Source organism: Musca vetustissima, unplaced genomic scaffold, assembly GCF_032173495.1.
Source record: "Musca vetustissima isolate MV318-11 ecotype Yass unplaced genomic scaffold, APGP_CSIRO_Mvet_v1 utg9877, whole genome shotgun sequence".
NCBI classification, from domain to species: domain Eukaryota; kingdom Metazoa; phylum Arthropoda; class Insecta; order Diptera; family Muscidae; genus Musca; species Musca vetustissima.
Genome location: NW_026874285.1, coordinates 15344 through 158998, shown reverse-complemented (window position 1 = coordinate 158998; position 143655 = coordinate 15344). Strand labels below are relative to the sequence as shown.

At 32.9% G+C, this 143655-nt stretch overlaps 4 protein-coding genes across 6 annotated transcripts in view; 1 reads left to right on the top strand and 3 right to left on the bottom strand.

Annotated features, from left to right (window-relative positions):
- The first annotated feature begins 31010 nt into the window (after window positions 1-31010).
- LOC133332237 (GTPase-activating protein skywalker) lies at window positions 31011-76104 on the top strand. Of its 3 annotated transcripts, XM_061540638.1 has the most exons (11): window positions 31011-31220; window positions 42517-42719; window positions 42787-42991; window positions 64945-65069; window positions 65147-65475; window positions 65547-65718; window positions 68044-68073; window positions 68809-68895; window positions 72498-72656; window positions 75649-75869; window positions 75936-76104. In XM_061540638.1, the coding sequence occupies exons 1-11, from the start codon at window positions 31025-31027 to the stop codon at window positions 76075-76077; spliced, it is 1869 nt and encodes a 622-aa protein (XP_061396622.1). In that variant the 5' UTR covers window positions 31011-31024; the 3' UTR covers window positions 76078-76104. The 3 variants fall into 3 exon arrangements, with proteins under 3 accessions (XP_061396622.1, XP_061396607.1, XP_061396614.1); XM_061540623.1 differs by lacking the exon at window positions 68809-68895 and having other exon boundaries at window positions 68041-68073; XM_061540630.1 differs by lacking the exons at window positions 68044-68073; window positions 68809-68895.
- Window positions 76105-88585: 12481 nt separating this feature from the next.
- LOC133332271 (uncharacterized) lies at window positions 88586-105020 on the bottom strand. Its single transcript, XM_061540662.1, has 3 exons — window positions 104972-105020; window positions 104713-104889; window positions 88586-88812 (listed from the first exon to the last, which is right to left on the bottom strand). The coding sequence occupies exons 1-3, from the start codon at window positions 105018-105020 to the stop codon at window positions 88586-88588; spliced, it is 453 nt and encodes a 150-aa protein (XP_061396646.1).
- Window positions 105021-107618: 2598 nt separating this feature from the next.
- LOC133332261 (uncharacterized) lies at window positions 107619-108245 on the bottom strand. Its single transcript, XM_061540649.1, has 3 exons — window positions 108188-108245; window positions 107957-108130; window positions 107619-107866 (listed from the first exon to the last, which is right to left on the bottom strand). The coding sequence occupies exons 1-3, from the start codon at window positions 108243-108245 to the stop codon at window positions 107619-107621; spliced, it is 480 nt and encodes a 159-aa protein (XP_061396633.1).
- Window positions 108246-142940: 34695 nt separating this feature from the next.
- The window catches only part of LOC133332227 (uncharacterized), a 2456-nt gene continuing 1741 nt past the window's right edge, over window positions 142941-143655 (bottom strand). The window contains exon 3 of the mRNA XM_061540611.1: window positions 142941-143149. Within this exon, the coding sequence (XP_061396595.1) occupies window positions 142941-143149 (209 nt within the window). The remainder of the gene's footprint in view (window positions 143150-143655) is intronic.

Here is a 143655-nt window from a genome sequence, read left to right as displayed (position 1 = left end):
AAGGCCTATAACAGGCGTGGATTTTTTAAAGAATATTTTTTCAAGGCCTATAACAGGCGTGGATTTTTTAAAGAATATTTTTTCAAGGCCTATAACAGGCGTGGATTTTTTAAAGAATATTTTTTCAAGGCCTATAACAGGCGTGGATTTTTTAAAGAATATTTTTTCAAGGCCTATAACAGGCGTGGATTTTTTAAAGAATATTTTTTCAAGGCCTATAACAGGCGTGGATTTTTTAAAGAATATTTTTTCAAGGCCTATAACAGGCGTGGATTTTTTAAAGAATATTTTTTCAAGGCCTATAACAGGCGTGGATTTTTTAAAGAATATTTTTTCAAGGCCTATAACAGGCGTGGATTTTTTAAAGAATATTTTTTCAAGGCCTATAACAGGCGTGGATTTTTTAAAGAATATTTTTTCAAGGCCTATAACAGGCGTGGATTTTTTAAAGAATATTTTTTCAAGGCCTATAACAGGCGTGGATTTTTTAAAGAATATTTTTTCAAGGCCTATAACAGGCGTGGATTTTTTAAAGAATATTTTTTCAAGGCCTATAACAGGCGTGGATTTTTTAAAGAATATTTTTTCAAGGCCTATAACAGGCGTGGATTTTTTAAAGAATATTTTTTCAAGGCCTATAACAGGCGTGGATTTTTTAAAGAATATTTTTTCAAGGCCTATAACAGGCGTGGATTTTTTAAAGAATATTTTTTCAAGGCCTATAACAGGCGTGGATTTTTTAAAGAATATTTTTTCAAGGCCTATAACAGGCGTGGATTTTTTAAAGAATATTTTTTCAAGGCCTATAACAGGCGTGGATTTTTTAAAGAATATTTTTTCAAGGCCTATAACAGGCGTGGATTTTTTAAAGAATATTTTTTTTTGGATTTTTTAAAGAATATTTTTTTCAAGGCCTATAACAGGCGTGGATTTTTTAAAGAATATTTTTTCAAGGCCTATAACAGGCGTGGATTTTTTAAAGAATATTTTTTCAAGGTGTAGAAACAGGCGTGGATTTTTTACAGAATTTTTTTTCAAGGTGCAGAAACAGGCGTGGATTTTTTAAAGAATTTTTTTTTCAAGGCCTATAAAAGGCGTGCATTTTTTAATGAATTTTTTTAAAGACCATAGACAGGTGTGGATTTTTTAAAGAATATTTCTTTCAATGCCTATAACAGGCGTGTATTTTTAAGGAATATTTTTAAAGACCATAGACAGGTGTGGATTTTTTAAAGACTAATAGATGTTTCTAATATATGTTTATAAATCCAAGGACCTGGATTTTCTCAAGAATATTTCCACAAGCGTTACAATTTTTTTTAATTTGATTTTTTAGGATTATTACACATTTTCTATGCCACGGCTTTCTGATCTTCTCTAAGAAGACACTGGTAATCTCTAAAACCCATTGGTTTTCCATGTGTATATTTTTAGTCTTCTATTTCTGAGATCATCTTTTTGAATGTAAATGTAAAGCCCCATTTAATTGCAATCCAATAAAATGCAGCTTGTAAATTAAATGACTTTTGTCAGTTGCGTTTTATTATTCATATCATTTACAATTACAATCCAATAAAGCCAAAGCAACCAAACCACCCAACGAATATTCTCGAATAATTGATATTTAAAATTGAAAAAAAAAACAACAACAACAGAGAGAAAAAATACAAATCGATCATTGCCTTTCAATGCTGCGTACGCAGACCAGCTCAGCTGCTATCCATAGCATTTATCCCAATACCCCACACGTTCGTTCGCTCACTCAACGAAATGTTGTCGATCTTCATTTGCAAAATGCACGTTACGTTAATTATCGCACGATCACCATTTTCCTTTTTAAAAATTCTATAAATACAATTTCGAAAAACAAAAAAACAAAAAGAAGAAATGCAAGCAAATGTGTGGCATTTATTTGTTGTTGTAGTTTTTTTCGATTCTGTACAAATCCTACAATTGCTTCAAAGTCCAATATGTAGATTCTGCTACAGCTTCATAATGTATGTCGTCTTGGTATGTCATTTCAGCAACGCATTCTTCGAGAGGCAATGCCTATTCATCAAGAGACCTACCCGACCCAGTACCGGGTAGGTAGGGTACGTGTATGGTTTATTCCTCAGCAAAACCTATTACACCGTACAAACGGCCTCACTGTCTTTACACATCATTACAAAGTACAGATTTTTTTTTTGTATTTCAATTTGCATATTTTTTTTGTTGTATTTATCATTATCGACAACAATGTTTGCTTTCGAGAATGGGAGAAAGAGAGAATTTCATTTTCTCTCGGGCATAAAGAAAATTGTTTGTAATTTTCGCTCAAAACTGATACCAGACGGAGAAGGAAATCAAAAGGTCACTACAGAAAACTTTCGAATTTTCGACATCATTTTATAAAATGTTCGAAATTTCAATTTTTTTTATTTTAATTTCGATTGAATTTTATGTATAGAAATTTTTCAAAATTTCGACAAAATTTCCTATTTAAAAATGTTCAACGTTTCGACGAAATTTTCTATAAAAAATTTCGAAGAATTTTTTATTCAAGTTTTTTTATTTAAAATCAACGAAATTTTCAATAAAGATTTTTTTTTAAATTTTCGACGAAATTATCTATATAGGAAATTTTAAAACATCAACTTCAAATTTTCCGTATATAGAACATTTTTAAATTTCTACGACAATTTCTTTTTAAAAATTTTGACAATAAAATTTAGAAAATTTTAAAATTTTGACGCAATTTTCTATATAACAAATGTTGAAAATTCATATATAGATAATTTCAAATGTCTACTAAATTTCTAGAATATGGCAAATTTTTAAAATTTCGGTGATTTTTTTTTATTTTAAAAATTTGAAATTAAAAAAAAAAACAAATTATATAGAAAATTTGATCAAAATTTTGAACATGTTTTGTAAAGAAAATTTCGTCAAAATTTTGAGAATTTGTAACACCGCGAAATATTGGTCCTAGACCCACCTTTAAGTATGCCGAAATTTTGCTGAGTCGATCTATTGTGTGTCCGTCCGTCCGTCTGTCCATTATAATTTGTAAACACGATACAGGCCACAGTTAATTTCACGAAATTTTGCATGTGGATTTTGAAAAAAATTTTTTTGGTAAATTTAAAATTTTAAAACAAATACTTAATTTTTGTCGGTTTTCCTGGAAATTTTCGCGAATTTTTGCATATAAGGGGATCGGGCCAATGAATAAGCATGCCTTTTTGAAAAGGTTCAATTTTTAGGGGGTCAAAATTTTTGTGTGAAAAATGAAAATTTTGTATTCTATAATATATTTAAAAAATTTTAAAATTTCAAGCAATTTTCTAAATTGATACCAAAATGTTCGTAAATGTGGGATTCCTATATATATTCAGGACCTTATTTCATATATTATTTAGTAACATATTACCACAATAGAATATAGCGCTAATCGCTTTGAAATTTTCCTAAAATTTCAAGGACAACGCCTTTAATTTTTTTGATCAGATTAAAATTTTAAAAACACACGGTGAAATTAAAAAAAAAAATATATATAAAATATAGTGTAAAATTTGTTGATCAAAATTTTGAAAATTTTTTGAAATAAACATACGCAAAAGTTTCCGTGGTAATTTTGTAGGGTATTTTTCTATATACTGGTTCTATATAGGAAATTTTGTCGATATTTTGAAAATTTTTAGTAAAGAAATTTTTTTCGAAATTTTTAAAATTGTTTGTTTAGAAATTAAAACTTTTTAAATTTTTACAGAATATTCTCTACAGAGAGATAATTATCTACACGAAGAAATTTTAAAAATTTTGACGATATTTTCTACGTATACGACGAAATTTTCTATATAGAAAAAATGTCTATATTGAAATTTTCTGTATAGTAAATTTAGACATTTCGACGAAATTTTTAATAAAAGAAATTTTAAAAATTTCGACTAAATTATGAATAAATTTTCAATATAAGAAATTATAACAATTTCGACGAAATTTTTACTATAAGAAATTTTAAAAATTTCGACGAAATTTTTTGTACAGAAAAATTTTAAATTTCGACGAAATTTTTTACATAAAATAATATCGAGATTCTGACGAAATCGTCTAAATAGTAAATTTTAAAATTTCGACAAGATTTCCTTTATATAGAAAATTCAAAAATTGTCTGTATAGAAAAATTTCAGAATTTTTTTATAATTTTCTATATATATAAAAAAAGTTGTCGAAATTTTAAGATTTTCTATATACATTGAAAATTTTGTCGAATTTTTCCAAATATTCCTTATAGAAAATGTGGTCGAATTTTAAAATTGTCTATATAAAATCTTTTCTATAAAGAAAATTTCCTCGAAATTTTCCAAAATATTCTATATATAGAAAATTACGTCGAAAATTTGCTAATTTTCTATATTGAAAATTTCGTCGAAATTTAAATTTTAAAAGAAAATTTTTTATAATTTTTTAAAATGCTTCTGTACATAATTTTCCCATCCCTGACTTAAAGTATTTCTTTGTATAATGCATCATCATCCCGTGCATCCACGATGCACACTCGTCAATTTAAACAGCAACAACAAAAGTCTCGTGCTTTTCAAATACAAAAAAAGCTTTTGTGCAGCTGTTCGTTATTCTCTCTCTCCCTCTCTTTGATGCCTCAGGCCAGACCGGTATAATAACAAATATTTGTTCTGGGGCTCTCTTTGTTTTTTGTATTTTTTCATCAATATTGTCTTTACTTTTGTGTCATAAAAACAATTCTAAAATCAACATCGATCCGATGTTGCTGTTTCTTTTTTTATTTGGTTTGGCAAATTACCGATCTTTACTTTCAATTGCGTTCAACGATCGTTTATTACATTTGGATGGATATTTTATTTATGATTGGTTTTCAGTTTCATTCTTGTGACAAAATTTATGGTGACATCTAAGGTACCCTATAAGCGGGACACACATTTGGAACGGGACAAACATTTGGATTTTGACATTAGTTGTTATGGGATTTCTCTTAGTACCAAATATAGAATTTTTCCATCATGATCCCCTTTAAATCTACAATATTTATCTGGGTGAAAATATTTTAAAAACTAAATATTTCAGACAGAAATCGGTCTTCCAAAATGTCTGGATTCATGAAATCACCTTTTTCGATTTGCGATTATGCAATTTAATATGTTTTGAATTGTTTATTTTTTATTTATTCTCCTCTGAGTAGTCCATCAAATTGTCGCTCCAACTTACCAGATTTTTTTTGAACTTCTCCTCCTCTTTTTAGTTTTTTTCTGAAATACAGAATATTTATGACCGACCGGTTTATATTTGTGTGTGATACCAATTTAACAAAAAGAAAAAAAATCTTATGAACATTTTTGTTGTTGATTTTTTTGTTTGTTTTTATTTTTATTTCTCGTTAAATATTGTGCACGTTTAAATTTGCATACACGAATACATTATTCATTGAATTTTGTTTGGCATTTTTTTTGGATTTCAAATTTAGAATTTATTGCAAATAAAAGAAAAATATATATTTATTTAAGCGATTTTTTCAACAAATTACAGTCATGCCGTAATTACCTTGCCAAAAATTTTGATTATTAATAATATAGAATTTTTTCACATCTGGAATAAATTTTAATTTTTCCTTCTACATATAAGGACTTGTATATATTTTTATATTATAAGAAAAATTGCAATTTAATGTTTGGACTATATAAAAAGTGTTTTCCAATGAATAATAATGAATCGTCGCCTAGATGTGTGTGTGTGTGTGTGTGAAAAAAACCCACACTATTTTTTATTTTCATTTATGACCGTTACAAATGCTGTTTATAAATAATTTCCGATTTATTTAGTCACGTTTTGAAATTTTGTTTTTTCTTTCAAGTGATTCATAGAAAATTGTTGCCGAAGTGACACATTTGTTTATATGATGAGGACAATTAGGAAATATTCAGAGTATTATAGTTTAAAAAAAAACTTGTTTATAAATATTAACATTTCGACGACATTTTGTCCAAATTTTAAATTTGTTTCTATATAGAAAATATTGTTGAAATTTTTTATATATAGAAAATTTTTTTATATAGATATATAGAAAATTTCAAATTTTTCGAAATAAAAACCAGTAAGGAAAGTTCAAAAATCGGACGGGGCCGACTATAAGATACCCTTCACCACTATGGGTACATGCAAGACATGTTAATATCTACAATATCCTGTAGATATAGAAATTTCACATACATCTGTGCAAAATTGTGTCTCAATCGGATAAATATTGGCAGTATGCAGCTTCATTTACATAAAATGGGGCGACACTATATATAGCAGCTATATCTAAATCTGAAACGATTCCAACAAAATTTCACATACATCAGTCGGGACCTAATTCAGTACTCTGTGCAAAATTTTGCATTAGTCGGACCACTATTGGGAGTTTGGTGCACTATTTACATTAAATCGGACGAAACTAAAAATCGGAGCTATATCTAAATCTGAACCGATTTTAACAAAACTTGGCATATAACTATCTAGACCTAATTCAATACTCTGTGCAAAATTTTGTCTCAATCGGATCACTATTGGGAGTTTGGTGCATCAATCTTCTCCAATTCTTAATCTTCTCCAATTTGCCAAATTTCATCCAAATCGGATCATAAATGGGACCTGTACTTTGTTAACAAAATACATGGACGGACATGCATAAATCGACTCAGAAAGTGATTCTATGTATATTCTCAAAAGGAACCATCGGTCTATTTCGATTTTTTTCCTTTTACAAACATATGCACAAAGACACAATACCATGTACAACAGTTAGGTGAAGGGTATAAAAAGTGTTTATATGTGGACTACCCCTAAAAGAGGGCGAATATTAATAATTTTTGGGAGGGAGGTTTGTTACCATATACGACTACAAAAAACCAAGTTACAAAAAATTTGGTTGAAAAACGCCCTCAAGAACCCCAAAATACCGAAAAATAGGGGGGGGGGTACCCTTATATGGTGGCTACCCGAAAAAATGGACCTATATTTATAATTTTTAGTGGAGTAATTTGGTACCCAATAAGAACCCAATGTTCAAAATTTCAGAGAATTCAGTTATAATGCAGAAAAATGCGATCGTCCTTGGGCCAATTAAGTGACCTCTGCCAAATTTCATCCAAATCGGATCATAAGTGCGACCTGTACTTTCTTAACAAAAATACATGGACGGACGGACAGACGCACATGCATAAATCGGCTCAGAAAGTGATTCTATGCATATTCTCAAACGGAACCATGGGTCTATCTCGATTATTTTTGCCTGTTACAAACATATGCACAAAGACATAATACCCTGTACCACAGTGTGGTGAAGGGTATAATAATGCGTCCAAATTGTAAAATCATTTTAAATTTCGGTTTTTCAGTCTTTTGACCATTTTCAAAACATTACCATCACCAACACTAAATTTAGTAATTTTTGGTAGGTTTACCAACATTCTAAATTTTAGGTTTCCAGCTCTCTCCGTTAACCAAATCCAAATTTTATGCATTTTCTATTCTATTTACTATTCGTACACATAAATTTGAGTTGTAACTTTCAGGATTATAGAGTTCTACCCGTTCACCAAAGTCCAAATTGTACTTAATTTTATGCTGTTCGTACCCACAAGTACGAATTTCCAAAACTACCTCAGTCATGCACTGCAATAATAACCTTAAGTCCGCATTTAAAGATTCCAGATCTATCCGTTCACCAATATCCAAATCCAATTCCACACTGCAACAGTAATTTCAATCATAAATTTCAGAATACCAGCCCTATTCGTTCACATAGATCCAAATTGTACTATATTTAGTACTTTTCGTACTTTTGAGTTCGTATCTCCTACACTGTCTCAATCCTGAGCTATAACAGTAATTTTATTTACAAATATAAGTTTTCCATCTCTATCCTTTCACTCAAATCTAAATTGTACCAAAACTTAATACCACTTGGTACACATATTTAAGCATTTTCAAATCTATCTCCATGTCTCATCCTACACTCCAACCTTAATTTTAATTCTAAAATTTTAGGATTCCGTAAATTCTGTAATTTTCATCACACAAAAATCTAAATTGTACCATATTTTGTACCATTTAGTACATTAATGCTGAATTTTCATAACTACAATATCTCAATCCTGCACTCCAACTGTAATATTAACTGAACATTTTTATTTGGTACCAAATTTAAGTTTTCCATCTCCATAAAATAATCTTCATTTTACATGTTTTGCATTTTTACTAAATTGTACCAAAAACTGTAACATATTGAATCAAATTTAAGAGAGCACATAACAAAATGTTCTCTTTGAATTTTCAAAACTACCGACATATCTCCAACTGAAATATTAACTGAAAATTTCAGAAAAGTATTTGGTACAATTTAGTACTTTTTGTTTCTATAATTAATAATTTCCTAAACTATATGAATCCTACACTCCAATTTTAATTCAAAAAATCTGGAGACCAGCTCTATCCGTTCATATAATCAAGTTGTATTAAATATAGTACCATTTAGTACACACAAGTACTATGCTTCTATATCTCAATTTTATATTCCAACAGCAAGCATTATTCCAAATTTTAGGGTTCCAGCTCTCTCCGTTCACCCAAATCCAAATTGTAGCAAATCTAGTACAGTTCAGTACTTTTCGTACACATAAATACGAATTTCCAAAGCTGTATCTATACCACAATCTTCAATAGCAATCTTAATTCCAAATTTCGAATTTGCAGCTCTATCCGTTCTCCCAAAATCCAAATTGTACTAAATTTGGTACGATTTAGTACTTTTCGTATCAATACGTACGAATTTCCTAAACTACCTCAATCCTACACTCCAACAATCATTTAATTGCCAAATTCAAGTCTCCTGTTCTATCTTGCACCAAATTTAGTACTTTTTGTACACACAAGATCGATTTTCAAGAATGTCCCTACAAAATTTTAAGTGAAGATCTGAAGAACTCTTGAAGATATAGTAGATTTATTGTGTAAGCATCAAGTGACGGCTAGAGGGCTTCTCAAACTTTAAACGCGTTTTTCTCTTTTGCGAATGGCGTGCATGATAACTCAAAAACTAATAACCCAATCGATTCCAAATTTTTACACGTTTCTCTGTGAGTGTATAGCTATCGTATGAACTAGGATAAAGCCAATCGCTGAAGATCTCCCTTATTTTTTAACTTGGTTTTTGGTCAAAAATCGGCGATTTTCCAAAAATATTTTTTCCAAGGTCCGTCATTTTGTTAACTTTTGAGCGAAGTCAATAATCCTAGTTCATACGAGACCCAGACATGTACTCTTTCTAACACCGTGGGAATTTTCGGATTCCGATGTTCCAGTGAGGAGTTATAATGCCCGCCATCAAAAATAAGAACTTTTCTTTAATTACCAAAAACAACAACAAAACAATAACAAAAATTTTTTGTAAATTATTTTTCTTCTCTTTTAAATCTTCAAATATATATGTGCAAAGTTACAAACCTTAACCAGCATTGGTATTGATTTACCAGCCCATTGAAAATCTTGAAAAATTAAAATCGAGAAGGGGGGCGGTTCCCTTAAACCATTTCCATACATCAACACCACTTCCCCAACTGTATTCCATATATAATTTCAAAATTCTAGCTATATATATGTTCAATATATATACAATTAGGACAAAATTTAGTAAAGTTTAGTACTATTCGTACACTTTTAGGTCGAATTTTCAAAAATGCTTTAGTACCTCTTTCAAAAATTTCATCACTGACCCTCATTCCAAATTTTGGAATTCTAGCTCTTCCCGTTCGCCTAATACAAAAGTTGCGATATCCAGTACCTTTTAGTACTTTTCGTACCCTTTTAGTTCGAATTTCCAAAAACCCAGCCTTATCTTACGCCCACACACCAACAACAACCCACTCTCAAAATTTCAAGCTTCTAACTTTAGCCGTTTCGTCTGGGCGATGATCTGTCAGTCACTCACTTACTTAACACTAAACTCTTTTATATATCGACGCCTCCGAACCATAGTATGCTAAGTCGACTTAGCATATTTTAAAGTTCTTTACGTTTTTAGATACTACGGTCCTTAATTTAAATTCTCTGAAATTTTGGTAATCATCGGCCAATCCAAACCAAAGTCATAAGCAAAAATGTACTTAGCATGGCACGTAAGATTTAAGAAACTTCCATACTTTGAGAGCTGCTGAAAAACTCACTTTTCAGACTTAACATACTATTCTTCGGAGGCGTCGATATTAAAATGATAGTCTATCAAAACAATATTTTTAAAAACTCTACTTTCCTTTGGAAGACATTTTATTGCTAATAAAACGATTTTATTGTGAAAATTCCAAATGCGTATAAGTAACGACAACATGTATACGCACCCAGACAAGACAAGTATTTATTTAATAAAATATACCATTACAACATGGATATATATTTATACATTATAAATACTCATCGAAATTAGAAAAATACATATTCTTCAAAAAATCGAAATATTTTTTATTTCCCAAAATTTTCATACACCCCCCTAATTAGATTAAATTCTATATTATCAAGACAACAAACAATCCCATCATTTGTATTTGACATAGATTCTTAAATAAAATTAATTACTTGTGGTCCGAAAAAAACAAACCAAAAACAACAACAATCACTGCAAATGACGAACGTAGGAAAAGCTTAAAATGTTTTTGATGATGATGATGAAAATGATTCAATTTTTTATTTTTGTTTTGGCGATCTTCTAATTTTACAAAATGAACCCGAAAAGACGTATGTTCAAAAGAAATCACAAACAATTTCATCAAAACAACAATCAGCGTTAGTGTTATAAAAGTGACGATGTTTTATCAGCGAATAGAGGGGAAAAATGTTTTATCAGAAAAAAAAAAACCATTTCAATTGGCGATTTATCAAAAAAAAAAAAAAAAATACTAATCAGAAAAATAACAACAAACAAGTGGTGGCCAAATTTTTGTGCACGTAAATTTTTCTATTTTAGCCTGATCGGTTCATTGAATATTTCAAATGACGATATTATCAGCGCCGTCGATACCTTAAAAGAGCAAGTGTAGTTTTGTGAGGTGGGAAAATCGTGTTTTTTCTTCGAATGTCTCTTAGGAATGTTGTTAATTGTCTATCTTTTGGGGAATTTTCAATGATTTGTGTTATAGCTATGCCAAGAAAAACCAAAATATTATATCACAAGAACAATGCATGATATTATTAAATATGTTCGTGTGTGTTTGGTGGAATATCCAGCCATAAACATTTGTTTTTCACATGAAATACATTATAAAAAAATTATATATACATTTTAAAAGAAAACAATAAATTTTCCATTTGGGAAATTCTTAGGAATATGACAGAAATATTTAATATACCAATAGCATGTTAAAATAATTTCGAATTTTCACGATTATTAAAACGATTTTCTATTGAAATTAAAAATGCGTATTAGTAATGACAACACTTATACGCAACCAGGTCACAAACATTCTTTAGGATTATTAAAATGGTAGATTTTTGAAAATGTTTTCTTGGATGCGTAAGTTTTTAATATTTTCAGATTTGATGGACTATCAGAAGCGTAAAAATTTTTATTATTATTAAATATTTCTGTGTATGTGTCAGAATATCCAGCGATAAACATTTTTTTCACACTAAATACATTATACAATTTCTATATAATTTTTAAAAGGAAATATAAATCTTCTATTTGGGAAATTTTTATGAATATGACAAAAATATTGCAATAGGATGTTAAAATTAAATTAAGATTTTAACGATTATTTAAACTATTTATACGCAACCAGGTCACAAATATTCTTTAGCCATTTAGGATTATTAAGAGCATAGAATTTTTAAATATTTTCGTAGAAGCGTAAGTTTTTTAATAGTTTTAGATTTGATGGACTATCAGAAGCGTATACATTTTTATTATTATTGAATATTTACGTGTATGTGTCGGAATAACCAGCCTTAAACATTTTTTCCCATGAAATATAGAATAAAAATTCTATATAATTTTTTTTAAGAAAAATGAAATTTTCCATTTGGGAAATTCTTATGAAGATGACAAAATATTTAATATTGAAATAAATTTTAATTTTCACAGTTATTAAACCGTTTTTCCATATAAATTTAAAATGCGTATTAGTAACGACAGCACATATACGCAACCAGGTCACAAATATTCTTTAGTCATTTAAGATTATTAAAAGCATAGATTTTTATACCCTACACAACTATGTTGTCAGGGTATTATAGCTTTGTGCAGCCCCAAAAGTTTGTAACGCCGCGAAATATTGGTCCTAGACCCACCTTTAAGTATACCTATCGTCATATCTCGACTAGCTGTGTCGATCTAAACATGTGTGTCCGTCCGTCTGTCCATTATAATTTGTAAACACGGTACAGGCCATAGTTATGGACCAATCTTCAAGAAATTTTGCATGTAGGATGGGTTCTGGCCAATGAAGACCCCTATTGTTTTTGGGAATGATCGGTTAATATTTAGGGGATGAAATGGACCAAATACTAAATTTTTGCCGGTTTTTCTGCTCGCTCTAGGAGCTGCAATAATGGCCCAAACATCGTGAAATTGCACGGAGAAGAAGATCGGCCAAAGAATAAATATGCCTGAATGACATAGACCCAAGAAGTTGACAATGTATCCAAGAGGAGTGGTTGACCTTTAAATTAATACCAATTATATCGTCGTATGTGCTCGATGTGGGAGTTACACCTAAATATTTACAGGTATCTCCGTATTCGTATATTATTTAGTAACCCATTATCACTCTATAGCGCGGAACTATAGCGGAACTATAGCGCTGATCGCTTTGAAATGTTCCATGAGGTTCCAGTTATGGTCAAGGACAACGCCTATAATTTTCACTGATGATCAGATAATAATGAAGTGGACCGAAAACTTAATTTTTTGTGTTATATTCGAGTCGATCTATAGACCACAAATGAAAGCCGAACATCACAATACACCAACGGTGAAGGGAATCTGGACAATAGCTGTACTGAATACTCGTAGTATTCGGAAATTATGTCAGTGTGAGGAAGTGGTGCTGTTTACCTCTAATCGGGCAAGAGGGTGCAAATATCACGAAATATTGCCCAGACTCGGAATAAACATCCGCAGAAAATTTGAGTTCCGTGGTAGTTGTATGGTCGGCCCCGTCCGACTATAGTGCTCCACTAACTGGTTTTAAAATATTTTTATGAGTAACTACTTAGAAGTACTACCAGAAGTGAAGATTTTTTACAAATAATTTTTTAGGCACTACCAGAAGCAAAGACTTCGATCATGTAGCTCATCTCGAAGGAGAAGGGATCATGTAGCTAATCTCGAAAGAGAAGAAATCATGTAGCTCATCTTGCAACTTCCATCATGTAGCTCATCTCGAAAGAGAAATTAATAAAAATATTTACATGAATGATTCTTCGCCCTAAAAAGGCATAAAACTCAAAAAATTCAGCTTGAGCCCGTCTGGGATTTGAACCCTCGTTCCCATAGCATAAATTGATTGTTTTCCGGCGCCTTAGCGTTCAAAGCCACCTCCGTATCTTCCTAAGGTTGCACAATATACAGTTGTATATCAGTGAAGAAAAATGTTGTAGTCTGTATGGAAAAAAAGTCCATCACTACAAGAAAAATCTGCTTCGAAAAATAATGTTCTGGTGTGATACCAAATGTCCGAACCTTGACACGGTTTAACTTACTTATCAAGTAACGACATTTGTAACCCTCATTGCCCAATATGCCTGATGAGCCGCTTAACCAACGGCGAAACGCGCCACATAATGGTGGGAATGTAATATCTCTCTGGCTTTTCTTTTCATTGCAACTTCGATCATGTAGCTCATCTCGAAAGATAAATTAATAAAAAGCAAAGACTTCATCTTTTAATAATATTTTTTGAGTGACTATCTGAAGTGACGATTAGGTACTATCTGAAGCAAAAAAAAAAAAAATTAAATTTTTGGAGAAAAAAATTTCTAAAAATATGTATTTAGGAACTATCGAGTCGCGTATTTTTTTATTGAGTCCAGGTATTTTCAAAAATATTTCTGAAGGCTTGTAAGGATCGTAAAGATTTTTTATAAATTTCTAAAGGGTCATTAGAAGCGTACATTTTTTAAACGTATTATTTTGGGACCTTATTGGGAAGCGTAGGATTTTTAAAATTATTTTTCAAAGGTACTTTGAAATAATATTTGAAATGTAAAGGTTAACAAATGTGTTTGCTTTGAAAATGTAATATACGTATTAGTAACGACAACACGTATACGCAACGATGACACAAACAAATAATCGTTAAAATTACACGGTTATCACTTCAATAGTCTCTTAAAAAGTATTTTCAATACATTTGATAGGCCTGCGATAAACACTATCACCTGATGCTTCGTAAATCTCTTGAAATATATTCCTTTAACACATGTATTCCCTATTAAAATTTGAAAATTACCTGACCATTTAATCTTTTATAACTGCATTAAACCATTTGTATAGTTTTTTTATTTTGGACTGACACTTCTAATTCGATTTGCGTGTCAAAAATTGTCATTTTGACTTTTTTGCATCCAATCGTTTATGACTACAATTTGGTTTTGCAAAATTGCCAAGTCAGGTAATTCTATTTTTATACAATTAAACATTGTTATTAATTAACAAAACACAGCAAACAACCCGTGTTGAGTTTATAATAGTAATTAATGGAACATCAAAAATAGATGATGGTGGCGATATAAAAATCTTGATACCTTCCAAACCACGAACTTTCCATCATGCGAATTTTTTTGAAACAAGTTCACAAAAAAGCAAAATAATCATAATAATCATCATTTAGTGTTTGCGTAAAATTGTCTGAAAACGTGGTTGTGGTCATGAAATTGCTTTGCGGATGATGATGATGATTAACGTGGTTTAGTAAATGGAGACGTTATTAATTAGTTGCTATTTCCAGGTATTTTCTTTGCACAATACACCGAGGAAAATTAAATTGAATAACACATAATATTGGCGAATTTTTAATATTTATGGAGTGCCCTGGGGCGTATACATGTCGAAGTTTAACATACGCTATCGAGTGCAACTTACATTTGAAGCCCAGGAAAGTATGATTAACGTCGATGCTTATACGCATAGAGTAATGCTATTGTTTTTTAATTTTTTTCGGAAAAACACTGGATATTGTGCGGATTTTCAATTATTATTTTTCAGGTATCTATGCCAAGAAAAATACCATATCACCAGAACAAAACTTATTACTATTAAATATTTTCCTTTGTGTGTAGGCAAATATATAACCATTAAAATAGTTTTCGAAAGAAATTTTTTATTAAAAATATTTTTAATTTTTCAAAAGGGAATATGGGAAATTCTTATGAAAATAGCTAGAAAATTTAATATTCCATACAAATTTAAAATTAAATTGAAGTTTTCACGGCTAATAACACGATTTTCTAGTAAAATTTAAAATGCGTATAAGTAACGACAACACTTATACGCAGGAATATTATTTTGCAATTTTATCTGAAGCATACATATTATTGAGAGATTCGAGATAGATATTTTAATATTTTCATTCGTTAAAAAAAATTGAGGTTATATTAACAGACTACATATTTTAAAACATTTTTGGTTCGATTTTAGGGTATATAATAATATTAGACTTTTTTAATATTGTTCGCTTTAAAAAAAATACTTTTGAGAAGAATAAGAATTGTAGAATTTTTAAAAACATTTTTTAGATGTTTCAACATTTTAATCCTGTTCAATAAGATGCGTAGATTTTTTTTTAATTATTTTTAAAAGACCACAAAGTAGTGATGGTTTTTTTAAAATGTTTTAAGGGACCATAAGGCAGTGAAGATTTAAAAATTTTGTTTTATCGTCTATAGAGGTGAGGAATTTTTGAGGCCATATGAGGTACTATAATTTTCTAGTTAACTTCCAAATGCGTATAAGTAACGACAACATTTATACGCACCCAGGGCACAAAATAATTGTCTAGACTAATTCTATCTTAAACATGCCTACTTTAGTAGTGTCTATAAGAAGCATAGATATTTTGAAACCAGTGAGCGTAGCAGTATGGAACTCTAACTTTCTGCGGATGTTTATTCCGGGTCTGGGTCATATTTCGTGATATTTGCCCCCTCTTGTCCGATTAGAGGTCAACAGGACCTTTTCCTTATATTTTCGAATATTCAGTACAGCCCTTCTAATTACTTGTCCGGAATCCCTTGACGGTGGGTTGTGTTGTGATGTTCGGAGTCGAAAACACACAAAAAATTAAGTTTTCGATCCATTTCATCTCAAAATTTTAATCTGATCATCACCGAAAAGTATAAGCGTTGTCCTTGACCACAAATGGAACTTCATGGAAAATTTTAAAGCGATCAGCGCTATGTTACCGCTCTCTAATTTGGTAATGGGTTACTAAATAATGTGTGAATAAGTACATACGACAATATAATTGGTATCAATTAAAAAGTCAGCCACTCCTCTTCGATATACTATCAACATTTCGGGGGTCTATGTCCTTCAGGGCTTAATCTATACGCTATAGAATACAAATTTTGTCATTTTTCAAACAAATGTCAGGGTCCATTTGACCCGCTAACAGGCATGCTTATTCTTTGGCCCGATCCCCTTCTCCGTGTAAAAAATCGCGATGTTGGGACCCAAATTGCGGTCTTTGGAGCGACCAGAAAAACTGACAAAAATTAAGTATTTGGTCCATTTCATCACCTAAATATTAGCCGACCTTTACCAAAAACAATAGGGGTCTTCTTTGGCTAGAACCCATCATACATGCAAAATTTCGTGAAGATTCGTTCATAGCTGTGGCCTGTATCGTGTTTATAAATTATAATCCACAAACGCACGGACACACATGTCTAGATCGACTCCGAGAGTCACATGTCTAGATCGACTCCGAGAGTCGAGATATGACGATCGGTATACTTAAAGGTGGGTCTAGGACCAATATTTTGCGGCGTTTCCAATTCTTGGGGCTACACAAAGCTATAATACCCTGACAATATAGTTGTGTAGGGTATAAAAAATATTTCTTAGTGACCTAGAGGAGAGGAAGTTTAGAGGCCATATGAGATACTACACTTTTCCAGTTAAATTCCAAATGCGTATAAGTAACGACAACATTTATACGCAGCCAGGGCACAAAATAATTTTCTATACTAATTCTATCTTAAGCATGCATATTTTAGAGATTTTATAAGAAGCATAGATTTTTTTTTTTTTAATAATTTTTAATGGACTGCCAAGAAGCGTAGATTTGTGAAATATGTTATGATTTTTAAAATATGTTATTTGGAAAAAAATTAAGGGACTACCAACAAGAGTAGATTTTTTAAAATACCTTTTAAGGAACTACAAAAGATGAGTAGATTTTTTTAATAATTTTTAAGGGGACTACCAAGAAGCGTAGATTTTTTTAAATTGTTTTTTTTTAATTACTACCAAGAAGCGTCGATTTTTTAAATAAATTTTTAAATTGGAAATTTAATATGCGTATAAGTAACGACAACAATTATACGCACCCAAGCTAAACTAAATCAATACAAGCCTGCCTTTTTGTTCAGAATATTTTATCAGGAATAAATTTAAGAGTCTATGAAAATCACATAATTAATGGGGTATAGCATTAACATTTTTTTATTGGGGGACCATTAATATTTCCAAGGTACTTATGTTATTGACCGACTATTTCGACCGTAAATTTTTAATTATAATTTTTGAGGTACTACCAGTAGTGCATATGGCCGGGTGCGTATACTTGTCGACGTCAATTATACGCTCTGAAGTCAACATTAACATTCGATAATAGATATTTTAAGGGGCTAGTAAATCTGGGCTTCGATTAAAAAAATATATTTTGTTGTAGAGACTGTAGATTTTTTTTTTCAAAAATAATTATTAAGAAACTATAGTTTTCTTTCAAAATATTTTTCTCTCTATGTATCTAAATGTCTATCTAGTTCATACGCATAATGTGTTTACCCTCTTTTTGTAGTTCAAATTTACACCTTTTTTGCTTCACCTAGACAAAGTTTGCCAGCCGTAGTAGTCACACATCTATGATTTTGTATGTGAGTACCTATTCGCTTTTTTAGTGCGATCGATCGATCGATCTTGTCATCTAAATTAAGCTTTATCCAATTCTCAATTGGGCTATAATTGATTTAACAAATTTATGATCAATAATGATTTTTTATTAATAAATTGTGACAAACGGGTTTTTTTCACACACAGATAGAAGCGATCGGAAGGTGGAGCGAAAGATCCGCAACCGTGATCAATAGAACAAATAACATGGAAAGATATTGCCAAGTCATGTGCCGCAGTGAAGCGAGGAAAGATTTGATTTTTTTGGTTCAGAGGGGAGGAAGTTGGCGACAATAGCTAATAACTAATTTTGTGGGGCCAAACGAAACTATCATCAATTTTCAGAGATTTCAGCGCTAGATGTCTTCACATCGTATTTTTTTTTTTTTTTGGTCACGCTCAGTTTGTTTGATTTATCAGTTTTGGCAATGGATTTTGTTTTTGGTTATTTCTATTTTTCTTCAAAATTTTCACCTCAGTATTTTTGTGTGGTTGTTGTTTTTGTTATTGTTTTCAAAAAAGATAGATTGCGTCAAATGTATTAACGAAAAATAAATAAATACGGCACACCATTATCCTCGTCATAGGTCTGCTGCACCACCGAGTATTTTTTTGTTTGGTTGCAGCACTTTGGGAAAAACAGCCAAGGAAGCAAACTCGGTTAATATGACGTCCAACATTTTTTTGGCAGTTTGATAGTGGCTGCTGCCGTAGCTGTTTGATGTCGAGTGCACGATAATCGTTTATTTTATTTGCTAACCTCGTATTTTTATTATTTTGTTGTACACTTATCAAATCAATGACCAATGTTCACTTTTCATTAGAATTTTCACCCAAAAAACGATTACAATAATGAGAATAATATGGTGGCAGACAAATGTGTGCCAAGAAATTGTAGATGGGAACAAACTGAGGGGTGTATGCCAATAAATGTCGTAAAAATTTTGAATAGAACCCAGTAAATATATAAAAATATGCAATTGAAAATAATCTGAATTTACTATAATTTTAACTCCGCATTATGATGGCGTATACATGTTGTCGTTATGTATACGCCACCATAACAGAACTCTAAAATTACAAACGTATCACCATGTCATTGAAAATATTAAAAACCAGTAAGGAAAGTAGTAAAGTCGGACGTGGCCGAGTATATGATACCCTTCACCACTATGGGTATATTAAACAGGACTATTAACATGAAATTGGATGAAATAAAATATGTGATATTTATCTAAATGTGAATCTACCTAGATCTATCCATAAAGTATGTAAATCGACTTCAAACTAATATAAATAGGTCATCCGTTGGGCTATGTCTGTATTTCTAGAAAACGCAACTACGTAATTCTATGCTCAATTTTGTAAGTTGTGCAAATTTGATGTCAATCTGACTACATGAGGAGTTTGATGCCCAATTTGCTTGAAATCGGGCAAAAATATATATATGGAAGCTCTATCCAAATATTAAGCGATTTCAAACAAACATGTCACAGGTTAGGTTATAGTAATTTCAGACCGTTTTGTTCCTATCAGCCTATTGGTTCCTTGGTGTGTCAATTACTTAAAATCAATCTATAATAAAAGGGAGCTATATCTAAATCTGGACCGATTTTCTCGAAACTTGACAGAAATCTCTCTAGGCTCATTTCAGTACGTTATGTCAAATTTCGTGCAAATCGAAGGATTTTGCTGCACCATTTACATGAAATCGGACGAAACTATATATGGGAGATATATCTAAATCTTGACCGATTTTCACGAAACTTGGCAGACATCGTTCTAGACTCAATTCAGTACGTTATGCCAAATATCGTGCAAATCGCAAGATATATATGGGCTTTTATGCACCATTTACATGAAATCGAACGAAAATATATATGGGAGCTACATCTAAATCTGGATCGATTTTCACGAAACAAGGCAGACATCACTCTACGCTCAACTCAGTACGTTATGCCAAATTTTGTGCAAATCGAAAGATATATAGCGACTTTGGTGCACCATTTACACGAAATCGGACGAAACTATATATGGGAGCTATATCTAAATCTGGACCGATTTTCTCGAAACTTGGCAGACATCATTCTAGGCTCAATTCAGTACGTTATGCCAAATTTCGTGGAAATCGAAAGATATATAGGGACTTTGGGCACCATTTACATGAAATCGGACGAAACTATATATGGGAGCTATATCTAAATCTGGACCGATTTTCTAGAAACTTAGCAGATATCACTCTAGGCTTAATTCAGTACGTTAAGCCAAATTTCGTGCAAATCGAAAGATATATTGGGACTTTGGGGCACCATTTACATGAAATCGGACGAAACTATATATGGGAGGTACATGTAAATCTGAACCGATTATCTCAAAACTTGGCTAACATCACTCTAGGCTCAATTCAGTACGTTATGCCAAATTTCGTGCAAATCGAAGGATATATAGCGACTTTGGTGCACCATTTACACGAAATCGGACGAAACTATATATGGGAGCTATATCTAAATCTGGACCGATTTTCACGAAACTTGGCAGACATAATTCTAGACCTAAATGATTAGGCTACACCAAATTTCGTGCAAATCGAAAGATATATAGGGACCGTTTACATTAAATCGGCTAAATATATATATGGGAGCTATATCTAAATCTGAAACAATTTTTCCCAATTTCAATAGGGTTCGTCCTTGGGCCGAATAAGTGACCTATGCCAAATTTCATCCAATTCGGATCATAAATGTGACCTGTACTTTGTTTACAATTTAACATGCACAGACACCAAATTTCGTGACAGATATATAGGGACCGTTTACATTAAATCGGTTACTATATCTAAATCTGCAAAATCGACTTAAAAGTGACCTATGCAAATTTCATCTAATTCGGATCATAAAGGAACCATGTGTCAATTTAACATGCACTCGTTTCCTTTTGCCTGTTACAAACATATGCACAAAAACATAATACCATGTACCACAGTGTGGCGAAGGGTATAAAAAATACAAAAAAAAAAAAATAACTAAATTTTTCATTAAATATTCCTAATATTCTATATAAAAATAATTTATAAGAATCCATGCCTATTTACATAAAAATATGAATTAAACCATATTTAAAATGTTTATAAATTGATCTGTGGTGGCGTATACATGTTGTCGTTAAGTATACGTCACTGGCAAATCCCTCAAATAAAAAGCTACGAGTGCGTATACATGTTGCCAATATGTATACGCCATTGGTACCTGCAATAAAAATTGATTTCATTAATAAGTTAATCACATTTCTCATCGCCTTTTCTTTCTATATGACCCTCGTTTTTGGTTTTGTTTACTTTTATCTTGCCAAAAAATAATATCAAATGAGAAATACACTACACACTGAACAATATCAACAGACAATAACAAATTGTAATAGTTGCTGCCGATGCCGCCATCACTGTCGTAGACATTGTCGTTGTCGTGTTTGTTACAATTCACAACAACAATTCGTCTTTTTTCGTTATTGCAATTTCGAAAAAAAAAAACCAAACAGCCATATATGCCAATAACTAGAAACATTAGAATTACGAATAAATTTAATTTTATTACGAAATTTTCAAATGAAAAACAAAGTTTGTTGTTGTTGTTGTCGTATCTAAAAATGTCTTAATTAAATCATTTAAATGGAATGCATGAATTTTGAATTGGATGCAGGCTAACTACTACCTATCGCTGAGGTGAATGACAGATAGAATAAATGCACTTAAATTTTGATGTCAGAAATATGTATGCAATTTGATGAAATTCTCACGGAAATTAAGAAAAACATTCCTTTTTTTTTGGGATATTTGAGAAAAATATTTTAAAGAATTAAATTAAGAAGAAATTTGCCCACAACTAGTTTGAGGCAATTGCTGCCACTTATGATAATTTATTTTGATAGTCTAGACAAGAATGACGTTTGTTTGCGTATTAGTATTGTTATAACGTATACGACCCTATACGATTAGTTACGTATACATAATGACAACAATAATACGCACTCACTGCACTTAATTCTATTTTAATTCTAATTTAATGGATGAAAAATGAATATTTTCCACGTGGAAAGGCAAGTTTAGAACTGTTTTTAGATGAAAGGAATTTTTATCGGAAATTATTAATTTTATTTGCTTAATATTGAATAGTACAGAAATAAAGAAATCCACACAAATATTTTACCGAAATTGATCACACTTAAGATGATGCGCTTTAGTATTGGCATTATGTATACGACCAACCAAATCTCTCACAGAAAATTGAAAAATGGAGGGAAATTTGAAATTATTTTATACATGTACAGAAAAATATTTGTTTGGAAATTTTTTTACGTGAGAGAAATTTTTATCGGAAATTATTAATTTTATTTACCTAATATTAATTAGGAATTAACTAAAGAATTTCTCACAAATATTTTACAGATATATATTGCGTTTTAGAAAGCACTTCTCTTGAAAAATTGTTTTAGAACTTTATAGACATAACTGCATCCATTTTAGTTTCTTTTTAATTTGTCTAATGCTAATGTAATTTACAATTTATCTTCATGCACATCTCAAAAAACTATTCAGGCCTTCACACGGAATTTTTAGAGAATATTTGCCTGAGAACTGGGTGCATATAAGTGTTGTCATTACTAATACGCATTTTTAATTTTATGTTTTTCCAAATTGTTTCTGAGGTTTTAAACAATGATTTTTTTAAAAAATAATTTTTTACCTGCAATACAGAGATGGTCCGTGTGACGAATTTTTAGGTTTTCGACTGTCAATAAGGTGTAAATGTCGAAAAAGTCATATACCTGTATAAAATGTAATAAATGTAGTAAACGTCATTTATTTCAATAATATCACCATATACAGTTATTTTCAAGAATATATAATAATTTTACATATATCTGACTATTCCTTAATAAAACTGAAAAAATTCTGGACTTTTTGGAGAAGACAATTTAGAAATTTGATATGGATTTGTGTTAAAAAAATATTTCTTTTGAAAAAAAAAATACAAATGGTATCCCAAATAAACCGTGGATTTTTTAATATGTTATAGAAATTTTTGTGATGACCTGTAATTAAACAAATATTACTAAGGTAGATTTTTTCAAATATTTCTTAAGCGACTTTTTAACAACACTGGATTTGTTTATGTTTTTAACAATTTCATTTCAAAAGCAATTTTTTTATAAACAAATTTTTTTAGGGACTATCAATAAAAAAACTACTCTACTGATAGATCTTCAAAAAATATACCAGCTATAAGATGGAATTTTTAATGAATATGGGTGTGTGACCTGGCTGCGTATAAGTATTGTCGTTTCTTATACGTAGTGGAATTTCAAGGGAAAATCGATTTTGTTACTTTAAACATTTACTTTCAAATTTAAATGGAATAGACAAGTCATTTTCATGGTAATTTTTCAAAAGGTACATAAATTATTTTTTTTTTTTTTTAATTAAGAACATTTTATTTTTTTAACGGTTAAAAAAAATTTATATTATATTTATAAAACCTTTTTTTGAGAAACTATTAAAGACTTAGAATACCAAAATTATGGACAGGATATGACAGGGTATGTTTTTAAAAAATATATATCTTGAAGAGCACTTTTAAATGTGATATTTTTAAATATTTTGATGTCCTTTGAAAGGGACAATCATGAAGCATAGCTTTTTTAACCACCAAGAAGCGTTGAAAAATATTTTTTTAATAACTTTTAGAAGCAAATATTTTTAAATATATTTTTCCGGATATTTTAAATAATAGCTTTTGATAGCTTCTTTTAAAAAATATTCCTGCTATAAGTTCGTGTTTGTTTGTAACCTGGCTGCGTATGAGTGTTGTCGTTACTTATACGCAGTTGCAATTTCGAGAGAAAATCGGTTTATTAGCCGTAACATTTTAAAATTAATTTCAAATTAAAGTGGAATGGAAAATGCGTAAATTATATTCATGGTAGTTTCACAAAATGAATAGCAGTTTTACCCTTTTGAAAACAAAATTTTTCATATTTTATTTATAAACATTTTTCTGAATGAATATGAAAAAAAGAAGTAAATATATATTTTAATGTTGTATTTATAAATATTTTTTGAGGTACTTTTAGAAATCTAGATTACAAAAAAAATATGGAAATTTTCCAGGCTCTTTTATTAGCGGAAAATTTTTTCAAAATATTTTTTAAAGGTTTTGAGAAGGACCAGCCAAATTTTTTTTAAAACATATCTTGATGGACTATTGATGGATTTTTAAAAATATTTCTTGAGGAAGCATCAAGTGTGTTGATATATTAAAAATATTTTTTATGAGAATAGTTGATTTAAAAAATGTTATCTTTTGGTAGCTACTCAATATACGTACTATAAGATGTCCTCAATATTATTTTATTTATTTTTTGCGACCTGTCTGCGTATACGTGTTGTCGTTACTTATACGCATTTTTAATTTCGAAAGAAAATCAGTTTATTAACCGTAAAATTTAAAAATTAATTTCAATTAAAAAATGGAATAGAAAATGCTTAACTCATGTTCATTTAGTTTCTCAAAAAGATTTTTAATTTTGCTAAAAAAAAAAATTGAAAAAATTTATTTTGGCAACATTAAAAAATTAATTTCAAAATAAAAATTTTAAAAGAAAATTTCTTAACCTCTGTGCTTGTTCATGATATACGCATTTGAAATTTCAAGTCTAGAATTTTGTTTTTTTTGCTTTCAAAATTTAAAAAAAAATGTGTAACCTTTAATCTAAAAAATATTTTTTTCATTTCAATTTCAAAGAAAATTTTTTAACCATAAGGTTAACAAATTACTTTCAAATTTAAATATAATAGAATTTTCTTACAAAAATGATATTTTTTAACGATAAATATTATTAAAAAAACTATATTTTTGGAATTAAATTAAGACAAAACATGGGACTTTTCTAAAATTTTATCATCTTCCAAATATTTTGAATATTTCAATAAAAATATTTTTTCACCAAACAAATTGTTGCCTTTTTGTTTTTATTTTTATAATATTTTCCCTAATTTCTTTGGCAAACATCTGCTAAATATTTCATTACTCGTCAGTGGTGCTTTTGTTTTTGTTGTCGTTTTTTTTGCATTTGTTGTTCTTATAATTAAATCTTTCTCTAATTATTCTATTGCACTAATATTTATTTATCGTGTATTTATGTTATTGCGCCGCTAATACTATTAAAAATAATTTATATGTGAATAATAATTATTGTAAAAATAGAAGACGATTTATTAAATAATTTAATATTTTAATTATTTAATAATTTAATCTGAAGCACACCACAAATATTAAATTTATTTTGAACACTAATACGATATGATTTTGTTTTGCAACAGTTCAGTTTTGCCTTTCGTTAATTTAATTAACCCAATAAACTTAAAAAACCAGCAACGACAACAAGAGCGACAACAACAACACACTGACAAAGTCTAATAATGTGTCCACTCACCCGAGAGAAAAAAAATATTTATTTTTTATGGAAAAATGTATAGAAAAAAATCCAACAACAACAACAATACATTTCGAGTATAAACAAAATAAAAAAAAAATCAACAACATTGCTAATATTCTTGTTATCTTTGTTGTTGTGTTTTTTTTCTTGTTTTTGGCACAACAATGTGTTTGTTGTACATTTTTTTCTTGATCAGCTGTTGGTTGACCTGCCTGCCAGCCAGCCAGCCAGTCAGCCACCGAGCAGTTGTTTCTTTGAATATTTGTATTTGTAATTGGGATTTTTCACAAAAAAACCAAAAGTCCGACGACAGGTTGTTCAGTATCTCTTTACCAGATATTGAGAGGGTTGAGTGTTTCCAAATCTCTTGAAAATATTTTCTCTCAATAATATGTTGCTCTCTTTTTTTGAATACTAATATTGAAAATTTCTTTGTATATATGAAATCACGTGCACTATTCTGCTATCCATCCATCACATAGCTCACCGGGCAGTGATGGCAATGCAGCGGATTTTGGGACCAATTTTTTTATTGACAGCAATATATAAGACTAGCAGATATATGAAACTGAGATTTAGTATAAATATTCATTCAAGCTCTAATACTACTTGATAATCTGCCTTAGTTTATTTCGTTTATAAATATGCATAAATTTGATTTTCGATAAGATTCTCTTTTTGGGGAGGAGATTTATATGAATGGACTTTAGTAAGGTGTTTTGAGGAATGACAAGTTTATTGGCATCACTTTGAGTCTTCTTCTTTTTCGTGCTAATCGTATATTTTGATGTATTTTTATATGGAATAAATATACAATGTTATTGAGTGTTATCTCTCAATTAGGGAACAGGGTTGCCAATGGGTAGATTATTTTAAAAATATTTTTTTGATTTTTTTAAGACTTTTTATAAAAAAAAAACTATTTTTTGGGAGAGGTGTAGATTTTTCAAAATATTGTTAAGGGACTATTAAAAGTGTAGATTTTTATAACAATATCTTTTTGAGAGACTTAAGGTATAGATGTTTATTTTTTTTTTTTGTGACTATAAGAGGCATAGATATTTAAGAAAACATTTTATGGGAGACTATAAAAGTTGCAGATTTTTATACCCTACACAACTATGTTGTCAGGGTATTATAGCTTTGTGCAGCCCCAAGAGTTTGTAACGCCGCGAACTATTGGTCCTAGACCCACCTTTAAGTATACCGATCGTCATATCTCGACTACCTGAGTCGATCTAAACATGTGTGTCCGTCCGTCTGTCCATTACAATTTGTAAACACGATACAGGCCACAGTTATGGACCAATTTTCACGAAATTTTGCATGTAGGATAGGTACTGGTCAATGAAGACCCCCTATTGTTTTTGGCAAAGATTGGTTAATATTAAGTGGATGAAATGGGCCAAATACTTAATTTTTGTCAGTTTTTCTGGTCGCTCCAGAGTCTGTAATTATGGCCCAAATATCTCGAAGGGGATCGGACCAAAGAATAAGCTTACCTGTTTTGATAAAGATCGGTCAATATTTAGCGGGTCAGATGGACCCTGACTTTTGTGTGAAAAATTACAAAATTTGTATTCTATAGCATATAGATTTAATCCTGAAAGACATAGACCAGAGATGTTGATAGTATATCCAAGAGGAGTGGTTGATCTTTAAATTGATGCCAATTATATTGTCATATGTACTCGGATGTGCGAGTAACACTTAAATAATTATAGGTGCTTACGTATTCAGATATTATTTCCATGAAGTTCCAATTATTGTCAAGGACCACACCTATAATTTTCCGTGATGATCAGATACAAATTTTTGGATAAAGTGGATCGAAAACTCTTTTTTTTTGTGTTTTTTCGAGTCGATCTATAGCCCACAATTAAAAGCCCAACATCACAACACAACCCACGGTGAAGGGAATCTGGACAAGTATTTAGATGGGCTGTACTGAAGGTTCAAATATCGCGAAATATTGTCCAAGCTCAGAATATAGAACCACCAAAAGTTAGATTTTCGCGGAAGTTGTGTAGGGTATTATATAGCCAGTCCCGTCCGATTATACTGCTCCGCTCACTGGTATTAAAATATTTTTATACCCTTCACCACACTGTGGTGAACAGGACAAAGGAAACGAGATAGACACATGGTTCCTTTTGAGAATATGCATAGAATTACTTTTTAAGTCGATTTATGCATGTCCGTTCGCCTGTCCATGTTAAATTTTAAACAACGTACAAGTCGCATTTTTGATTCGAATTGGATGAACTTTGGCACAGCTCATTTATTTGGCCCAATGAGGAACCCGATTGAAATTGGGAAAAATCGTTTTAGATTTAGATATAACTCCCATAAATATTTTCGTCCGATTTAAGGTAAATAGTGCACACAAGTGCCTATATATCCTTCGATTTGCACGAAATTTTTAATAGCGTACTGAATTAAGTCTAGAATGTTGAGTGGTGAATTTCGGGAAAATCGGTTCAGATCTAGATATAGCTCCCATATATATTTTCGTCCGATTTTATTAAATGGTACACCAAGGTCCCTATATATCCTTCGATTTGCACGAAATTTGGCATAGCGTACTGAATGAAGTCTAGAACAATGTGTGTTAAATTCCGTAGAAATCGTTTAAGATTTAGATATAGCTCCCATATATATTTTCGTCCGATTTTATGTAAATGGTGCACCAAAGTCCCTGTATATACTTGGATTTGCACCAAATTTGGCATAGAGTACTAAATTGAGTCTAGAATGGTGTGTGGTAAGTTTAAGGAAAATCGGTTCAGATTTCGATATAGCTCCCATATATATTTTCGTCCGTTTTTAAGTAAATAGTGCACAAAAGTCTCTATATATCCTTCGATTTGCACGAAATTTGGCATATCGTACTGAATGAAGGCTAGAGTTATGTGTGTTAAGTTTCGCGAAAATCGGTTCAGATTTAAATATAGCTCCCATATATATTTTCGTCCGATTTAAGGTAAATAGTGCACCAAAGTTCCTATATATCCTTCGATTTGCACGAAATTTGGCTCAGCGTACAGCATTGAGTCTAGAATGATGTGTGGTAAGTTTCAGGAAAATCGGTTTAGATTTCGATATATATCCCATATATATTTTCGTCCGATTTTATGTAAATGGCGCACCGAAGTCCCTGTATATACTTGGATTTGAACGAAATTTGGGATATCGTACTGAATGAAGTCTAGAGTTATGTGTGTTATGTTTAGCGAAAATCGGTTCGGATTTAGATATAGCTCCCGGATATATTTTCTTCCGATTTTAGGTAAATAGTGCACCAAAGTCTTAATATATCCTTCGATTTGCACGAAATTCAGCATAGCGTACTGAATTGAATTTAGAATGGTGTGTGGTAAGTTTTAGGAAAATCGGTTCAGATTTCGATGGAGCTGCCACATATGCATAGTGTTGGTCCGATTTTACATAAATGATCCTAATGTTTGTCCGATTAACACGAAGTTTTGCACAACGTATCAAATTGAGACTTGAATGACGTCATTGATTCCATATGTATTTCGAAGGGGTGCCTGATTGAAATTTGTCCCATGGTACGCAGACGACTCTAAATCTGCCCGAATGAAATTAAATTTATCATAGGTTGCAGAAAGACATGAGTATGTTCCTTCGAGGTAACATTGACATGCAATTGTAAGGATACATATGTACAACATACCCAAAGTGGTGAAGGGTATCATACAGTCGGCCCAGTCCGACTTTACTACTTTCCTTATTGGTTTAAGTCTAGGAAGGAGCGTAGATTGTTTTAAAAATATTTCTTGAAGTCTAGGAAGGAGCGTAGATTTTTTTTAAATATTTTTTTATAAGTCTAGAATGGAGCGTAGATTTCTAAGGTCTAGATTTTTAATATATATTTTTTGAGTTCTAACAAGGATCGTAGATTTTTTTAAGAATATTTTTAGAGGTCTTGATTTTTTAGGAAATGTCTAGTTTTTAAGGAAATGTAGCAAGAAGCGTATATTGTTTTTATTTTAAAATTTTGGACCTAAAATCATGGACCAACACCGCCGAAAATTCAAATATTTTCCGACCATTTTCTATTAATAATTTTTTTTGGCATACCAAAAAAATCCTAGCATTGGCAACACTTCTATTTTTTCAAATGCTCTACTATAGATCCTCTCCACTCTCTGTGTATCTTTCACGCTCTCTCTCTGGGTCTCTCTATCTCGCTCATATGAAATTTTCTCATGGAAAGCTTTCTTCGCTACGTTTTTTGTAGAGCGACCTGCCTCTTCTACGGTGTTGTTGCAGCTGCCCGACAGACAGTCATTTTCAGTTGCGAACAAATGCCGGTCAAATTGTTTTAATCGTTCGGTTCGTTCGTTCATTCGTTCTCGTTAGGCGATCGAGTGAAAAACAAGATTTGACAAAACGTTTAAAGACCAACAATCCATCCATCCATCGGACCGACCGCATACTTGACGTGAAAAGCGATAATTATTGTTGTGTACCATTTTTTTCGATGTTTCGCTTCGATTAAAATAAAAACAAAAAAACTAATAAAAAAATAAACGGCTAAAAGAAAATTTGCCTCAAAGAAAAGAAAAAAGAAAGAAAATCCAAATAAAAAATTAAAGAGTGTGAAGATGATGTGCGGCGCTGTAATATAAGAAAAAAATAAAAATATTATTTTTGGTGTAACTGGCTGTGATATTCAATTCAAGCGAAGAAAAAGAAAAACAAGTGTATTAAAGAAAATCTATTTTTCTTCTAGGTGAAATATATGAAAATAATTCATTTGTGAAATTTGTAATAGAAAATCTTTTTAATTGTTAAACGAAACAGTAATAAAATAACAACAAAATGTGTAAAAAGAAATAAAAAACGAAATACCAAAAAATTTCAAAATTGTTGTTTTACACAATTTATTGAAAAAAGTCAATTTGAAACAACAACAACATCATCCGAATAAATTATGTAAATTGTAAGAAAAGCTTTTTTGTGTGCCATTGCTGATATATTCCTTCCTGCAATTGTATATCGTTGTCGCTGCCGTTGTCGTCGGTGTCGGCTTTTCTTCTTCGTCGTCGTCGTGTTCTCCGCCGCTGCTGCACTTTGAAACTTTGATACGAATACGAAAATTTATTTTGTTTTCCTTTCACATCATTGTCTTGCTTGATCAGAAAAGATAATTACAAAAAATAAATAAATATTTACATAAAAAAAACCAAAAAGTTGATATTTTAAAAAAAATTGTGTGTGGCTGTGTAACAAAAAATAACCCTCGAAAAATCTCAAAATAAAGTATTGCAACAAATATCTGTGTTAAAAAAATCTTCTTCTAATTTTTTTGGTCTCATAAATAAAAAAAAGTTCTGCAGCAAAATGAAGGAACGCAACGAACTCGACAAAATGATGGGCAAAATGCTGGCCATCAAAGAAATGGAACATCATCTGAGCAGTCGTCGCAGCAGCGTTTATGTTGATCCCGAATGTGATAAATTTTTTGAGCTGCCCCAATTTATGGGGGTCAGCACAAATGACATAACGACAAAATGTCAATGTTTTCAATTTAGTCCAGGTAAACAAACAAATAAATCAATCAACAAAATTATTTACAATGGGATCTAGCATTCCAACAAAAAAAGGCACTAGGAAAAGTCTCCGATTTTTTCTATAGAAAAATTAGCCACCGATTTTTTATATAAACAATCGAGTCAAAAAGGTAAAACATTGCCTCCGAAGGGTATCCGCAACTCTGTCTTTAGAAAAAAGTACCTTCCAAAGGGTCTCAGAATTTGTTCTCTGATTTTTTGTCTATTTAAAAAAAATAACCCACAAAATTCTACGAATTTTGTTTATAGTAGAATAAGGATATCCAAAGTTTTTCTATTTTTTTCTAGCCGTCGAGAGTCTTTAAATTTGTTTCATATGAATAAATGAATAAATCAAGTCTGTAGAAAAAATGACACAGGATCTACGAATTTATAGAAAAAAATACCCACAAGGGTTTCTGAAGTTTTTCGAAATAAATAATGACTACCCGAAGGTTCTTTGCATTTTGTGAAAAAATTACTCTCAAATAGGGTTTCAATTTTTACTACAGAAAATTGAAACTTAAAGTTTAGAAAAAATGAGTCTCCGAATTCTTTTCTATAGAAAAACAATTTCCATGCTGGGTCTCCGAATTCTTTTCTATGAAAAAATTACCCAACTGGATTTTTTTTCTATAGAAAAAATGACCCAGCTGGATTTTCGAATTTTTTTTTTACAGAAAAAATAATATTTTTCCTACAGAAAATTAAAATTAAAAAAAATTAACCTCTTGGGTTTCCGATTTTTTTTTTCTATAGAAAACATTACCCCCACAAGGGTCTCCGAACATTTTCTATAGATTACATTACTCCCCCACAAGGGTCTCCGATTTTTTTTTTCTATAGAAAAACAATTACCCACCTATGGGTCACCTAATTTTTTTCTATAGAAAAAAATGACCCACCTATGGGTCATCGAATTTTTTTCTATAGAAAAAAATGAACCTCTTGGGTTTCCGAATTTTTTATTCTATAGAAAACATTACCCCCACAAGGGTCTCCGAACATTTTCTATAGAATACATTACTCCCCCACAAGTGTCTCCGATTTTTTTTTCTATAGAAAAACAATTACCCACCTATGGGTCTCCTAATTTTTTTTTTCTATAGAAAAAAAATGACGCACCTATGGGTCATCGAATTTTTTTCTATAGAAAAAAATGACCCAACTATGGGTCATCGAATTTTTTTCTATAGAAAAAAATGACCCACCTATGGGTCATCGAATTTTTTTCTATAGAAAAAAATGACCCACTTATGGGTCACCGATTTTTTTTCTATAGAAAAAAATGACCCACCAAAGGGTCATCGAATTTTTTTCTATAGAAAAAAATGACCCACTTATGGGTCACCGATTTTTTTCTATAGAAAAAAATGACCCACTTAATGAGTCTGGGTCTCCGAAAAAATGACCCAAATACAAAGACAGGCGTGGATTTTTTAAAAAATGTTTTATCAAAAACCAATACACGCCAAGATTTTTATACCCTACACAACTATGAGGGTATTATAGCTTTGTGCAGTCCCAAGAGTTTGTAATACCGCGAAATATTGGTCGAAGTCCCACCTTTAAGTGTACCGGTCGTCATATGTTGATTAGCTGAGTCGATCTAGACATGTCCGTGTCCGCCCGTCTGTCCATTATAATTTGTAAACACGATACAGGCCATAGTTATGGACCAATTTTGGATTTATGATGGATTCTGGCCAATGAAGTCTCCTATTGTTTTTGGTAAAGATCGGTTAATATTTAGGGGATGAATGAACCAAATACTTAATTTTTGTCGGCTTTTCTGGTCGCACCATAAAACGCAATTATGACCGAATCATCGCAAATTTTTACATGGATAAGGGGGTCGGGCCAAAGAATAAGCATACCTGTTTTATAAATATCAATCAATATTTGGCGTTTCAAATGTGTGAAAAATTACAAAAATTATATTCTATGGCCAGCAACGTATACAGGATTTCATTTCGGGGGGCCCGATAGTACAAAATGAAAAAAATCGCTCTTTCAAACATAAATTTACTGTGAAAAAAATTCATTTTTTTTTCGGTCCTCCCTCTGCTTATATATTTATATATTATATATATTTACTCCTGAAGGACATATACCTCATATGTTGATAGTATATTTGTGAACCATTACCACACCAGGGGGCGAAAATATAGCGCTGATCGTTTTGAAATCTTTCACGAGGATCCAGGTATGGTCAAGGAGAACGTCTATAATTTTCGGTGAAGATCAGATAATAATATTGGGAAGAAGTGGACCTAAAATTTATTTTTGTGTTTTTTTTTTTCGGGTCTATCACAACCAACCCACAGTGAAGGGAATCTGGACAAGTAATTAGAAGGGCTGTACAGAATATTAGTAATATTTGTTGACCTCTAGTATAGAATATAGAACCAGCAAAGAATGGGGTTTGTAAATAATCTCACACACGTAAATAATCTCATCAAAAAAATATTTTTTTTAAGTTCGCAAAACATAGTTTTTTATAAAACATATTTTTTTATTAATGACACAAGAGTGGAATCTACAGAAATATTTCTGTTGGTTTCAGTACAATAAACATAAATATGAAAAAAATGCACACACACATTGGGGACAGCACAAATCAAAATCACCCCGTATTTATCTATAAGAGTTTTACTTCATATATATATATATATATATATATGCAGCCATATCTATTTGTTCGTTCAGAAAATATATCAATATTTGATAAACAAATAAAACACTTGTCGATGTTTATTTATTTTACCTACCTTCGATTCGATAATATTTAATTTGGTTTCGAATACAAACAAAGCCCATGATTACCTATCATACACACGAATACATAAAAATGTTTTTGCTACTACTAGCTAACATCAATTTGCTTGGCAAATTATTATCATAATATCAGCGAATCAAAAGAAAAAAATGGACTGACTGTCGGCGAGATAGATAAATTAGTTGAATATTTCTTACACAAATTCTTGTACACACACACACAATTTATAACCCCCACCCCCACAGTTGGACTACATTTTACTACTCCTCACACATTCCCTTTGATAAGGTTCCGTTTCATTGACATATTTTTCTTTTGTTGTTGTTGTTGTTGATTTTTCTTTGCCTTTTTCTATTTTTTTCGACTCCATGTTTGATTACTTATCCACGATTATGTCTAATTTGATAATTGACGTCTGATCGATTTGCATTGTTGTTGTTTGTGGGGGAATGGGGTATTTTTATCTATTGAAAGTCATCCATAACTCGTGCGGTTTGTCACAAGGAAATCGAGTACAAATTTATGTCATCAAGTAGAACAACAAAAAAGATTATAAATAAACGATTTGTAAGGAGGTATTATTTCTATTCCAAGAATAAATAATTACGAAAAATTAAAAAAAAATGGTTTCTATATTATGAAAAATTTGAAGAATAAATCCTCGACATGTGTGACTTCTTGAAAAAATTAAGTCTCTAAAATTCGACGCCTAGTGTGATTCTTTGAAAAAAAAATTAAAAGTCCTCCTCTTGTCTGAAATTAAAAAAAAATAACATTTCACCCCTTGTGCTGGTCCTAGAAAATATATTCTTTAGAAAATCCACGCCTTTTTGTTCTTTGAAGAATGAATCAGTTTTCTCTTACCATTCTTTAAATATTCTTTAAAAAATCCAGCCTTGTGTGACTTCTTGAAAAAATATTTTTTAAAGTCCTCGCCTTGCGTGAAACCTTGAAAAAGTTTTTTTTTACATTCCACGACTTGTGAGGGCCCTTAAAAAAATATCCTTAAACAAACGCCTGTTTCCTTGTCCCTTGTAGAATGAATTAGTTTTCTCTTACCATTTTCCCTAACACTCCCTTTCCCTAACTTCGCAAATCACTGATCTTTGTTCGAAAAAAAATTACTTTCTTATCTCAAATACAAAAAACAAAAAAAAAATCTAAGAAAAACAAACGTCTGAATTTAATTGCTTATAACAAGTTCACACCTCTTATATTTTAGTGTATTATTCTATGTTTATTGGCCATAATAAATTCCTTAATACTTTAATGATGACAATTATTTTTCAATTAACAAACGACGATTTTTTTTGTCGACGTCGGTGGAGATCTTATCAACACTGAAAAATCACAAGTAATATAATAAATAAAATTCTATCAATTGAGGGGGTTAGAGAACGCCGCCAGAGGATATGACTTGATTTAGGTGGGAAAATAAAAATTAACAAAGAAAAAATAAATAAAAACAATGAGATTTTATTTACAGGCTGAAGTTGATGCTTTGAGAAGAGCAAATAATTCAAAAATTCTATTTCGTCCAATCTGTCGTATGATTGATTTTAATTAATTTTACCTGGTGACGTATAAGTAATAATTGTAATATAGCACTTTATAATTTCTATCCGAGATTAGGTGTAGCTATTCCCTAGTAGTTTTCTTTTTAAGAACGTATGCAGGAATGATTTTTAAAGTAAACATTTTTTAAGAAGAAATACAAACGTGGATTTTTTGAAAAAATATCATTTTTACGCTGGTCGTATGATTGGTATTAATTAACTTATCCAGGTGGCGTATAAGTTATATTTTTAATATAGCACTTATTCGTAAGACAACACAGAACAAAATTTAAATTTTGCACGGCTTATCTAAGATTAAATGTGGCTATAAGAAAAAAAATATTTCAAGTATAAATCAGCACTTTGGAAATAGTTAAAAAAAAATCTTCTTTTTCGGTCCACTGGTTGTATGATTGTTTTTAATTAATTTTAGTTGGTGTCGTATAGATAGTATTTCGAATACAGTACTTATACGTAAGAATATGCCGAGTAGAGTTTCAATTTTTTACTTTTCAGGGACATTTTTTTTTAAAGACGTGACTTCATTAAAACAACTATTTCTATGAAACATTACAAACGTGGATTTTGAAAAAAATCTTTATTTAATAAACAATGGAGTGGATTTTTTTTACACATATAATTTTTAAAAAGCACTCTAAGAGTGGACTTTTAAAAATTGAATGTTAAGATAGAATACAATCGTAGATTATAACAATTTATCATTTTATTCCGCTGATCTTAACTTATCTAGGTAGCGCATAAGTAATATTTTGAATACAACACTTATACGTAAGTAGACGCAGAGCAATGTTTAAATGTTGTAGGGTTTATTTCAGATTAAATGTGGCTATAAGGAAAGATTTATTTCCAGAACTATAAATCTGCATTTGGAAGACATTATTAATTGAAGAAATAACGTAGCCATAACTTAATTTTATTCTGCAATTGATGATTTCTTCTGCTAATTTTTCAAGGACTATGAAACCTTAATGATTATTACTTCCCTGGTCCTGTCATACATTAAAATGTTTAATAATAAAAAAATCATTTTGACTTGTTTTTAATATATCCTAGAGGGCGTATTCTTATTAACATAATTCATACGCCCTACAGATCCCTCAATTATTATTACTTATACCACATTAGGGTCAAAGCATAGTTTTAGAGGGAAGCTTTCATTTTTAATATTATTCCGAAAACCATCAGATCCATAAATGTACATGTGTGATTAATATTATCTATCAGAAATATAATTATTTAAAACAGGGTTTCATATTCCGCAAGTGAGTGCATCTTTAACGATTTTTCTCAAAGACTATCAAAGCTTTATCCCCAGTCATAAGTGAATATATTGATTGTAGAGTCATTTGCTTCATACGCCCTCTTGATTATTATTACTTATACGACCTCAGGAACCATACATAAGAACAAACACATTATATTTATAAATATTTATAGAAGTTTTGAAAGGTGTTGTATTAATATTAAAATAGGTCATACGCCCCGCGGACCCTGAATTATTATTACTTGTACAACACAAGGGCTACTTTGTAATTTATTTACTAAAAAAATAGAAATTGATGTGGAGTACAGTCATGCCGCTTCTGGTGTCCTAGAAAAACTATTCTTAAAAAAATTCACGCTTTTGGAGTCCTAGAAAAATTATTGTTAAAAAAATCCACGCTTCTGGTGTCCTAGAAAAACTATTCTACAAAAAAATTCACGCTTTTGGAGTCCTAGAAAAACTATTGTTAAAAAAATCCACGCTTCTGGTGTCCTAGAAAAACTATTATTTAAAAAATCCACTCTTCTGGTGTCCTGGTGTCGTAGAAAAATTATAATTTAAAAAATCATCCTAGAAAAAACTAATATTTAAAAAATCCACGCTTCTGGCGTCCTAGAAAAACTATTCTTTAAGAAATCCACACTTCTGGAGGTCCTAGAAAACATATTCTTTAAAAAAATCAACGCTTCTTGTGGTCATAGAAAAAATATTCTTTAAAAAATCCAGTCTTCCAGGTGGCCCTTGAGAAAATATTCTTTAAAAAATCCCCGCTTCTGGTGGTTCTAGAAAAAAATTCTTTAAAAAAAATCCCCGCTTCTGGTGTTTCTGGAAAAAATATTCTTTAAAAAATCCACCCTTTCTGATAGTCATTGAAAAAATATTATTTAAAAAATCCACCCTTTCTGATAGTCATTGAAAAAATATTCTTAAAAAACACGCATAGTTGGTACTTAAAAAAACGTTCTTTAAAAAATTCACGCCTTGTTGGTACTTAATAAAATCTTCTTAAAAAACACGCCTTGTTGAAACTTAAAAAATGTTCTTTAAAAAATCCACGACTTATTGGTACTTGAAAAAAATGTTTCTTTAAAAAATCCACGCCTTGTATTGGCTCTTGGAAAAAAATATTTATATTATTAAGGCTTCTTCTCTTTTTGTATCCTTGTGGTCGTATTAATATTAACATAAATCATACGCCCACCGGTCTTCTATTATTATTACTTACACCACCCAATGCTCATTTTTTAATTTTATTTGCTGAATTCCATATTGATTATTAAAAAATCCATGTTTCATTTAACTTTCTCCAGGTATTTTACATTAAAAATACTAGGTTTGTTTTTGCCCCTTAAAAAATATTCTTTAAATATCCACTCCTACATTAGCCCTTATATTTTTTTTAAATCCTTCAGATTGCTCTAGAAAAATCCACGGCATCAGATAATTCTTGAAAAACAATATTCTTTAAAAATCCACGCCTATTATTAGTCCTTTAAAAAAATATTCATATTATTGCTACATCTTCTTTTACCATATCCTTGGTGTTGTATGAATATCAATATAATTCATACGCCCAAAATTACCTTCAATTAATATTACTAATACAACCCAAGGGTGGGTTTTTAATTTATTTACTAAAATCCATATTTATTTAAAAAAATTATATTTTTATTTCCTTCCTCGATATTTTTTTTCTTTTTACTCTCCTTCACCCCCAAAATTGAACTTTACACCTGTAAACAAAAAATCAAAACGTCATTCCGATGATGATTTCAATAATGATTGCATGATTTTTTTCCAGTTTTGTAATAACTGCTATAATACAACCAGGTGATGATGAATTGTTGTAATACAATATTACTAACAATTTATCAATAGAAAAAATAAACAAACAACCGATAGTTCTATTCAAATGCAATTGCAGTCAAGTGCAATTAATTATGATGATGATGGCGATGATGATTATAGAGAAAAACTTTCCATTTGAAATTATAGTAATGCTGCTGCTGGTATTGTTGTTATTACTCGAGCAGTGATCGACAAGCAACCACCCACCCACCTAAGCATCATTTTCGCTTAGGTATTAGATTACAAAACGGGAAAATTGTAATTACATAAAGTCTCTCATCATCATCTGTCTATCTTTCCTATCGCTCATTCAGATTTATACGCCCGTTTTTTTTTTCGTTTACGTTTTGCGGTAATAAATTTCGTATCTTGTTAGTGGAGGGAACAACACAAATTTTTATAACTTTTTTTACACCGAGTTAGGGCATTGTAATCCGCCACCTCCATCCGACCCGCTTTGAGAGATTTTTATTTACAGTTGTTGTATACAATTACAAACAGCTCACCAGCTTGTTTCAATCACCTCTGTTGCCATTGTTCGAGAATATTACCACATAAAAAAACCGTACAAATTAAAATAGTTTGTAATCCTCGTGCCGTAATAGAGGTAGACGTGAGATAATCGGGTTAAAAGTATCTAGGGATGATAAATTAAAATAAAGTAATTATTTTAATTGATTCTCTATGTGATACAGATAGGTTGTGCAGGTTCTCTATTACAACACTATAAATTATTTAATGAATATATAGTAATAAACATAATTTTTCAAATATGTTCTGTGTGACGTATGACTATTGACACCACTCATACGCATCCTGTACACAGTACAGGGCATTGTAAGAAGTATTATTATTTTAGGGCACTCAGAGGCGTATGATTGACTTACATTTTTAAATATTTGCATACCTATTACATATAATTTAACATAGTTTTTTTATAGTACATTTGTACTTCAAAGTCCCCTTTGGACCCTTGAACACCCCTCCAATCTAGAATTGTTTTATGATTCCACTTAAAATTACTACTTTTTTCCCATCGAAAATTAGAAAGAGATTATCTCTCGGCAAGTGATTACTGAACGTAAACATTTAATCTTAACAGCTGTTAGACACGAAACCATCGAACCGCACCGCACACCAACAACTGTTGATTGTTCGCATTTTTTGGACTGCGTCACACACGATGATGTAGCGGCCGATAGACATACATAGATAACGAACGATGATGAAGAATATGAAAAACAAAACAAAATCTCAACAATTTAGAAATACTAAAATGTAGAGCAAATCAAATCTTCTGTGAAAAAAAAAACAAAACACACAATAGAACTGATAAGGCCATAATACGACGACAACAACGACGACCACCTATGAAAGACCCATATGAACTACTGCTGCTAACTTCGGGACAGACATTAATCGCTTTCGAAGAGAGTGTAGTGCAATGAAAATATAAATGTTGTTATCTTTAAGTGATTTAAAAACAAAAATTGTATAGCCGGCCACAAATCACGTACATACCATAAATGACTTAAGTCATAAAAAAAACACTTAAGGAATTTGCAAAATCCAAGTATCGAGGGGGGTTAACATGATTTTGTATTAGGATAGGTTCGAAATTGAGGAGAGCAGGGGTAAGCATGCAGCCTAAGTTTTTCGAGAACAATTTCCTAAGGCGTAGATTTTTCAAATCTTTTAAAAAATATTTTTTCAAGGGCCATACAAGGCGTGGATTTTTTTTAAGGAATATTTTTTCAAGGACCACAGACAGATGTGGATTTTTTAAAGAATATTTTTTCAAGGACCATATAAGGCGTCGATTTTTTTAAAGAATATTTTTTTTTCAAGGGCCACAGACAGGCGTGGATTTTTTAAAGAATATTTTTTCAAAGGGCCATACAAGTCGTGGATTTTTTAAAGAATATTTGTTCAAGGGCCACAGACAGGCGTGGATTTTTTAAAGAATATTTTTTCAAGGGCCACACAAGGCGTGGATTTTTTAAAGAATATTTTTTCAAGGGCCACACAAGGCGTGGATTTTTTAAAGAATATTTTTTCAAGGGCCACACAAGGCGTGGATTTTTTAAAGAATATTTTTTCAAAGGGCCATACAAGGCGTGGATTTTTTAAAGAATATTTTTTCAAAGGGCCATACAAGGCGTGGATTTTTTAAAGAATATTTTTTCAAAGGGCCATACAAGGCGTGGATTTTTTAAAGAATATTTTTTCAAAGGGCCATACAAGGCGTGGATTTTTTAAAGAATATTTTTTCAAAGGGCCATACAAGGCGTGGATTTTTTAAAGAATATTTTTTTCAAAGGGTCATACAAGGCGTGGATTTTTTAAAGAATATTTTTGCAAAGGGTCATACAAGGCGTGGATTTTTTAAAGAATATTTTTTCAAGGGTCATACAAGGCGTGGATTTTTTAAAGAATATTTTTTTGAGGATCAGAGACAGGCGTGGATTTTTTAAAGAATATTTTTTCAAGGGCCACAGACAGGTGTGGATTTTTTAAAGAATATTTTTTCAAAGAGCCATTCAGGGCGTGGATTTTTTAAAGAATATTTTTTCAAAGAGCCATTCAGGGCGTGGATTTTTTAAAGAATATTTTTTCAAAGAGCCATTCAGGGCGTGGATTTTTTAAAGAATATGTTTTCAAAAGGGTCATTCAAGGCGTGGATTGTTTAAAGAATATTTTTTCAAAGGGTCATACAAGGCGTGGATTTTTTAAAGAATATTTTTTCAAGGGCCACAGACAGGCGTGGATTTTTTAAAGAATATTTTTTCAAGGGCCACAGACAGGCGTGGATTTTTTAAAGAATATTTTTTCAAAGGGCCATACAAGGCGTGGATTTTTTAAAGAATATTTTTTCAAAGGGCCATACAAGGCGTGGATTTTTAAAGAATATTTTTTCAAGGGCCACAGACAGGCGTGGATTTTTAAAGAATATTTTTTCAAGGGCCACAGACAGGCGTGGATTTTTTAAAGAATATTTTTTCAAGGGCCACAGACAGGCGTGGATTTTTTAAAGAATATTTTTTCAAGGGCCACAGACAGGCGTGGATTTTTTAAAGAATATTTTTTCAAGGGCCACAGACAGGCGTGGATTTTTTAAAGAATATTTTTTCAAGGGCCACAGACAGGCGTGGATTTTTTAAAGAATATTTTTTCAAGGGCCACAGACAGGCGTGGATTTTTTAAAGAATATTTTTTCAAGGGCCACAGACAGGCGTGGATTTTTTAAAGAATATTTTTTCAAGGGCCACAGACAGGCGTGGATTTTTTAAAGAATATTTTTTCAAGGGCCACAGACAGGCGTGGATTTTTTAAAGAATATTTTTTCAAGGGCCACAGACAGGCGTGGATTTTTTAAAGAATATTTTTTCAAGGGCCACAGACAGGCGTGGATTTTTTAAAGAATATTTTTTCAAGGGCCACAGACAGGCGTGGATTTTTTAAAGAATATTTTTTCAAGGGCCACAGACAGGCGTGGATTTTTTAAAGAAAATTTTTTCAAGGGCCACAGACAGGCGTAGATTTTTTAAAGAAAATTTTTTCAAGAAACGGGCGAATAAATCTGAATGAGCGATAGGGTAGAAGACAGACAGATGATGGCGATCCATTTTTCAAGCAAAATAATTATTGAAAATTAAAAAAAAAAACAAAAATTATTACTGTCGTATTTTTATATTTTTTTTTTATAAAAAATTCGTTTTTTTATATTTGAATTTTATATTCGTTTTCAATAAAATTATTTTTTTTTTAATCCTTCAAATTTTTACTAATTTGTTTTTTCTTGCTCTTTCTTCTAGGCAAAGAACCAGCCTTGCGTTCATTTACCGAAATCAAACAGCTGCTCGACCAAGGCAAAAAACGTGAAGTGAAAAGTATTTTACGTGAAAATTCATGGCCCATTAATTCACCGATACGATCACAATTATGGCCAGCACTGTGTGCCCAACACAATACGAAACCACAAATGGTTGAGGGTTTCTATTGGGAGATGGTTCATCAGGTACGTATACGAGCACCTCCGATTTAGAAAATTGTAAATAATTTTTCTTCTTCTCTCCCCACGCTAGGTTTTCGGTACCACAGAACTATCGGAAAAGCCCATTATGTTACCAGCATTTGTTGATGCAACCCATTGCCTGCCGTATCATTTAACGCGTACCGGTCGAGCGGTAGCCGATCGTATTGTTAATGTATTGGGTTATGATTGTCCAGATATTACTTACAGTCCAGTATTGTATCCAATTGTATCGATCTTATTGCATTTTATGTCGGGTAAGTGAGCATTTATTTTTTTTAATTTTGTTAATAATTAGAATGAGAGGAAATTTAGTAAAAACTTTAGTGTGGGTCTTGGGGTCGTATAATTAATATTAATATGGTCATAGAGGGCGTGTGAGTAGTAGAAGTAATTTTAAATAATCATACGCCTATTCGTACTCAGAGTATTAATAATTGAAAGAAGTGGTGGTGTCGTATGGTAATGGGGGCGTATGAATATTGGGCATAATTTTAAATATTCATACGTCCGAATGTTTTGAAATTATTTTGGGATTTATTTATTCATAAAACTACGCCGATTTTTTTAATAATAAAAATTGTATATCATTGACCCGATCTTCAACCAAATATGATCCCTGAAACCAATAAGATTTCAAGCCATTATATTTATTGTATTTTGCTACCTATTCAGTCCACTTTCTATACCCAGCAGCGTGCATTTTCAATATTACCATTGTTTACATTGAATTTCCATAACAAAAAAGGTGTAAACTAATTGTTCTAACAAAAGGATACAATTTCGTAGATATTTCTCTTTCCACACAATTGATGACATATTTCATTATTTGCCTCAGACTCGTGGTTGGATGTACATTTTTCTATTTGCAATATTTATACACACCCTCACACATTTCCCCCATATAGTGGGAGTGACAGTTGTTGTATTTTTTTTTTGTCACCAGAGGCATATGGTTGGTTGTTGGTGCTGTCTCCAATTGCTCTAATTGTTTAATCACATGGTCACACTGAGGATGTTGACAATTGTCAAATGAAACAGATAGACAGGCCGATATACCTTACCTTGATATCAAAAGAAAAAAAATAATAATAAAAAAATAATAATTCTATAGTTTTAAAAATAAACTTTGCTAAATATAGACGAAGTTATTTAAACATTGAGTGTAATTAATTCATTTCAGTTTTATAGCTGTTATTAAAGTAGCAAATAAAGAAACAGCAGATAAAACCTATATTAATAGACATTGTTTAAAAATAACTTGTTTTTATATAAATTTTCCACATGTCTATAAACAAATTATCTACAGAGACGATATAAATGCATTCTATGTTTACACAGAAAGAGGAAACAAACATTTGCCCTTTATGGCAAAAGTATTTGTTCAGATATAGATATCATGTTGATTTTTTCTCAAATATATATTTTTTTAAAAAAATGGTTTTCAAGTACTATACAAGGCGTGGATTTTTTAAAAAATATTTTTTCAAGTACTATATAAGTCGGCCTACCTAGGATGTGGATGTTTTAAAGAATATTTTTTTTAGGGGTCACCAGAAGGCGTAGATTTTTATTGAGTATTTTTTCAGGGGTCACCAGACGGGGTAGATTTTTAATGAATATTTATTCAGGGGTCACCAGAAGGCGTAGATTTTTAAAAAAAATATTTTTTTCAAGCTTCACCTAAGGCGTATATTTTTTAAAAAAAATATTTTTTCAAGCTTCACCTAAGACGTATATTTTTAAAAAAAAATATTTTTTCAAGCTTCACCTAAGGTTTAGATTTTTAAAAAAAAATAATTTTTCAAGCTTCACCTAAGGTTTAGATTTTTAAAAAATATATTTTTTCAAGCTTCACCTAAGCCGTAAAATACTACTTACTTACTTAGCTGGCTACTTACTTACTTAGCAGAACGATTGTTCTATAAGCCGAGCTTAAAAAAGATTTTCAAGCGCGTCGGTCTTGTGCACATCTCCTCCAATTTGAAAGGCCACCTTCCAAGATGTTGTTTTCTACTTGGTCTTTCCATCTAATTCGTGGCCTTCCTATTCTGCGTGAACCATCAGCTGGTTCGCTTTTATATGCCTTCTGGGCTGGGACATCTTCATCCATTCTCAGAACATGACCTAGCCAAGGTAGTCCTTGCATCCATTCATCCATTCTCACAACATGACCTAGCCAACGTAGTCGCTGCATCTCAATATGTCTAACAATGCCGCTGTCCGAGAAAAGCTTGTACAGCTCATGGTTCATTCGACGGCGATATTCAGCGTCAACGCAGATCGGTCCATATACCTTCGGAGAATTTTTTCTCTCAAACACTCCAAGAGCTGCCTCATCTGCTTGCGCATGTACCCATGCTTCAGATCCATATAACAGCACGGGTAGTATCAGCGTCTTGTAATGTGTGCGTTTGGTCTGGCGAAAGGTGGCCTTGTTTGTAAACTGCTTACGTAGACCATAGTAACATCTGCTGGCCATCACAATCATTCTCCGAATTTCAAAACTGATGTCATTCATTTTGTATATGGCGGTACCAAGGTATATAATAATAGCACAGGTAGTATTAGCGTCTTGTAAAGTGTGAGTTTGGTCAGACGGGAGGTGGCCTTGTTCCTAAACTGCTTACTTAGACCATAGTAGCATCTGTTGGCCATCACAATCCTTCTCCGAATTTCAAAACTGATGTCAGTCGTTTTGTTTATGGCGGTACCAGGGTATATAAAATATTAAACTACCACGAAGCTGTAGTTCTCCCATTCCACAGTTAGTCCGAGTCTACTGGACGTCTTGTGCGTTGATATCATCAGCTTAGTCTTCTCGCCGTTTACTGCCAGACCCACTTTTGCAGACTCCTTCTCAATTTGTACAAAGGTGGCTGTTACCGCTCGCAATGTTCGACCCGTTATATCGATGTCATCGGCGTAGGCGAGTAACTGGCGTTGTTTGGTGTACAGAGTGTCATTTCTGTTCACCTTTGCCTCTCGTATAACCTTTTCCAGCAGGATATTAAAAGAGCACACGAAAAACTGTCACCATGTCTGAATCCTCGTCCGGTATTTAAGGGCTTCGATAGGTCCTTTCCGACTTTAACTTCTGACCTTGTGCCACTTAGAGTTATCCTGCATAGCCGTATTCTTTATGCAGCAATGTCAAACGCAGATATGGCTTTCAACACCTCTGGACGAATAGGGCTGTCGAATGCGGCTTTATAGTCAACGAATAGGTGGAATGTGTCGATGTGTTTTTCGTGGGTATTTTCCAGGATTTTGGCTGCTAACTCATGCCGTTGTCATGCATCATATCATGCCTTTGTCAGATGTTTCTTCATGAAAGCTGAATTTTCCGACGGTGAGATATTTTCCCTTCCGATTTGGGTATCGTAGGGTATCGTATGGTCGGCCCCGTCCGATTATACTGCTCCGCTCACTGGTTTTATGTTAAGTTCTGCAAATTTTTAATTACTTTTTTTAATTGTCAAGTCTTTATTATAATTTTTTGTTCGATGCTATTTCAATTTTTGAATCCTGTGTCGTATAAGTAATATTAATTCGGTAATAGATAGAGCGTATGCGTAATATTGTATTTGTAACACTCATACGCCATTTGTTTTAAATTTTCATATTAAATTTGTTTTATTTTCTACTATGCCATATCTATATTTTTGAACGGCACGTGAGCCAAAAACATATTTATACATATAAATAATTTAGAAAAAATTGTTTGCATTAACTTTTGCCAATTTTTGTTTTCTTTTAAATTTATTTTTATTTTCTATTTGTTGTTAACAATTTTTTTTCTCGTGCCAAATATATTGTTTTCTTCTTCTCAAATATTAATGAACCTTATTTTATTGTTAGCTGACAATGTGTACTATATGTATATATTTTTCCCCCAGATTGGGCAATACACATTTATCATTTTTTGTTTATGTTAATCCCACTTTTTTATTAGCCTCCCAGTTTGTTTCACATTTTTTTTTCATATCTTGATGCACATTATATAATGTGTGCAAGAAACAAAATAAAAAATAAGTAAAAAAAATTAGGGAGTGAGCGAAACAACTGTATAACCTAATATTCTTGTTGTTGTTGTTATTATATTTTGTTTATTTTCATAAATAAAATTTAGATTTGATTTTGTTTATACATTTTATTTGGTCTACACACAGACTTCCTCCCACCCTCCACTTCACTCCTGCTCGTCGTCACAATACCGCCTAAATAAGCTTTGGGGGATATAGTTGTTGTATTTACCATTTGACTGCTCGACTTGGCTTTTCTTTTATGTTTTTCTTCTTCGTTTTTTGTTTTGTTTATATTTATTTAGCATTTTTGTTTCGTACTTTGTTTACGAACACAATTTTTTGTTGTTGTTGACGATTAGAAGGAGATTTGTATTTGTATTTGGCTTTGGTTGTTGTTGTTCACGCATTTGCAGTTGAAATTAGATGACTGTCAGTCGTCAGTGGATAATTAGTATAAAGGTGAAAATAAAATTCCAAAGTAAATATAATATGTACATATATACATTTTCTATTATATACATATATGTATGTAGACAAAAAACAAATAATATATTTTAATGTATACAATTTGTATATACGAGGCAGGGTTTAACAATTTTTGGAATAGTGTGGATATTTGAAGAAATATTCGTTTGAGCCTGGAAATATTCTTTAACCAGTAAGGAAAGTAGAAAAGTCGGACTGGGCCGACTTTATGAAACCCTTCACCACTTGGGTATATTGTACATATGTATCCTTACAATTGTATATCAATGTTCCCTCGTAGGAACACACTATTGTCTTTTTGCAATCTATTATAAATTTAATTTCATTCGGTCAGATTTAGAGTCGTCTGCGTACCATGGGACAAATTTAAGGAAAAAGATTTATAGCAAAACTGATACACGCTTTTCGGTACACCGCACGGTTAAAAATGTAATCTCAATCAGACAACCGCTCGAAATACATATGGAAGCTATGGCTGGATCTGCACCAATTTCAACAAAACGCAATAACGTCATTCAAGTCTCAATTGGATACGTTGTGCAATATTTCGTATTAATCGCACAAACAATAGGAGTTTGGTGCACCATTTATGTAAAATCGGACGAAAATATATATTGGAGCTACATCTAAATCTGAACGGAACTTCATGGAACTTAGCACACATCGTTCTAGACTCACTTCAGTACGCCATGCCAAATTTCGTGGAAATCGAAGAATATATAGCGTCTTTGATGCAATATATATATATATATATGGAAGCTATTTCTAAATCTGAACTGATTTTCACGAAACTTAGCACACACCATTCTAAACTCAATTCAGTATTCTGTGCCAAATTTCGTGCTAATCGAGTGAATCATAAGGACTTTGGTGCACCATTTAACTTAAATCGGACGAAAATATATATGAGAGCTATATTTAAATCTGAACTGATTTTCACGAAACTTAACACAAATTATTCTATACTCAATTCAGTACCCTGTGCTAAATTTCGTAGAAATCGAAAGCTATTTAGGGACTTTGGTTTACCTATTTATCTTAAATCGGACGAATATATATATGAGAGCTATATCTAAATCTGAACCGATTTTCACGAAACTCAGCACACATCAATCTAGTCTCAATTCAGTACGATGTGCAAATCGAAAGCTTTTTAGGAACTTTGGTGCGCAACTTATCTTAAAATATATGTGGGAGCTATATCTAAATCTGAACCAATTTTTCCCAATTTCAATAGGGTTCGTCCTTGGACCAAATGAATGAGCTGTACCAAATTTCATCCAATTCGAATGATAAATGCCACCTGTACTTTGTTTACAATTTAACATAGACGGACGGACGGACATGCATAAATCGACTTAGGAAGTGATTCTATGCATATTCTCAAAAGGAACCATGTGTTTCCTTTTCTCGTTTCCTTTTGCCTGTTACAAACATATGCACAAAGACATAACACCCTGTACCACAGTGTGTGGTGAAGGGTATAAAAATCTACGCCTTGTTTGGACGTGGAGAAAATATTCTTTAAAAATTTACGCCTTGTTTGGAACTAGAAAAAATTTTCTTTAGATCTGAAAAAATATTCTTAAAAAATTTACGCATTGTTTGAACCTAGAAAAAATATTCTTTGGACCAGGAAAAAATATTCTTTAAAAATCAACGCCTGAGGAAGGTCTTCAAAAATATCCTGGAAAATATTCTTTATTCTTTTATTCACGCCTTAGAAAGGCCTTTAAAAAATATTCTTTACAAATCCACGCCAAAAATTATGTTTTAAAGATCTACGACTTAAAAAGGTCTTCAAAAATTATTTTTTAAAGATCTACGTCTTAAAAAGGTCTTCAAAAATTATTTTTTAAAGATCTACGTCTTAAAAAGGTCTTCATAAAATATTTTGTAAAAAAAATCCACGTCTTAAGAAAGTCTTCAACAATTTTTTAAATCTACGTCTTTGGAAGGTCTTCTTTGGATCTAGAAAAAATATTCTTTAAAAATCTACGCCTTCAAAAAATAATTATTAAAAACGATTTTTTAAAGATCCACGCCTTAGGAAGGTCTTCAAAAAAGATTCTTTAAAGATCCACGCCTTAGGAAGGTCTTCAAAAAGATCCTTTAAAGATCCACGCCTTAGGAAGGTCTTCAAAAAATATTCTTTAAAGATCCACGTCTTAGGAAGGTCTTCAAAAAAGATTCTTTAAAGATCCATGCCTTAGGAAGGTCTTCAAAAAAGATTCTTTAAAGATCCACGCCTTAGGAAGGTCTTCAAAAAATATTCTTTACAAATCCACGCCTTAGGAAAGTCTTCAAAACATATTCTTTACAAATCCACGCCTTAGGAAAGTCTTCAAAAGAGATTCTTTAAAGATCCACGCCTTAGGAAGGTATTCAAAAAATATTCTTTACAAATATACGCCTTAGGAAAGTCTTCAAAACATATTCTTATACAAATTCAAGCCTTAGGAAAGTCTTCATGAAATACTCTTTAAAAAATCCATGCCTTAGAAAGACTTTCAAAAATATTCTTTACAAATTCACGCCTTAGAAAGGTCTTCTAAAAATATTTTTTATATTGGTACTTTGGAGCGTATTAGTGTTGTCGTTACTTATACGGCATATCATACCCTTTACAATCAAATGGATTATAATTTCAATATTTTATTAGCTTTTGGGCAATTGCCGTGGTACAATATCATCCAACAATGTGGGTCACAACCTTGAAGATTTATTTCCGAAACAAAAAAAATATTCTATTGTAAATTATTATTCGCTTTGACATTTAAATTTGTTGGCCTCCCACAACATAACACATGTTGCTCTTTAACGCCCTACTGGGAAAAATAAATCAATTTGTTTTTTTTTTTTTTTTGTTATTTGTTGTCAAACTAAATATTTGCAATTATATTCAAATGCCTTAATGTCTACCCGTCCACGCATTCAATGCAAAGAAGATAAAATGGAGAAATCCCCAATTGCAAAGAATTTCCTAACACTTTCATGACATGTTGCCACTGTCGAATGCCGATGGCAGCCTTTCTATTGTCACGATAACAAGATAGGGTGAAATCATAAGTCATTATTGACCAATTCTCTGACAATAATCATAAATCTTTTAGTCTGCGTTGGCTTTATTTGTTTGTTCTGCTCTGCTCTGTTTGTTTGCGTTGAGATGCGGTACACCACGCAATACACCCGACGTCGACGACAACGACACATGACACAAGAGTCTCTGAAAGTTACTCACGAGCATTATGACATTGTCACGATAAGATCACACAACTGACAGACGGCCAAAAAATAGGCACATACATTCAAAAAATAAAAAACATATGACAAATATTTGAAAAATATAAGTCAACTATTCATCCTCCGCCCGCTGCTCCTCCCCCGATTTTTGGAGTGTGAAAGAGGGAAATTTTGAATGTAGAAATATAAAAAATAATATTTTTTTGCAGGCCATTAAGGTCTTGTATAATAACATTGTGTTCGAGAGATAAGAAGATAATATTAATCGTGGTGTGGGGGAAACTCAAAATAAAATAAAACATTATTGATATCAGCTCAGGAAAAAATATATAATAAAATAACAACACCAGCATGACTTAAGGTCAATTGAGTGTTTTGGTTCAGATGTGAAATTTGTTGTGTATTTTGTTTGACTTTCTAAGATGCAAGGTGGCCAACCTGAGCAGATATATCAAATAGAAAGTAAGGTAAAAAATATCTGGGTCTTTAAAAATTATTTTAAAAAAATTTGGTGGGTCTTTAGAATATTCCTTAAACAAATTCCAGGCCATTGGAAGGCCTTAGAAAATATTAATTAAAATTGTTTGGTACACTAGTGTTGTCATGACTTATACGCTATGCAGAACCATAGAACTACAAAGGGGTAATAATCTAAATATTTTATTAGGTATCAGACAAGGAAGGTCTTAAAAATGTCTACTGTAACAATTTCATGCCTTAGGAAAGCCATTGAAAAATAATTATTAAAAAATCCTGGCCTTAGAAAGGCCATCGAAAATTATTCTTTAAAAAGTCCAGGCCTTAGGATGGGCTTTGAAAAATATTCTTTAAAAATCCAGGCCTTAAGATGGGCTTCGAAAAATATTCTTTAAAAAATCCACGCCTTTGGTAGGTCTTCGAAAAATATTCTTTAAAAAACCCACGCCTTTGGTAGGTCTTCGAAAAATATTCTTTAAAAAATTCACGAATTAGGAAGGCCTTCGAAAAATATTCTTTAAAAAATCCACGCCTTAGAAAAGCATTCGAAAAATATTCTTTAAAAGATCCACGCCTTAGAAAGGCCATCGAAAATATTCTTTAAAAAATCTACGCCGTAGGAAGGCCTTCGAAAGGTATTCTTTAAGAAATCCACGCCTTAGGAAGGCCTTGAAAAAATATTCTTTAAAAAATGAACGCCTTAGGAAGGCCTACGAAAAGTATTCTGTCGCACACTGGGACGTATTAGTAGTGTCATGACTTATACGCTATGCAGTACCATTAGAGATAAAATGAGACAAAAAAGGTCTTCGAAAAATAATCTTAAAAAATGCTTGGCCTTCGAAAAATATTATTTAAAAATGCCAGGCCTTCGAGAATGAATCTTAAGAAATGCTTGGGCTTCGAAAAATATTATTTAAAAATGCCAGGCCTTCGAGAAATAATCTTAAAAAATACCAGGCCTTCGAAAAATATTCTTTAAAAATGCCAGGCCTTCGAAAAATATTCTTTAAACATGTCAGGCCTTCGAATAATATTCTTTAAAAAATCCCTGCATTTTGCACGTCTTCGAAAAATATTCTTTAAAAAATCCACGCTTTTGGCAGGGCTTCGAAAAATATTCTTTAAAAAACCCACGCCTTTGGTAGGTCTTCGAAAAATAATCTTTGAAAAATCCACAAATTAGGAAGGCCTTCAAAAAATATATTTTAAAACATCCAAGCCTTAGGAAGGCATTCGAAAAATATTCTTTAAAAGATCCACGCCTTAGAAAGGCCATCGAAAACATTTTTTAAAAAAAATCTACGCCTTAGGAAGGCCTTCGAAAGGTATTCTTTAAGAAATCCACGCCTTAGGAAGGCCTTGGAAAAATATTCTTTAAAAAATGCACGCCTTAAGAAAGCCATCGAAAAATATTCTTCAAAAAATCGACGCCTTAGGAAATATTCTCTAAAAAATCTACGCTCTAGGAAGGCCTTCGAAAGATATTCTTAAAAAATCCTTTGGCAGGTCTTCGAAAAATATTCTTTAGAAAATTCACGCCTTAGGAAGGTCTTCAAAAAATATACTTAAAAAATCCACACCTTAGGAAGGTCTTCGAAAAATATTCCTAAAAAAAGCCACGTCTTAGGAAGAGTCTTGAAAAATATTTTCTTCAAAAAAAATCCATTCTCTGAGAATTCTTCAAAAATGTTCTTCAATAATCTGATGTCCCTTTAAGAAATATTTTTATTTTTTGTTTTTAATTTTAATCAATTTCATTTTATACGGAAATGCCCCCATTAAATACTGACGGAAATGGCCTCACATGTCAATCCGTGGTGCAAAATTCTCTTTGTTTTCTCTTTTAAATTCAATTATACCGACTGGAGAGATAACAATCTACCTTGACTTCTGAAAGTCATTAAAACAACAACTACATATACCAACTGTCTGGAGGATCTTTAACTTTTTTATTATTTTCTTTTTTTTAATTATTAATAATATATTTATTTATTTATTTACATTAGTCTTTATACTATTTTTTATTTTCATTTGTTTAATTACTAATAATATTATTTTTTATTTATTTACTTCGGACTTAATTGCATTAAAATTTAATCAGAAAGAAAAAGAAAATAAAAACAAATGCACAAATTAACCATAAGCCAGATGTAAATATTTTTCCTTCTTTTCTTTTATTTTGTTTTCTCTCTTTGTGAACGCAATTCAACCATTAAAATCATCAATTATAAGCGTATTTTGTATATTTTCCTTATCACATTTAACTATTCGAAAAGTGCATGATTTTAATTATATACATACGTACATATATGTATATATTGTACATTATATATACATATATACAATTGTACTTATAAACAAATTAGCACAAAATCTACTTGAAGTCACTCTGCTTCTACTGATGCACTTTTTTCGAAAAGTTCGACGTGCTGTCGTTGATTATTGACGTTTTTCTTGATAAGTAGTGTCGGTTGGGAAAAACGGGATAGAGGGGCAAGCAATATCAGTTTTTTGTATTGATTATATACCGCATGACCGCATTTCTGCACTATGGACTATATGTTTGTCGATATTATGCTAAATATATTTAAATAGTCAATGGCATTTGCAGGGGCAGAGATAGAACTTTAGTACATATCTTTGAATCTTTTGGAAAATTTTCATCAGAAATTGAAATGATAAAACAATATTCTATTTGTCACACTTCATTTTAAAGCTTTAAAAAAGATCTCTCCAATAGGGCTTTAAAAATTAGAAAACACACACAAAGTAGTTGAAAATACTCGTTTAGTATCTTATTACACTGGGGCGTATTAGTGTGGTCGTTAATTATACGCCACGGAGTAATAATTAAAAATGGAAAACAAAGGAAAAAGGAAAAGGAAAACAAATCGTCCTTAAATATTAAACATATTATAAATCATTCAAATGAGCATTGCCTTTACAGGCAAAATAATTCGATAAAAAATATTCTTTGAATAATCCACGATTTGTTCATACTGGAAAAAATATTCTTTTAAAAAATCAACGCCTTGCAATTTAATAAAAATAATCCTCTAAATAATCCGCACTGTGAAAGTCCGTGAAAAATATTCTTTACCAATCCAAAAAATACTCAAAACTATGTCCGAACAACAAATGAATATTCTTTAAAAAACATTATTGAAAAATAACCTCTAAAATATTCATTGCAAATTCACATCCTCATTCTTTCAATATCCCGGGTTATTCTAGGAAAATTTGTCTTTAAAAATTGAAAATTTATTCTTATCAAAATGTATTCTTCAATAAATCCATGTCTTCATATGTTTTAAAAATGTATTCTTTATAATAACCCTTAAAAATATTCACGCTCTAGAGGTTCCTTAAAAAGCGTCTTTAACTAATCCAGGCACCTGATGGACCTTCAAAAATATTCTTTAAAAAATTCACGTCTACGATGACCCTTGAAGAAATGTTCTCTCTGAAGAAAGTGCTCATCAAAAAATTCAGTCACAAATAGTCCTCAAAAAACTAATGGTCTCTGAAAAATATGTTTAACAAAATCTACGCTCTGATGTATATAAACTATGTTTAAACGTTCTTTTGGAGTTTGGGAAAAATAAAATAATTAACCATGAGTCCAAGAGCGTATACGTATTGTCGTTAGTTATACGACATGATGTACCCTTTTGAATAAAATCGTTATGATCCTTAAAACTACCATATAACATACACGCTGCTTATGAAATTAAAAATATTCTTTAAAAATCTACGCCCTTGACGTCCCACATTCCGAAAGTGGAAAGTTCATATGTCATTGAAAAAAATTCCTGTTCACTCTATGATAGTCATAGAAAAACTATATTAAATAAGATCCTGAAAATGTCTTCATTTTAAAAATCCAGGCTCAAATAGTCATCGAAAAAGATATAAAAAGTTGACGTATTTTTGGTCTTTCAAATACTATTTTTTTCAATTCATTGTTGAAGATCTCTGAAAAAAAAAATTTAACAAAATCTATGTTCTGATGTAGATAAATCAACACCATGTTTGTTCAAGAATATATTTTTAAAGTCCAGGCTATGCTGATCTCTGAAGAATTAAAAAAACTAAAGGTATTTTTACTTTGAAAAATAAAATAATTTACCACGAGTTCACAGAGCGTATACGTGTTGTTATTAGTTATACGACTTGATGTACCCTTTTAAATAAGCTAGTTACGAACCTTTAAATAAATCTATAAAAATACACACTTCTTATGAACTTTAAAACTATTGTTTAAAATCTACGCTCCTAATTCAGAAATGCGTTGAGATATTGCCAATTCAAAAATCCACGCTCATGCAAGTCTATGAAAAAAGCCCTTCTCAAATTGTCCTTGAATTCACGGTATAATGGCATTTAAAAACTATTTTTAAAACATCCAAGCTCTGATGGCTTTCAAAAAAAAAATATTTAAAAAAAAATCCATGCTTTAATAGGGTTAAAAAAATATTCTTTAAAAGACCACAATACAATACTTTTTTTTTTAAAAAAAAAACTAACCGCTTGCGACCCTTTTCGTCGTTGCACAAACAATTTACTAACAACCTAGAGAGCGTATACGTGTTGCCATTAATTATACGACTTGGTGTACCTTTTGAAATTAAATTGTTATTTAAGGAAATATTTTAGAAAATCATAACTTGAAAATCGTATAAAATATAAATATAAGGATTTTGCTATATAGTTAGAAACATCTGTCTACGGTTTATAGTATATTTCATGACTTAGTGAAAATATTTTAAAGCTGAGAATTGTGTCAAAAACACATTTGTTCCACTTGGGTAATCTTGAAAAGTCGTTAAGATTGATTGGTTTTTACGACCAAGTAAATAAATATCCAAATATCCGACACCTGTGAAATGTTATTCTCTGTGTCTAAGTTGCCGCTTCGAAGATCCGTCACCTGCGGAAATGTTATTCCCAGTTTTTAGGTTACCGTTTTATTTATCTCCTAAGTGCCGTTCGATTACCTTTTTGATAAGTTCTCATATGTATATATCTAAAATCCATCACCTATGACAATATTATTTACAACATTCAGGTTACCTCATTTTGTATTATGCGATCCACAATGTATGACGGCATATTCTGTTTGTAATGTGATTGAATTTCATTTAGAATTCTGTTTTTTTTACAATTCAATGAGATTATTTACATATTACGTTTTCAATTTTCAATTATACAATATTAGTTGATGAACCGATGACATTATTTTGTAAATTTTATAATCAATATATGGGAATTGATTATTGGACATATTTTATATATAAGTAAATTGCAGTTGTTTCTGTAGGGTAAAGAAATTATTTTTTGCTTAGCAATGATTGTAAAGAGCATGGGAATTTTTGAGATCAATGATAAGTTATAATTAAAAAAAATATTAAACATTTTCGTTCGGAATTTTTTTTTTCTTTGATGGGATATATTTTGAAACCAAATTCTGTGAAATATGTGGAAAAATTGAGTTCTACGACAAGGTTTTAATTTTTGAACTATAGGTAACATGGACGTATACGTTATAACTCCAAATATCCGTCCCATTGTATAGTCTTTACTAAGACGTATAGGTTATGACATCAATTATACGCACTTGACTATTTTTCGCCTTAGCTAAGCCAGTGCTAAAATTTCATCCAGATCGTATTGTTTTTTTTTAGATCAATGGCAAATTCTAGTTTTTTATTTAAAAAGAAATATTTCAGAAATGTGGAAACATTTTGAAATATGAAAATAATCCGTTCAAAAATTTAGTCTTTAATGGATCTAATTTCTGTGAAATATGAAGAAGTAATTTTAATTTTTTTACTATAGGTTTTAGTTTTTGAACTATAGGTAACAGGGACGTGTACGTTATGGCATCAATTATACGCCCTATTGTATAGTCTTCGTAAAAGCGTATACGTTGTGACACCAATTATACACCGTATTTAATATTCTTGACTATTTTTCGCCTTAAGTAAACCAGTGCTCAAAATTTCATCCAGATCCTATTGATTTTTTCTTCCCACATATGAAAAATTCCGGTCAGAATATTATTCTTTGATAGGATATATATAGAACCCAAATTCGATAAAATATGAAGTAGTAATTTTGTATATGCATAATTAGTCTGAATAAGTGAAATAATTAAGTTCTACGGCAAGGTTTTAATTTTTGAACTATTGGTAGCATTGACGTATACGTTAATTTACGCTCTATTGTATAGACTTAGCAAAGACGTATACGTTTTGACACCAATTATACGCCCTACTGTATATTCTTGACTATTTTACGCCTAAACTAAACCACTTCCCAAATTTAATTCTGAAATTGTCGAAATAAAAGAGGAAAAAAAATCAAATGCTCTAAACTATCCAACATAAATCTTTGATATTCTAAAAATGTTGTTAAAATGCCGCATACGTTACGACCTCAATTATACGCCCTATCTTAATATAGGGTTACGTCTCAAGTAAAACATATCCTATGGAATATGAAGGAATAATTTTGTGTATGTATATGTAAATAAAAAAATTATTTTCCTGAAATATTCAGCAACAAATTTTCAAATTATTAAATGTTGGTATAATGGACGTATACGTTACGACACAAATTATACGCCCTATTGTATTGTGTTTAATATTTTACGTCTTTATTGATACCAAATGCTCTACTATAACCCTGAAAGAAGATTAACAATCAATACAGTTCAGTTCCACTTAAATTACAATTAAAATTAAGACATTTCCTTATATGTACGGCATACAACAACACATACATCACTGTCCCCTGTCAGTCTTCTTCCTTATCAGTAAATCATCATATAAACGAAAGAAAGGGCTTCAATAACTATATATATTTTAACTCAATTCAACCGGTTCTAAGTGGTAATAATTGGAGTGCGAATGTTCAGAGCAATAGTGATAGAATGCGAAATATATTGTATTAAAAATACAATAACAACAACGGCTGCACTATATATGTCCGAACATATATATATATATATATATATATCACCTCCCCATTACTAAACACCAGGCACAGTCAGGCCGGCAGGCAATCACTCAACCTGAAATGAGCTGATAACAAATAAATCAAATAATAAAAAGTAGAAGAAAAAAATTGAAAATGATTTCATATGTATGGACTCAGAGAAAAAAAAAATGCAAATCAAATAAAAACACTTCACAATACACAACTCATTATTATTTTTATAAAAAAATCACTGCAAATTATATTTGTAATCCCAAAGCGGCAGGGAATTTCGAAATGAAATGCAAAATCAAACAACAACAATAAAAACAATAGCAAATATATATGCGATGGGGAGTACACTTAATCTCAATTGGCCTTTTTCAACTTTGCAGATAGTAAATGGCATTTTTTTTGTTTTGTTCTGCTCAGCAGTTGTAAATCAGCGTAAAAGAAGAAACAGTGCCAGAGTAAATCATCCAGAAAAAATGTTGTAGCCTATCAGCCTGGCATGGCCCGTCCGGCCGGGCCTTATCAATTATTAATTTCTAATTAAGTTTATAACTTCACGATAAAAAAACAGGGCAAAAAGGGTCATAAAGTTGTTTGTGTATACAAAAGTAAATATTCTTTAAAAACTTCACAACCTATACATTGAAAAAAAAAATATTTTTAAGAAAGTCGAAGTCGATCTTTGAAGAAATTTAAAATATCCATGGTTTGTTGGTCTTTGAAAAATATTCTTTAAACATCCACACTGCCTTAAAATTCCTTAAAGACTTCTCGCTTATATCGTATTTTCATCGCCCAACAAATTTTTAACTACGAACCTAGAGACCGTATACGTGTTGTCGTTAATTATACGGCCTGATGTACCTTTTTGGAATAAAATCGTTATTAAAACTAATATTTTAGTAGATTTGGAAATCTTTCAATATATAAATTTAATAATCTCGCTATATTTTTAAGAAAACATCAGTAGCTACTGAAGGTTTATTGTTCTTTATCGTGGCTATATTAAAATAATTGAAGAATATTATTTTAAAATCTATAATAAACGATTTTCTTTTTTTAAGAAATCATACATTTTTTAAAAATATTTTTCTAGGAATATCAGAGCATAGATTTTCTAACGAATAACTCCGAATATTTTTTTAATGTCAAAGCTCATGGATTTATTTAAATAAAATGAGTACAATGTGGCGGATAAGTAACGACAACACTAATACGCCACAATATACATGAAACATTTAGTCTTTTTCATTGTTAACCATTACAGGCTTAGATTTTTAAGGCTAAGATTTTTAAGTGATATTTTTTTCAAAATTTCATAAACGCTTTGACTTTTTAAGTAGTATTTATAACCTACACAGCTATGTTGTCAGGGTATTATAGCTTTGTGCAGCCCCGAAAGTTTGTAACGCCGCGATATATTGGTCCTAGACCCACCTTCAAGTATACCGATCGTCATATCTCGACTAGCTAACTCGATCTAGACATGTGTCTCCGTCCGTCTATCCATTATATTTTGAAAACACGATACAGGCCACAGTTATGGACCAATCTTCACGAAATTTTGCATGCAGGATGAGTTCTGGCTAATGATGACCCCTATTGTTTCTGATATAGATCAGTTAATATTTAGGGGATGAAATGGACCAAATACTTAATTTTTGTTGGTTTTTCTGGTCGCTCTAGAGGCCGCAATTATGGTCCGAACATCGCAATATTTTGCATGGAGAACGGGATCGGGCCAATGAATAAGCATCCCTGTTTTGATAAAGATTGATCAATATTTAGCGGGTCAAATGGACCCCGACTTTTGTGTGAAAAATGACAAAATTTGTATTCGTATATATCGTATATATTTGCCCCTGAAGGACATAGACCCGAGAAGTTGATACTATATCCAAGAGGAGTGGTTGACCTTTAAATCGATATCAATTTTATTGTCATATGTCCTCGGATGTGAGAGTTACACTTAAATATTAACAGGTGCTTACGTATTCAGATATTATTTAGTAGCACATTAACACACTAGAGGGCGGAAATATAATGCTGATCGATGTAAAATGTTCCATAAGGTTCCAGTTATGGTCAAGAAAAACACCTAGAATTTTCGTTGACGATCAGATTATAATTTTGGGATGAAGTCGATCTATAGCCCACAATTATAAGCCGAACATGAAAACACAACCCACGGTGAATGGAATCTGGACAAGTAATTAGAAGAACTGTAGTGAATATTAGAAATTTCAGAAAATATGTCGGTGTAAGGAAGAGCTGCTGTTGACCTCTAATCGGGCAAGAGTATGCAACTATCACGAAATAAAAATAAAATAAAAATCCGCAGAATGTTAGATTTCCGTGGTAGTTGTGTAGGTTATCGTATGTTCGTCCAACTATATTGCTCCGCTCACTGGTTTATAAGTCGTTAATACAAGGCTTGGAATTTTTATGGAATATTTTTAAGGCGTGGATTATTCAAGAAAAATTTCTCTGTGTGAATTTTTTAAGAATACTTTTAGGCGTGGATTTTTCAAAGAATATTTTTTCAAGGATTATTAAGGCGTGAATTTTTCAAAGAATATTTTTTCAAGGACTATTAAGGCGTGGATTTTTCAAAGAATATTTTTTCAAGGCTTCCTAAGGCGTGGATTTTTCAAAAAATATTTTTTTAAGGCTTTCAGGCTTCCTAAGGCGTGGATTTTTCAAAGAATATTTTTTCAAGGCTTCCTAAGGCGTGGATTTTTCAAAGAATATTTTTTCATGGATTATTAAGGTGTGGATTTTTCAAAGAATATTTTTTCAAGGATTATTAAGGTGTGGATTTTTCAAAAAATATTTTTTCAAGGATTATTAAGGCGTGGATTTGTCAAAGAATATTTTTTCAAGGATTATTAAGGCGTGGATTTTTCAAAGAATATTTTTTCAAGGATTATTAAGGCGTGGATTTGTCAAAGAATATTTTTTCATGGATTATTAAGGTGTGGATTTTTCAAACAATATTTTTTCAAGAAGAAGATAATAGGTGTGGATTTTTCAAAGAATATTTTTTCAATGTCTGTTTAAGGCGTGGATTTTTCAAAGAATATTTTTTCAAGGTCTGTCTAAGGCGTGGATTTTTCAAAGAATATTTTTTCAAGGACTATTAAGGCGTGGATTTTTCAAAGAATATTTTTTCAAGGACTATTAAGGCGTGGATTTTTCAAAGAATATTTTTTCAAGGACTATTAAGGCGTGGATTTTTCAAAGAATATTTTTTCAAGGACTATTAAGGCGTGGATTTTTCAAAGAATATTTTTTCAAGGACTATTAAGGCGTGGATTTTTCAAAGAATATTTTTTCAAGGAAAATATTTTTATATTCCAACATAGGAGTAGATTTTTGCAAAAATATTTTTATATTCCAACATAAGCGTAAATTTTTCAAAACATGTTATTTATATTCAAACATAGGCGTAGTATTTTTTATGTTCCAACATAAAATTTAATTTTTTTATTGACAACATCATTCAATATATGTTTTTAATATCTTACAATATCCCATGAAGTAATTCGTTCATTTAAGAGAACGTCTTAGCGTATGCTTAATGACACAACGTATACGCAACCACTTTAATAGGACCAATATAAGGCGTAGATTTTTTATTAATATTTTTTAAGGATCAATACAAGGCGTTAATTTATTAAACACCTTTATTAGTTTACAGTATACAATACCTACAATTGGTCCGCAGTTTTTAATCCATTTAGTCCATAATCTTCCAGCCATAGGTTTAATTTAACGGTAAACTTATTTATGGACATATCACGTGCTTTAGGCATGGGAAAAACATATTTTCATTCCTTCGTTTTTAAGTTTCCCGCATCATTTTGTTCTGGCACAAGGCCTAAGATTATCATGTGATATAAATTCTATGTTGATTGGACATGATATTTGGGAAACTTTTTATTTTCCAAATTTTTTTTTTATGAATCACCTCAGTGTGAATTCATTCTATATGTACATACATTCTTCCTCTATAGCTAATTTTTTTATTTGGAAAAATTCCATTCAGATTTTATTGTTTATATGTTTGAGGTTGAAAAAAATATATATTTTTTAATAAGTTTAACCATTAAAATTTTTTGTATATTTCTTGCCACTTGTTTTGCTCTTTAAGCAGAAATATAACAATCATTTTAGCCTTTATTATTCAAATTAATTTTATTCATATAAAACATAATTTATAGCGGATGTTGTTTGTTTTCGCAAACATATTTCATTCATTATACTACTTTAGCACGTTTGTTTCGATTAGATGGGATCATATATATACAATGTTATTAATTTGGGTCAGTCATATGAAATGTTGGCAAATAATAATTGTTGAACTCCCTGTCTTCTATTGCGATCCATTTAATAAATTGTCAAAATAAATAAACCATTGAGCGGAGCAGTATAGTCGGACGGGGCCGACCATGCGATACCCTACACAACTACCACGAACTCTAACTTTCTGAGGATGTTTATTCCGAGTCTGAGTAATATTTCGTGATATTTGCCCCCTCTTGTCCGATTAGAGGTTAGCAACACCTCTTCCTTACTTTTTTCGAATATTCAGTACAGTCCTTCTAATTACTTGTCCAGATTACCTTCACGGTGGGTTGTGTTGTGATTTTCGGATTATACTCTACTCGAAAACACACAAAAAATTATGTTTTCCGTCCATTTCATCCCAAAATTTTAATCTGATAATCACCGAAAATTGTAGGCGTTGTTCTTGACCATAACTGGAACTTCATGAAAAATTTCAAAGCCATCAGCGCGATATTTCTCCCTCTAATGTGGTAATGGGTTACTAAATAATATCTGAATACGTAAGCACCTGTAAATATTTGACTGTAACTCCCACATCTGAGTAGATACATCACTATATTTGGTATCAATTTAAAGGCCAACCACTCCTCTTGGATATGCTATCAAATCCTGGGGACTACATCCTCCAGGAGTAAATATATATGCCATAGAATACAAATTTTGTCATTTTTCACACAAAAGTCAGGGTCCATTTGACCCGCTAAATATTGACCGATCTTTATCAAAACATGCATGCTTATTCTCTGGCCCGATCCCCTTCTCCATGCAAAAATTCACGGTGTTTGGGCCATAATTGCGGCCTCTGGAGCGACCAGAAAAACCGACAAAAATTTAGTATTTGGTCCATTTCATCCCCTAAATATTAACCGAACCCATCTTACATATTAACAGAACCCATCTTACATGCAAAATTTCGTGAAGATTGGTCCATAACTGTGGCCTGTATCGTGTTTACAAATTATAATGGACAGACGGACGGACGGACGGACACACATGTCTAGATCGACTCAGCTAGTCGAGATATGACGATCGGTATACTTAAAGGTGGGTCTAGGACCAATATTTCGCGGCGTTACAAACATTTGGGGCTGCACAAAGCTATAATACCCTGACAACATAGTTGTGTAGGGTATAAAAATCGAAAATATTGGACAACTTTTCATAGAGTCATAGCTTCAAATTGTAGTATCAATTAAAAAAAAAATAAGGAAGAGTTTATAAAACTAACATTCTTATTTCATTTTATTTTTTATTATATTCTAATGAGTGTTATTTAAAAAAAAAAACTGAGTCTGCAATTTGTCCTTCATTTTAATTGAATTGCCCACAAGGTACCCTAGAGCGTATGATGATCGCCACAACGTATACGCCAATATAATTGAATTCATTCCAAAATCTATTTTTTCAAATTTATCTCCTTAATCTAATTTAATAAAAATAATCTACCACATTTTCATTTCAACTTTTTGATGTAGAGTACAAACGAATTAAATTTTGAATTTATAAGAATCTCGTTGATGGATGTAATTTTCATTTTTTATGCGTTTGCTGTGTATATTCAAACATCGACAACAAAAACAACATCAAAAATAGAATCAGAGTTTTTGGTTTGTTGCGTTTTTTCTATCGAATATATTGGCCTGAAGCCAAACGCCACGATTAATGTATACAAAATTTTTGATTTCTTGGCTTCTCTCGCAAACGATTTGTATACTTTGTGTGTGTTTCTTATTCAATAATGGGAAGCATGTGATGATAATTATGACCATAAAGTATTTTGCTTTTTAATAATAAAAAAAATATGTTTGGAGTACTCCCCCCCCCCCCCCTAGCGTATAATTACTGTCGTAATGTATACGCCAACAAGATCTGAAGGATTATTCGAGCTAAAAGCAACGAATTATATAGTCGTGGATTTTTTGAAAATTATTTTATTAAAAGCTACATTAGGAGTTGGTTTTTTAAGAATGGATAGAGAAAGGCATGGATTTTGAAAAAAACATTTTTTCATGGACCATTAAATGCATTAAAAACTTTTTCGAGGTGCAAAATTTTTTAAAAATATTTTTTATTCCCAACATAGGCATAGATTTGTAAAAGAAATATTTTAAAGTTCAATCATAGGCGTAGAATTTTAAAGGAATATTTTTAGGTTCTATCATAGGCGTAGATTTTTAAAATAAATATTTGTAAGTCCCATCATAGGCGTACATTAAAAAAAATATATTTGTATGCTCCATCATAGGCGTAGATTTTTAAAAGAAACATTTTTTGAGTTCCATCATAGGCGCAGATTTTTAAAAGAAACATTTTTAAGTTCCATCATAAACGTAGATTTAAAAAAAAAAATGTTTTTATGCTCCATCATAGGCGAGGATTTGTAAAAGAAATATTTTTAAGTTCCATCATAGGCGTAGATTTTTAAAATTAATATTTTTTAAAGACCGTCATAGACAGTAATTTGTTTATTGAATACTTTTTAGGAGGATGTGTGGGCGTATGATTAACGACACAACGTATACGCCACCATAATCATTATTATTAAATTTATAATTTAAATTTCTTTAGAAACTGTTTGAACTTATAAGCAATTATGACTAATATTTTTTCCTCGATTTTTTCTCTTTTTGCAGAAGAAGAAGCATACCATTGTTTGGCCGCCCTGGTGGGTAGCAAGGACAAAGTTTTCATAAATCAAACCAAATTATTGCATGAAGTTACATGGAAAACAGTTATGCAAATTGCCAAAAAACATACGGTAAGAAAAATTTATTCTATTCGAATTATTTTTCTAATAACATTTATTATTGTTTTTTTTTTTCTTTTCTTTTACAGAAAAATGCCGTTTCATATTTTCAACGTATCTGTCCTGGCGTTAAGCTGGAACGTGTTTTTATGGATTGGTGCTGGTGGATATTAGCTGGTCTACCCTTCCAGCATTTAGTACGCATTATGGATTGTTTCTTTCATGAAGGCATTAAAGTTCTTTATCGCATTGCCTTGGTCATTATCAATTTATTCCATAAGGAATGTCAATCGAACAACGAATGGAGTCCAGATAATATTAAAAATGACATTGGCAATGCTTTAATAAAATTCTGCAAAAAAATCCCAGTATCACCGGCCAAATTATTACATGCCGCTTTTAGTATTAGGGGACTAAGGTGAGTTTGAACTTTTCTCTTTTAAATTTTATTTTCGAAAATTAATTTGTTTTCTTCTTTTTTCCTTGTAGTTCCACATATATTTCTAGAATATTTTTAAAGACTGAAATGCTATTGAAAAGCCGTTCCGTTTTAAATACGGGTAATAAAACATTAGTTAAATCGCGTTCCAGCGATAATTTACCAACAAGTCAATCCCAAGTCAATATACAAATGATGTCACACACATTAACCATAAGAGAGGTGAGTTTGAATTTCATTTCTTTTTAATGAAAGTAAAGGGTTTTATATTAAATCAATTTTGGGGATAATATTTTAGGTTATAGTCTAGGTATATTTTTTATGAAATTTAAATTAAGAAATACACCAATTCTGAAAATTAAAAAACCCAATCCGTCAGATAGTCCTTTAAAATCATTTTTTTATAAACCAAGCCCTCAGATAGCCCTTTAAAATATTTTTTTTTATAACCCAAGCCCTCAGATAGTCCTTAAATTAATTTTTTTACAACCCAAGCCCTCAGACAGTCCCTTTAAAGCCCTTTAAAATAATTGTTTATAACCCAAGCCCTCAGATAGTCCTTTAAAAGAATTTTTTATAACCCAAGCCCTCAGATAGTCTTTCAAAATATTTTTTTATAACCCAAGCCCTCAGATATTCCCTTAAATTAATTTTTTATAACCCAAACCCTCAGATATTCCCTTAAATTAATTTTTTATAACCCAAGCCCTCAGATAGTCCTTTAAATTAATTTTTTTATAACCCAAGCCCTCAGATAGTCCTTTAAATTAATTTTTTTTTATAATCCAAGCCCTCAGATTGTCCTTAAATTAATTTTTTTATAACCCAAGCCCTCAGATAGTCCTTTAAATTATTTTTTTTATAATCCAAGCCCTCAGATAGTCCTTTAAATTAATTTTTTTATAACCCAAGCCCTCAGATAGTCCTTTAAATTATTTTTTTTTATAATCCAAGCCCTCAGATAGTCCTTAAATTAATTTTTTTATAACCCAAGCCCTCAGATAGTCCTTTAAATTATTTTTTTTTATAATCCAAGCCCTCAGATAGTCCTATAAATTAATTTTTTTATAACCCAAGCCCTCAGATAGTCCTTTAAATTAATTTTTTTTTATAATCCAAGCCCTCAGATAGTCCTTTAAATTAATTTTTTTTTATAATCCAAGCCCTCAGATAGTCCTTAAATTAATTTTTTTATAACCCAAGCCCTCAGATAGTCCTTTAAATTATTTTTTTTTTATAATCCAAGCCCTCAGATAGTCCTTTAAATTAATTTTTTTTTATAATCCAAGCCCTCAGATAGTCCTTTAAATTAATTTTTTTTTATAATCCAAGCCCTCAGATAGTCCTTTAAATTAATTTTTTTATAACCCAAGCCCTCAGATAGTCCTTTAAAATAATGTTTAAAAAATCCACGCCTTCAGATAGTCCTTTAAAATAATGTTTAAAAAATCCACGCCTTCAGATAGTCCTTTAAAATAATGTTTAAAAAATCCACGCCTTCAGATAGTCCTTTAAAATAATGTTTAAAAAATCCACGCCTTCAGATAGTCCTTTAAAATAATGTTTAAAAAATCCACGCCTTCAGATAGTCCTTTAAAATAATGTTTAAAAAATCCACGCCTTCAGATAGTCCTTTAAAATAATGTTTAAAAAATCCACGCCTTCAGATAGTCCTTTAAAATAATGTTTAAAAGATCCACGCCTTCAGATAGTCCTTGAAAATTTGACTTTAAAAATCCACGACTTCAGATAGTCCTTGAAAATTTGATTTTAAAAATTCAGGGCTTAAGATAGACCTTAACAAATATTCTTGAAAAGTCAATGGACCTTTTATTGACCTTTGTAAAATATTCTTTAAAATGATATTTCGAAAAAATATTGTATTCAGAATTGGTGTAGTTTATCGATAATATTTATAAATCTCTAGTTAATATTAAGTCATTTTTCTCCGTTACAAAAATTTTCAAATATAATCAAAAAAAGAAAAAAAAACAATCTCGATTTATTTTTTTATGTTGAGAAACTGCAATTCCCCCCGCCAACATCCTTACGCTATGGTCACACATTTCCCCTCACCAACACTAAAATCCCCCACAGCACCCTTTGCCTTACTCCACCCCACCCTCCACTTTGTAATCTAATTAAGCTTATCTTAAGTAGCTTTAGCTTGAGTAATTAAAAATAAAATATTTTATTATTTTTTATTATTATTGTAAAAACACTTTTTAATTTAAGTAACTAACAACCAATTAAAAGAAAGTAGGAAAACAAAAAATATTATAAGTTAATTAGTTTAGTTTTATAATTTTTTTGTTTTAGTAGTGTGAGTGTGTTGAAAAAATATCACCAGAATTTTTTCTTCTTTTTTCTCTTTTTCTCATATTTTTTATTATTATTGTTTTCATATAATCTCTCTGTGTGTATGTGTGCGTGTGTCCAAACACATACTATAATGTTATAACTGTAATGGCTACTTTCCCTGTATTCCGTAAATCGAATCGACAAACAAAATGTTTCATTATTTTTCCGCTCCACATTGCATAGAAGTCACATCACACCGAAACTTGTCGGAACTTGGTATGAAAATAGCTTATATTTTTCTTTTCTCTGTTCTGTTCAATTCAATAATTTTATTTGTTTGTTGATTTCTTTTGATTTCCCTTTTGTTGTTAATTTTTTCTGTTGTTTCTAATTTTGTGTTTTTTCTAACCACGTATGTGTGTGTGTTTTCCATTATTTTTATTTTATATCCTAAACAAGTTGAATAATTTTCCTTGCTTAGGAAATGTTTCTAACTAACCCAAACTCCATAGAAATTGCTTTTCACATTTTTATTGGCCTTCATTTATATCTTCACAATCGATAATTTTCCTTTCATTTGAAAAATTTGCTTTCAAGCCATTTTTTGTAAATAATTTTATTTTATGTTGATCAAAATTCGAGATTGTTCAAATATATAAATTATGTTATCTATTGACAAAATTCCACATAATTTATCAACCATCCAATTTTGTTAATAATCCATGTTATTTCCAATTTTTTTTCTCTACCTTTTTTTTTACTCTAAAAAATATCCGTTTAAAAATGCTGCTGCCTCCTATATCTAATTGTGAAAAATGAATATAAAAACCCATGCGCTATTTTGCTGCTTCAAATTTCGGCGCCATTTGTCTTCTTTTATTATTTCAAAAAAAACTTCTTTTTTCCTTATTTTCTTTATCTTTTGACTTCTCTATAAAAATATATATACTTTTCTCTTTTACCTTTTTTATATATTTAAATTGAAAAACAATAATTGCTTAACGATATTAGGGTGAAAAATCACCCGGCCATCGTGCCATTGCCATGGGTGTCTATCCCATACATCAGTTGAAATCTTTAGTCTGTGCAAACGAGGATGTAAGTGTGATTATTTTGGTGTTCAAATCGACTTCCAAAATCAAATAAAATAATATCGATGTATTTTTTTTCACTCTCTCTATAGATGTCTTGATATTTATGTTGTAGATTTTGAAATGAAAAGATATTTTAAGTTTTTTCTTTCTCCTGAAGGAATAGTATTAATTTTTTATTTTTTTTTTTCACAATAAAACACAATGTCTACACACTTTTTTACACACGAGTTAGATAGATTAACCTTAAAAATATTCTTAAAAAATCCACGATTTGTTATGACTTGAAAACATATTTTTTAAAAAAAATTACGCCTTATATTGGACCCTAAAAAAATTCTTAACAGAAAAAAATCCGTCTGTTCAGCGTAAAAAATCAGAAAGTTTGCTAATCAGCTACTTCTCCTCTGCTGCTATGGATAGGGTATGGTCTTATTCCGACCTGCCCGATACATTTGTATTCCTTTACGCTTATATCTCTAAATCATGAAGATCTCTCCTGACATGTCTGGGTGGAAGAAGCCGTCCATAAGCCTAGAAAATGTTCGTGAATGTCCCCCTATTGTAGCCAGGCAAATTTGCAAGCATTTTACATTTATCGAAGACCTTTGAATCATTATTCAAACGAAGAATTGCTGATTTTACAAGCCCGAAGACTCTTGAAACAGATAAATGAATACTCTCCAGTAGCTGATCATCAACAAGGGATACGGTTTTACTGGACCCGTTAATGAAGTTAGGCATGTATGTGGAAGATCTTTGAGTTATTATCCCTTCTGCTGTTCAATAGCAGATCATCAACATGGCGTTTTACTAGACCCGCTAATGAAGTCATGCAACGCTGTCCGCAAACAGTACGGTTTTGCCTCTAAGTCTGGCAAATTTGTATAAGGCAGGCAAATTTGCAAGCATTAGAACCGATTTCATATTTATCGAAGACCCTTGGGACCTCTCAGATGAAAAATTAATGTCCAGTAGCAGATCATCAACATGGGTTACGTTTTTAATAACCCCTAATGTGCTTAGGTTATGCTGCCAGCAAACATGTCAAAAATTTCAAATTTGTCCTGTGATTTCACTTCAGTATCTAGTAGTGAATTACTCCTCACTTACATGACGAATCTGTTTATAGCCTAAAAATTATCTGTTTACAGCATAACAATTTTTTCTTAGATGACGAATTTATATCCAGTAGCAAATCATGAACCGGGGTATACCTCACTAGTTAAGATCCTTAGACACCAGTCGTACATTGAGTTCCGGAATAAAACATTGCAAACAGGAAGTACATTCAGATGAAATAATATCCCCGTAGTTGTTCAAGATGTAACCTTTACACATTCCACGTTCTCTAGGCTGAAACGATATGATCTGAAAGATTAATCTCCTATATCATCGTTATGACCTTATGATCTCAATTTGTGGAAAGTTAAAATAAAATCCTTCATGAACTTTATGACAACACTATTTACCACATAGATTTTCGGAGTCACATTTAAGTCGCAGTCGAGTCGTTCGAAGGCAGCACTTATTAACCTCTTATAAAAAAGATCGGTCTACTGTCAGTGTGTTCCTCGGGCATTAACGATACGCAATGGAGAAGTATTCAGGCTTGTCAGAACAATTCCAGTAAATCAACATATCAAAGTTTTCGTTGAAGTACCTGCTTGAATATTTCAGAGATAGCCAATCTAAGTATAGTTTAATGAAAAAATCCGACGTGTCAGGTCTACATGTCACCAGCCCATCGCCGCTACATAGTACTTTTTTTCCTTATTATCTCCTATTCTTTCTATGTTTTGGGAGCGTATTAGACTACACTTAATAAGGGGAGCGAATTTAATTAAAGTTTGATTTAAAGGTTAAAAGACACTGTCTATATCCTTGAGGGGCAATAATAATGTATTGCTTGGATTGTAGAAATCTCCCAATAATCATTTCAATTTCTTTGTGGAAGGTCGGATTCTCTTTAGCGATATGTAAATCGAGTGTTCAGTATGTGGTTTAAGGCTCACAATCGTTCTTTGAAGATGCAATTCAAATAAACATAAAATTATTGATAATAATCATCTGAACTTTTACTTACACAACAAAATCCTGCAAATAGAAAACTTCAGCTTCAAATACGTTTTTGTTTCACTTTAACGTGGCTATTTTTGGCAAAGATATATACATTTCAAAAGAAATAACCATGGCGGTAAATGCATAAGGTTAATTATATTTACTACGCCTAAAAGTATGCTCCAAATTGTATGTTTACTGTAAGAATATCTGAAGGTAAAATTTACCACGACCAATTACATTATCAATTAATTGGGATAAATATAAATTCGACCTAAATGTTGGGTATATTTTTGTGAATTAAAAATCAATCAGTTTCCTCCTTTCGTTAATTCTAATAATTGTTGAATATTTGTAAGCATAATTAATAATTTGTAAAGCATTAATGCCAACTTATAAACCAAAGCAAAAAAGTAACTACATTTCTGCGTTATCCCTTGTGAAATCTTCCCTTCTGTTATTAATAACTTTTTGTCTTCATTATCTCCACATAAATTCTTCGTCAGTAGTACTATTATCTCTTGTTCTCAGAATAAGTTTACCAAGTTGTTAACCCAAACAAATAGTTCTAAACTAAAAACAAATAAATTCGTTTCCCTAAATTTATTGAGTCAAATTTTCTTTTAATTTCTTCCTAATATATAGAATTTTGATACAGTGGATGTTAAAAGTTTAATAAAATTTATTCAGGAAAGATTTAATGTAAGCAAATTGGAATATATGTATAATATTCGTTACTTCGTTCATTCTCCCCATGTCATCGGAGTTTGTTTTCTTTCGTCCAATGTGTACGTGCCGATCCCAAAACCAACAATAATAACAAATGAATATTAAATCTAAGCATAGAATCCTACGAAATAACAAAATGCAGACATTTGCATATGATCTTTACACTTTTTGTTTATAAAACTTGACCCCAATAACAAAAAGAACAACAAACAAAAGTACACAAAATATCACACTATACAATAAAACAACAACCACAACAATTAACGACAAGGGAAGGAGTCAAGAAAATTTGTACATTTAACAAAAATGAAAAATATATAATAATTTTAGATAATATAAATATCTATAATTATAAAAATAATTTCAACATTTTATTACTTAAAATGTATTATTTCGAAATTAAAAAATATTAAAATTGAATCCTCGCCATATTATTTCGAAATTTTAAAATATAAAATAATAATAAATTTGAATCCTTCTCTTGTCTTTTCCTTAAACAAACAAAAACACTTTTAATTAATCCATTTTTAATTGCTTTAATGAAATTACTTTCTTTTTAAATAATATAAACTATTAATTAAGCTAGCATATATTATTTAATATTGTTTTGTTTATGAATATTGTTTTGTTTTTTATTAAAGAATGCTTAGTTTTTTTTATCGCATGTAATGTGCATATATTGTTTAAGTTTTTTCTTCTTTTATGATTTATTTTTATTGTTACGTTGTGTGTGTTTGTTCCCCTGTTTTCTTTATTCGAAGTTTTTAATTGCAATTTTTTGTTGCAAAATTATTAATTACGTATTTTTTTCATATACAGTTGTTTACCTTATGGTCATGGCTTCCTGTGCGAATAACAATGTATCAACCCGTCTTATTGTATACCACCGAGGAACATGGCTGCTCCTTGACAACTTTCTATGTTCGCGTTGAACAGCATGAACCGACACTGATGATGATAAAAACGTGCAATAATGAGGTAAGTTTTGACATACAATATTAAAATGTATATTTTAATTATTTTTCTTTGGTAATAGGTGAGGATGATAATGTGCATTTTTAGAATGGAACTTTTGAATGCCTTTGAATCTATTTCATACATGTTGTACAGGCAGATGGGAAAATTTTCAAGGGTCTTCTTGTGATGAAATATCCTTACAAGGTCTTCAATGGATGTAAAATCTTTATGAAGTTTTCTAGAGACAGAATACATTCGGGAGATCTTTGCTTGAAAAACCTCTAATAAGTAATTCCACAAGCTGAATACACTACAGAAGTATTTCAAAGGCAAACTACTTTCTGAAGTTCTTCTAGAGGTCTTCAATAAATTGAATTTTTTTTACTAAAGACTTTTTATAGACAGTCAGATCTTCCTGTGTGAGATCTACTTCCTATAGAGGTCTTTATATGGTGACTTTGCACATAGTTCTTTCTAGAGTTTTTCTAATTCCTTCTTGAGGGCCTCGTTAAATGGAAAAGTTTCTAGAGAGGTATTTATAGACTGAACAATTATTTCTGCTTTTCCATAGATTTTATACAAAAAGTTGAGGGGTTCAACCGGCAGAATACCTTCTAAGGGACTTTAGTAGGCTTAAAAACCTTATAATGGGCTTAAATAGTCAGAATATCTAGAAGGTTTTTTAGAAGCATCCTATAAACAAAATACATATTAAAACTCTTCTACTCACGGAAGACTTTCAATATACAGTAGAACTATGCAAAGACATTTATCGTCTAAAATGGTCTTTATAGCCTAAAAAAATAAGTATTTTAAGAGCTCTATTATAATCAGAACCCCATATAGAGGATTTCTAGAGTAGAAGACTTGTAAAAGATAAAGGAATAACGTGTATAGATCTTTCATGGACAAAGGGCATTCCAGTTATGAAACCTTTTAAAAAAGTCCTCCCAAAGATCTTTCATAGCGAAAACCTTTGGGTTAGGAAATATTCGTGAGATCTTTACGAGTGTGGAGATTAAATATTCAGCAAAAAATAGAACACCTCGTAGATAGAATTTCTTGAGAACGAATTCTTTCCAGATGACTTTTATACGGAATACCTTTGGTGTCGAAAATAATTATAAGGTCTTCTCAAGACTTTTAACAACAGGTTCGTATAGAGATTTGTTCGACATTGAAAAATAAAAATCCAGATAATTTCGCCGATCCCCTGACAGTAATTAAAAACGAAAGTTTAGCCTACAGTGAAACTTTTTATTCTCACCACCAATGCGCCTAAAATCGATCGGAAATTTCTGTCAGGAAATTTTTCCTCAGAATAAATGAAATGCCGAATTGAAGGCAATCCACTTCGGTTGGACAATGTAGCTAATAATCTAATCATTATCTATATAGATTTATGACATCTTCTTCGAACCAAAAATGCCTGTTTACAGTCACTTTGGTCGGAAACCTTCAAAATATCAAAGTTATACCATAACCTAGTTCGATTTTCAATACCAAACATACGCAAATTTTAAAGCTTTATCTTTAATATTGCGAGCCCAATCGACAGACCTTGAAAACTGTTATTTTAAAAAAATTAAGGTCTCTAGGACCTTTAAAGAATATACTTTAAAAAACATCGATGTCTGTAGGTCTTAAAAATTTATAATTCTAAAAAGTTCAGTTCGAAAGGTCCTTGGAATGATATTTTTAAAAAAATCCACGCCTGTAAATGGTCCTTGAAAAATATTCTTTAAAAAATCCACGCCTGTAAATGGTCCTTGAAAAAATAATCTTTAAAAAATCCACGCCTGTAAATGGTTCTTGAAAAAATGTTCTTTAAAAAATCCACGCCTGTAAATGGTCCTTGAAAAAATATTCTTTAAAAAATCCACGCCTGTAAATGGTCCTTGAAAAAATATTCTTTAAAAAATCCACGCCTGTAAATGGTTCTTGAAAAAATATTCTTTAAAAAAAATCCACGCCTGTAAATGGTTCTTGAAAAAATATTCTTTAAAAAATCCACGCCTGTAAATGGTCCTTGAAAAAAGATTCTTTAAAAAATCCACGCCTGTAAATGGTCCTTGAAAAAATATTCTTTAAAAAGTCCACGCCTGTAAATGGTCCTTGAAAAAATATTCTTTAAAAAATCCACGCCTGTAAATCCAATCTTGAAAAAATGTTCTTTAAAAAATCCACGCCTGTAAATGGTCCTTGAAAAAATATTCTTTAAAAAATCCACGCCTGTAAATGGTCCTTGAAAAAATATTCTTTAAAAAATCCACGCCTGTAAATGGTCCTTGAAAAAATATTCTTTAAAAAATCCACGCCTGTAAATGGTTCTTGAAAAAATATTCTTTAAAAAAATCCACGCCTGTAAATGGTTCTTGAAAAAATATTCTTTAAAAAAATCCACGCCTGTAAATGGTCCTTGAAAAAATATTCTTTAAAAAATCCACGCCTGTAAATGGTCCTTGAAAAAATATTCTTTAAAAAATCCACGCCTGTAAATGGTCCTTGAAAAAATATTCTTTAAAAAATCCACGCCTGTAAATGGTCCTTGAAAAAATATTCTTTAAAAAATCTACGCCTGTAAATGGTCCTTGAAAAAATATTCTTTAAAAAATCCACGCCTGTAAATGGCCTTTAAAAAATCGACGCCTGTAAATAGGCTTTGAAAAAAATTGAAAACATATTTTTAAAAAATCCACGCCTGTAAATGGTCCTTGAAAAAATATTCTTTAAAAAATCCACGCCTGTAAATGGTCCTTGAAAAAATATTCTTTAAAAAATCCACGCCTGTAAATGGTCCTTGAAAAAATATTCTTTAAAAAATCCACGCCTGTAAATGGTCCTTGAAAAAATATTCTTTAAAAAATCCACGCCTGTAAATGGTCCTTGAAAAAATATTTTTTTAAAAATCCACGCCTGTAAATGGTCCTTGAAAAAATATTCTTTAAAAAATCCACGTTTTATTATTATTATTAATCATAAATTAATGTTTTTTCTCTTTGTCCATTTCCAGGTCTTTGGAGCCTATTGTTCATCCCGTTGGTTCGAACGTAATGTTAAAGATGACAAAGGCCAACGACAGGCCTACTTTGGTACGGGTGAAACATTCTTATTCTCTCTATATCCCGAAAGAGCCAAATATCCATGGGTGGGTATTGAAAATGACAAAGATTTGGGACATGCTTCAGAATTGTTTATGGCGGCCGATTCGAAAATGATTACCATTGGAGGAGGGTATGTTCACAATAAAATATTTTCAATGTATAAACAAATATTTAAACAATTTCCTTTTTCTTACAGTGAGGGCCAAGCTATTTGGATGGATGAAAATATACGCTTTGGCAAAACCGATAGCTGTAAAACATTCAACAATCCACCGCTGTGTCCGTCGGGTGATTTTGAAATACGTGTCCTTGAAGTCTATGGTTTTGTGGGTGTTTAAGACCTCAACTACTCCATGGAGTATTGAAACAAAATTGTTCAAATGTGAGAATATCGCCCGTCTACGGAGGAGGAGGGGTGATTACCACAAACATTAATTTTGTGAGATATAAAAAAACAAAATTTCTTCTTCTTCTACAACAATTAAACAAAAACCTTTTAGAACCAAAAAATTAAAAAAGGGTTTGCTTAATACAATATGCTAAACTAAGCCAGAGCCTACAACAACAAAAAGTACAGGCAACAACAACAAAAGAGACATTTTGTTATTGTTGTTGTTCTTGTAAAGAAGAAATGCTTTGTTTTTTTATGATTTTCCAATAGATTGAATGATGATGAATGGCTTTTGTGTAGACATTTTTCTTTTGGGTTTAAAAACTACTACTCCTTGTTGTTTTGTGGTTTTTAACAAAACACAAAAAGTAAACTCCAATACATTTATTTTTTCTAAATTTGTTTATATGAACAAAAAAAAAATAAACAAAACTTTAAGCCAGCCCGCCGAGTATTGGTAACAAAAGTCTTCTTATTTTTCTCTTCTATTCGTTTTGTTGTTTTCGTAATGAAAATAAAAACTCCATTTTGTTATTTTGTACAAGAAATACTTTTATACACAACATAATGAAATTATTTTAGGAAAATAAGCTCAAGTTGTGTTCGTACCGTATCTCTCTTTCCAAAAATAAAATATGCTTAAAACCTTATATATTTTTTTGGTTTTGTTTTCAAAAACAAAAACACCTTTACCTAATTACCAACATACCTAGCTACCCAATCCAAACCAAATTTTAGTAATTTAAAATTTTTTTGTTTTTATGTTTATTATTTTTTTAATAAAGCTTAAAGCTTTCCAATAAGAAAATGGAACCAGAAAAATCCTTGTTGAAAATTAAAAATAATAATACTACACAATATTATTACAACCATATTTAAGAAAAAAAAATAAAAATAATAAAAAAGCAAAACATCAGTAAAAAATATAATTGTTCTTTACAAATCCATAACAAAAAAGAAACGTTTATGCCCATATATAGATAGCCTTTTTCTCTTGTATAAGGCATAACGAAATACATAACGAATGTGAATGGATCTTTGAATCATGGGGAAAAAGAATTCATGCAATTGAGAACTTTCCCCCTTTATGTTAACAGAAAAGCATTATTAAACAATAATAATTAAACAAGAATGAATGTGTTAGAAATTACATAAATAATTACCATATACATATACTATATTTAATTAAAACGAATGCAATTTACAAAGAATGAATGAAAAATCAATAGTAACAACAACTACTGCAAACAAGCAAAAAGAAAAAGTATTTCAAAAACAAACATATTAAAAAAGGAAAGCTAAATACACCCAAGAAATTCTTAAATGTTGAAATATTATATTAAAACCAAAATTTTGAAAATTAGATGAGAGTTAGAGATATAGAGTTATTATGGAGAGATATTGTAAAGAGAAATAGAGTTTGAGTTGAAGTAAAAATATTTATATAAAGAAACGAGGAAGTGATCCTCGATGAATTCTGAATGGAAAATTTTATGTATAAAAATTTGTTCTATAAATTAAAATTCTGATTATTTATGTACAGTATAACACACACATATATATATAATATATATATATATATATATTTATGTAAAATAAAGTGTACAACTTTATGTTTGCTGTGCAAAGAGCTTTGTCATCGACAAACAGATTGCTGAAGACCTCTTGATCCCTGTCAATATCAATAATCAATGTTTTGTAATTTGATGCCGATTTTTGTAGTATCAAAAGTGTCTACATAACTCCAAACTGGTTATTATAATTCAAACTCATTATTGTGGAAATTCCAAAAAAATATGAAAAATCTATTATGATTATTAATTTGATTATACAGATAAATAACACAGTGAACTCTTAATAATGTGAACATTCAAAACAGTGTGAGCTCTCAATAATGTGAACTAATTAATGTCGGTGTAGTTCATATTTTCGAATTTGTTTACATTTTCGATTGGACCGCTAATTCCCTGATTTTTTCCACATTTTCCCCCTAAAGGAACCTTTCAATAATAACTCCAAACTGGTTATTCTAATCCAAATCAATTATTGTAAAAATTCATAAAATATGAAAAAATCTATTAAAGATAATAATTCGGCATTTTTAAGGTACCTATACCCATACAAGATTTTCAAAGATTGTTTACCAATAGAGGACATCTAAACGATATTCTATGTATAAGGAATTCTTAAGCAATATAATAATTCAAATGTGGGAATTCTGATAGTAAAAACAATTAATGATAATACTTCGCTAATTTTGAAGGTCCCTATAGCCATTTAATTCATCTGATAATTCATAATCCTTATGAAAATATAACAATTCTGATGTGATTTTTTGTTAATGAAGATATAAGGGTCGATTCGGGACCAAAGAAGGCACATTCTATTTGACCATGAAGTCATTAACAATGTCCTCAAATGTTGAACAAAATATAGAAATAGGGATATCAACATTGAGAATTGATAGAGATCCGCTTGGTAGAAAATTGTCGATATTCGTGTTTGTATTATTTATGTGAACATCTCCAAACCCCCTGAAAATAATTGAATTGATCTTAGAAACCTACATGAAAGTGATTTCCCATATGCGGGTCTTAACGAATTCGATGTCTATTGGTTTTTGTCCCCTAAAAAACATCATATTTGCCCATGTTTACACCCTCCACCATAAGGTTAAGTGACCATTTTATTTGCAACACCCGAAACTTTCGTTGGAAACCTAATAGTCCTTCGATCTGAAATCACAATACAGATCACAATTATCAAGATAGAGATTTAAAGTGGCATACATTTGCTACTAATCGTACAATATTTGGTATAAAAAATGGGTTATATTCAAGTTTCAAGTTTTGTAATAGCTCCCATATAACGCTACTGTCCCATTTTCGGCATTGTGACAATTTTTTTCATGGTCATAAGCAAATGAAGTAGATATAATTAGGCAATCCAGATTCTACATATTTATACCCTATGGCTAATATACACTTTGATACGGTAAAAATGTGCCTCATCGAAATATTGGTTTTAAACCCCATGCTTATTTGGACCAAATCCATTTCAGAAAATTTAGATTCGATTTACAAATGTCCGTCCGTCTGTCTGACCGGCTTCGTATTATTTCTAACAAACATAGTTGAAGTTCAAAGATGGCGAATATCGGTCCACTTTTTCTAGTACCTCTACCATGGTGAAAATTGTGCGAATTATTAATTTTATAATATCATGTGAACTGACTATCCGATTTGAGCTAAACTTTGCACAACATATTATCTTTACCAAGCCTAGATCAAGTCCGAAGATGGGACCCATTGGTCCACTCCTTCTGATACATCCCCCACAATGGTAAAAATTTTAAATATTTTTAAATCCAATATCATGCAAATGGAATGTCAGATTTGAACCAAACTTTACACAACCTATTATGGTTACCAAGTCCAGAGTAAGTCCAGAGGTAGAACCCGCTGGTGCTCTCCTTATGGTATCCTCCCCAAAAGGGTCAATATTTTATAGACTTATAAATTTAATTTGAAGCTAATTGAATAACCGATATGATCAACCTTTAATCCGAAACCTCTTTTATAAAAATATATACCTTATATAAAACGAATTATAAAACCTGTGTGTAACTCCGAAGACGAAATTACTTATTTGTCATTTCAATTGCTTTGCAAGGCTACTCTGCCGGTACAGATGTAGTCAGAATTGATCAAGCTTTGATTTTCGTATTTTTGCAATTTTATTAAAATCTGCCTTTAAGTCTTCAAATACCATTTTTTGAAATAAATAAATAAAAATATATTTCGCCTTCAGTGGTCAACATTCTTAATTCAGATAGATTCTGGACTTGCAACATAACATCTCGACCTATTTGAATATTCTCCGGGAACATATATGAATGTGTTCGTATTAGTATTTTTTTCAAGGTGGCCTAAATGTGGAAATTTGCGAGAATTTAAACTGATTATTTAATTACATGTCCATAGAGCAGTATTAGTCTCAAAATCAAGTTTTTTTTTATTATAAGTGCCCAGGAGTGGATAATGAACCAATTGACTTTTTTATCACTTCAAATGGTTTTTAGTCTCAAAATCAATTTTTTAATTATGAGGGCCCAGAAGAACTTTAGTTTTTATTTATTCGTTTTTCCGGCTTGAGGTCATTGAAAATTAAAAAGATTTTTGGTTTCTTTTTTAATTTATTTTTATTTTTCCAGAAGAATTTCAAATGATTGTTCGAATTAAGCAATAATTGGCATGAAATGTGGTTTTCCATATTGGCCGGGGAATGTCCAGTATTCTGGATGGGGTCACAGGGTGAATAAATATAGTTTATGGCAAATTTTCCGATTCAATGGCCAAATTAGGATTTTTGAAATTTTTATACACTTGAAAAAATGTGCCTATTCGATAACTATCCCATATATAATATCAACTCAACCGTGAACATTAATGAAGAAAGTTAAAATATTCCCTTAGTAGTCCTTGATCCGAATAAAAATTTATGAGTTAAAAAAATTGAGTGAGTTAATTTCAAAACTCTCCTTCAATCAAAAATATTTCTTAGATACACATTTAAATGGTACATAAATTAGATCGAATGAAATGGTATTAAATTTTTAATCAAGAAAATGCCATCAAAAAATCTTAAAATAATGCTACGAATTATTGGTATACAACCGATGTAAGGAATTTTCGGTAGTCATTCTATATTTTCAATGGTATCGACAATCCTATGAGGTTTTTACAGCAAAAAAAAAAAATTAATTGATTTAGCATTCAAAGGACCTATAATACGAAATTTAGAAAAAAGTGGCTTGAACATAGCGTTCACAAGTCCTTCTTCTTTTTGGGCTAATATATATATGAGGAAGTTCCAGTACACCTGAAATAAAATTTCTAAAAATTAATTATTGGATTATTTTGAATATATTTTGATATTCGTAATTTTCCATTCATAATTCAGTACGTATATCACTCTCTCTATCTCTATACAAATTTCTATGTCTCCATATTACAATGTTAGATGCCTAACTCTCAATCTCGCTACTTGTTGTTTTGTTTAATTTAAAAATTTGTTAATGTACAAAATTTGTTTTAAAATTAAAGAAAGGCTAAATAAAGAAAGGAGAAATAATTACATTACTTTAATAAGTTTTGCAATCAAAATTTTTGTTATTTATAAAAAAAAACACACACATTTTGTCTATTGTTTTTTTGTTGCCTACATACATACATACATATAAATATATATACATAACTAGCTATACTACTATATATACATATACTTTGTGTATTTAAAGGATATTTTTTTTTGTTAATGTTATCAATATTATTATTAAATATTAATTATGAAAAAAAATTTAATTATACAAAAAATAATTTTTGTTTGCTCTTTTTTTACACAGAAAATGATTAAATGATTTTTTTAATTTAAAACATATATATTTTTATTTGTTTAATTATGTTTTTGTAAAATCAAAAAAGAAAGTTAAAAAAACATAAACCCTATGGACTGATTTCATTAAATTATTATTTCTTTTTAAATGTGTGAAATATATATATGCATAAAACAAATAATTAACGTAACACATGATACTACATAAACACACACACCCAAAAATTATAATATATATTATTCATTTATAAATTATATAAAAAAAATAAATGATAAACTTTATAAATGCTTATTTGTTTTAAATTTAAATTAAAAAATAAAAAGAAATATTACTCTAAATAATTTAAATTATATTAAAACAAACCATTGTATATATTTACATTTAATTTAAAAAACAAAACACACATACATACACATTTTTGTTATTATTATATTATTATTACTATGATTATGTTATTAATAAATTTTTGTTTATGTTCTTATTATTATAAAATATAATTTTATAATTATGTTAATTGAAAGAAAAAATCAACAAATTGAATTAAAAATAATAATTATTAGTAATGAAAAAAATATACAAAAAAGAAAAATTTTACGTTTGGTTGTGTTTTATTTCATTTTTTTTGTTATGTAGTTTTTATTTATTTTTTTATACGGGGACATGTTGGACTTAGAAGCCTTGAAGAGGATATTCTATATTTAGAACATCTATAAATTTTTTTCTATATAATTTTTTTTTAATTCACAATTGAATTCGAAAAAAAAAATATTTTTTAAAAACCACGCCTGTGTTGGTCTTTGAAAGAATTTTTGTTTTTAATCTACGCATGTGTTGGTCTATGGAAAAAATATTTTTTAAACAGTCCATAACTATGGTGGTCCGTGATTTTTTTAAATCCACGCCTATGTCGGTGTATGGATTTTTTTTTAATTCACGCCTATGGTGTATAAAAAATATTTTTTTAAATGTTTTATTGTTTGAGATTTTTTTTTTTTTTTTTGGTTGAGAAAATAAATATTTCTTGTATTCATAATATATTTTTTTAAAAATTTGTTTATAATCGTGATTTTTTATTCCTAATTGTTTTCAAGTTTATTTTTTTTTTAATTAATTCATTTCCAATACAAAATAATTAAAACGAACAAAAGGATTTTTTTTAAATCTACGCATGTGTTGGTCTATGAAAAATATTTTTTAAACAATCCATAACTATGGTGGTCCGCGTTTTTTTTAAATCCACGACTATGTTGGTGTATGGAAAAAATATTTTTTTTATTTCACGCCTATGGTGTATAAAAAAAATATGTTTTTAAATGTTTTATTGTTTGAGATATTTTTTTTTTTTTTGGTTGAGAAAATAAATTTTTTTTTGTATTCAAAATAAATTTTTTAAAAATTTGTTTACAATCGTAATTTTTTATTCCTAATTGTTTTCAATTTTATTTTTTTTTAATAAATTCATTTCCAATACAAAACAATTAAAACGAACAAATGGAATTCTAATGAAAACTAAAAATAATCTCGAACAAAAAGCATTACAATCACGATATTATATACATACATAAATATATATACTAATATATAAATGTTTAGATATATGTATTTTTTATTAAATATATTTAAACGTATAGTTGTTCTTTAAAAACAATTCCATAACTGTTTCAATAGACAAATAAATATATAAAAGAAAAAATATAACTAAATAAAAAATTATACACCAATTATGATGACATATACAAATAGATACATACATAAATATATATTATAATTCAATATAGCTGCTTACAAGCTAGTGGAAAATAATTTAATTCAAAATTACATCAAGATATATATGAAGTTATTTCAATTTTAATATTCATATGTATCTGAATATATATTGGGAAAATTATAATAAAATAATTATTTATTTAATAAAATAAAACAATAATATTTATAATAAATGTTTAGATTTTATTGTAAATGTTCGATTATGACAAACAAATAAATGCCAGAGAAACAAATATTAAAAAAACACATAAATTGTTTTAATTTGCAGCACACAGGCGAAAATAAGCGCCTGAAAGCATGCTTTGGATTTTAGTATCAAATGTTTGGTTGGTTGGCAAACAAATTTTATTTCCCTATTTTGTAATGACAACTAGAGTTCTTTTTCATAGCTGAAGCCATTGCTTTTGCATTCTGGTCGCCTGGTAGCAAAAAATCATCTCCAGTTGTAAATTTTGAAATTGCAAAGTTGGCAAAAACGAATCGACCGCTGACGTCATCAGCTAAACAAGCCCGTGCAAGATTTCTTAATTAGCTTTATAATACTAATTTTGACCGAAGGGAGTAACCGATTTCAACCAAATTTTGCACATTATCATATTCCTTCCAAACTCAAATCTAGTTCTGAGATGGGATGAGATTTTAAAAAAGATCTTTTCAAGATCCACCTAAGGCATGGATTTTTTAAAGAATATCTTTCCAAGGCGTGGATTTTTTGAAGATTATCTTTTCAAGGTCCACCCAAGGCGTGGATTTTTTTAAACAATATCTTTTCAAGGTCCATCCAAGGCGTGGATTTTTTAAAGAAGATCTTTTCAAGGTCCACCTAAGGCGTGGATTTTTTAAAGAAGATCTTTTCAAGGTCCACCTAAGGCGTGGATTTTTTAAAGAAGATCTTTTCAAGGTCCACCTAAGGCGTGGATTTTTTAAACAATATCTTTTCAAGGTCCACCTAAGGCGTGGATTTTTTAAAGAAGATCTTTTCAAGGTCCACCCAAGGCGTGGATTTTTTAAAGAAGATCTTTTCAAGGTCCACCCAAGGCGTGGATTTGTAAACAATATCTTTACAAGGTCCACCCAAGGCGTGGATTTTTTAAAGAAGATCTTTTCAAGGTCCACCCAAGGCGTGGATTTGTAAACAATATCTTTACAAGGTCCATTCAAGGCGTGGATTTTTTAAACAATATCTTTTCAAGGTCCATCCAAGGCGTGGATTTTTTAAACAATATCTTTTCAAGGTCCATCCAAGGCGTGGATTTTTTAAACAATATCTTTTCAAGGTCCATCCAAGGCGTGGATTTTTTAAAGAAGATCTTTTCTAGGTCCATCCAAGGTGTGGATTTTTTAAACAATATCTTTTCAAGGTCCACCCAAGGTGTGGATTTTTTAAACAATATCTTTTCAAGGTCCATCCAAGGCGTGGATTTTTTAAAGAAGATCTTTTCAAGGTCCACCTAAGGCGTGGATTTTTTAAAGAAGATCTTTTCAAGGTCCACCTAAGGCGTGGATTTTTTAAAGAAGATCTTTTCAAGGTCCACCTAAAGCGTGGATTTTTTAAAGAAGATCTTTTCAAGGTCCACCCAAGGCGTGGATTTTTTAAAGAAGATCTTTTCAAGGTCCACCCAAGGCGTGGATTTTTTAAAAAAAATCTTTTCAAGTCCACCTAAGGCGTGGATTTTTTAAAGAAGATCTTTTCAAGGTCCACCCAAGGCGTGGATTTTTTAAAGAAGATCTTTTCAAGGTCCACCTAAGGCGTGGATTTTTTAAAAAAAATCTTTTCAAGTCCACCTAAGGCGTGGATTTTTTAAAGAAGATCTTTTCAAGGTCCACCTAAGGCGTGGATTTTTTAAAAAAAATCTTTTCAAGGTCCACCTAAGGCGTGGATTTTTTAAAGAATATTTTTTCAAGGACCACAGACAGGCGTGGATTTTTTAAAGAATATTTTTTCAAGGTCCACAAACAAGGCGTGGATTTTTTAAAGAATATTTTTTCAAGGTCCACCCAAGGCGTGGATTTTTTAAACAATATATTTTCAAGGTCCACCCAAGGCGTGGATTTTTTAAAGAATATCTTTTCAAGGTCCACCTAAGGCGTGGATTTTTTAAAGAATATCTTTTCAAGGTCCACCTAAGGCGTGGATTTTTTAAAGAATATCTTTTCAAGGTCCACAGACAGGCGTGGATTTTTAAAGAATATCTTTTCAAGGTCCACCCAAGGCGGCGATTTTATAAACAATATCTTTTCAAGGTCCACCTAAGGCGTGGATTTTTTAAAAAAAATCTTTTCAAGTCCACCTAAGGCGTGGATTTTTTAAAGAAGATCTTTTCAAGGTCCACCTAAGGCGTGGATTTTTTAAAAAAAATCTTTTCAAGGTCCACCTAAGGCGTGGATTTTTTAAAGAATATTTTTTCAAGGACCACAGACAGGCGTGGATTTTTTAAAGAATATTTTTTCAAGGTCCACAAACAAGGCGTGGATTTTTTAAAGAATATTTTTTCAAGGTCCACCCAAGGCGTGGATTTTTTAAACAATATATTTTCAAGGTCCACCCAAGGCGTGGATTTTTTAAAGAATATCTTTTCAAGGTCCACCTAAGGCGTGGATTTTTTAAAGAATATCTTTTCAAGGTCCACCTAAGGCGTGGATTTTTTAAAGAATATCTTTTCAAGGTCCACAGACAGGCGTGGATTTTTAAAGAATATTTTTTCAAGGTCCACCCAAGGCGTGGATTTTTTAAAGAATGTTTTTTCAAGGTCCACCCAAGGCGTGGATTTTTTAAAGAATGTTTTTTCAAGGTCCACCCAAGGCGTGGATTTTTTAAACAATATCTTTTCAAGGTCCATCCAAGGCGTGGATTTTTTAAAGAAGATCTTTTCAAGGTCCACCTAAGGCGTGGATTTTTTAAAGAAGATATTTTCAAGGTCCACCTATGGCGTGGATTTTTTAAAGAAGATCTTTTCAAGGTCCACCTAAGGCGTGGATTTTTTAAAGAAGATCTTTTCAAGGTCCACCTAAGGCGTGGATTTTTTAAAGAAGATCTTTTCAAGGTCCACCCAAGGCGTGGATTTTTTAAAGAAGATCTTTTCAAGGTCCACCCAAGGCGTGGATTTGTAAACAATATCTTTACAAGGTCCACCCAAGGCGTGGATTTTTTAAAGAAGATCTTTTCAAGGTCCACCCAAGGCGTGGATTTGTAAACAATATCTTTACAAGGTCCATTCAAGGCGTGGATTTTTTAAACAATATCTTTTCAAGGTCCATCCAAGGCGTGGATTTTTTAAACAATATCTTTTCAAGGTCCATCCAAGGCGTGGATTTTTTAAACAATATCTTTTCAAGGTCCATCCAAGGCGTGGATTTTTTAAAGAAGATCTTTTCTAGGTCCATCCAAGGTGTGGATTTTTTAAACAATATCTTTTCAAGGTCCACCCAAGGTGTGGATTTTTTAAACAATATCTTTTCAAGGTCCATCCAAGGCGTGGATTTTTTAAAGAAGATCTTTTCAAGGTCCACCTAAGGCGTGGATTTTTTAAAGAAGATCTTTTCAAGGTCCACCTAAGGCGTGGATTTTTTAAAGAAGATCTTTTCAAGGTCCACCTAAAGCGTGGATTTTTTAAAGAAGATCTTTTCAAGGTCCACCCAAGGCGTGGATTTTTTAAAGAAGATCTTTTCAAGGTCCACCCAAGGCGTGGATTTTTTAAAAAAAATCTTTTCAAGTCCACCTAAGGCGTGGATTTTTTAAAGAAGATCTTTTCAAGGTCCACCCAAGGCGTGGATTTTTTAAAGAAGATCTTTTCAAGGTCCACCTAAGGCGTGGATTTTTTAAAAAAAATCTTTTCAAGTCCACCTAAGGCGTGGATTTTTTAAAGAAGATCTTTTCAAGGTCCACCTAAGGCGTGGATTTTTTAAAAAAAATCTTTTCAAGGTCCACCTAAGGCGTGGATTTTTTAAAGAATATTTTTTCAAGGACCACAGACAGGCGTGGATTTTTTAAAGAATATTTTTTCAAGGTCCACAAACAAGGCGTGGATTTTTTAAAGAATATTTTTTCAAGGTCCACCCAAGGCGTGGATTTTTTAAACAATATATTTTCAAGGTCCACCCAAGGCGTGGATTTTTTAAAGAATATCTTTTCAAGGTCCACCTAAGGCGTGGATTTTTTAAAGAATATCTTTTCAAGGTCCACCTAAGGCGTGGATTTTTTAAAGAATATCTTTTCAAGGTCCACAGACAGGCGTGGATTTTTAAAGAATATCTTTTCAAGGTCCACCCAAGGCGGCGATTTTATAAACAATATCTTTTCAAAGTCCACCCAAGGCGTGGATTTTAAAAAAAAAAAAAAAATTTCAAGGTCCATTCAAGGCGTGGATGTTTTAAAGAATATCTTTTCAAGGTCCATTCAAGGCGTGGATTTTTTAAATAATATCTTTTCAAAGTCCATTCAAGGCGAGGATTTTTTAAAGAATATATTTTCAAGGTCCACCCTAGGCGTAGATTTTTTAAAGAATATTTTTTCGTGGATTTTTTAAAGAATATCTTTTTAAAGTCCACCCAAGGCGTGGTTTGTTTAAAGAATATCTTTTTAAAGTCCACCCTAGGCGTGGATTTTTTAAACAATATCTTTTCAAGGTCCACCCAAGGCGTGGATTTTTTAAAGAATATCTTTTCAAGGTCCATTCAAGGCGTGGATTTTTAAACAATATCTTTTCAAGGTCCACCCAAGGCGTGGATTTTTTAAAGAATATTTTTTCAAGGGCCACAGACAGGCGTGGATTTTTTAACCAATATCTTTTCAAGGTCCAGCCAAGGCGTGGATTTTTTAAACAATATCTTTTCAAGGTCCACCCAAGGCTTGGATTTTTTAAAGAATATATTTTCAAGGTCCACCTAAGGAGTGGATTTTTTAAATAATATCTTTTCAAGGTCCACCTAAGGCGTGGATTTTTTAAAGAATATCTTTTCAAGGTCCACCTAAGGCGTGGATTTTTTAAAGGAGATCTTTTCAAGGTCCACCTAAGGCGTGGATTTTTTAAAGAAGATCTTTTCAAGGTCCACCTAAGGCGTGGATTTTTTAAAGAAGATCTTCTCAAGGTCCACCTAAGGCGTGAATTTTTTAAAGAATAACTTTTCAAGGTCCACCTAATGCGTGGATTTTTTAAACAATATCTTTTCAAGGTCCACCCAAGGCGTGGATTTTTTAAAGAATATTTTTTTTAATTAAAAACAATTGTATAATTTTTTATTAATAATATAGAAATCTACAAAAATATATATTTTTTTAATTTTTAAATTCTTATTACCACATACGGGCAAAAATCAATGCAATTACGAATGCTGCAATTGTATACCACGTTGGCTTACTCTGCTGGCCAACATCGGTGTTGCACAGATCTTCACTGCATACCTGGCAATCGAGCAAATCGGCATAAGGTAAATAGGGATCATCGGTTTCACACGCTTCTCGGGTATTTTCCAAGTCACCAAAATAGCAGGCACGGCGTATAAAATAGCGATGGCCTTCAACTAGAAAAGAGATTAATAAAATCACAAATAAATACAAAATTAGAAATAGTAAACAATATATTAGAATATTCTTTAAAAAATTCACGCCTGTCTGTGGTCCTTAAAAAAATATTCTTTAAAATATCCACGTCTGTCTGTAGTATTTCAAAAAAAAAATATTATTTAAAATATCCTCTCATATATTCTTTTAAAAATATGCCATTAAAATCGACTTTCTGACGTAAAGAATAACTTAATCACTTATTCTCACTTAGTTCACATTTCCGAAGAATGAAAAACAGCTATTTTCTGCTGATGAATGAGCTGATGGATGTGGTTTTTTGTCGAACTGTGGCTATGCCACAAAAATTTATATATAAATAAAATAAGAATTTATACGATCAGTTCGAAGCAAGAGTTCGCCGTTCTACAACGTGATTTAGAAAAAAGTTACAACGAATTATAATAGAAAATAAAAAATATATATTTATAACCTAAAAAATGAGGAGGTCAACAAGTGTAAATTTACGAAAATTGGAAAATGTCCTATCCGAATTAGTGGCGAGTGAAAAAATCTATGTGGAAAAATTATCGGTCATTGTTGAGGGGTAAACATTAAAAATAATAATAATTAAATACAACAACAAAAACCTAAAAATAAAATGGATACACAATATTTGGATTAATCATCGATCGTATTATGTAGACCTTTAAAAAAATCCACGCCTTATGTGGACATTTAAAAAAATCCACGCCTTATGTGGACTTTTAAAAAAATCCACGCCTTATGTGGACCTTTAAAAAAATCCACACCTTATGTGGACCTTAAAAAAAATCCACGCCTTATGTGGACCTTTAAAAAAATCCACGCCTTATGTGGACTTTTAAAAAAATCCGCGCCTTATGTGGACCTTTAAAAAAATCCACGCCTTACGTGGACCTTAAAAAAAATCCACGCCTTATGTAGACCTTTAAAAAATCCACGCCTTATGTGGACCTTTAAAAAAATCCACGCCTTATGTGGAGCTTTAAAAAAATCCACGCCTTATGTGGACCTTTAAAAAAATCCACGCCGTATGTGGACCTTTAAAAAATCCACGCCTTATGTGGACCTTTAAAAAATCCACGCCTTATGTGGACCTTTAAAAAAAACCTCGCCTTATGTGGACCTTTAAAAAATCCACGCCTTATGTGGACCTTTAAAAAATCCACGCCTTATGTGGACCTTTAAAAAATCCACGCCTTATGTGGACCTTTAAAAAATCCACGCCTTATGTGGACCTTTAAAAAAATCCACGCCTTATGTGGACCTTTAAAAAAATCCACGCCTTATGTGGACCTTTAAAAAAATCCACGCCTTATGTGGACCTTTAAAAAAATCCACGCCTTATGTGGACCTTTAAAAAAATCCACGCCTTATGTGGACCTTTAAAAAATCCACGCCCTATGTGGACCTTTAAAAAATCCACGCTCTATGTGGACCTTTAAAAAATCCACGCCTTATGTGGACCTTTAAAAAATCCACGCCTTATGGGGACCTTTAAAAAATCTACGCCTTATGTGGACCTTTAAAAAATCCACGCCTTATGTGGACCTTTAAAAAATTCTACGCCTTATGTGGACCTTTAAAAAAATCCACGCCTTATGTGGGCCTTTAAAAAAATCCACGCCTTATGTGGACCTTTAAAAAAATCCACGCCTTATGTGGACCTTTAAAAAAATCCACGCCTTATGTGGACCTTTAAAAAAATCCACGCCTTATGTGGACCTTTAAAAAAATCCACGCCTTATGTGGACCTTTAAAAAAATCCACGCCTTATGTGGACCTTTAAAAAAATCCACGCCTTATGTGGGCCTTTAAAAAAATCCACGCCTTATGTGGACCTTTAAAAAATCCACGCCTTATGTGGACCTTTAAAAAAATACACGCCTTATGTGGACCTATAAAAAAATGTTTAACATTTTTTTCTTATCTCATTTTTCCAAACGCCTACAATGGCCCTTGAAAAAAATATTCTTTAAAAATTTATTTTGGAGTCTTCAAAATTTTTTAATCAATTTAATAATCGGTTTTTTATTTTTTTATTTTCTTCCAAAAATTAGTTACTTGTCTGAATTTCGAAAAGCAACACCATTAATAAAAATTCCCGACGATTTAAGGGGCTGTAAAAGATTAATAGTGTTTAGCAATATTGAAGATATTTTCTATTTTCACAAAGAGTAAGTTGTGGGTTTTCGATTTTTTTTCCGATATTCTATGTAATAAATATTTCGATTTCAGCATCCTATTGGACATTTTTACAAAATTTCGTCACTGTACAGTGGATTTGGGAAAATCTCTCATGGAATTTGATGCTGAATTTCAAATGTATGCCAAATATTGTAATAATTTATCAAATGCCGAATATATTGTCAAGGAGTATGGGGAGTATTTTAAGTCGGTAAAGGAAAAATTAAATTTCAAATGGCAGGTAAGGTCAATAAATTAGAATGATAATTTAGAAGTAGAGGATCATTTCAGATTATTTTTCAATATCTATTTTTTTATTTTTTTTCCAGCTAAGTGAATTGTTGGAAATTCCGGTCCTACGATTTGCCAAATACGAATCCTTATTTTTGGATATTATTAACAAATTGCAGGATGTGGATGGGGATTGGGAACCTATGCAAGGGGCATATGAAATGATTGTGGTAAATGAAAAAATATAAAAAGAAAATCCCAAAATCTTAGGTTAATCACTTCCAAAAATTCCACAGAAAGTCCGAAAACATATCTATGAACTTAGCATTCTGGAGGATATGGAGAATTTCGATGGTGATATTTACGATCATGGCAAATTAATATATCATGAATATCTAAACTGTCAGTATGAGGGCAAGAAATGGGTACACTATGTGTTCCTATTCAATCGCCTGTTGGTGTTCACCGATAAACAGAAGATCAAAACAATAAAGGCGGCGGGAACGCCATGCTATACATGTTGTTTTCAAATTCCAGTAAGATTTTGGATTATTTGGGTTTCAAAAAATGTTAAAAAATCTATTTTTTGCAGATGAACAAAGTCAAGGTAGAGCCATTGGACAAAACGCATTTCATATTGACCTGTACCGATCCCAGAATGAAATTACCGTCCATCATTTGTCAAGGGAAATCTATAGAAGTCCACAATATCTGGCTGATGCAATTACAGACACAATTACAAACACAGAATGATCTAATTGCCTATTTGGCAAATCCCACAGCTGCACCTGTCAAAGAGAATGCGATATAAAAAATGTAAAAAAAAATAAAATATTAAAGGACATTTTTTTCAAGGACTAACTGACGTGGATTTTTTAAAGAATTATTTTTCTCCAAAAGATGTGGATTTTCTAAAGAATTATTCATAGGCGGGTTGACATAGGGGATGATAGATACCAAGCTTTAACATGGCGAAATCCAAGTCCCTCTTCCATCTCAATTGTGGACACTGACCTCCCCGCGGTGTCACATGGGGTAGCTATTTTCATCACCCGTTGAAACAGTGAACTGATATGTGCCGCGAGTTCACCCATAAGAACTATAAAAAATTGAGTTGAGGCGTCGGGTTAGTTGCCCACACTCGGAAAACTCCTCCTAATATGAAAAAGCAAAGAAAAAGAAAACCAACCCCCCCAATGTTGACAACCCCGCAAACGTACAAAGGACCACGATCTGCGAATCTGCACTTGGAATGTGGCGGATGTACTCGAAAAGTACAAAGCCGATATTATTGCCTTACAGGAAATGCGATGTAAAGGGACTGGCATAAGTAAATCAGATGATTACGTCCTGCATTATAGCTGCCATGAAACGAGACATGAATTTGGCTGCGGATTTATGGTTAACAGGAGAATAAAAGACCTCGTCTCCAGATTCACTCCAGTAGATGAGCGAATTGCTATAATCCGTATAAAAGCGAAGTTCTTCTCCATCAGTCTTATATGCGCCCATTCTCTGACCGAAGACAAAGTTGAGCAGACCAAAGACATATTTTACGAGCGCCTAGAAACAGCACATTATGGCCATGACATTAAAATTCTGCTAGGCTATTTTAATGCAAAATCGTTGAAGAATTCAGCCTCTATGAAAAAACATCCGACATCGGCATGATGTTGATAGACCTCGCGGCAGCAAAAGACATGGTAGTTAGCTGTACCAGATTCAAGCATCTTGATATAAACAAGGCCACCTGGATTTCTCCTGATCAAGCAACGAGAAATCAAATTGAACATCTTGCGATAGACGGAAGGCATTCTTCCAGTGCATTAGACGTTCGATCGATACGAGGAGCGAATATCGACTCGGACCATTACCCTGTGGCAGCCAAGGTTCGCACCCGTCTTAATGTAGCAGCAAAGGTGCGATCTAATGTAGGTGCGTCGAAAAGCTGCAAACACAACAGATAGCAGAAGCCCACCCCGCTCAACTTACCCACCTGCTTGACGAAAGCACTTTGTGTCCCGATAATAGTATAGAAGCACAATGGCAAAGAATTTCCCACTCCCTACAAACTACAGCAAAAGCAACACTTGGGTACCAAAAACCACCATCAAGAAATCCATGGTACTGATGTGAAAAATTCAGCGTATAGGGCAACTCTGCCGACAGTAGCAACACTTAACGCGATGGAGAGCTATGGGGAGCAAAAGAGGGAGGAGAAACGTATTTTCAGAAAAAAGAAGAAAGAACAAGAAAAACGTGAGCGTGAGCAAATCGAGTTGTACAGGAATCAAAATTAAGTCCGAAAATTTTACCAATAATAGATGACGGAATAGAGTGAATACCACCTAGCCAATATGAGGTTATAAAAGCAATTAATGGGCTCAAGAACAATAAAGCATCAGGAGCCGACGGGTTACCAGCCGAACTGTTTAAGACTGGTAGTCAGATGCTGGTCAGAATCATGCACCAGGTGATTAGTACAATTTGGCTAGAGGAATGCATGCTCAATGATTCGAATCTCAGCATCATGTGTCCCGTACACAAAAAAAGAGAAAAGACGATATTTGCCAACTATAGAGGAATAAGTCTCCTTCCCAGCGTGTTGTGTGAACGACTTAAGCCAATGATCAATGACATTATTAGACCAATGCGGGTTCAGACATGGCAAATCCACCATTGACCATATTTTCACTCTGCGCCAAATCCTGGAACAAACCCACAAAAACCACATCGACACATTCTACCTAGTCGTCGACTATAAAGCCGCTTTCGACAGCCCTATCCGTTCAGAGGTGTATAAATCCATGTCTGCGTTTAGCATTCCTGCAAAATTAAGTCGGCTATGCAGGATGGGTCTGGCAGTAAACGCCGAGAAGAGCAAGCTGGTGGTATCAACACGCAAGACGTCCAGTAGACTCGGACCAACTGTGGAACTAGAAAACTACAATTTATACGCAGTCGATCGTATTGAGCAGAATGAGAATGCCCCAGCTCAATAGGCATATAAAAGCGAGCGAACTGATTGTTCCCATAGAAGGGGAAGGCCACGAATTAGATGGAAAGAACAAGTAGAAAATAAAATCTTGAAACGTGGTCCTTCAAATTGGAGGATATGCGCACAAGACCGACGCGCTTGTAAATCTTTTTTATGCTCGGCTTATGAAACAACCGTTCCGTAACAAGCTAGCTAAGTAAATATCATAGGCGTGGATTTTTTAAAGATTTATTTTCAAAGGGCCAGGCTACCATAGGCGTGGATTTTTTAAAGATTATTTTCATAGGGGCCAGGCTGCCATAGGCGTGGATTTTTTAAAGATTTATTTTCAAAGGGCCAGGCTGCCATAGGCGTGGATTTTTTAAAGATTTATTTTCAAAGGGCCAGGCTGCCATAGGCGTGGATTTTTTAAAGATTTATTTTCAAAGGGCCAGGCTGCCATAGGCGTGGATTTTTTAAAGATTTATTTTCAAAGGGCCAGGCTGCCATAGGCGTGGATTTTTTAAAGATTTATTTTCAAAGGGCCAGGCTGCCATAGGCGTGGATTTTTTAAAGATTTATTTTCAAAGGGCCAGGCTACCATAGGCGTGGATTTTTTAAAGATTTATTTTCAAAGGGCCAGGCTACCATAGGCGTGGATTTTTTAAAGATTTATTTTCAAAGAGCTACCATAGGCGTGGATTTTTTAAAGATTTATTTTCAAAGGACTAACATAGGCGTGGATTTTTTAACGATTTATTTTCAAAGGACTAACATAGGCGTGGATTTTTTAAAGATTCATTTTTAAAGGGCTAACATAGGCGTGGATTTTTTAAAGATTCATTTTTAAAGGGCTAACATAGGCGTGGATTTTTTAAAGATTCATTTTTAAAGGGCTAACATAGGCGTGGATTTTTTAAAGATTCATTTTTAAAGGGCTAACATAGGCGTGGATTTTTTAAAGATTCATTTTCAGTTCTTTATAAAAAAAGTTAAATGCACAGCAGTTAATCACGATCTTATTCCTTGTTTTTATTTTTCTTTTTTAATATTAGAATATGGTTTCTGTGGTTAGCTCTGGCTATTTATTTTTGATCTCACATGACTTTCACGTCTTCGTGCACTGGAATCTTTACAGACTACCTTTAGTCTCAGGCCAGTTGTATTATCATCAGATACATTGCATTCGCAAAAAACAAAAACCAAAATGTCGATAGAAGCCAAAAAAGCTGCAAAATCGGAAAAAGCTAGGCAAGAATTGGAGATGTCAATTAATGAAGTTCTGACAACTGAGGAAAACTATATTCGCAAATTGGCCATAATTGTTGAGATGTAAGTTCCTATACTGAAAGTTTTTCACAATGAAAACATTTAAGAAGGAAGTTTCAAGGATTTGCTAGACTCCGTCTTCAATTGAGATCTTTCATATAACAATTTTAATAATATATTTGTTTTCTTTTATAGATATATGAAAGAGTTTCGAGAGGCCCAGCCTACGGTACCCATACCCAAAGGCTTGAAAACATCGTCTAGATTTATTTTCAATAACATTGAAGATATATATAACTTTCACAAATAGTAAGTGAAAAATGGATTTTTATAATTTTTTTTCAGAGGCTATCATAGGGGTGGATTTTTTAAATATACATTTTTTCAGGGGCTATGGGAGGCGTGGATTTTATAAATATTATTTTTTTCGGAGACTACCTTTTAATTTTTTTTTTAAATTAAATTTTCAAAAGAACAAATATTTTTATTGTACTTTTTTTGTAATTTTGTCAGTTACTTCTTCGATGTCCTTAAAACGAATCGACATTGTCCAAATGAATTAGCTAAGCAATTTCTGCTCTGTAAAACACAGTTTCACATGTATTCCAAGTACTGCAGTAAAACAGGCTGTTCCCAACAATTGGTTGGCCCTTTCAAGTCATATTTTAATGAAATCGCCAAAAAATCAGATTCAAATATCAGGGTAAGTACGGCAAATATATACAATATCGATATTTCACAGATTCAGGATTTATTAATAGAGCCATCAATGCGAATTTTTCAATTTAAATTAATGTTTCAACGAATTGTGACAAATCTGGAAACACAAGGTGTCGATTGTAAAGTTGTTAAGGACGCTTATGAAATGATTCAGGTAAGGCTCCATTAGAATCCCCTGTAATTGTGTTTGAGATTTTGCTATCCAAAAATATTTTTCTAGCGTATAATGACTGAAATGGATTCTTTAAAAGCTGTCGACGACATTTCTAATTACCCTGGTGATATAGCGGAACAGGGCAAAGTTATTCACTGCGATTTTCTAAGCTGTAACGATGGCGACAAGAAATCGAAGCGCCGTTATGTGTTTCTATTCGAACACTCATTGGTATTTACGAAGATAAAATCGACAAACGAGTATTCGTACAAAATGCAAATTCCGGTATGCTAACATCGGTCCAACACAGTGTCTACCTATGATTGTATTTTTTTAAATATAATTTTTGTTGTTTTTTTTTTATTATTTCAGATGAACCATCTTCGAATGGTTGTAGGCAATCCCTTTACGATTACATCGACAGAACCGAATTCGAAGGTTGCCATTATTTGTAGTGGCGACACACCTGATCGCCATCGTATTTGGTTGGAAAAACTTCAACACGAGCTGAATTGTAAACTCATCTAATTGCTGAAGTAAAATAATAGAAAATCCCACAATGGATTGTTAAAAAAAAACAAAAGTAAATAAATATGTTTATCAGCATGATAACTTACTTAGTTGGCTTTTAACAGAACTTTCGTTCCATAAGCCGAGCTTAAAAAAGATTTCCAGGCGCGTCGGTCTTTTGCGCAGTTTTTTTTTTTTTCAATTTGAAAGACCATATTCGGCATGGTTCGCTTTTATATGCCTTCTGGGCTGGGGCATCATCATTCATTCTCACAAAATGACCTAGCACGAGTCGCTGCAGCTCAATACGTCTAACAATGTCGATGTCCGAGAATAGCTGGTACAACTCATGGTTCATTCGACGGCGATATTCACCGTCAACGCAGATGGGCCCATAGATCTTTCGGAGAACTTTTCTCTCAAACAATCCAAGAGCTGCCTCATCTGCTTGCGGATTTGGCGCAGAGTGAAAATTTGGTCAATGGTGGACTTGCCAGGTCTGAAGCCGCATTGGTATGGTCCAATAATATCATTGACCATTGGCTTCAGTCGTTCACACAACACGCTAGATAACATTTTATAAGCGATGGGAAGGAGACTTATTCCTCTATAGTTGGCACATGTCGTCTTGTCTTCTTTTTTGTGCACGGGACACAGGATGCTGAGGTTCCAATCATTGGGCATGCATTCTTCTAGCCAAATTGTACTAATCAGCTGGTGCATGCTCCTTACCAGCATCTGACCACCAGTCTTGAATAGTTCGGCTTGTAGCCCATCGGCACCTGCTGCTTTATTATTCTTCAGCCGATTGATTGCTATTCTGACTTCATCTTGGTTAGGTGGTATACACTCTATACCGTCATCTATTATTGGTTCTGGTGGGTATCCTCTTCGCCGCTATACCAGAAGTTTTTCAAAATGTTCATCTCTTCAGGAGAATGTGCCTGCACCAAAGCCTACGGTTTGGTGTTTTACTCATTGGTAACATTTCCGGACTTGATTCTGACTCCTGTACATCTTGATTTGCTCACCCTCACGTTGTTCTTGTTCTTTCTTCTTTTTTTTTCTGAAAACACGTTTCTCCTCTCTCTTTTTCCCCCGATAGTTCACCATCGCATTACGTGTTGCTACTGCCCGCAGGATTGATCTATACGCTGTGTTTTTCATATCAGTAGCAGTAAAACACTCCTGTTCGTACCACAAATTTCTTGATGGTGGTCTTTGCTACCCAAGTGTTGCTTTTGCTGCAGTTTGTAGGGAGTGGACAATTCTCTGTCATTGAGCTTATATATTATTATCGGGACAAGGGGTGCTTTCGTCATGCAGTTGGGTAAGTTGAGCGGAGTAGGCTTCTGCTATATGTTGTGTTTGCAGCTTTTCGACGTCAAATTTCCGTGTTACATTAGATCGCACCTTTGCTACTACATTAAGACGGGTGCGTACCTTGGCTGCCACAAGGTAATGGTCCGAATCGATATTCGCCCCTTAGATCGATCGGACGTCTAAAACACTGGAAGAATGCCTTCCGTATATCACAACATGATCGATTTGATTTCTCGTTGTCCGATCGGAAGAAATCTAAGTGGCCTTGTGTATATCGAGATGCTTGAATCTGGTGCTGCTAAGTACCATGTTTTTTGCTGCCTTTTTTAAAGATTTATTTTCAAAGGGCTACCATAGGCGTGGATTTTTTAAAGATTTATTTTCAAAGGGCTACCATAGGCGTGGATTTTTTAAAGATTTATTTTCAAAGGGCCAGGCTGCCATAGGCGTGGATTTTTTAAAGATTTATTTTCAAAGGGCCAGGCTGCCATAGGCGTGGATTTTTTAAAGATTTATTTTCAAAGGGCTACCATAGGCGTGGATTTTTTAAAGATTTATTTTCAAAGGGCTACCATAGGCGTGGATTTTTTAAAGATTTATTTTCAAAGGGCTACCATAGGCGTGGATTTTTTAAAGATTTATTTTCAAAGGGCTACCATAGGCGTGGATTTTTTAAAGATTTATTTTCAAAGGGCTACCATAGGCGTGGATTTTTTAAAGATTTATTTTCAAAGGGCTACCATAGGCGTGGATTTTTTAAAGATTTATTTTCAAAGGGCTACCATAGGCGTGGATTTTTTAAAGATTTATTTTCAAAGGGCTACCATAGGCGTGGATTTTTTAAAGATTTATTTTCAAAGGGCTACCATAGGCGTGGATTTTTTAAAGATTTATTTTCAAAGGGCTACCATAGGCGTGGATTTTTTAAAGATTTTTTTCAAAGGGCTACCATAGGCGTGGATTTTTTAAAGATTTATTTTCAAAGGGCTACCATAGGCGTGGATTTTTTAAAGATTTATTTTCAAAGGGCTACCATAGGCGTGGATTTTTTAAAGATTTATTTTCAAAGGGTCAGGCTGCCATAGGCGTGGATTTTTTAAAGATTTATTTTCAAAGGGCTGCCATAGGCGTGGATTTTTTAAAGATTTATTTTCAAAGGGCTACCATAGGCGTGGATTTTTTAAAGATTTATTTTCAAAGGGCTACCATAGGCGTGGATTTTTTAAAGATTTATTTTCAAAGGGCTACCATAGGCGTGGATTTTTTAAAGATTTATTTTCAAAGGGGATTTTTTAAAGATTTATTTTCAAAGGGCTACCATAGGCGTGGATTTTTTAAAGATTTATTTTCAAAGGGCTACCATAGGCGTGGATTTTTTAAAGATTTATTTTCAAAGGGCTACCATAGGCGTGGATTTTTTAAAGATTTATTTTCAAAGGGCTACCATAGGCGTGGATTTTTTAAAGATTTATTTTCAAAGGGCTACCATAGGCGTGGATTTTTTAAAGATTTATTTTCAAAGGGCTACCATAGGCGTGGATTTTTTAAAGATTTATTTTCAAAGGGCTACCATAGGCGTGGATTTTTTAAAGATTTATTTTCAAAGGGCTACCATAGGCGTGGATTTTTTAAAGATTTATTTTCAAAGGGCTACCATAGGCGTGGATTTTTTAAAGATTTATTTTCAAAGGGCTACCATAGGCGTGGATTTTTTAAAGATTTATTTTCAAAGGGCTACCATAGGCGTGGATTTTTTAAAGATTTATTTTCAAAGGGCTACCATAGGCGTGGATTTTTTAAAGATTTATTTTCAAAGGGCTACCATAGGCGTGGATTTTTTAAAGATTTATTTTCAAAGGGCTACCATAGGCGTGGATTTTTTAAAGATTTATTTTCAAAGGGCTAGGCATAGCCATAGTGGATTTTTTAAAGATTTATTTTCAAAGGGCTACCATAGGCGTGGATTTTTTAAAGATTTATTTTCAAAAAGGGCTACCATAGGCGTGGATTTTTTAAAGATTTATTTTCAAAGGGCTACCATAGGCGTGGATTTTTTAAAGATTTATTTTCAAAGGGCTACCATAGGCGTGGATTTTTTAAAGATTTATTTTCAAAGGGCTACCATAGGCGTGGATTTTTTAAAGATTTATTTTCAAAGGGCTACCATAGGCGTGGATTTTTTAAAGATTTATTTTCAAAGGGCTACCATAGGCGTGGATTTTTTAAAGATTTATTTTCAAAGGGCTACCATAGGCGTGGATTTTTTAAAGATTTATTTTCAAAGGGCTACCATAGGCGTGGATTTTTTAAAGATTTATTTTCAAAGGGCTACCATAGGGGTGGATTTTTTAAAGATTTATTTTCAAAGGGCTACCATAGGCGTGTGGATTTTTTAAAGATTTATTTTCAAAGGGCTACCATAGGCGTGGATTTTTTAAAGATTTATTTTCAAAGGGCTACCATAGGCGTGGATTTTTTAAAGATTTATTTTCAAAGGGCTACCATAGGCGTGGATTTTTTAAAGATTTTTTTTCAAAGGGCTACCATAGGCGTGGATTTTTTAAAGATTTATTTTCAAAGGGGCAGGCTGCCATAGGCGTGGATTTTTTAAAGATTTATTTTCAAAGGGCCAGGCTGCCATAGGCGTGGATTTTTTAAAGATTTATTTTCAAAGGGCTACAAAGGGCTACCATAGGCGTGGATTTTTTAAAGATTTATTTTCAAAGGGCCAGGCTGCCATAGGCGTGGATTTTTTAAAGATTTATTTTCAAAGGGCTACCATAGGCGTGGATTTTTTAAAGATTTATTTTCAAAGGGCCAGGCTGCCATAGGCGTGGATTTTTTAAAGATTTATTTTCAAAGGGCTACCATAGGCGTGGATTTTTTAAAGATTTATTTTCAAAGGGCCAGGCTGCCATAGGCGTGGATTTTTTAAAGATTTATTTTCAAAGGGCTACCATAGGCGTGGATTTTTTAAAGATTTATTTTCAAAGGGCTACCATAGGCGTGGATTTTTTAAAGATTTATTTTCAAAGGGCTAAAGATTTATTTTCAAGGCGTGGATTTTTTAAAGATTTATTTTCAAAGGGCTACCATAGGCGTGGATTTTTTAAAGATTTATTTTCAAAGGGCTACCATAGGCGTGGATTTTTTAAAGATTTATTTTCAAAGGGCTACCATAGGCGTGGATTTTTTAAAGATTTATTTTCAAAGGGCTACCATAGGCGTGGATTTTTTAAAGATTTATTTTCAAAGGGCTACCATAGGCGTGGATTTTTTAAAGATTTATTTTCAAAGGGCTACCATAGGCGTGGATTTTTTAAAGATTTATTTTCAAAGGGCTACCATAGGCGTGGATTATTTAAAGATTTATTTTCAAAGGGCTACCATAGGCGTGGATTTTTTAAAGATTTATTTTCAAAGGGCTACCATAGGCGTGGATTTTTTAAAGATTTATTTTCAAAGGGCTACCATAGGCGTGGATTTTTTAAAGATTTATTTTCAAAGGGCTACCATAGGCGTGGATTTTTTAAAGATTTATTTTCAAAGGGCTACCATAGGCGTGGATTTTTTAAAGATTTATTTTCAAAGGGCTACCATAGGCGTGGATTTTTTAAAGATTTATTTTCAAGCCAGGGCTGCCAAAACGTGGATTTTTTAAAGATTTATTATATAAAGTGTTTTCTATTTTTTTTAGATATATGAAGGAGTTTCGTGAGACCCAGCCTACGGTACCCATACCCAAAGATTTGAAAATGACGTCTAGATATATCTTCAATAACATTGAAGACATATATAAATTTCACAAAGAGTAAGTCAACAAATATTCGAGATAGAGATAATCTTTTGTCAGGGTCTGTCAAAGTCGTGAAAGAAAATTTTTCATTGGGCTTTGGAAAATATTTTTTCAGGGCATCACAAATATTATTTTTTGAAGGATTTTTTAAAGAATATGTTTTGAGGAGCTATCATGGGTGTCGATTTTTTAAAGAATTTTTTGGATTTTTTAAATATAATTTTTTTTTTGTCAGGGGCTATAAGAGGAGTGGATTATTTAAATATTATTTTTTTCAGGGGCTACCTTTTCATTTTTTTGGAATTTAAATTTGCAAAAAACAATTATTTTTTATTGTATATTTTTTGTCAGTTACTTCTTCGATGTCCTTAAAACCCATCGTCATTGTCCAAATAAATTTGCTAAACAATTTTTACGCTGTGAAGCACAGTTTCACATGTATTCCAAGTACTGCAGCAAAAAAGACTGTTCCCAACAATTGGTTAATATTTACAAGTCCTATTTCAATGACATCGCCAAAAAATCGAATTCAAAATTCACGGTAAGTTCAATCATGTGACTGTAAAAAAAGAGTACAATATCATCCTGACCTCATTCGATATTTCACAGATTCAGGATTTATTAATAGAGCCGTCACAACGACTTTTTCAGTACAAATTAATGTTTCAACGAATTGTGGCAAATCTGGAAACACAAGGTGTCGATCATAAAGTTGTTGAGGATGGTTGTGAAATGATTCTGGTAAGGATCCCTAAGAATGCCCTAAAGTTGGATTTGTGATTTCGGTGTTATTGTTCTTCTTCTTCTTCTAGCGCATATTAATTGAAACGGATAAATTTAAAGCTGTCGACGGTATCACCAATTATCCGGGTGATATAGCGGAACAGGGCAAACTTATTCACTGTGATTATCTAAGTTGCCGATATGACAAGAAATCGAAACGTCATTATGTTTTTCTATTCAAACACACGCTGGTATTTACGAACAAAAAATCGTGCAATGATGAGTATTCGTATAAAATGAAAATTCCGGTAGGCCAAAATATTCCAACATAGTCCACATAGGGTAATGTGAAATATTGTTTTCTTTTCATTTCAGATGAACAAACTCCGAATGGAAGGAGGCAATCCCCTTACGATTACATCGACAGAACCGAATTCGAACATTACCATTCTTTGTAGGGGTGGGGCCAACTGAGGCGTGGATTTTCTTAAAGAATATTTTTCATAGCCTATCATAGGCGTCGATTTTCATAAAGAATATTTTTCAGAGCCTATCATAGGCGTGGATTTTCTTAAAGAAAAAATTTCAGAGCCTATCATAGGCGTGGATTTTCTTAAAGAATATTTTTCAAGGGCCAACTGAGGCGTGGATTTCTTAAAGAATATTTTTCAAGGGCCAACTGAGGCGTGGATTTCTTAAAGAATATTTTTCAGAGTCTATCATAGGCGTGGATTTTTTAAAGAATATTTTTCAGAGTCTATCATAGGCGTGGATTTTTTTAAAGAATATTTTTCAGAGCCTATCATAGGAGTGGATTTACTTAAAGAATATTTTTCAGAGCCTGTCATAGGCGTAAATTTTTTAAAGAATATTTTTCAGAGCCTATCATAGGCTTGGATTTTCTTAAATAATATTTTTCTGAGCCTATCATAGGTGTGGATTTTATTAAAAAATACTTTTCAGGGGCCAACTGAGGCGTGGATTTATTAAAGAATATTTTTCAAGAGCCTATCATGAGGCGTGGACTTCTTAAAGAATATTTTTCAAGGGCCTATCATAGGCGTGGATTTTCTTAAAGAATATTTTTCACAGCCTATCATAGGCGTGGATTTTCTTAAAGAATATTTTTCAGAGCCTATCATAGGCGTGGATTTTCTTAAAGAATATTTTTCAGAGCCTATCATAGGCGTGGATTTTCTTAAAGAATATTTTTCAAGGGCCAACATAGGCGTGGATTTACTAAAGAATATTTTTCAAGGGCCAACTGAGGCGTGGATTTCTTAAAGAATATTTTTCAAGGGCCAACTGAGGCGTGGATTTCTTAAAGAATATTTTTCAGCCTATCATAGGGCCAGAGCCTATCATAGGCGTGGATTTTTTAAAGAATATTTTTCAGAGCCTATCATAGGCGTGGATTTTCTTAAAGAATATTTTTCAGAGCCTATCATAGGCGTGGATTTTCTTAAAGAATATTTTTCAGAGCCTATCATAGGCGTGGATTTTCTTAAAGAATATTTTTCAGAGCCTATCATAGGCGTGGATTTTCTTAAAGAATATTTTTCAAGGGCCAACTGAGGCGTGGATTTTCTAAAGAATATTTTTCAAGGGCCAACTGAGGCGTGGATTTATTAAAGAATATTTTTCATGGGCCAACTGAGGCGTGGATTTCTTAAAGAATATTTTTCAGAGCCTATCATAGGCGTGGATTTTCTTAAAGAATATTTTTCAGAGCCTATCATAGGCGTGGATTTTCTTAAAGAATATTTTTCAGAGCCTATCATAGGCGTGGATTTTCTTAAAGAATATTTGTCAGAGCCTAAATTTTTTGCGTGGATTTTTTGAAGAATATTTTCAGGGGTTATTTTCTTAAAGAATATTTTTTAGGGGCTATAATCGGTCAAAATTCCCTTAGATGTTTTTTTCTTTTACTTTACACTGTTTCACTTCAATATATGTATAGTTTTCTACTTGCACACACACATACTTACTTCCTTCATGTATTTTTGTCAAACAACCTGTCGCCTCAAAACGTTGACCATATTTTGTCAAATAGGCTGGCATATCGTCGGCATCACATTCACTCTGTTCAATACCCTTGGGTGAGAAATATTCATTGCACTGGGGCTGGGTCATCGAGTCGCATTGATAGCATTTTATGGACCAGGCTATATTGAAAACAAAAACTCAAATTTATAAAAAACACACTTTTTATATAAGAAAAAAAAAAAAAAAAGAAAAAAAATTAACCAGTGGCCAAAAACGTTGTCAGCACCGCAATCAATAGAAAGAAACGCATTTTCGCTACGACAATTTTCTTTTTCTTCTTTTCAGACTTCTTCGATTAACTGCCAGACGACAACTAGTCGCGTTTCGCCAGCTATTTTTTCCGAAACACATTTTAAGAGATTTTTTTCAGTTTCTTTTTTCGAAAATAAAATTGTGTTTTGCTTCTCATTTGATTTTTTTTTTTTAAATTTTGGCATCTACAAGCATTTACTTCTGCTGTAAATTCCACTATGTTTTATGGGCATTTCATTCTTGTTTTTTCCCACATTCAAAATAAATATAGAAATAAAAAAAATAAAAAATTCTAAAATATTTGACCAAAGCAATGCTTCTTTCTGCCTCTCATCGAAAATTAACAAACCAAAATAAATGACGTGTGGGATGTTGTCTGTCCACTCTACGATTGGTGATGGGTGTGTGTGTGCTGTGCTGTGCTAAACGTCATCGTTTTGTTGATTTTTGATGACAATTTTTTTTATATTTTTATTTTCTTTGCCATCGGATTAGACAAGAAATAAAAACAAATCATTAACAAAATACATTTGAAACGCTTGCGGACAGCGGTATCGTTCTGATAGCCCCTCGCAAAAATTTTCTTTAAAAATTTTTCTTTTCTTTAAAAAAATCAACGCCTATGATAAGCTCTGAAAAATATTCTTTAAAAAAATCCACGCCCATGTGAGGCCCTCAAAAAATATTCATTAAAAATCCATGTGAGACCCTCAAAAAATATTCTTTAAAAAAATCCACGCCCATGTGAGGCCCTCAAAAAATATTCATTAAAAATCCATGTGAGACCCTCAAAAAATATTCTTTAAAAAAATCCACGCCCATGTGAGGCCCTCAAAAAATATTCATTAAAAATCCATGTGAGACCCTCAAAAAATATTCTTTAAAAAATCCACGCCTATGTGAGGCCCTCAAAAGCAAATATTCTTTAAAAAATCCACGTCTATGTGACAAATATACTTTAAAAAATCCACGCCTATGTGAGGCTCTCAAAAACAAATATTCTTTAAAAAATCCACGCCTATGTGAGGCCCTCAAAAGCAAATATTCTTTAAAAAATCCACACCTATGTGAGGCCCTCAAAAACAAATATTCTTTAAAAAATCCACGCCTATGTAAGGCCCTCAAAAACAAATATTCTTTAAAAAATCCACGTCTATGTGACAAATATTATTTAAAAAATCCACGCCTATGTGAGGCCCTCAAAAACAAATATTCTTTAAAAAATCCACGCCTATGTGAGGCCCTCAAAAGCAAATATTCTTTAAAAAATCCACACCTATGTGAGGCCCTCAAAAACAAATATTCTTTAAAAAATCCACGCCTATGTGAGGCCCTCAAAAACAAATATTCTTTAAAAAATCCACGCCTATGTGAGGCTCTCAAAAACAAATATTCTTTAAAAAATCCACGCCTATGTGAGGCCCTCAAAAAATATTCTTTAAAAAATCCACGCCTATGTGAGGCCCTCAAACAAATATTCTTTAAAAAATCCACGCCTATGTGAGGCCCTCAAAAATATATTCTTTAAAAAATCCACGCCTATGTGAGGCCCTCAAAAACAAATATTCTTTAAAAAATCCACGTCTATGTGACAAATATACTTTGAAAAATCCACGTCTATGTGAGGCCCTCAAAAAATATTCTTTAAAAAACCCACGCCTATGTGAGGCCCTCAAACAAATATACTTTGAAAAATCCACGCCTATGTGAGGCCCTCAAAAAATATTCTTTAAAAAACCCACGCCTATGATAGGCCCTCAAACAAATATACTTTGAAAAATCCCCGCCTATGTGAGGCCCTCAAAAAATATTCTTTAAAAAATCCACGCCTATGTGAGGCCCTCAAAAAATATTCTTTAAGAAAATTCACGCCTATGATAGGCTGTGAAAAATATTCTTTAAGAAAATCCACGCCTATGATAGGCTGTGAAAAATATTCTTTAAGAAAATCCACGCCTATGATAGGCTCTGAAAAATATTCTTTAAGAAAATCCACGCATATGATAGGCTCTGAAAAATATTCTTTAAGAAGAATGATAGGCTCTGAAAAATATTCTTTAAGAAAATCCACGCCTATGATAGACTCTGAAAAAAATACTTTAAAAAATCCACGCCTATGATAGACTCTGAAAAAAATACTTTAAAAAATCCACGCCTATGATAGGCTCTGAAAAATATACTTCGAAAAATCCACGCCTATGATAGGCTCTGGAAAATATACTTAAAAAAATCCACGCCTATGTGAGGCCCTCAAAAAATATTCATTAAAAAATCCACGCCTATGTGAGGCCCCCAAAAAATATTCATTAAAAAATCCACGCCTATGATAGGCTCTGAAAAATATTCTTTAAAAAATCCACGCCTATGTGAGGCCCTCTAAAAATATTCTTTAAAAAATCCACGCCTATGTGAAGCCCCTGAAAAAATATTGATTAAAAACAATTCACATTTTTTGCGCTTCTAATTCTAAGCAGAGGAATATTTTTTTCTTTATTTGTATTATTTTCGTTTACTCTAAAAAACTATATAAAACTACATACATATATATGTGTATATGGATTTTCGACAAGTTTGAACTATTACTTAAATTCCATTTTTATACAAGTACCATACATTGAATATTTAGAATTTTTGCAGTTAAAATAAACATTAATAATGAACCGAATATAGACCACCAATTCGGATGACTTTTTAAAGGCGCCGCATTGCAATAATCATCGTCATCACAGACATAACAGCGAACATCTTGCACATCCGCCATCGATGGATCCATACGACAACCGATGCTGGTGTCATTGACATCGCCATAATAACAACTACGTATATACTTGACGACTGAGTGTTCTGCAAGAAAGTGAAACCATAAAAAATATTAGAAATAATTAAAATAAAATTTGAATTTATTTTCAAATAAATTTGAATTTGAGTACCCACCCTTGTATATCCTTTTCATGCACGCTGTGGCATTTACATTTTCCACCAATTTTCGAATATAGCGCGGTGGCGCCTTATAATCACAATTCACCTTAAAATGTTCCTCCGAATCGAAGATGTAACCACAGCCTTCTTCGTATACGGATTCACATTGGTAGCATTCAATGGCGGAGGCTAGGGAAAAATTGGAAATTAGTTGAAGATCAGTTCAGGTGGAAAGGATATTCTTACCGGCCTGGAATAGCGAAGCAAGTAAAATGGAACAGATTATCACTTGGATTGCAGGCATTTTTAATAATATTTTTTTCAATTAATTTATTATTTAATTGGTTTTTTATAATTTTTTTAAAGATTGTACATTCTTAATGAGGCTGAAAAGGCCAAGAAATTGTAATAGTAATACTCTACATCACTGTTGTCTTAGACGATTATTTTCTATATAATGTTTTTTTTTTTTGGAAAATATTTGACGACTGTTTAACAAAAAAAAATTACTACAATTTTTTTAATTTTTATACCCTTCACCACACTGTGGTACAGGGTATTATGTCTTTGTACATATGTTTGTAGCAGGCAAAAAGAAAAAGAGATAGACACATTATTGCTTTTGAGAATATGCATAGAATCACTTTCTGAGTCGATTTATGCATATCCGTCCGTAGATGTTAAATTGTAAACAAAGTACAGGTCGCATTTATGATCCGATTTAGATGAAATTTGGCCCAAGGACGAACCATACTGAAATTCAAGAAAATCGGTTTAGATTTAGATATAGCTCCCATATTATTTTCGTTCGATTTAAGATAAATGGGGCACCAAAGTCCCTATATATCTTTCGATTTGCACGAAATTTAGCGTAGAGTACTGAATTAGGTCTAGGAAGATGTGTGCCAAGTTTCGAGAAAATTGGTTCAGATTTAGATATAGCTCCCATATATAATTTCGTCCGATTTAAGGTAAACAGGGCACCAAAGTCCCCATATATATCTTTCGATTTGAACGAAATTTGGCATAGACTACTGAATTAGGTCCAGTATGCTCCCATATATATTTTCGTTCGATTTTATATAGATGGTGCACCAAAGTCCCTATATATCTTTTGATTTGCTCGAATTTTTGCATAGTGTACTGAATTGAGTCTAGAATGACGTGTGTCAAGTTTCTAGAAAATCGGATCAGATTTAGAAATAGCTCACATATATATTTTCGTCCGATTCGAGGTAAACGGGGCATCAAAGTCCCTATATATCCTTCGATTTGCATGAAATTTGGCATAGGATACTGAATTACGTCCAGAATGAAGTGTGTTAAGTTCAGATTTAGATATAGCTCCTTTATATATTTTTGGCCGATTTAATGAAAATGGTGCACCAAAGTCCCTTAATATCTCTCGATTTGCACGAAATTTAGCACAGCGTAATGAATTAGGTCTAGAATGATGTGTGTTAAGTTTCCTGAAATCGGTTCAGATTTAAATATAGCTTCTAAAAGTGGTGAAGAGTATCATATAGTCGGACCCGTCCGACTTTACTACTTTCCTTACTGGTTAATATTTTTTTCTATGTAGTAAAAATTTCGACGAAATGTTAGCATTTTTTATATAGAAAAAAAATCGGCAATAAATTGCATTTTTATATAGAAAATATGTCAATGAAGTTTTTCGATTAAAACCAAATTTCAACGAAATTTTATGATTTTTGTCTATATACAAAAATCCACAAAATTTAGAAAAAATTTCGACGAAATTTTTAAATTGTTTCTATATATAGAAAAATTTCGACGAATTTTTAACATTTTTTCTATATAGAAATTTTGCATTGTTTCTATATAGACAAAATTTCAACGGTTTTTTTTAATTTTTTCTATATAGAAAAATATCGACGACATTTTTAAAATTTTCCATTTTCCTCTGTTTATAAAATATTTAGTTTAAAAAAATGTTGATGAAATGTAGACGAAATGTTGCATTTTTTCTATATGGAAAAAATGTCGACGAAATTTTGCATTTTTTATGAATAGAAAATAGAAAAAAAATTTGATTTTTTTTTCGATACAAAAAAATATCCGACGAAATAAATTTTTTATATAGAAAAAATTTCGACGAAAATTTTGTCAATATAAAAAATTGACGAAATTTTTTTTTTCTATGTGAGAAAACTTTCGACGAAATTTGAAGAGAGCAATATGAGAGCTGACGAAAGAGAACCATCTATACGTGACCTGAAGAAGAGAGCTAGTTAACGAACGAGCCTTAATAGTCGATTTGACGTAGGGCACCTTCAATATGGAGGGAGTCTTTACAGACAAGCTGAATGGAGCCTGCTATAGGCGAGTTGACGAAGAGGGGTATTGTCGAGCCATCTATAGAGCTCACAAATATATCTTTTATTGGGGATCTGAAAGAGGGAGCCTTTTATAGGCGAGCTGAAGAGGGGAGTCTTCTTTGTAAGGAAGTGAAGAAGAAATACGAGCTGTTAAAGAGAGCTGACAGCTGACGAAGGGAGGCTTATTTGTAGGCGAGCTAACGAGGCGAGGCTTCTATGTAGGCGACATGAAGAAGGGAGCCTTCTTTGTAGGCGAGCTGAAGAAGTGAATCTTTGTACGCGATCTGAAGAAGGGATTCGTCTTTGCAGGAGCTCTAAAGAAAAGAAGCTGTAGAAGTGAGCCTTCTTTGTAGGAGATCTGAAGAAGGGAGGTATCTTTGTTGGGGAGCTGAAGAAGGAAACCTTCTATAGATCAGTTGAAGAAGGGTGCCTTCGATAGGTGCACTGACGAAGGGTATGACGAACGGATGAAGGGACCTTCTATTTGGGAGCTGACATACAAAGAAGGCTTCTTTTGTATGTGAGTTAACGAAACGAGCATTTTATAGGTAACGAACGAGCCTTAATAGTCGATTTGACGTAGGGCGCCTTCAATATGGAATGGAGCCAAGCTGAATGGAGCCTGCTATAGGCGAGTTGACGAAGAGGGGTATTGTCGAGCCATCTATAGAGCTCACAAATATATCTTTTATTGGGGATCTGAAAGAGGGAGCCTTTTATAGGCGAGCTGAAGAGGGGAGTCTTCTTTGTAAGGAAGTGAAGAAGAAATACGAGCTGTTAAAGAGAGTCTCATATATGCCAGCTGACGAAGGGAGGCTTCTTTGCAGGCGAGCTGACGAGGCGAGGCTTCTATGTAGGCGACATGAAGAAGGGAGTCTTTTGGTAGGCAAGCTGAAGAAGGGAGCCTTCTTTGTAGGCGAGCTGAAGAAGGGAATCTTTTTTGTACGCGATCTGAAGAAGGGATTCGTCTTTGCAGGAGCTCTAAAGAAGAGAAGCTGTAGAAGTGAGCCTTCTTTGTAGGAGATCTGAAGAAGGGAGGTATCTTTGTTGGGGAGCTGAAGAAGGAAACCTTCTATAGATCAGTTGAAGAAGGGTGCCTTCGATAGGTGCACTGACGAAGGGTATGACGAACGGATGAAGGGACCTTCTATTTGGGAGCTGACATACAAAGAAGGCTTCTTTTGTATGTGAGTTAACGAAACGAGCATTCTATAGGCGAACTGACGAAGACGGGCTTGAAGATGAAATCCTTCTATAGACGAGCTGAAGAAAAAAGACTTTTAGGGTGCGGGACCTTTATAGCAAAGCTTTGTCAAAATTTGGACCTACATATCCGGAAAATCCGTATAAGTCTTAAAAAAATACCAAAAATGTACCGTTGTCCTTTATATGGGGGATATGTCTGGAATTAAAGTTACTTTGTTTGAAAAATGAGGCTAAGACCAAATATGAGGCGGATCTTTTATATGAGGTCTATGACAAAATATGGATATATTTTCTGCCCGGAATGACAAATAACAGGCACTTCTGTGGAAATACCTTCAAAATACCGAGATTGGGCTGGGTCCATTTTATTGGGAATATACAAAAACATAGTTCTATACTGATAATTTTTATATATCAGCCACCAAAATCTCTGGAGTCGAAATAACGACCGCATCATTAGGAAAATGTGGCTAAGTCCTTTAAAATACCAAGAATGGGACGGGGTCCTTTATATAAGGGCTATGGCCAAAAATTGGACCTATACTGATAATTTTCGGCATATTACAACCACTTATGTTGGAAAATTTAGCCAATGCCTTCAAATACCAAAAAATGTACCAAGGTCTTTTATATGTAGTCTATGTCAAAATATGGACCCATATTTATACCTTTCTGTATAAATATATGTCCGCCTCCATAAACCCGGAATGGCAAATTAAAGTCACTTTGGTGGGACAAGACGTCTAGAAATATCGAAAATGGAACGGTATCCAATATATCCGGTACCAATATATCCGATTTGTAATTCAAACATCCTGGGAGTATTAGCAATATATGTGCAAAAGATCAAGACAGTAACAGAAAGATGGACATGGCTAAATCGTCATTCCGATCAGGAATATATGTACTTTCAGGTGTGACCGACGAATATTTCGAGGTGAAGATTAAAATTTTTTTTAATTTCCTATTACGAAAATCGGTCAATCTTTTGTTATATTTCTATATTTTCGATATAGAAATATTCTTCGATATTTATAATTTTTTTTTTCTATAAAATATAATTTTGTTGAAATTTTTAAATTGGTTGATCTTTTCAATTCTCCCCCTATTCAGTGATGTAGGGTATCCATTATTCGTTCCTTAAGCAATAATTTCTAATTTGCGTATTTATTGGTTTCTTTCTTTATTTATTTTCTGTTGTGATTTTCTTCAGCTATTTTGTTTTGTTCATGTTTCGAATAAATATGTATTGCTTGGTATTTCGATTTATTTATTTATTTAATTTTCTTCAATTTCACTTTTCGTAATTTTAAAGAGTTTTCAACACCTTCTAGCCATAGGTTCATGTAGTGAATTTTTCCATTAGTGCTCCGACAAAAAGAAAATAAAACTGACTAATAGTTTTATTGTTTATATTTTCGAATCCAATTGAATTAAATTGAATATTTTTTAATTATTCACACACATATTTTGTAATTGGATTTTTTTTTTAATTTTCTTTTTCTACAATTTAGAGAAAATATTGTTGTTTCTGTTTTCTCACGCGATCAGTTCACAAAACTCGCCGCAAAAAATAAATCAATTTCCGTTTTTTAAACCGTGTATGTTTATTCTTCAGCACTCAATATTTAACTGAAGACCAAAAAAAAATTCTGTTGAAATGGAAAATTTGTCCAAATTTTCATTCTCTTCTTGGTGGTATTGAAATGAAATTTTCTTTTCCTTCGGAACATTACTCATCTCACATCATGCTCTCAACGACTCTCTCTGTGTTTTTGTTGTTGTTAGAATTTTCACGTTTGTTAGTTGGATAATTGTTGTGGTGTTGTTCTTGTTGTTGTTTTTGTATTTTCCTCTTTATTTTCAACGTGCAAAGAAATGTGAAGAATTTATTTTCCATTTGGGAGTGTCCGTCGGAACTACAATTCACAATTATTTTTATGTATTTTACAATGCACGCTACATACCTCAGAGGTGGTATACATTGGGTTTGGAATGTTTAAAAAATGCCAACCACTATAGGCGTGGATTTTTTAAAAAAATATTTTTCATGGGGCTATCAGAGGCGTGGATTTGTTTTCATGCAGCTATCATAGGCGAGGATATTTTACTTACTTAGCTGGCTTGTTACAGAATTATTGTTCCATAAGCCGAGCTTAAAAAAGATTTCCAAGCGCGTCGTTCTTGTGCGCATCTCCACCAATTTGGAAGACCACGTTCCAAGATGTTGCTTTCTTCTTGCTCTTTCCATCTAATTCGTGGCCTTCCCCTTCTACGGGAACAATCAGTAGGCTCGCTTTTATATGCCTTTTGAGCTGGAGCGTTCTCATTCATTTGCACAACATTGCCTAGCAACCGTAGTGGCTGCAGCTCAATACGACTGACTATGTCGATGTCCGCGTATAAATTGTAAAGCTCGTGGTTCATTCGACGCCGATATTCACCCTCGACGCATATCGGCCCGTAGATCTTTCGGAGAATTTTTCTTTCAAACACCCCAAGAGCTGCCTCATCTGCTTGCGCAAGTAGTATCAGCGTCTTGTAAAGTGTGACTTTGGTCTGGCGGGAGGTGACCTTGTTTCTAAACTGCTTACTTAGACCCTAGTAGCATCTGTTGGCCATCACAATCCTTCTCCGAATTTCAAAATGATGACATTCTAATTATTTATGGATGTACCAAGGTATATAAAATCATTAACTACCTCGAAGCTGTAGTTCCCAAGTTTCACAGTTGGTCCGAGTCTACTGATCGTCTTGCGCGTTGATACCATCAGCTTGGTCTTCTCACCGTTTACTGCCAGATCCACTTTGGAAGACTCCTTTTCAATTTATTCAAAGGTGGCTGTTACCGCTCTCAATGTTCGACCCATTATATCGATGTCATCGCCATAAGCGAGTAACATGTGTTGTTTAGTGTACAGAGTGCCATTTCTGTTCACTTTTGCCTCTCGTATGACTTTTTCCAGCAGGATGTTAAAAAGGTCACACGACAAACTGTCACCTTGTCTGAATCCTCGTTCGGTATTGAAAGGGCTACGAGCAATCCTTTCCGATTTTAACTGCTGACATTGAACCAGTTACAGTTATCCTGTATAGCCGTATTAATTTTGCTGTATTGCCGAACGTAGACATGGCTTTAAACACCTCTGAACGGATAGGACTGTCGAATGCGGCTTTATAGTCGACAAATAGGTGGTATGTGTCGATGTGTTTTTGTCTTTTCAGGATTTGGCGCAGAGTGAAAATCTGGTCAATGGTGGATTTGCCAGGCCTGAAGCCGCATTAGTATGGTTCAATAATATCATTGACCATTGGCTTCAATCGTTCACAGCACACTGGATAGCACTTTATATGCGATGGGAAGGAGACTTATTCCTCTATAGTTGGCACATATCGCCTTGTCTCCTTTTTTTGTGCACGGGACACAGGATGCTGAGGTTCCAATCATTGGGCATGCATTCCTCTAGCCAAATTGTACTAATCAGCAGGTGCATGCTCCTGACCAGCATCTGGCCACCAGTCTTGAATAGTTCGGCTTGTAACCCATCGGTACCTGCTGCTTTATTATTCTTTAGCCGATTAATTGCTTTTATGACCGCATATTGGCTAGGTGGTATACACTTTATACCATCATCTCTTATTGGTTCTTGAGTATCTTCTTCATCGCCACTATTTGATACCAGAAGCTTTTCAAAATGCTCCTTCCAGATCCTCAACACACTGTCTGTATCTGTCACCAGGTTTCCTTCTTTATCTCTACAGGAGGATGTGCCTGCACCAAAGCCTTCGGTTTGGTGTTTTACTCGTTGGTAAAATTTCCGGACTTCATTCGGACTCCTGTACATCTCGATGTGCTCACACTTACGTTTTTCTTGTTATTTCTTCTTTTTTCTGAAAACACGTTTCTCCTCCCTCCTTTTCTCCCGACAATTCTCCATCACATACGTGTTGCTACTGCCCGCAGGGTTCCCATATACGCTGCGTTTTTCATATCAGTAGCATTACGACACTCCTGATCGCACCATGGGTTTCTTGGTGGTGATTTTTGGTACCCAAGTGTTGTTTTTGCTGCAGTTTGTAGGAGGTGGGCAATTCTTTGCCATTGTGCTTCTATACTATTATCGGGACAAGAAGGGCTTTCGTCAAGCATGTGGGTAAGTTGAGCGGAGTAGGCCTCGGCTACCTGTTGTGTTTGCAGATTTTCGACGTCGACTTTCCGTGTTGTCTTATATCGCACCTTTGCGGCTACAGTAAGACGGGTGCGTACCTTGGCTGCCACAAGGTAATGGTCCGAATCGATATTCACTCCCCGGATGGATCGGACGTCTAAAACACTGGATGAATGCCTTCCCCGTCTATCACAACATGATCAATTTGATTTCTCGTTGTTCGATCGGGAGAAATCCAAGTGGTCTTGTGTATATCAAGATGCTTGAATCTGGTGCTGCTAACTACCATGCCATTTTTTGCTGCCACGAAGTCAATCAACCTCATGCCCTTGTCGAATGTTTCTTCATGAAGGCTGAATTTTCCGACGGTGAGGCCAAAGATATTTTCTCTTCCCATTTTTGCATTAAAATCTCCTAGCAGAATTTTAATGTCATGACCAGGGCAACGATCATATGCTGTTTCTAGGCGCTGGTAAAATATGTCTTTGATCTGTTCATCTTTATCTTCGGTCGGAGCATGGGCGCAAATGATACTAATGTAGAAGAACTTCGCTTTTATACGGATTATAACAATTCGCTCTACTCTACTGGAGTGAATCTGGAGACGAGGTCTTTTATTCTCCTGTTAACCATAAATCCGCAGCCAAATTCATGTCATGTTTCATGACAGCTATAATACAGGGCGTAATCATCTGATTTACTTACGCCAGTCCCTTTTCATCGCATTTCCTGTAAGGCAATAATATCGGCTTTGTACTTCTTGAGTACATTCGCCAAAGCGAACACTGCGTCTATTCTGTACAACGTGCGCACTTTCCAAGTGCAGATTCGCAGATCGTGTTCCTTTATACGTTTGCGGGGGTCGTCAACATTAGGTGGGTTTGGTTTTCTTTTTCTTTGCGTTTTCATAGTAGGAGAGGTTTTCCGTGTGTGGCCACTAACCCGACGCCTCAACCCATTTTTTATAGTTCTTATGGGTGAACTCAACGTGTGATGAAAATAGCTGCCCCAGGTGACACCGCCGGGAGGTCAGTGTCCACAATTGATATGAAAGAGGGACCAAGTTAAACCTGGGCTTCGCCATGTTAAAGCCAATCAGAACCGTTGCTTGGTATCTATCATCCCCTACGCCATCCATCCCTAAAATACTTTTTAAAAAATCATTTTATTGAAGTACAGGTGTTAATGATAGTGTATCGAAAATATTCGCCATGACTTATCCTAAATTGCCCTGAAACACACCAAGCCAACATTAAAACATGATGTAATTTAACTTTTAACACCCTCCAAGGGACACTTGTCAGCTATTATCCTGTGTATTTTTTTTATTTGACACATTAATTAGTACTTTCAACACACACATAAAATGACAAACAGTCACATGGTGGTATTTTAAAGAATACTTTTACATACCTATAAATAATATTTATAATTATTTTTTGTTCGGACAAACCTTATTCTTTATTTAGATATTTACAATTTTTATTTTTCAAAAAACAGAGGAAGGGAAAATTAATTTATGAAAATATCCCAGTCATAATTAGAAATCCGAAAATCGTAAATAGAATGGGTGCTGCGTGGGCAGCACTGTTACAAAAATCTCCCGAGCAGGCACTGCAGGATATCTGTTTGGTGAAACCACTTTGTTGATCCATTTCACAGCCCATCTTGGGATTTGCAAAGTCACCATAGAAACAGGAGCGGGCAATATACGGATCACCGGTCACTGTAAAGACAGTAGCTAGAAAAGGTTATTAAACAGTTAATTAGAAAAAATTTGTTAGTAATTTTTTTAAATGAAAATAAATAAATTACAATATTTTGAAGGAGATTCAAATTGTTTTGAAAATCTAATTTCCCTACAACATATTATTAAATTAAGAATGAAGTAATACAACAATTGTCATCATCATAGCATGATTTAAGTATTTTTTCATTGCTAAGGTTAAGGTTAAGGTTAACGACTAGAAAATCTAAAACGAAACCCCAACGACTGATGTAAACAAAACCGAAATCGAAACAAGTTTCTCAGACTAGTCGACACTGCAAAAATATTTCAAATTATTTCATTGATGTAAATATGGCTGATTAATTGTTTGTACAGCGAATTGTTGTTTGAGATTTGTTAATTGCCGTTTTAAATCTCGTAAATGCCAGTAATTACAGCAAAAACAGAATTGATCATAAACGTGGTGTAGATTGTTTAAAGACAAATTTTTCAAAGGTTACTATAGGCATGGATTTTTTAAATAGTATTTTTCCAAGGGTCATCATAGGCGAGAATTTTTCAAAGAATATTTTTCCAACGGCCCACCTATAGCGTGGATTTTTTAATGAATATTTGTTCAGGGTCTAAACCAGGCGTGGATTTTTTAAAGAATACCTTTTCAGGGTCTAAACCAGGCCTGGATTTTTAAAGAATACTTTTCCAGGAATACTAAGCCAGGCGTGGATTTTTGAAAGAATACTTTTTCAGAGTCTAAACCAGCCGTGAATTTTTTAAAAAATACTTTTTCAGGGTCTAAACCAGACGTGGATTTTTTATAGAATACTTTTTCAGGGTCTAAACCAGGCGTGGATTTTTTAAAGAATACTTTTTCAGGGTCTAAACCAGGCGTGGATTTTTTAAAGAATACTTTTTCAGGGTCGAAACCAGGCGTGGATTTTTTAAGAATACTTTTTCAGGATCTAAACCAGGCGTGGATTTTTTAAAAAATACTTTTTCAGGGTCTAAACCAGACGTGGATTTTTAAAGAATACTTTTTCAGGGTCAAACCACGCGTGGATTTTTAAAAGAATATTTTTTCAGGGTCGAAACCAGGCGTGGATTTTTTAAAGAATATTTTTTCAAGGTCTAAACCAGGCGTGGATTTTTAAAGAATACTTTTTCAGGATCTAAACCAGGCGTGGATTTTTAAAGAATACTTTTTCAGGGTCTAAACCAGGCGTGGATTTTTAAAGAATACTTTTTCAGGGTCTAACCCAGTCGCGGATTTTTTAAAGAATACTTTTTCAGGGTCTAAACCAGGCGTGGATTTTTAAAGAATACTTTTTCAGGGTCTAAACCAGTCGCGGATTTTTTAAAGAATATTTTTTTCAGGGTCTAAACCAGTCGCGGATTTTTTAAAGAATATTTTTTTCAGGGTCTAAACCAGGCGGGGATTATTTAAACCAGGCGTGGGGGTGACGTAGAAGATGATAGATACCAAGCAACGGCTCTGATTGGCTTTAACATGGCGAAGTCCAGGCTTATATTGGTCCCTCTTTCATCTCTATTGTGGACACTGACCTCCCCGCGGTGTCACCTGGGGTAATTATTTTCATCATCCGTTGAAATAGTGAGCTAATTTGTGGTGCGAGTTCACGCATAAGAACTATAAAAAATGGATTGAGGCGTCGGGTTAGTTGACAACCCCCGCAAACGTATAAAGGACCACGATCTGTGAATCTGCACTTGGAATGTGCGCACGTTGTACAGAACAGGCGCAGTTTTCGCTTCGGCGGATGTACTCAAGAATTACAAAGCCGATATTATTGCCTTACATGAAATGTGATGGAAAGGGATAGGCGTAAGTAAATCAGACGATTACGCACTGTATTATAGCTGCCATGAAACGAGACATGAATGTGGCTGCGAATTTATGGTTAATAGGAGAATAAAAGACCTCGTCTCCAGATTCACTACAGTAGATGAGCGAATTGCTATAATCCGCATAAAAGCGAAGTTCTTCTACAACAGTCTTATTTACGGCCTGTTCCGACGGAAGATAAAGATGAACAGATCAAAGACATTTTTTACGAGCGCCTAGAAACTGCATATGACCGCTGTCCTGGCCATGACATTAAAATTCTGCTGGGAGATTTTAATGCAAAAATCGGAAGGGAAAATATGGTTGGAAAATATGGTTGAAATATCAGACAACGGCATGAGGTTGAATGACTTCGCGACAGCAAAAAACATGGTAGTTAGCAGCACCAGATTCAAGCATCTCGATATATACAAAACCACCTGGATTTCTCCAGATCTAGTAACGAAAAATCAAATTGATCATGTTGTGATAGACGGAAGGCATTCGTGCAGTGTTTTAGACGTCCGATCGATCCTGGAAGCGAATATCGATTGGGACCATTACCTTGTGGCAGCCAAGGTACGCACCCGTCTTAATATAGCAGCATTTTGAAAAACTTCTGGCATCCTGTGTCCCGTGCACAAAAAAGGAGACAGGACGATATGTGCCAACTATAGAGGAATAAGTCTCCTTCCCCTCGCATATAAAGTGCTATCCAGCGTACTGTGTGAACGACTGAAGCCAATGGTCAATGAAATTATTGGACCATACCAATGCGGCTTCAGACCTGGCAAGTTCACCAAGACCAGATTTTCACTCTGCGCCAAATCCTGAAAAAAAAAACCACTAAAAACACATCGACACATTCCACCTATTAGTCGACTATAAAGCCGCATTTGACAGCCCTATCCGTTCAGAGGTGTTTAAAGCCATGTTTGCGTCCGGCATTCCTGCAAAATTAATCCGGCTATGCAGGATAATTTTAAGTGGCACAAGATCAGCAGTTAAAGTCGGAAAGGACCTATCGGAGCCCTTCAATACCGAACGAGGATTCAGACAAGGTGGCAGTTTGTCTTGTGATATTTTTAATATCACAAGACAAAGTATACGAGAGGCAAAGGTGAACAGAAATGGCACTCTGTACACCAAACAACACATGTAACTCGCCTACATCGACATAATAGGTCGAACATTGAGAGCGGTAACAGCCACTTTTGAACAAATTGAGAAGGAGTCTGCCGAAGTGGGTCTGGCAGTAAACGGCGAGAAGACCAAGCTGTTGCTATCAACGCGCAAGACGTCCAGGCGACTCGCACCAACTGTAGAACTTTAGAACTACAGCTTCGAGGTAGTTAAAGATTTTATATACCTTGGTGCCGCCATAAACAAAACGAATGACATCAGTTTTGAAATTCGGAAAAGAATAGTATTGGCCAACAGATGCTACTATGGTAGCATCGGTCAATATTTAGCGGGTCAAATGGACCCTAACTTTTGTGTGAAAAATGACAAAATTTGTATTCTATAGTGTATATATTTACCATTGAAGGACATAGACCCGAGAAATGGATAGTATCCCAAAGAAGAGTGGTTGACTTTTACATTGATACCAATTATATTGTCGTAGGTACTCGGATGCGGGAGTTACACTTAAATATTTACAGGTCCTTACGTATTCATATATTATATAGTAACGCATTACCACACTAGAGGGCGGAAATATATCGCGGATCGCTTTGACATTTTTCAGAATCCGGGTATGGTCATGGACAACGCCTATAATTTTCGGTGATGATCAGATAATAATATTGGGATGAAGTGACCCCAAAAACAAGTAATTAGAAGAGCTGTACTGAATATTAGTAATATTTGTAGACGTCTAGTCGGTCAAGGGGGTACAAATTAGATTTTCGTGGAAGTTGTGTAGGGTATCATATGGTCGGTCCCGTCCGACTATACTGCTCCGCTCACTGGTTAAGGCTTGGATTTTTTAAATAATGTTTTTTCAAGGGTCACCATAGGCAACCAAGTCGTGGATTTTTTTAATGAATATTTTTTCAAGGATTAACCAAGGCGTGGATTTTTAAAAGAATATTTTTTTCGGAGTCTAAACCAGACGTGGATTCTTTAAAGAATATTTTTATAGGGGTCTACTTCTACTTATAAAAAAACAAATCGTAAATTAAATGTCTAGATTTCTAGGTCCTAAAGGTTACAACTTATTTTTAATTATTTTGTACAGTTCAAATTTTTTGTATAATTTTCTTTTCATATCTTTCAAAATTACTTTAATTTTCATTTCAGTTGTCATATACTGTTGCAATTAACACAAATAATTAATAAAAAAAATTAAATAATGATCTGTCTGTTGACTTACATTTCTGTAACATTCTTTTCACGCAACCGGTGGCATTCGCATTACGCCCTAATAAATATGTCGAATAGAATGGAGCTGGCATGCGGCTGCAATCGATTTTCATCGAATCGTCGGGTTCAAAAAGCTCACCACATTTCGGATTTTCAGAGGCATCACATTGATAGCAATGAATGGCCGAAGCTGCAAAGACCAAAAAATAGGAAATAAAAATTAAATTAAAAAAAGGAAATCATTAATTAAAAATATATATAAAAATTATATACTTGTCATACAATGGTTCCGACCGATTTTGAAGCTTCATCTTCCGATGGATGATATTATTTTTTATCAGATTTTCTATTTATCATTTTATTGCATGCTACCTTTCCTAGGCCTTGCTCCCCCTCTGGCCAAGTAGATAATTTAATGATTTTATAATGACTTGGTACAGTTCTCAGTTTATACGGGGTCATGAGGTTAATAACAGCTATTATTCTGGGTAGCTAAACTAATTTACTTACGACTAATGAAACGCTAGAATATTATTTAATTTATTACTCAGGTTAGGTGTTTATTGTGTGTTCATTGAAATTATTAAAAAAATAATAAATAGTATTAAAGCTGGCAAATCGACGGAATCTACCATCATAAGGCGTGGATTTTTCAAAGAAATATTTTTTAAGGGACCCTTACAAGGCGTGGATTTTTTAAAGAATATTTTTTCAGGGACCCTTACAAGGCGTGGATTTTTTAAAGAATATTTTTTCAGGGACCCTTACAAGGCGTGGATTTTTTAAAGAATATTTTTTTAAGGGACCCTTATAAGGCGTGGATTTTTTAAAGAATATTTTTTAAGGGACCCTTATAAGGCGTGGATTTTTTAAAGAATATTTTTTTAAGGGACCCTTATAAGGCGTGGATTTTTTAAAGAATATTTTTTAAGGGACCCTTACAAGGCGTGGATTTTTTAAAGAATATTTTTTTTAAGGGGCCTTTATAAGGCGTGGATTTTTTAAAGAATATTTTTTTAAGGGGCCTTTATAAGGCGTGGATTTTTTAAAGAATATTTTTAAGGGACCCTTACAAGGCATGGATTTTTTAAAGAATATTTTTTAAGGGACCATTATAAGGCGTGGATTTTTTAAAGAATATTTTTTTAAGGGGCCTTTATAAGGCGTGGATTTTTTAAAGAATATTTTTTTAAGGGGCCTTTATAAGGCGTGGATTTTTTAAAGAATATTTTTTTAAGGGGCCTTTATAAGGGTAACAAAATTTGAAGCATGGTTTTGAATATATATTTATGGACCATATAGGCGTGAATTTTTTAAAAAATATTTTTTTAAGGGGCCTTTATAAGGGTAACACAATTTGAAGCATGGTTTTGAATATATATTTATGGACCATATAGGCGTGAATTTTTTAAAGAATATTTTTTTAAGGGGCCTTTATAAGGGTAACAAAATTTGAAGCATGGTTTTGAATATATATTTTTGGACCATATAGGCGTGGATTTTTTAAAGAATATTTTTGAGGCACTAACAACATTTGAAGCATGGTTTTGAATATATATTTATGGACCATATAGGCGTGGATTTTTAAAGAATATTTTTGAGGCACTAACAAAATTTGAAGCATGGTTTTGAATATATATTTATGGACCATATAGGCGTGGATTTTTTAAAGAATATTTTTGAGGCACTAACAAAATTTGAAGCATGGTTTTGAATATATATTTATGGAGCATATAGGCGAGGATCTTTTAAAGAATATTTTTGAGGCACTAACAAAATTTGAAACATGGTTTTGAATATATATTTATGGACCATATAGGCGTGGATTTTTTAAAGAATATTTTTTGAGGCACTAACACAACTTGAAGCAGGTTTTTGAAATTCTTATAATTTTTGTTAATATGTTTTATATTATTTTTTTTCAGTTCATTATTTTTATTAGAAGTATTTTTTTAAATATTGTCAAATTTTCATCGTTTTATCACCCAACACACCTGAACCACTACACACCGCAATAATTATTGCCAAAATCAGAAAATATTTCACAAATGCCATGACTTCAAAACTCTATTCGATTCAATATTTCGATTGGATTTCAAAATTTATTTTGTTTAGTTTTCCAACAACCGGCTATTTGAAATGTTTACTCAACACTGCATCCGTTTGAGTGACGGCTTGTTGTTATTATTGCAAAAATTCTTTGGCTAACGTTTTGAGTGTTTTTTTGCCTCAAAACTGAGATTTTGTCTGAGTCGGAAAAACACCAAACCAGTTTTTAGTTTAGAAAAAAAAAAAATACAACAACAACAAGATATCTATGATGCTGTTAAATTAAATAGTCAACAGGCCAATCAATTAAAGTAATTACGATTTATTTGGGTGAGAGAGAGAATAGGAACAGACATTTAGGCAGGGCGGATCATGTAATACCCTACACTAAAAGCACACCATCGTTTTCGGTGTCCCTTTCGGTGACCCTTATAAGGCGTGGATTTAAAAAAAAAAATCTTACTTACTTAGCTGGCTTGTGACAGAACTGTCGTTCCATAAGCCAAGCTTAAAAAAGATTTTTTCCACTTTGAAAAATCATATTCGGCAATGTTGTCTTCGACTTGATCTATCCATTGTATTCGTGGCCTTCCCCTTCTGCGTGAACCATCAGCTGGTTCGCTTTTATATGCCTTCTGGGCTGGGGCATCTTCATCCATTCTCACAACATGACCTAGCCAACATAGTCGCTGCATACGTCAATACGTCTAACAATGTCGATGACCGAGAATAGCTGGTACAACTCATGGTTCATTCGACGGCGATATTCACCGTCAACGCAGATCGGGCTGTAGATCTTTCGGAGAATTTTTCTCTCAAAGACACCAAGAGCTGCATCATCTGCTTGCGTAAGTGCACATGCTTCAGATCCATATAACAGCACGGTAGCATCTTGTTAAGTCCGAGTTTGGTCTGGCGGGAGGTGGCCTTACTTTTGAGTTGTTTGCTCAGACCATAGTAGCATCTGTTGGCCATCACAATTCTTCTCCGAATTTCAAAACAGATGTCATTAATTTTATTTTTGGCGGTGCCAAGATAATCATATAAAATCTTTGACTACCTGGAAGCTGTAGTTCTCAAGTTCAAAAGTTGGTCCGAGTCTACTGGACGTCTTGCGCGTTGATACCACCAGCTTGGTTTTCTCGCCGTTTACTACCAGACCCACTTTGGCAGACTCCTTCTCAATTTGTTCAAAGGTGGCTGTCACCGCTCTCAATGTTCCACCCATTACGTCGATGTCATCGACGTAGGCCAGTAACATGTGTTGTTTGGTGTACAGGGTGACATTTCTGTTCACTTTTGCCTCTCATATGACCTTATCAAGCAGGATGTTAAAAAAGTCACACGACAAACTGTCACCTTGTCTAAATCCTCGTCCGGTATTAAAAATCTCCGAGAAGTCCCTTCCGACTTTAACTGCTGATCTTGTGCCAATTTAATTTATCCTACATATCCGTAATAATTTTGCAGGAATGCCAAACTCAGACATGACTTTAAACACCTCTGAACGGATAGGGCTGTAGAATGCGGCTTTATAGTCGACGAATAGATGGCATGTGTCGATGTGTTTTTCTTGGGTTTTCTCTAGTATTTGGCGCAGAGTGAAAATCTGGTCAATGGTGGATTTGCCAGGTCTGAGGCCGCATTAGTATGGTCCAATAATGTCATTGACCATTGGCTTCAATCGTTCATACAGCACACTGAATATCACTTTATTTGCGATGGGAAGAAGACTTATTCTTCTATAGTTGGCACATATCGTCTTGTCTCCTTTTTTTTGTGCACGGGACACAGGATGCTGAGGTTCCAATCATTGGGCATGCATTCTTCTAGCCAAATTGTACTAATCAGCTGGTGCATGCTCCTTACCAGCATCTGACCATCAGTCATGAATAGTTCAGCTTGTAACACATCGGCACCTGTTGCTTTATTATTCTTCAGCCGATTGATTGCTATTCTGTCTTCATCTTGGCTAGGTGGTGTACACTTTATACCGTCATCTATTATTGGTTCCACTTCACTGCTACTATTTGATACCAGAAGTTTTTCAAAATACTCCTTCCAGGTCCTCAGCATGCTGTCTGTATCTGTCACGAGGTTTCCTTCTTCACATCAACAGGAGGATGTGCCTGCACCAAAGCCTTCGGTTTGGTGTTTTACCCGTTGGTAGAATTTTTGGACTTCATTCTGACTCCTGTACATCTCGATTTGCTCACGCCCACGTTTTTCTTGCTCTTTCTTCTTCTTTTTTTTTTTAAAATACGTTTCTCCTCTCTCCTTTTCTCCCGACATTTCTCCATCGCATTACGTGTCGCTACTCTCTGCAGGGTTGCCCTATACGCTGCGTTTTTTTTGCATCAGTACCATTCCTGTTCGTACCATGGATTTCTTGGTGGGGTGGTCTCTGGTACCCAAGCGTTGCTCTTGCTGCAGTTTGTAGGGAGTGGGCAATTCTCCACCACTGTGCTTCTATATTATTATCAGGACAAGAAGTGCTTTCGCCAAGTAGTTGGGTAATTTGAGCGGAGTAGGCCTGGGTTACCTGTTGTGTTTGCAGCGTTTCGACGTCGAGTTTCAGTGTTGTGTTAGATCGCACCTTTGCTGCAACATTAAGACGAGTGCGAACCTTGGCTGCTACAAGGTAGTGGTCCGAATCGATATTCGCTCCTCGGATCGACCGAATGTCTAATACACTGGATGAATGCCTTCCGTCTATCACAACATGATCGATTTGATTTATCGTTGTTCGATCGGAAAAAATCCAGGTGGCCTTGTGTACATCGAGATGCTTGAATCTGGTGCTTCTAACTACCATGTTTTTTATTTCGGCGAAGTCAATCAACCTCATGCCGTTGTCGGATGGTTCTTCATGAAGGCTGAATTTTCCGACGGTGGGCCAAAGATATTTTCCCTTCCAATGTTTGCATTAAAATCTCCTAGCGAATGTTAATGTCATGGCCAGGGTAGCGGTCATATGCAGTTTCTAGGCTCTCGTAAAAAATGTCTTTGGCTTGTTTATCTTTATCTTGGGCGCAAATGAGACTAATGTAGAATAACTTCGCTTTTATACGGATTATAGCAATTCGCTCTACTCTACTGGAGTGAATCTGGAGACGAGGTCTTTTAATCTCCTGTTAACCATAAATCCGTAGCCAAATTCATGTCTCGTTTCATGGCAGCTATAATACAGGGCGTAATCGTCTGATTTACTTACGCCTGACCCTTTCCATCGCATTTCCTGTAAGGCAATAATATCGACTTTTTTACTTTTTGAGTACATCCGCCAAAGCGAACACTGCGCCTGTTCTGTACAACGTGCTCATATTCCAAATGCGGATTCGCAGATCATGGTCCTTTTTTATTTGTCTTATGGGTGAACTCGCGGCACATATTAGCCCACTATTTCATCGGGTGATGAAAATAGCTACACCAAGTGGCACCACGGAGAGTTCAGTGTCCACAATTAAAATGAAAGAGGGACCAAGATATGCCTGGACTTCGCCATGCTAAAGCCAATCAGAGTCGTCCCTTGGTATCTGTGACCCTTATAAGGCGTGGATTTTTTAAATATTTTTTTCTATAAGGCGTGGAATTTTTAATTTGGGGACCAAATACACAGCTTGGATTTTTTAATTTGGGGACCAAATACAAGGCGTTGATTTTTTAAATACTTTTTATTCGAAAATATTTTTTTATTTTTAATAAACTACAAATCTTAATTCTAATCAAATGAGATTTTTTATACAAGTCTATAATATTACATTAAAACATTTTCTCTTTGTTGTAGCAGTTACACAATGGTCTGAATTGACAGTCATTGGCTCCAATTCCAGACCACACTGTCGTATTGGGTTTTTTTTCTCCACTCAGGATAGCCAATGGACCAAACCAACTATTCCCAGAATGAAAATTGTCATTGGGCCAAATGTAGAAGACTTATTGCAAAAATCTTTGTAGCAAATCTCACACTTATCGACGTCCATTAAAAAATCATTGGGATCTATTTCACAGTCAGCTCCTGGATTCAAACTTTGAAAATAGCAGGATCGTGCTATGTAAATGCCACCAAGTTCTGAAAAGAAAAGGGAAACAAATAAATATAAATGTGGATTTAAAAATTTGAAAAAAATCAATCCGATTATGTGGTTCGTTGCAAAAATATTAAAAAAAAATCCCACTTATGTGGATCCTTTAAAATAAGAGTTTTTTTTTTTTAAAAAAAATCTGCGATTAATAGATCCTTGAAAAAATATGTTATTATTTATTGATTTTTTTTCTATTTCTTCGATAATAGTTCTCCCACTCATTGGCACCCACTGTAAATTTGTGCCCTATGTTTACAAGACGGCAGTCTTATCTCCCAGCGGATATTAAAAAAATATATAATATAATATTAATTACATAATATATAATTAATTACATATTTAAAGTTTACAGATTAACTTACTGCTCTGCAATGTATGTTTCATGCAACCAGTCGCCTCCAAATTTTGCCCTGGCAAATGACGTGGTGGCTTTACGGTGCTACAATCAATTTTCATATTCTCTTCCGGCTCAAAACGTAAACCGCACTTTGAGTTTTCCCCTGACTTGCACTGATAGCAGTGGATGGCAAAAACTAAAAATTAAAAAAAAAAAAATAAATTATTAAAAATATCATGTTCGGAATTTTCCATTATTTTGTTACCATTTGTCAGCAGGTTGGTGGCCATTAAGGTCACAATAAACCAACATCTTATGGACGGCATTTGTTCGGAATAATATTTCACAAAACTTATAAAACAGCTGAGTGTGGATTTTTTTTGTTTTGTTTAGTTGTGTCGTTTTCTTGGGAACTGAACTGAGGTACAGCAGTATTGTCTTCTTCAACCTTCTCTGTCCGATTGTAGTCTGTTATGCTTGCTAATAATCGCTTTGTTTACTTATTGTGGGGTTGTGGGAATTTCGAATTTTTCTGTTTTCTGTTTTGTGCTCTCTGTCTGTTTTGCTCGGTTATGTGGAAGAAGAAAAAAATTATTGCAAGCTTTTTTACGACATTGAGAGCGAACTACAGTTGTGTGTTAGGGTCTAAGAAATTCGAAAACTGTTTATTTGAAAGCGTTTAAAATGTAGAGCTTTTAAAAATATTCAAATGTAAACAAAGAGCTTAAATTTCAATTATTCAAAAAACTAATTTTTAAAAATCCACGCCTTGGATATACCCTCAAAAAACTAATTTTAAAAAATCCACGCCTTGGATATACCCTCAAAAAACTAATTTTAAAAAATCCACGCCTTGGATATACCCTCAAAAAACTAATTTTAAAAAATCCACGCCTTGGATATACCCTCAAAAAACTAATTTTAAAAAATCCACGCCTTGGATATACCCTCAAAAAACTAATTTTAAAAAATCCACGCCTTGGATATACCCTCAAAAAACTAATTTTAAAAAATCCACGCCTTGGATATACCCTCAAAAAACTAATTTTAAAAAATCCACGCCTTGGATATACCCTCAAAAAACTAATTTTAAAAAATCCACGCCTTGGATATACCCTCAAAAAACTAATTTTAAAAAATCCACGCCTTGGATATACCCTCAAAAAACTAATTTTAAAAAATCCACGCCTTGGATATACCCTCAAAAAACTAATTTTAAAAAATCCACGCCTTGGATATACCCTCAAAAAACTAATTTTAAAAAATCCACGCCTTGGATATACCCTCAAAAAACTAATTTTAAAAAATCCACGCCTTGAATATACCTTCAATATGTGGAGACCTCAAAAAACTAATTTAAAAAAAATCCACTCCTTGGATATACCCTCAATATGTGGAGACCACAAAAAAATATTTTCAAAAAAATGCACATTCCATTTTTTTTTAATTCTGAAATTATTTCTTCGCCAACATATACTACCTTTATTATATTTTTATAATTTATTTTTTACATTTTACAAAATACTTAAAAAAATATACAATAAAAACTATTGATATTTTACGATAATAAACGAGCCAACCCGAAGAAGAAAACGAGACCAATAACAAATGGAGTCATAGTTGGCGAACTGTTGCATAAATTATCCTTGCAAACTTCACAGGACAATTGTCGGCTGTTAAAATTGGTTGGATCTGGTTTGCAGCCAGTTTCGGTGCGGTAAATATCTCCAAAATAGCAGGAACGCATAATGTGTTTACCACCATTCGAAACTGCAAATAGAAAGAAATAGAAAATTACACAAAAATAAATATTTGTTATAGTATAGAAAGTTAAAGCCTCATTAAATGCGGCAGAAAGAAATATTTATTTAAAAAAATCCACGCCTATGGTGACCCTTGAAAAAATTGTCTTCAAAAAATTCCACGCCTATGGTGACCCTTGAAAAAATAGTCTTCAAAAAATCCACGCCTATGGTGACCCTTGAAAAAAGTCTTCTTTAAAAAAATCCACGTCTATGGTGACCCTTGAAAAAAGTCTTCTTTAAAAAATCCACGCCTATGGTGACCCTTGAAAAAATCTTCTTTAAAAATTCCACGCCTATGGTGAGTCTTAAAAAAATATTTCAGGGCTGTCTGTGGCCCTTGAAAAAAAAAATTCTTTAAAAAATCCACGCCTATGGTGAGTCTTGAAAAAATATTCCACGGCTGTCTGTGGCCCTTGAAAAAAAAAATCTTTAAAAAATCCACGCCTATGGTGAGTCTTGAAAAAATATTCCACGCCTGTCTGTGGCCCTCGAAAAAAAAATTCTTTAAAAAATCCACGCCTATGGTGAGTCTTGAAAAAATATTCCACGCCTGTCTGTGGCCCTTAAAAAAAAAAATTCTTTAAAAAATCCACGCCTATGGTGACCCTTGAAAAAATATTCCACGCCTGTCTGTGGCCCTTGAAAAAACATTCTTTAAAAAATCCACGCTTATGGCGACCCTTGAAAAAATTCTTTAAAAAATCTACGCTTATGGTGACCCTTGAAAAAAATTCTTAAAAAAATCTACGCTTATGGTGACCCTTGAAAAAAATTCTTTAAAAAATCCACGCCTGTTTGGGACCCTTGAAAAAAAATTCTTTAAAAAATCCACGCCAGTCTGTGACCCTTGAAAAAAGTCTTCTTTAAAAAATCCACGCCTGTTTGTGACCCTTGAAAAAAAAATTCTTTAAAAAATCCACGCCTGTCTGTGACCCTTGAAAAAAGTCTTCTTTAAAAAATCCACGCCTATGGTGACCCTTGAACAAAGTCTTCTTTAAAAAATCCGCGCCTATTGTGACCCCTGAAAAAATATTCATTAAAAAATCCACGCTTATGGCGACCCTTGAAAAAAATTCTTAAAAAAATCTACGCTTATGGTGACCCTTGAAAAAAATATTCATTAAAATAAACCACGCCTCAGATAGGGAAAATATTATTTAAAAATCTAGGCTTGTATAGTTTTTTATTCATTTGAGCCACTGTAGCCTGCATATTTTGCATTTAGACAAAAATATTTCTGTTTTCCAAAAAGACCGGTTAGAAGTGATTTTGCATAATGGCAATTTTTTAATGAATATCGGTGTTGTTGTGTGTGTGCTCTTTTGTAAATTAACAACATCCAACGCGACTTTTGGGAACTGCGTTGTAGAATATTTTTTCAACTCTACTTTAAAATTACTTTCAATTAACCAATTATTTTTAAATGACATTCCAAATTTCGCTCTCACGTGAACACATAAAATTTGCTATTTCAAAGAAAAATTACTACGTCGTAACAAAAGCACCCTCAGTCATGTAAATAATTCCGCTTAACAGCTTAATCTCAATGAAATCCCTTACAATTGCGAACAGAAAAACCCCACCCACCAGACTTGGGGTATGTGATATTAGTTGCCTACTTGAAAATACGCATCGAACACACAACAACAAGCAACAAGAATAACAACTACAAAATATAAACAAATCTGACATCATCGCTGTCAGCTGCTGTGCGGCACATCGGCAATTGAATCAGACAGTGGGTTGCGAAGGAAAAGTATATCCAGGCGGAATTTTAGGAAGAGTTACAAAAACAAAAAAGTGGGTTCATGGTTTTGAAATTTGGCAAATTGGTCTCTGGGAGGGTAAAAAAAAATATTTTTGATATATTTCTGACAGTTCCTCCGCCCATGTTCGATATTATTATCCTAGGCAAATTTTCCAATTAATGCGGATTATTAGTGCCTTAAACATATGTAGGTAGGGAATTTCATATGCATATCCATACCTTGCATAGGATCTAGAGTATAATAGACCTCTAAGTCTAGAGGTCTGTTATACTACTTACAAAGATCCCACCCCATTTTCGATATATTTAAGGTCCTAGCGGGAATTTTCAACCAAGATTTCAGTTATTTGGAATTTTGCATACTCAGAGGGTAATACAGACAATTTACCATATAGATCTATGTGTTCAGGGTATTTGGAATCCCCACCTCATGTTGGAGATTATAAAAAGTTTGACTCGTTCGAATTTAACGTCATTTGAATTTGGTTATAATGTTGAGTCATCATTTTTTTTAAACTAACTGTCTTCTTGATTGCACTGAGCCGAAGCTGTATGTATGCACATATACATACATATATACTACACTACATATAAATGAATGACAGTATGTGTGTTTTTAATATTCTTTGGATAAAATTTAAATAGAAATACCACAATGACTATTAATATTGCACGTAGTTGGATAAGTGGCTACCTTCACCCTGTTACTAGTAATGCAATTTGTAACCAATACTAAAGGTGCCTAACAAGTCATCGCCCTATTTTCGATAGTTTGAAAATTTTAGATGAATTTACCCTCCAAGTTGCTGCAATTTTGGATTCCGGATTTCTGTAGGTGGAAAAAAATCTATGAAGAAAATTTTCGAGATAGGTCCATGTTTTGACACAGATATCTCTTAAGAAGGAGACGGCAAATTTTAGGTACTTTGAATATTTCTAGGATGTTCTAATTTTTTTTTTCAAATATTTTTTCAAGGGTTAAGCCGGAATACTGTTGCAAGGATCAACAAAGGCGTGGATTTTTTAAATGAATATTTTTGCAAGGGTCAACAAAGGCGTGGATTTTTTAAAGAATATTCAAGGGCTATAATAGGCCCTCAGTTTTTGTTTTTCAATATGGTTCAGTATATTTAAATAACTTTCACAGAGAGGTCCCTATTCTGAAACCCTAAGAATAATTAGTCCTGAGAAATCTCTGAATTTTTCAAAAATCATTTATAAGAGACTTAAATTTGAAAATTTTTAAATTGTTTATGCCTCAAAATAACCGTGTATTTATTTACAATTTTTTTGAGGGACTTAAAAGGGCTATTTAAGAATTATTTTTGAACAAATCATAAAAGGCCTGGATTTTTAAAAAATATTTTTGGGCCCTTTACATATTTGTAATTCTTTAAACAAATATTTTGAGGCTTTCAAAATCGCATCGAGTTTTTAAAGAATCTTCATTTTAGAGGTCTTCAAAATAGCCTAGCGTTTTTTTTTGTCCTTAGAATAGCTCTGTATTGTCAGGGTATTATAGTATTGTGCAGCCCCAAGAGTTTGTAACGCCGCTAAATATTGGTGCTAGACCCACCTTTAAGTATACCGATCGTCATATCTCGACTAGGTGAGTCGATCTAGACATGTGTCCTTCCGTTCGTCCGTCTGTCTGTCCATTATAATTTGTAAACACGATACAGACCACAGCTATGGACCAATCTTCATGAAATTTTTCATGCAGGATAGGTTCTGGCCAATGGAGACCCCTATTGTTTTTGGTAAAGATCGGTTAATATGTAGGGGATGAAATGGACCAAATACTTAATTTTTGTCGCAATTATGACCCGAACATCGCGAAATTTTACATGGAGAAGGGGGTCGGTCTAAGGAATAAGCATGGCTGTTTTGATAAAGATCGGTTATTATTTAGCGGGACCCTAACTTTTGTGTGAAAAATGACAAAATTTGTATTCTATGACGTATATATTTACTCCTGAAGGAGTAAGTTGACTATATATCCAAGAGGAGTGGTTGACCTTTAAATTGATACCAATTATATTGTCGTATGTAGTCGGATGTGGGAGTTAAATAAAAAATGTATAGGTGCTTACGTATACATATATTATTTAGCAACCCATTAACATTAGAGGGCAGAAATCTAACATCACAACACAACCCACGGTGAAGGGAATCTGGACATGTAATTAGAAGGACTGTACTGAATATTGGGAATATTCGGAAAATATGTCAGTGTAAGGAAGAGTTGCTATTGATCTCTACTTGGTCAAGAGGGTGCAAATATCCCGTAGTAGTGCCCAAACTCAGAATATGGAACCACAGAAAGTACGATTTTCATGGAAGTTGTGTAGGGTATCATATGGTCGGCCCCGTCCGACTATACTGCTCTGCTCACTGGTTTTAAATTATTCTTGATAACATTTTTTCAGAGACTCAAAATAGCCCCGAATTGTTTAACCACTATTTTTGTAGGCTTCAAAAAGCCATGGTGTTTGTATTCTTCGTTCAGAATTTTTTTCATGGCATCGAAATATAATATTGAGGCCCTAAAAATATTCCAGTGTTTTTAATAAACATGGACTTCTTGAGAATAATTTTTGGGAGTCTTAAAATAACACTGGATTTTAAAAGGTTTTTTTATGGATCCAAAAATGCATGGATTTTATTAAAATTATTTTTGAGGTGCTCAGAGTAGCTCAGAATTTGTATGAATTATTGTTGAGGTACTCAAAATAGAAACCCATGGTACGATCAGGAGTGTCGTAATGCTACTGATATAAAAAACGCAGCGTATATGGCAACCCTGCGGACAGTAGCAACACGTAATGCGATGGAGAACTATCGGGATAAAAGGAGAGAGGAGAAACGTATTTTCAGAAAAAAAGAAGAAAGGCAAAGAAAAACGTGAGCGTGAGCAAATCGAGATTTACAGGAGTCAGAATGAAGTCCGGGAAATTCTACCAACGGGTAAAACACCAAACCGAAGACTTTGGTGCAGGCACATCCTCCTGTAGAGCTGAAAAAGGAAACCTTGTGACAGATACAGACAGCGTGCTGAGGATCTGGAAGGAGCATTTTGAAAAACTTCTGGTATCAAATAGTGGCGGTGAAGACGATACCCCAGAACCAATAATAGATGACGGTATAGAGTGTATACCACCTAGCCAAGATGAAGTCAGAATAGCAATCAATCGGCTAAAAAAGAATAAGGCAGCAAGTGCCGATGGGTTACAAGCCGAACAATTCAAGACTGGTGGTAAGATGCTGGTAAGGAGCATGCACCAGCTGATTGGAACCCCAGCATCCTGTGTCCCGTGCACAAAAAAGGAGACAAGACGATATGTGCCAACTATAGAGGAATTAGCCTTCTTCACATCGCATATATATCCAGCGTACTGTGTGAACAACTGAAGCCAATGGTCAATGACATTATTACACCATACCAATTCGGCTTCAGACCTGGCAAATCCACCATTGACCAGATTTTCACTCTGCGCCAAATCCTGAAAAAAAACCACGAAAAACACATCGGCACATTCCACCTATTCGTCGACTATAAAGCCGCATTCGACAGCCCTATCCGTTCAGAGGTGTATAAAGCCACGTTTGGGTTTGGCATTCCTGCAATGATTTTTTAAAATTTATTTTTCGTAGCCTCAACATAGCTCTTTATTTATTTTTAGCGGCGTCAAAATAGTCCTGATTTTTTTTTTAATTTCATAACCTTACATATTATAGGTTGATTTTTTCGAAGAATTATTTTTGATGGTCTTCTTTGAGAACCTCAAAACATTCGAGTTTTAAGAGTTGTTTAGTTTGAGTTATTCCTTGCCACATCTACATTTTCCCGCACAACGATTGTCTACTTTTTTGTCTATTAAAAATTCAAATCAATAATTAGTTCTCAAGTAGTTCCTCTTTGAAGTGGGCACTTTTCCAAAATAAAACTCACACACTCAATCATACATATATATATAAGCACCCGAAAATATTGCCCAATATTATAACGGCCGGTATAATAATTAATAACAAAAAAAAAACCAAATACACACACACACACAGACCTAATGAAAAAAACAACAAATGACGCAAACTTACCCCATTCCATTGTTTGTTTCATGCAACCGGTTGCATTAACGCTCCGTCCGTTGAACAGTGGCAACAGGTAAAATGGTGCATTGACACGATTGCAATCCGTTTTCAAACTATCATCCGATTCGAAATGTTCACCACATTTTGGATTTTGCAGCGAGTTGCATTGATAACAGTGGAGAGCAAGGGCTATCGAATAAAGTATAAGAACATTTGTAATAAATTAAAAACCAAATAAAAAATTTGAAATTAGAGTAACTATGAACCTACCAGAGCTGGCCAATGCTAACAAGACACCAAAGACCAAAACGAATTTTGTGGCAGACATTATTAATTTTTTTATTAAATTTTATTTATTTATTTTTTTTTTCAAAAAATTCAGCAGCTTTTTGTATTTATATTTCCAGAGACACCCAGCACCCGACGATGTGACTACTTTAAGATATTCAAATCGAATATCTTGTTATGGACCATGTAGAGAATACAATTGTCTTATTTTTGTGGAATAACGTTATATTTTTTGTTTATGTGAGAGCAAAGTATCTCAAAGATTTCTCTATTCGGATCCACTGCTCTATTGAGTGTGGATCGATTTGTTTGGGTACTGCGTGTACACATTGTTCAATGGCAAGAGAGTGTAACAAGAATGTTCAAAATACATTAGGATGGATCGAACACAATTTTTAAGGGAATATAAATAAAATAACACCCATATGGAATCTCCACCTCATGTAGGAGGGTATAAAAAGTCCGGGCCGACGGATTTAACGACTTTATTACTTAATTTTTTGGAATTTTTTGAACCACTATTTAATTTATATTCCCTTAAAAATGTGTTCAATCCATCTTAATGTATTTTCATTCTAGACTTAATTTAGTACGCTGTGCCAAATTTCGTGCAAATCGAAAGATATATAGGGACTTTGGTACAATATTTACCTTAAATCGGACGAAGATATATATGGGAGCTATATCTAAATCTGAACCGATTCTCACGAAACTTAGCACACATCATTCCAAATCTTATTCATTACGCTGTGCCAAATTTCGCGCAAATCAAAAGATTTCCAGGGACTTTAGTAGACTATTTACCTAAAATCGGGCGAAGCAATATATGGGAGCTATATCTAAATCTGAACCGATTTTCACGAAACTTTTCACACATCATTCTAGACAAAATACAGTACGCTATGCCAAAATTCATGCGAATCAAAAGATTTCCAGGGACTTTAGTGGACTATTTACCTAAAATCGGGCGAAGCTATATATGGGAGCTATATCTAAATCTGAACCGATTTTGCACACATCATTCTAGACTTAATTTAATACGCTGTGCCAAATTTCGTGCAAATCGAAAGATATATAGGGACTTTGGTACACCATTTACCTTAAATCGGACCAAGATATATATGGGAGCTATATCCAAATCTGAACCGATTTTCAGGAAACTTTGCACACATCATACTAGACCTTATTCATTACGTTGTGCAAAATTTCGTGCAAATCGAAGGATATATAGAGACTTTGGTGAATATATGTGGGCTGTATCTAAATCTGAACCGATTTTTCCCAATTTCAATAGGGTTCGTCCTTGGGCCAAACAAATGAGCTGTGCTAAATTTCATCCAATTCGGATCATAAATGCGACCTGTACTTTGTTTACAATTTAACACCAACAGACGGACATGAATAAATCGACTCAGAAAGTGATTCTATGCATATTCTCAAAAGGAACCATGGGTCAATCTCAATTATTTTTACCTGTTACAAACATATGCACAAAGACATAATACCCTGTACCACAGTGTGGTGAAGGGTATAAACATAGCGTCATGATAAATTGCGGCCAGGAGAAAACAAAATACCACTCCAAAGTCCTAAGTTTGGAAAAATTTACTAAGTACTTGGAAAATAACGAAAATATTGGCTGATCTTCGACTGGGGGTCTATGTAGAATCATAAACTTATATTGAAATCGTTTTGTGAAGAAATTTGTTACCTAGCAATGTCCCCCATTTTAACATTGCAGCACTTCGGTGAGCCTTTATATGGAGGTTTGAGTCTTTATATGGAGATTTTATCTAAAGATCGACCGATAATTTTTGGTAGGACAATTTGATCCATTGAGAACGCAAAATATCGAATTAGAGGCATTCCGGTTATATTTCCTGATAATGTTCCTAACATTAACTAATATGTTTCTCAAATATAAATGGCGCCCAAGGTGGGGACTTTATTAATAATTAGAAAATATCAAAAAATACAAAGATTGAAAAACGTGCCAAAATCCCGATAATTAAAGGTACCATTATATGAGGATTACCCTTAAAAATGGACCCATATTAATCATTGTTGTAGGATTATTTGACACCCAATGAGGACGCAAAATATCAAATTAGAGGCAATTTGGTTGAAACATTTGCTCAAGATCCCCAAAAAACCGAATATTTTACGTTACCCTTCAAAATGTGCTCTATTTTTATAAATATTGGCAGGACGATTTGATATCCACTTAGAACCCAAAATAAAAAATTAGAGGCAATTCGGTTGAATAACCTGCCCAAAATCTCCAAAATATAAAAAAAATCGGAGGTACCGTTACATGAGGGCAATACCAAAATGTGGACCTATATTTATAATTTTTGGTAGGAAGATTTGTCATTCCCTGAGAACCCATAATATCGAATTTGGGTTCTCAGGGTTGAAAGATCTGCTCAAGAACCCCAAACTACCGAATATTTGAGGTTACCCTTATATGGGAACTCCCTTCAAACTTGAGCATATATTTATAATTTTTGGAAGGACGATTTGATATCCATTGAGAACCCAAAATATAAAATTAGAGGCAATTCGATTGAATAACGTGGCCACAAATTCCCAAAATATAAAAAAAATCGGAGGTACCGTTACATGAGGGCAATACCAAAATGTGGACCTATATTTATAATTTTTGGTAGGAAGATTTGTCATTCCCTGAGAACCCAAAATATCAAATTAGAGGCAATTTAGTTAAAAAATGTGCCCAAGATCCCCAAAATACCGAGTGATTGAGGGTACCCTTAAAATCCCATGAGAACAATACCAAAATGTCGACCAATATTGATTGATTGATATTGATTTTTAGTATCAAGATTTGTCATTCCCTGAGAAACCAAAATATCAAATTAGAGGCAATTTGGTTGAAAAATGTGCTCAAGATCCCGAAATTACCGAATAATTGAGGGTACCATTATATGGCAGCTAGCCTCAAACGTGGGCCTAAATTTATAATTTTTGGTAGGACAATTTGATATCCACTGAGAACCCAAAATTAAAGCGAATTCTTTTGAAAGGCGTGCTCAAAATCCCAAAAAAATGTACCGAAATCCGAGGTACCGTTATATGGGGGCTATACTAAAAAGTGGATCAATATTGGTAATTTTTGATAGGGAGATTTTCGACGTAATTAGGATCTAAAAGACTAAATCTAAGCCAAATTCGTTGAAAAACGTGCCCAAAATCCCCAAAACACCGAATAATTAAGGGTACCTTTATATGGGAGCCATTCCAAAACTTATATCATATCGAAACTCTATATCAATAATTTTTGGGAAAGAGAATTTAAATTTAACCAGTGAGCGGAGCAGTATAGTCGGACGGGGCCGACCATACGATACCCTACACAACTTCCATGAAAATCTAACTTTTTGTGGTTCTATATTCTGAGATTTGGCAATATTTCGCGATCTTTGCACACTTTTGACTGGCTAGAGGTCAGCAAATGTTACTAATAATCAGTACAGCCCCTCTAATTACTTGTCCAGATTCCCTTCGCCGTGGGTTGTGTTGTGATGTTCGGCTTTCGACTCGAAAAGTACAAATAATAAAATTTTCGGTCCACTTCATCCGAAAAGTTATTATCTGATCATCACCTAACATTTTAGGAGTTGTCCTTGACCATAACTGGAACCTCATGGAACATTTCAAAGCGATCAGCGCTATATTTCCGCCCTCCAGTGTGGTAATAGGTTACTAAATAATATATGAATACGTAAGTACCTGTAAATATTTAAGTGTAACTCCCGCATCCGTGTACCTACGACAACATAATTGGTATCAATTTAAAGGTCAACCACTCCTCTTGGATATACTATCAACTTCTCGGATCTATGTCCTTCAGTCGTAAATATATACGCTATATAATACAAATTTTGTAATTTTTCACACAAAAGTTAGGGTCCATTTGACCCGCTAAATATTGACCGATCTTTATCAAAACAGGCATGCTTATTCTTTGACCCGATCCCCTTCTCCATGCAAAAATTCGCGGTGTTTGGGCCATAATTGTGGCGTCTGGAGCGACCAGAAAATCAGACAAAAATTTAGTTTTTGGTCCATTTCATCCCCTAAATATTAACCGATCTTTTCAAAAAACAATAGGGGTCTTCATTGGCCAGAACCCATCCTACATGCAAAATTTCGTGAAGATTGGTCCATAACTGTGGCCTGTATCGTGTTTACAAATTATAATGGACAGACGGACGGACGGACGGACGGACACACATGTCTAGATCAACTCAGCTAGTCGAGATATGACGATCGGTATACTTAAATGGTGGTCTAGGACCAATATTTCGCGGCGTTACAAACTTTTGGGGCTGCACAAAGCTATAATACCCTGACAACATAGTTGTGTAGGGTATAAAAACTTTAAAAACGATATCAAAATTTCCAAAATACCGAATTATGGTGCTATAAGAATTATTTCTAACGGTCTCAGAATAGCCGTGGATTTTTAAGTTTAAAGCATTTTTGAACTTTTCAGATTCGGGGTCGTCAAAAATATCCCTTGAATTTTAAGTCAGTTTTTTTAATTATTAGAGTGCCCTTGCGTTTTTAGCCATTATTTGTTGAGTCCTCAGAATAGCCAAAGATTTTTTTGAAAATTATTTTTGAGTGCTTCAAAATAGAGATTCTGAAAGCAGCCGTGAATTTTTTGGGAACTATGTTTGGGGTCTGAGAATAGCCGTAGAAGCCTTGAATGATTCAAATGAGCCGTGCATTTTTAGGAATTAATTTTAGGGTCCCCAAAATTTTTTTAGTACTTTTTTGAATTAGATTTTATTTTTTGAGTCTCCAAATAGCCACACATTTTTTTAAGAATTACTTTTTTAAGGGCCTCAGAATAGCAGTAGATTTTTTAGCGTTTTAGGAATTATTTTTAGGGTCCTAAAAACCCAGGATTCGTAAGTCCCCAAAATAATCAAGGGTTTTAAAAGAATTCAGAGGGCATTTGGATGCTTCAAAAAAAGTGTTTTTTTTATTTTTGGGGTCTTCAGATTAGCCAAGGATTTTTCTGAAAATGATTCTGATGAAGATTCTCAAAGTAGCCGTAGATTTTTTGGGAACTATGTTTGGGGTCGGTGAATTAAAACAGGACCTAAAATAATCTTGACGGTCTTAAAATAGATCTGGATTTTTTAAGAATTATTATTGAGGACCTCAAAAAAGCCCTGGATTTTTAAGGCTTCAAAATAGTCACGCATATTTGAAAACTATTTTGAATAGTCGTGGGTTTTCAGGGATTATTTTTGGGGTCCTCAGAATAGCCGTGTATATTTTTAAGATTTGTTTTGGGAGTCTAAGAAAAAACACAGAATTGTTAGAATTATTCTTGAAAATCAGAAAGCTATATGGTTAAAAATCGTGCTCAAAATTCCCTAAATATACCAAATTCGGATAGTACAATTATTTGGGTCCTATAAAAAAATATTCATGTTTTTTTGGTAAGACGATTTTTTACCATCCCTTCTAAAGTATCAGGTATCTATATACTTTTTTATAGTAATTTCTAATAATTTGCTTATTACGTAAATGGCGCCCAACACGGGGACTTTGTATAAGATTTTAGTGTCAGTAAACTTTTAATAGTTTTTTAATAATTTCTGTTTTATCTGATCTCTTTGGGGGTACCTCGTTTTGGCAATTATTTTTCAAGTGGCACCCAACTCGAGGACTTGATGTCTGACCCTCTAACTACCATATATTGTGGGCTACTTTAAAAGTGTGGTCCAACATTTTCGCTGATAGCGAGATTTTCTATGCCACGAGAAGCTAAAATACAATATTTCAAGTAATCTTCCTTACATTAACTATGTTTTTTTTTCTTCAAAGCTAAATGACGCCCAACTTGGGGTCTTCGAAAAACATGAAAATAATAAAAATTAAAGGATCTCTTCTAAAGTATCAGGCTTCAAGATGCTTTATTTTATAATAATTTGATTACTTTCTTTTGTAAATGGCGCCCAACACGGGGTCTTGGTATGTGATGTTAGTGTCAGTAATCTTTTAATAGTTTGTTTTAAATGTTGCTGTTTTATCTGATCTCTTTGGGGGTACTTCGTTTTGGTAATTCTTTTTCAAGGAGGACTTGATGTCTGACCCTCCAACTGCCACATATTGTGGGCTACCATAAAAGAGTGGACCAACATTTTCGTTGATATACCACGATAACCTAAAATGCAAAATTTCAAGTAATCTTCCTTACATTAACTAAATTTTTTCTCAAATCTAAATGGCGCCCAACTTGGGGGCTTAGAAAAGCATGTCCGCTGGAAAATATTTAAAAAACAAATCATATTAAAATCCTTCAACGTATCAGATCCCAGTTTACATTATTCCATAGTACTTTCTAATAGTTTGGAGACTATATTTTGTAAATGGCGACCAACTCGGGGACCGGACAAACGATTTAAATGTTTTTAAACTTTTAGTGTTTTTATAAATTCTTCTGATTTATCAGATCTCATAGGGGGTACTTTATTTGGTAATTGTTTTTCAGGTGGCGCCCAAATCGGGGACTTTAATGATTTTTAGGAGTATTTTTTATCGGTTTTTACGGTTAAGAACACATTTTATAGAAAATCTATGCCTATGGTCCTGTTTTATTGTCTGAAAAAATTTGTTTAAAAAATAAATAAAAAAACCTTAGAAAAATCCAAGCAGGATTATTGGTCTATAAAAGTTTGAAAAAGTGTTCCTGAAAATATGAATACCCTTCATTCATTTCTTGTTTCTTTATGTATTTCATTACAAAACTCAAATGCACACAAAGCATTTTGAAAACTTAAAAACATATAAAAATAAATAAATATTGCTTCAGCAGTCTTTACAATTTAACAACAACAAATAACAGAAGACAACAATAACAACTAACAAATATGGATTCATTTGTTTAGAACATTTTTTGAGTCAAGGCCAAAAGCACCAGAATACTAGCACCCAATTGAGTCATTGGCGATGAACCATTACACCAATCCTTTGTGCAAACATAACACGAGTCTAGAGAGTCAGCGCTTTTCGGGTCTAGCTTGCAGCCATTGTCCGTGTTGATGGTATCACCAAAATAGCAGGAACGTATTATGTGCGTACCACCACCGAGAGCTGGAAAAGAGAACAACAACAAAATTTCTTTTTTATAAAAAAATATTCTTTAAAAAATCCACGCCTGTCTGTGGCCCTTGAAAAAATATTCTTTAAAAAATCCACGCCTGTCTGTGGCCCTTGAAAAAATATTCTTTAAAAAATCCACGCCTGTCTGTGGCCCTTGAAAAAATATTCTTTAAAAAATCCACGCCTGTCTGTGGCCCTTGAAAAAATATTCTTTAAAAAATCCACGCCTGTCTGTGGCCCTTGAAAAAATATTCTTTAAAAAATCCACGCCTGTCTGTGGCCCTTGAAAAAATATTCTTTAAAAAATCCACGCCTGTCTGTGGCCCTTGAAAAAATATTCTTTAAAAAATCCACGCCTGTCTGTGGCCCTTGAAAAAATATTCTTTAAAAAATCCACGCCTGTCTGTGGCCCTTGAAAAAATATTCTTTAAAAAATCCACGCCTGTCTGTGGCCCTTGAAAAAATATTCTTTAAAAAATCCACGCCTGTCTGTGGCC

Excerpts from the sequence above, each read along its gene's own strand:
- LOC133332237 (XM_061540638.1), top strand. The coding sequence starts at position 31,025 with ATGAAGGAACGCAACGAACTCGACAAAATGATGGGCAAAATGCTGGCC. Across the intron at positions 42,992-64,944 it reads CTTATTGCATTTTATGTCGG|AAGAAGAAGCATACCATTGT; the intron begins GTAAGTGAGCAT and ends CTCTTTTTGCAG. Across the intron at positions 68,896-72,497 it reads TAGTCTGTGCAAACGAGGAT|TTGTTTACCTTATGGTCATG; the intron begins GTAAGTGTGATT and ends TTTCATATACAG.
- LOC133332261 (XM_061540649.1), bottom strand. The coding sequence starts at position 108,245 with ATGCCTGCAATCCAAGTGATAATCTGTTCCATTTTACTTGCTTCGCTA. Across the intron at positions 108,131-108,187 it reads TGCTTCGCTATTCCAGGCCG|CCTCCGCCATTGAATGCTAC; the intron begins GTAAGAATATCC and ends ATTTTTCCCTAG. Across the intron at positions 107,867-107,956 it reads CATGAAAAGGATATACAAGG|AACACTCAGTCGTCAAGTAT; the intron begins GTGGGTACTCAA and ends ACTTTCTTGCAG.
- LOC133332271 (XM_061540662.1), bottom strand. The coding sequence starts at position 105,020 with ATGCGTTTCTTTCTATTGATTGCGGTGCTGACAACGTTTTTGGCCACT. Across the intron at positions 104,890-104,971 it reads GACAACGTTTTTGGCCACTG|CCTGGTCCATAAAATGCTAT; the intron begins GTTAATTTTTTT and ends TTTTCAATATAG. Across the intron at positions 88,813-104,712 it reads GACAAAAATACATGAAGGAA|TTGAAGGCCATCGCTATTTT; the intron begins GTAAGTATGTGT and ends TCTCTTTTCTAG.